The sequence below is a fragment of the Myotis nattereri genome (assembly GCF_964212035.1).
Source record: "Myotis nattereri genome assembly, chromosome: 13".
Taxonomy (NCBI): domain Eukaryota; kingdom Metazoa; phylum Chordata; class Mammalia; order Chiroptera; family Vespertilionidae; genus Myotis; species Myotis nattereri.
Window position 1 is genome coordinate 60286901 of NC_138088.1, and position 125000 is coordinate 60411900.

Below are 125000 nucleotides of genomic sequence, written 5' to 3' on the forward strand. Positions count from 1 at the left end.
CACATGCTCTCTCTCTGGACCCGGAGAAGGCTTGATTCTCAGACGGGGTTCCGCTGCCCCTCAGGATGACATGCAGCTTAGAGCTTGGATAGGCCCTCGCCCCACTTCATAGATGGGGAAACTGAGGCCAGAGAGGCCACACGGAGCCTCGGGGTCAGTCCAGGTACCCTGCATGTGCTCCCTGATGAGCTCTGAGTAAACCCCAGTCCGTCTGAAGGGCTCAGTCGGTAAGAAGGCTGGCTGGGTGTGCGTATGCTGAGGCTGCCTGGGTGTGCGTATGCTGAGGCTGCCTGGGTGCACGTATACTGAGGCTGCCTGGGTGCACGTATGCTGAGGCTGGCTGGGTGCGCGTATGCTGAGGCTGGCTGGGTGCACGTATGCTGAGGCTGCCTGGGTGCACGTATACTGAGGCTGGCTGGGTGCACGTATACTGAGGCTGCCTGGGTGCACGTATGCTGAGGCTGGCTGGGTGCACATATGCTGAGGCTGGCTGGGTGCGCGTATACTGAGGCTGGCTGGGTGCGCTTATACTGAGGCTGGTTGGGTGCGCGTATACTGAGGCTGGCTGGGTGCGCATATACTGAGGCTGGCTGGGTGCGCGTATGCTGAGGCTGGTTGGGTGGGCGTATGCTAAAGGCTGGCTGGGTGCACGTATACTGAGGCTGGCTGGGTGCGCGTATGCTGAGGCTGGTTGGGTGGGCGTATGCTAAAGGCTGGCTGGGTGCACGTATACTGAGGCTGGCTGGGTGCGCGTATGCTGAGGCTGGTTGGGTGGGCGTATGCTAAAGGCTGGTTGGGTGCGCGTATACTGAGGCTGCCTGGGTTGGTTTGATGGGATTATGCTCCGGTATATTTTAATTAAACCGTCTACAAACCGATTTCCTAAAGATGCAGACTCCCCACGCCGCCGGCCCGCAGCGTCCGAGCCCCATGCCCACGCGGGCCGAGCGATGCTGTAATGACCAGAGGGTGTCACGTGGGGGCTGCTCGCAGTCGGCCTCCAGGTGCATCCATCCTGAGATGCCGCCAGAAGGCGATGCAAGGGCATCGTCAGCAAGGACTTGATTGAATCTGCGGTTTCCACCAGCGAAGGGGAAGGGCAGCTCGCTTGCTACTGGTGTTTAAACCGCAGGGTCCTGGGGACACTCCTGGGGGGGCTCGGCGTCCTCCCGGCTGTGGGATGAGCCCATCACCGTCCCAGGTAAAGACTTTCCTGTTGGAAGGGCCGGGGGAGCGTGAGGGCCGTCAGGTTGTAAAATTCACAGGAGGGGCCGCCCTGAGCGCGGGGAGGCGACCAGCCGGGGTGAGCCTGTCATCGCAGGAACGTGACAAATCAAAGCACCCTGCCCTGAGCAGAGCTGGTGAGAGAATGCTGTGTGGACCGAGGGCTGCCGGGCGGGCTCCGGGGAAGCGCTTCGCCAGCCTCGCTCCTGTGCCGCCTGGAGGCCGTGGGTTCTGAAAGGCTCCTGGGAAGGCCCCTCCTTGGGCCTTTGCTCTTCTTGTTAAAATATATTTTTACTGATTTCAGAGAGGAAGGGAGATGGGGGAGAGAGAGAGACATCCGTGATGAGAGAATCACGGATCGGCCGCCTCCTGCGCGCCCCACTTGGGGATGGAGCCCACAACCCGGGCCTGTGCCCTGACCGGGCATCGAACCCTCACCTCCTCGTTCCTAGGTCGACACTCAACCCCTGAGCCAGGCCGGCGGGCTCTCTGTCTCCTTTTTAAACTGTAAAGTCAACGCTAGTGGCCGTTCCTAGGGAGAAGCATCTTTGGCATTTGTACCTAATCACTCATTTTTTTTGCTCGAGGTTTTACAGCAGCAAAAAGTGTGAAAACCTCAGAAAAGCTGAGTCAGCCGCGGGCGGTCCAGCCAGGTCGTAACTGTGTCTGCTCAGAATGTGAACATGACCCGATTGCTGGGTCACAGCTCAACTTGCTTCTTTCTGCTGGTTTCTGGGAGGCGGGGGTGGGGCTCAGGAGGGAGGCAGGGCAGTGACAGCAGGTCTGGGTGTGGGTGTGAGTCCGACCGTCGCCTCCAAGCTGAAGAGGTTCTAGAAGCTTCTGTCCATCCCCCTCCCCTGCTGGAAAGAGCTGGTCGACACCCCTTCCAGCCCTGGCACCCTGTAATGCCGTGGGGAATTGTTTAATCCAAAAGTCTCGTTTTCCCCGCTCATAAAACCAGTAAAAACCCCGAATGGATTAAGTAGAGGAACTCATTTAATTACGTAGGTAATTGGTATCGTCTCTTCTGAAGTGCAGAGGAGGGGAAGGAAGCTGAGGGGACCAAACATTAAAAATGAAAAAAGAGGAAGAAGGAGAGAGGCGCTTTGGATCGCAGTTGCCTCTGAATACTCGATGTCTTCGAAGCGTTCCCAGGCTTCCTTTACAGGAAAGAAAGGAACATGATCGGAGGGAAGAGGGACTTTTTCCTTCCTCATCCTAAAGTCAGTCCTGAAATGCTGGGGGGACGGAGCGCCTTCAGAAATGTGCCTGAAGGGCCTCTAAGAACAAAAAAACTGGTAAAAACAAATCAAAATGGAAAAAACAAAACTGGCCACAGATAAGAATCGTTTAATTAACCAAGACACAGCGTGTTGGTGTTTGCTTAAGTGGGAAAGCTCAGTTAGGAGGGCAGGCGGGAGGTGCACCCCCGCCCCACGCACCCTGGGGTCTTGGGGGGCAGGGGCTCTTGGGGTGTCCGGAGCCCGGGCCAGCCCAGCAGAGCCCCCCTGGACCCGGGCCAGCACAATGGCCGCAGGCTTGGTCGGTACCAGGAAATGGGTTCGGAGTGACATAGGAAGGAACTAACCCCAGAGAGGAGAATTTTAAAACTCGCAGAATTTCAGTTCTATTTTAAATGCAGAAACCACACTCCCTGGGGATTCTGTTGGCGACGGCGCTATATTTGTATGCGTGTTGCTGGTCTCCTGGCTTCCTTTCTGATTTCCTTCCTTCGGGAAACATTTGCAACCTTCGCGGAGGTGGCAGCCCAGTGGTCGCGGCGGATGCCGGTCCAGCTGCCCAGGTCGAGGTGGGAGGAGGAGGGTGGGGCAGAGGGGGCCCTGACCTGGGCTTTGGGGGGCTGGGCTGCCATCTGAGGGTGAGCTGGAGTTCCAGTCCAGCCGGCCGGTGGTGCTGGGGGAGGCAGCTGGACACACAGACAGACAGACAGGCAGACCCCGAGGCACTGGGATGAGACTGGAGGGCGGAGGCGGCACCGGGCGCGGTTTCATGTTCCCCTTCACCCTCCTGTGGTCCTTTCTAAAAAACATACGTTTTTGTTGATGTCAGAGAGGAAGGGGAGGGAGAGAGAGAGAAGCATGGACCGGCTGCCTCCTGCACGCCCCACACTCGGGATCGAGCTCGCAACCCGGGCCTGTGCCCTGACCGGGAATCGAACCCTGACCTGGTTCATGGGTCGACGCTCAACCACTGAGCCACACTGGCCGGGCCCGCCTGCGATACTTGATGGGGTTGGCGAGTGTCGCATTTACAGCCCAGCCCAGCGGCCGACCGGGGCTCAGAGCGTGGGTGGCCTGCCCACGTCACAGGGTCCGTGACCATGTGTGTCCCCGGGGCTGCCGGTGCCGCCGGTCAGGCTGTCCCTGTCTGCTGGGCGCAGCCCGTGGACGGGGTGGGCCTGTGGGATAAAACAGTGCTGACAAGTGTTCAGACCGGCGGCTTCTGTGGGCGGCACCGCCGCCCTGTCTGTCAAGGGGTCACTCATGTATGCGTCGGGGGGACCGGACACCTGTGCACCGTTGTTCGCACGCGGTTTGAACATGTGTGCATCGTGTGTACGCACGTCCCCTCCCTTCGCCGCCCGAAGGACACGGGGCTGGGCCTCTCTGCGCTCGCCACCTTCGCACTCTTCCTGACGCAGCCCACGCGGGCGGGAGGGGCCACGTGGGGACGGGCCACCCTGCTCCTCCGGGCCCCGCAGTCTCCGTGTTCTGTGCGCGGATCACATCCTCCCACCCGCTTTCCTGCGCGCGGGGAGGAGAAGTCGGGGGAGGCAGCCGGAATCTCCTCTCTGCAGCCCAGGTGGCCCCGCGTCTGGCGCTCAGGGTCCGTTGGTGCAGCCGTCGGAGCCTTCGTGAGCCTGCGCAGAGTAAGGACAGAAGTGACCGCATCCGGGGTTCCGGCAACCCGTGGGCCGTGCGTGATGGCCTGCTGCGAGAGGAAGAGGCGAGGGTCCAGGAGGGGAGGGTTGGCCTGCGGTCATGCCGCTGGCTAAGGGGCCTGTAGATGCCCCGGCCAGCTCCCCTGCGCTAAGTCCTGGGGGAGGCGGGCAGGGCCTAGAGTCCCCGCCTCAGTTTCCCCGTCTGTAAAATGGGGATGCTGACTGTGTGTTCCACTTAGATGGCCGAGGTGCATCAACAGTACAGTCCACGGAGCGCTCAGCCTGGCGCCTGTCACTTGGATCGTCACTCGGTGGCCCGAGCCCTGCCCTGGGGACCTGCTGGCCGTTCGCTTCTCCCTCGTTAACTTAGAAACTACTTCATGGGCAGCCCCCCGTGCCAGGCACGCAGCACACGGGCCGGAGCGGGAGGCCTGGTGCCGACGGTCTGAGTGAAGGTGGCGCGTCAGGGACCCTGCCCGAGTAGACAGTTTGAGACTCGGCAGCCCAGGTCGAGGAGGCGAGGGGAGGGGGTGCCTGCGTCTCCTCCCACGCTGCCTCCGAGGGCTTCCTGGGCTCCCGTCCGTGTCTGTGGGGGAGACAGCAGCTCTGTCCCTAAAGGGACTCCCGAGGGGTGGGGTGCGGGCTGGACAGCTGGGCTGTCCGCTCCAGGCCACGACGGGTCGAGGTTAGGATGGGCTCCCCCGTGGTGGGGGGTGCGGGGCGGGGACTGGGGTCAGACCTGGGTCTTTATGATGAGCTAGTCTTCATAATGAGCCGCCCTGGCCTCAATTTCCCTGACTGAGAAATGCAGGCTGGTCCGCAGGCGCTGGCCTGGCGTGGACCTGGGCCATCACGCCCGGGGGAGGGGCTTCCTCTCTGCTCTCCCCTCCCAGAGGCGGCTAGCCCAGCCAGACCCTTAGACCTTGGGGCCGGACACTTTCTGGAAAACGGACCCTCCCAGTGGCAGCGAAAGGTGCTGGGCCGACCCCGGTTCCGAGGGCTGAGCCTCTCGGGCTCCCTGCCCGGTCGCTCCCACCCCGGTGATCGGGCGCCTCTGCCTTTGCTGTCTGCCTTGCGACTCTTCTCCCCGCGTGTGGGGGCCCAGAGCCGCCACCTGCCTCCCTCCCCACGACTTGGGATCAACCACAGGCAGGAGGACTGCTCCCCCCGGGGCCCGGGGTTATGTCCCCTGAGCGCGGGGGGCCCGGAGCGAGGCTGAGCCCCTCCTGTAGTCACGGGAACAGCGCCCGCCGTGGCTGAGGCTGCTCCGTGCCGGGCGCTCGTCCCCCCTGCTCTTCCTGTCGCGCTGGGGACCGAGGTCGTGCATCCCCGCTGTGCACACGAGGAAGGGGAGGCACAGCTGGCTCAGCCGGCTCCCCGGGCGGGACGCAGAGGAGGCTGCCTGTGGGGAGACTGGCCTCGGTGAGGGTGGAGTAAAACAATCGATGGGGGGTGGGGGACGCCCGGCCTGCGGGCCGGGTAAGGCCCGGGGGAGCACTTGGTGGGCCCTGCCGAGGAGCGGGGGTGAGTTCGTGACGCGTTCGACCAGACACCGCGGGCTGCGTTTACAGTCGATATTTCGCACGGCCCGGCCCGCGAGTGATGTGGTAAAGCTCCAAATGGCCCTTGGAGAGCAAGGCGCGCCCCCCCCCCCCCCCCCCGCGCCTGGGGTTAGAGTGCACGCCCAAGGCTGTAACGCGTGCGGGCGCCGTGCCCTCTCACCACCGACGTGATGTCCAGAACATAAAGTACCAGCCTGAGTTCCGTGGGACTCGCACTCTGGGCCAACCAGGAAGAGCCGGCCGGCTCCAGACAAAGCCCGGATGAGGCGGCTCGTCGTCAGGAAGGTGAGATCCGGCTGGGCCCGAAGGAAGGATCGGGCTTCAGGAAGGGCTTGCTCCAGGGGAGGAAGGAGTTACAGAAGCTCTGGAGAGGAAGGAGCCAGGCCTCTTCCCTGGCGGGGCCGCGGGGTCAGCCGTCGGAGAACAAAGCGGAGCAGCTGTGCTGGTCGTAACATGTTTTGCCGGAGAAGCGCCGGGGTGAGGCGTGCGGCGGGCCTGTCTCGCGCCGGGGACAGCGGCCACCTGGCGGGAGCGGTGTGGGGCGCTCTGGTTCCGGATCTGCGACGGTCCGAGCCGTGGTTCAGATGACGCCTGGGTCTGCGGGTGAAGGGCCCGTGACTCCCTTTGCTCGTGTGAACACGCTTTCCAGGACTCCTGCGTGTGGAGCCGCGCTGGTCTGACTTGGTCACGTCCACTGTCCGTGGAGGAGCACGTCGGTCGGCTTTCGTCACGTCACAGAACTCCCGGAACTAGGGAGCAACCTGCCATTTCTCGCGTGTCCGCAGGGATCAGCTGCACCAGGCTGTGTCTCTCGCCCCCTTCCGGCCGCGCCACCACGTCCTTCGACGGCAAAGGTGCTGGGCAGACGACAGGTCCTCACGCCCGGGCGTGGACTGGCGCGTGGTCACTCCTGCCGCGTTCTATGGGCCAAAGCGAGTCTCCGAGCTCGGTAGGGGGTGGGGGTGGGGGAGGGAAGCGTATTCCACGCCTTCAGTTGGAGGAACGGCACCGTCGCTCATGTGGTGAGGGGTGTGGAGACACGGAGGGGTCAGCCATGGAAGCCATCTGCGATCTGAACTAAATAGACTAGACCTGCCCTGGCCAGTTTGGCTCAGTGGATGGAGTGTCGGCCTACGGACTAAAGGGTCCCGTGTTCGATTCTGGTCAAGGGCACATGCCCGGGTTGCGGGCTTGATCCCTAGTGTGGGACGTGTAAGAGGCAGCTGATCAATGATTCTCATCATTGGTGTTTCTCTCTCTCCCCCTTTCCCTTCCTCTCAGAAATCAGTAAAAATATATTTTAAAAATAGTGCTAGGCTGCTGCTGAGCAGACACTTAGCTGTGGGCCAGGGCTGTGTGTGCAGAAGAGTGAACTCAATCCGTGGACCGGACGCTCTTCCGAACGCTTCGCACGAGCTGGCTCACTTCCGCTCACAGCCGTGCGACCAGGAGTCTTGGGCTCATTCCCACCTCACGTCCAAGGAAGCGGGAGGAGGGAGGTTGCGTGACCTGCTCAAGGGCACCGCCAGGCACCTGGCCCAGCGCCCAGCTCCGGTGCAGGGTGTGACCTGTCAGGGTCAAGGACTTCTGCCAATACAGAGGCCCCATCACGGACGGGACTGGTCTGCGGTCTCCAAGTGGACACGCCGTTAGCGTCCTCGCCCGCATAACGGCCCCTGTGTCCTTCCCACCGCGCAGGCCAGTGAGTGTCCACCCGGTAGCTTTGTTCTGTCGATTGAATAGACTTTGTGATCGAAAGCATTCATCTCCAGCTAGAAACTGAACCTGAGGCCCCAGATGGTGTGGCTCAGTGGATAGAGCATTGGCCTGTGGACCGAAGGGTCCTGGGTTCGATCCCGGTCAAGGGCACATGCCCGGGTTGCGGGCTCGGTCCCCAGTGGGGGTGTGCAGGAGGCAGCTGATTCTCTCTCACCATTGATGTTTCTCTCTCTCTCTCCCTCTCCCTTCCTCTCTGAAATCAATAAAAATACATTTTTTTAAAAAAGAAAAGGAACGGAACCGGATGAGCTATTATTGTTTGGGCTGAACCCTCCACTCCGGACAGCTCTCTCAGCCTCAGTGACGTTCTTAGGATGTCTTGGAGCTGAATGGGAACCCTGGTCCCTCCTCCGCTCGTGGATTGATGTTCCATGGGAACATGCATTTCCATGTCCACGGACTGATGTTCCGTGGGAACGTGCATGTCCGTGTCCACGGACTGATGTTCCGTGGGAATGTGCATTTCCGTGTCCACGGACTGATGTTCCGTGGGAACGTGCATGTCCGTGTCCACGGACTGATGTTCCGCGGGAATGTGCATGTCCGTGTCCACGGACTGATGTTCCGTGGGAACGTGCATGTCCGTGTCCACGGACTGATGTTCCGTGGGAACGTGCATGTCCGTGTCCACGGACTGATGTTCCGTGGGAATGTGCATTTCCGTGTCCACGGACTGATGCTCCGTGGGAACGCGCATCTCCACATCCACAGCCCAGAGAGAGAGGTCCGCGGTGAGACAGCCTGATCGGAGCGGCTGTGTGTGTTAGTAAAGGTTAATGAGGAACCATCCATTTTCCCCACTGAAACATTAAAGTGAAGTGATGTGATTAGCCATCGTGTCCTCTCTGCTCCCAGAGGGCAGGCGGGCGGGAATGTTCCACCTACAAGAAGCGATTTGTGTAACTCCATCCAGATCGCTTCTGAAGTCACACATGTCTCTCTTCTGCTGTGTCAGCTCATGGCTGCCATGCTTTCCTACGTGTTTCCTGGGGTGACACTGGACGCCATTATGGATCTGACATGAGGGGGCATTCAGTTACGGAGCCTGTGGTGGGATTCCTGGCTCTCGATTACGATTTTGTTATAAATGGCTCGCTAATGACGCTGGGGTGCAGAGGTTAATGGGGGGCCTCCCGGCCAGGGAATTGAACGCCGGCTATTTTGGGAGCAGCGATGCGATCTCTCACGGTGGTGGCGGGTTCCCACGGTGGCAGCCTGCGGCCACAGGCCCCACATTGAGCCCGGTGGGAGCAATCTCCTGAAATCTCGCTGAAACGTACACCCGGTGCTGAGGCTGAACACCTGAGCGGGCGCGCCGGTCCCGTCTGACCCGAGTCCGCTGGCACCGAACGTGGTGAGGGCGGGGCCTGCGTAGCTCCATTTGAAAGGCAGGACAGCCGAGTGTCGGGTGTCGGAGGGCCTGTTTCGGGGTCACCTGTGGCGCGTGGGAAAGGCCAGGCCAGGGAGGAGTAGCCATCCATCCTCCTCGGTGCAGGCCGTCCATCCGATGCGTCGGAGGTCCGTCGGTTAAGAGCTGCACACATTGTAGGATCCTTGGGAAGATCCTGAGCCACGCCAGCCAGGCCCAAATACTCATGTTTTTTATGACATCACCCCCCCCCCCATCTTGTACGGGCTCCAGGCCCTGACCTGGGTGCCCCCCTCGCGGAGCCCACACGCCCGCCGCGCTGTGGCCACCGTCAGCGGCTCCCTCTCCCTGGGCGTGTTTACTTACTTTGCTGGGATTGAGAAACCTTTGTTCTGGTTTGGGAATGTTCTGCCCCTTCTGCTGGGTCGAGAATTGTACATTCTTGTCTTGGAGCATCAGAGACCGTGTTTTCTTTAAAAATAAATTGATGAGGCCCTCCACGCCCGGGACGGGGTGGGAACACGCCCCCCACGGGGACCCTTGCGGGAGCCTTATCTCCGACGCTAAAGCAATGTGTTCTTGGCTGAGGGACGGGCTGCCAGGCCGGGGCCTGCCCTTTTGTGTCTTTGGTTTGGAAGGATTGTTTGTCCCGAGAGAGGGGTCAGGGTGGTGGACAAGTTGGAGGCGGAGGTTGGAGGCTCGCGGTGCGGACGCTCCTCATACTCCTCGGGGTGCGGGCGGCGGGGCCTGGGATGTCCCCGTTCCGGGGCAGCTTGCTCCCACGGCCCCCTCCCCGCCCCCTCCGCTCTTCTCAGAACTGCCTGACCCCTGACTCAGCCCTCGCGGGCCAGGGTTTCTCAAGCTGGCTCCTTGAACCTCGGGGAGAAGTTCATGGCCGGGTGTGTTTTGGAAATTCTGTGTATCTTCCTCTCCTGTGGGCTCACAGGGCTCATGAGCAGATGGAAGGCCCTGAAAAGTCCTGCTGTAAAGCTGTCTGTCTGTCTGTCTGCCCGGCTGGTGTGGCTCAGTAGCTAGAGCATCGGCCTGTGGACTGAAGGGTCCCGGGTTCGATTCCGGTCAAGGGCACAGGCCCGGGTTGCGGGCTCGATCCCCAGTAGGGGGCGTGCAGGAGGCAGCCGATCAGTGATTCTCTCTGATTGTTGATGTTTCTCTCTCTCTCCTTCTCCCTTCCTCTCTGAAATTAGTAAAAATATATTTAAAATACTTTTAAAAAGTCTGTACTCTGTCCGTTCCACCTCTTCCCAGTGGTTTAAGCACACGGCAGGGAATGCTGGGAAGCCCTTTCAGGAGACGCTGCGTGACTATTGTCCGGTCCACGTGCGTCGTTAAAGCACCGGCTTCGCCGCGGACCCAGGGCGGGCCGCCCCCGCCCGTGACTTCCGACCGCCGAGCCCGCCAGCCAGCAGGACGAGGCCCTGACGCAGACTGGTCCCACCTTCCCTGGAGACGGCAGGATCGAGAGGGTGTGCGACAGTGGGGGGGCGTCCACCACGCTTGGCCAAGGGCACGGAGGGAAGTCGGTGCGGTGGGATCTCCCACTTCCAACGCTATTTCAGATCTCCCTGGCCTTCACCGCCAATTAAAAACCGCCCGTCGCCATAGTCACTGCTGATGTGAGTGTCACGAACGGCACCTCCCTTTCAGGGGATGGGAAAGGCGTGTAGACATTATGCAAGCTCCTTTCATGCACCAGCTAACTTAGTGCTTTGGCCGACGGGTTGGGAGGGTCTCCGGTCCTCATGTGACTGGCGAGGACACCAGAGCTCAGAGAGGTGACCTGGCTTCCTCAGCGTCACACAGCTCGTGCGTGGCGGTCTACCGCCCCCGGAACTGAGTAGGTTTGGCTTTTTTAAAAAAAATATTTAAGCCGAAACCGGTTTGGCTCGGTGGATAGAGCGTCGGCCTGCGGACTGGGGGGTCCCAGGTTCGATTCCGGTCAAGGGCATGTACCTGGGTTGTGGGCATTTCCCCAGTGGGGGATGTGCAGGAGGCAGCTGATCAATGTTTCTCTCTCATCGATGTTTCTGACTATCTCTCTCCCTTCTCTCTGTGAAAAATCAATACAATATATTTTAAAAAAAATATTTAAGTTGATTGATTTTAGAGAGAGAGCAAGGGAGAGGGATGGAGAGAGAGAGAGAAACATGGATGAGGGAGGAACATCGATCGGCTGCCTCCTGCACGCCCCCTACTTACTGGGGATCAAGCCCACACCCGGGCATTGGACTGGTCACCGCTCGGTCCATGGGTCGACACTCAACCACTGAGCCACAGGGGCTGGGCCGCCGCTTTTTTTTTTTTTCCTACATCTACCAAGATGGATCATCCGGGCAACAGTACATTTTATCACCACAAGATTCTCTGCATAGACTTTAAAGACTCGTGTTGTTCCCAGGACGATGCCCGGGACAGCGAGTGCAGGGTCTGAAGGGCGATGCCTCACGGGGGATGCTGCGCGCTGGGTCTCGTTGCTGAGGGACCGCGAGACGAGTGGTGTTTGTGTGATCCCCGCTGTGAGGAGCGTCCTCGTCGGCCTGAATGCTCGTGGGCTCCTGCTTCCTGCGCGGGCAGTAAAGCCGGGGTCCCGGGAGGAGGCGTCGGGCCTCGGGGGAGGAAAGCATTTGGCCTCCGCCTGCTCCTGGCCGCGCCGCCCGCCTTCCTGGGCGTTCCGTCGGCTTAAAGCGCTGATATTTCAGTTCGTCTCTCACGTTCCCCGGCACCGGCTGAGCCTGAATCTGGGAAAGATTCCAAACCCCGGGGCTGAGGGCTCCCGTGACTTAGCCGGGTCGGGGGGTCAGGGGGGCCGGAGGGGTTTGAGAGGTGGGCAGAATACGAGGTGTCTGACGTGCGGCTGGTGCTGCTGGCATTGGGGCCACATTTGCTGGCTGAGACTGAACCCCAAAGCCAGGCCCCAAGGCCCCAGGACCTCCCTGTACCCTGTTTGCTTTCCTGTGACTTGTTTGTGACCCAGTGGGCTGGGGCCAGAGCCTAGCTGTCTCTCCTTGGAAGATGCCCCCCGGGTTACTGTGTCACCACACGAAGGAATGAAACCTCTTTTCTTGCCCGGCCTGCGTGGCTCAGCAGTTGAGGGTCGACCCAGGAAGGTCACGGCTCGATTCCCGGTCGGGGCACAGGCCTGGGTTGCGGGCGCGATCCCCAGTGCGGGGCGTGCGGGAGGCACCGATCCGTGATTCATCGATGTTTCTGTCTTTCCCTCCCGCTCCCATCTTCTCTGAAATCAATAAAAATACTTTTGTAAAGAACAAGCAAGAAGAGCTCTTTCCTTTGCCGTTTAGGTGAGCTGACGCTCTAAGGACTGGCCTGCCCCCAGGAGGAGACATTCCGCAGGAGCACGGGATGCAGAAGGGGACCCCGCGGATGGCGTGCCGGCCCGGCCCCCCGAGAAGACCATGACCCCTGCCGATCTCCTGGGCATTCCCGCGTTCCCCAGCGAGGCCTCCCCTGCTTCCTCCCGTGCCCAGGGGGGACCTGAGGGACGGCGGGGCTGCCCGCGAGCGCGAGGCCGCGGCTCGGGCGGAGCATGACCCTGGGAGGCCACGTCCTCTCGTCTTCCCGTGGCACCAGAGGGCGCCCTCTCCCGTGCCCCGGGGCTGCGGCGGCGCCTCCTTTTCACACCCGTGGCCCGTGCCTTCCGACCGCCTCCTGTGCCCTCAAGTCGCCCTTCCGGCCACCCGCACGCCGCACGCCCCTGGCTCCTCGCCCATGGCTGGGGCCGGCCGGCCGCGGGCGCTACCATGAGGCACGGCATTGACGGGGGCATCCAGGTGTCGCCGGACGACACGCACCAGCCGCTGCTTGGCGGCCGAGCAGGCCCCCCCCACGCCCCCCAGGAGGGCCCCGCGTGCCCAGGAGACACCGGGGCCGCGTCCCGCGTGGACGGGAAGCTGATGAACCTGCTGGCCGTGCTGGAGGGGCGGCCGGACGGGAACGAGAGTTGGGGCGGGTGCTGGCGCTTGGGGAAGGGGCGGCGATGCAGCCTGGCGTTCGGGCTGGTCATCATGACCTTGGTGATGGCCTCGTACATCCTCTCGGGGGCCCGCCAGGAGCTCCTGCTCGCCTCGCCCTTCCGCTACCGCGCCTTCCCCGGCAGCCCCAGCCCGTCCGACGGCGAGAGCCCGAGTGACGCCCAGGAGCTGCACCCCCAGCCGCCCGCGGGCAACCTGTCCTCCGCGAAGGACGCCCCGGGCCTGAGGTCAGTCATCGACAGCATCGCGGCCAGGATCGCGTTCACGGCCAGGCAGCTCCCGGGCACAGACGACCTCAGGAGGCAGGAGCCCCACGTGAGTAGCCTCTGTCAATGGGCGGGTTTTTAAAAATGGATGCTTCTCTGTCAGCATCGCTGGGAAGAATCTCTCCGGGTGACGGGGAGAATCGGACGCCTGTGGCCCAGGGTGCGCGGAGAGCTGTCTGTTACGTTACCCGAGAAGGGATTTTCCGATGTAAATGGTGCAGCTGGACAGCTGAAGGGGGATGGACAGGTGGTCACGGCGATTTCAGCTGCTTTTTATTTTATTTATATGCTAGAGGCCTGGTGCACGAAATCCATGCACTCGGGGGAGGGTCCCTCAGCCTGGCCTACGCCCTGGCAGTCCGGGAGCCCTCGGGGGCTGTCCAACTGTCCAGCTTAGTTGGACAGTCAGACATCCTTAGCGCTGCTGCGGCGGCAGGAGAGGTTCCCGCCACCGCTGCTATGCTCGCCAGCTGTGAGCCCGGCTTCTGCCTGAGCGGCGCTCCCCCTGTGGGAGCACACTGACCACCAGGGGGCAGCTCCCGCATTGAGCATCTGCCCCCTGGTGGTCAGTGTGCGTCACAGCGACTGGTCCTTCCGCAGTTCGGTAGATTTGCATATTAGCCTCTTATCACATAGGATAGGATGTATTTTTATAAAAAGATATTTTTTCTTGATTTCAGAGAGGAAGGGAAAGGGAGAGAGAGATAGAAACATCAACGATGAGAGAGAATCATGGATCGGCTGCCTCCTGCAGCCCCACCCTGGGGATCAAGCCCACAACCTAGGCATGTGCCCTGACCGGGAATCAAACCGTGACCTCCTGGTTAGTAGGTTGATGCTCTACCCCCCCCGGCTGGGCTACAGCTGCCTTTTAGGTCTCCCTCAGCCTGTTTCCATTCTGTCCTAATTAGTACTTTTGTCTCCATTCAATGTACAACCAGTGAGAAGCCCCCACTGTTTACCTGGCCTGTCGTGTGTGTGTGTGTGTGTGTGTGTGTGTGTGTGCGCGCGTGTGCATGTGTGTGAAAGATAAATCATGCTAGGGTGACTCTTGATCAAACTTTCATCTTCGTTTTCTCCAAAGGTTTTTTTACTTTTTACTTTTGGGCTAAGAAAAGGCAGCTTCTCCCCGGTTTTGCTCGATGCTGGTGTGGAGTCCCTGTCGGAGCGTGCCTCCCACCGAACGCGCGTCCGTCTGTCTGTCCCCCTCCCTCTCTCGCCGCAGATGTTCGCCGTCATCCCCAGGAAATTCCTCCCGGGCAGCAGGAGCCCGTGCTGGTACGAGGAGTTCACGGGGCGCAACACCTCGGACCCCTACCTGACCAACTCGTACGCGCTCTACTCCAAGCGCTTCCGCGCCACCTTCGACGCGCTGCGCCAGGCCTTCTGGGGGCACCTGGCCCACGCCGCCGGGCGCCACTACCGCCTGCGCTGCCTGCCGCACTTCTACATCGTCGGGCAGCCCAAGTGCGGCACCACCGACCTGTACGACCGCCTGCGGCTGCACCCCGAGGTCAAGTTCTCCGCCATCAAGGAGCCGCACTGGTGGACGCGCAAGCGGTTCGGTGCGTGAGCGCGGCGCCCCGGGCCCCTGCCTCCATCACTCACCACACCTTTTCTTCTCTTTTTATTTTTTAAAAATATATTTTATTGATTTCTTACAGAGAGGAAGGGAGAGGGATAGAGAGTCAGAAACATCGATGAGAGAGAAACATCAATCAGCCGCCTTCTGCACACCCTCCACTGGGGATGTGCCCACAACCAAAGCACATGTCCCTGACCAGAATCGAACCCGGGACCCTTGAGTCCGCAGGCTGATGCTCTATCCACTAAGCCAAACCAGTTAAGGCTCTTCTCTTTTTTAAAATATATGTATTTTTTTATTGATTTCAGAAAGAAAGGGAGAGGGAGAGAGATAGAGAAACATGAATGATGAAAGAGCATCATTGATCAGCTGCCTCCTACACACCCCAGACCAGGGACCGAGCCCACAGCCTGGGCATGTGCCCTGACTAGGAATCGAACCGTGACCTCCCGGTTCATAGGTCGATGCTCGACCACTGAGCCATGCGGCCAGGCTCACCACATGCTGGGATCCAACCCCAGCAGGTCCAGGGGTCCCCAAAGGTGTGGACGGAGTCGGCGAAGAAGGAATGCCATATATGCCAGGTCCCTTGAAACAGCAAGGATGGACCGGCTCCCGGCAACCACACCTTCTGCTCACTGAGGTCCCTGGGGTCGGCTGGGAGCGAGGCAGCCTGCTCTGGGCCGGGCACTGGGCTGGGCTCCCGGGCGCAGACGCAGAGTCATCCTTCCCTTGTCTGAGGTCCCAGGCAAACGTCCACAGGCAGGAGCCGGCCCCCAGCCGCCCAGGGAGCTACCGAGCGCCCGTGGTGTGCAGGGCCCGGGACCGTGCAGAACGGGCAGCTCGCCGTCCCGAGGAGCCTGAGGGCAGGCGCCGGTGGACATTTGTCGGGGGCTGTCCTGGCCCACTCTGACCTGTCCCCTCCCGCTCTGACCTGTCCCCTCCCACTCTGACCTGTCCCCTCCTGCTCTGACCTGTCCCCTCCCCCTCTGACCTGTCCCCTCCCACTCTGACCTGTCCCCTCCCCCTCTGACCTGTCCCCTCCCACTCTGACCTGTCCCCTCCCCCTCTGACCTGTCCCCTCCCGCTCTGACCTGTCCCCTCCTGCTCTGACCTGTCCCCTCCCCCTCTGACCTGTCCCCTCCCCCTCTGACCTGTCCCCTCCCACTCTGACCTGTCCCCTCCCCCTCTGACCTGTCCCCTCCCCCTCTGACCTGTCCCCTCCCGCTCTGACCTGTCCCCTCCCGCTCTGACCTGTCTCCTCCCCCTCTGACCTGTCCCCTCCCGCTCTGACCTGTCCCCTCCCCCTCTGCCCTGTCCCCTCCCCCTCTGACCTGTCCCCGGCAGCCCCTCCGCTGAGCAGAGACGAGAAAGGCTGCCCGTGGGCAGGTTCCTCCCTGGGCTCAGCCCGGGCCCTGGGCGCCCGCTCAGCTGCTCTGCGCCTTGTGTCTTCACCCCGTCATCGGCATCTGGCTCGGGCTGGAACGAAGCCACATGGAGACGATTCTCAGTGCCTCTGTCTGGAGGGGGATCCAGCGCCCCTGCCCCTCAGGTTGGCGTGGCCTCGCCGTCCCTCCTGCTGTGGCTCCTGCCCGGCCGGGGCCACCCTGCGCTGGTCACTCTTTCCTCTCCTTGACCTTCTCCCTCTGCCAGGAGACATGTGGTCACCGGAGCTCGGGAATGACAAATGCTGGAGTCTGGGCGGGCCGCGGGCCAGGGCTAGGGCCAGGGCCGAGGGCGTTTTCCGGATGCGGGGCCAGGCTGTGAGAAGGGATCTACATTTTCCCGAGTGGAACCAAGTTGGGGCCAGCGCTTAATGTGTTTCCTGATGAACGTTTGGCCGAATCCTTTGATGTCCCTCCCGGAGTGGACAGAGCACAGATGGGTCGGGGGTGCGGCGGTGGCTGCGGCAGGAGCCAGGGTGTCCCGTTGGTGCTCATTTGGGGGTGCTCCCCCCACAGCTCCCCCTTTCACTCGTGGAAGCTCCGTTCCCCTGGCGGGAACCAGTGGCACCGTCAGCCTCCTGCCTGTCCACGGGCGTGTCCACTCCCCTTGACCTCGGCTTGGACTGGGCCGGTGTGTGGTCACTGTGCCTGCGGGTGAAATGCAGGCTGGGCCCGTGGTGGCTGCATGTGGCTGATGCCAGAGTCACTGCCGAGCTCAACCCACGTGTCTGTCCGGCACCGTCAGCTTCCTTACTGTTTGGACAGACAGACAGGCTGCTGACAACAGCACAGGACAGAGCCAAGGTGCAGTGTGCGCGTCCCGCGGCCCAGCCGTCGGCCCTGGCGCTCACCTCACCCAGCCAGACGCTGGCCCTTCCAGCAGACACGGTGACGGTTCTTGAATGGCCTGGCCAGTGTGGCTCAGTGGCTGAGCATCGACCTATGAACCCGGAGGTCAGGGTTCGATTCCCGGTCAGGGCACAGGCCCAGGTTGCGGGCTCCATCCCCAGAGGTGGGCGTGCAGGAGGCAGCCGATCCGTGATTCTCTCTCATCATGGATGTTTCTCTCTCTCTCTCTCTCTCTCTCTCTCTCTCTCTCTCTCTCTCTCCCCCTCCCCCCCTTCCTCTCTGAAATCAAACTCGAATGCCCACCCCATCTGCCTGCCGCCCCCGCCAGCAGCCTCCTGGGCCGAGCCTGGCTGCGGACGCGGCCCGGGGCCTCCGTCCTTCCTGTCGCCCCGGGAGCCCTCAGCCCGCGAGCAGCGCTGTCCTGGGTAACTCCTGCCTCTGGTCCTCGCAGGCATCGTGCGCCTGAGAGACGGGCTGCGGGACCGCTACCCCGTGGAGGACTACCTGGACCTCTTCGACCTGGCGGCGCACCAGATCCACCGGGGCCTGCAGGCCGGCGCCGCGGGCGACCCGGGCAGGAGGAGCCGCATCGTCATCGGTAAGCAGCTCGGCCCCTCGGCCGCTCAGCCCGGGGCCGTCCCGCGCCTGCGCCCAGGGCATGACCCCGAGGAGCATGTGTCCCCCTCCCGCCGTCCCCTCGCCCTGGGAGACACGTTCCCGTCACGGTTTCTCTGAAGCAGACATGCTGGGCGCCTCCTGGTTCCATGGGGACTCAAGTGCAGCTGGAATGGCTGTTTTTAAGTTGCCGATTCTTTGTTCCTATTCTAACGAAGGGCACAGGCCTGGCTTCTCTAAATGCCGAGCCCGCCTGCGTTGGACGGGGTCACAGTGCCATGAAGTGATTAGCGTGGCTTTGTAATCCCGGCCGGGACCCGGGGAGACCGAGGCAGCCTCTGGCACAGCCCTGGCCGGGACCCGGGGAGACCGAGGCAGCCTCTGGCACAGCCCTGGCCGGGACCCGGGGAGACCGAGGCAGCCCCTGGCACAGCCCTGGCCGGGACCCGGGGAGACCGAGGCAGCCTCTGGCACAGCCCCGGCCGGGACCCGGGGAGACGGGCAGCCTCTGGCACAGCCCCGGCCGGGACCCGGGGGGACCAAGGCAGCCTTTGGCACAGCCCCGGCCGGGACCCGGGGAGACCGAGGCAGCCCCTGGCACAGCCCTGGCCGGGACCCGGGGAGACCGAGGCAGCCCCTGGCACAGCCCCGGCGGGGACCCGGGGAGACCGAGGCAGCCCCTGGCACAGCCCCGGCCGGGACCCGGGGAGACGGGCAGCCTCTGGCACAGCCCCGGCCGGGACCCGGGGAGACCGAGGCAGCCTCTGGCACAGCCCCGGCCGGGCGTCCTTGCCAGCGAATCGCTGTTAGAAAGTGGCCCTTCTCACCCGGTGCCTGAGAGGCCAGAGCGAGGAGGTGCGACGCGTGTCATGGCTTTCGCGCACGAGCACGTGGTGCGCTATCAGCACATCTGCTCGCTGTGCGTTGGGTGCAGCTCAGGGTATTTGTCCCCACGGATCTCCTGGAAGAGAGACATCGAATCACACGCTTTGCTTAAGTTGGCAGGAAACCAGTTTTTAAAAATGTCCTGAGTCTTAGATTTTTGAATCTCCAGATTCAGTGACTCTGTTAGCAGCGACCAGGAGGGATTGTAACCCGCCCTTTGATCGATGGGTCTTTACTTAGGATTCTCTTGTCCAACCTGCCTAAGTCCTGACTGTTTTGTTTTTAATTTTAGCTCAAATCCAAGTCCTGGGAGCCACAGGAGAGCATACCCCTCGCTCCCAGCCTGGATTGGCTACTCGCTATATTCTTACAGCCCTGGGGTCCAAACACCCCAAACCACAAGTGTCATTACTATTTGACTGTGATTCCCACCCCGTGTGCCTCTGGGAAGGTCTCATGTTCTTACGCAAAAGCCAAAAATACGCCTGCCAGGGCCAGGGAAGGGAGCCCGAGCTAGTGAATGAGACGGAAGCCTTCGCTGGGTTTCCTGATGCTATTTACGTCTTCGTTTGGAAGGGCAGAGTAAAGAGCAGATAGGCTGCTCGGCACTGACCCAGAGCAGAGCGGGGTGTTCTATGGGAGCGGAGAGGCGGGGGAGCTGGCGTCCAGCCCTGCTCATGCACCGTGTGCCGAGTCTGTCTTCGTGGTCCTGACCTCAGTCTGCACATCTGTAAAATGGGCTTGTTGGACCAGATCCGTTCTGGGCTCCTCCCAGCCCTGAACGGCGACTCAGCTCTGCCCTGGTTAGAGCCTGGCTAGAGCTATAAGCGCTTTCTTTCTATCGGCCCACAGTCAGGGAGGCCTTTCCTCTGTGGTCTGGGCTGAAGGCTGGAGTCACCAAGGACTTGCGTGGCCGGGGTCATTGGAGCTGGGGCGCTAGACACATTGAAAGGTGCTGCCTCTGCCCTCGGCCCCTGCTCTGCCCTGTCAGAGAGCACCCGGGGGCTCTGAGTGCTGACCTGTCGGTCTTGCTCCAAATCCCGTCTGAGAGAGGAGGGGTTATCCGTCCTCTCTCCCTGATCTGTCCCCAACGCCAAGTGCAGTGCTGGGCATCTATTACACACCAGCTGGATGCTTTCTGGATGGGTGGGTGGGGATGGATGGGTGGATGGATGGATGCGTGGGGATGGGTGAAGGATGGAAGGATAGGTGGGGATGGGTGAAGGATGGATGGGTGGGTGGGGATGGGTGGGTGGGGATGGATGGGTGGATGCGTGGGGATGGGTGAAGGATGGATGGATGGGTGGGGATGGGTGGGTGGGGATGGATGGATGGATGCGTGGGGATGGGTGAAGGATGGATGGATGGGTGGGGATGGGTGGGTGGGGATGGGTGGGTGGATGGATAGATGCGTGGGGATGGGTGAAGGATGGAAGAATGGGTGGGGATGGGTGGGTGGATGCGTGGGGATGGGTGGGTGGGGATGGGTGGGTGGATGGATAGATGCGTGGGGATGGGTGAAGGATGGAAGGATGGGTGGGGATGGGTGAAGGATGGAAGGATGCGTGGGGATGGGTGAAGGATGGATGGGTGGGGATGGGTGAAGGATGGAAGGATGGGTGGGGATGGGTGAAGGATGGATGGATGGGTGGGGATGGGTGAAGGATGGATGGGTGGGGATGGGTGAAGGATGGAAGGATGGGTGGGGATGGGTGGGTGGGTGGGGATGGGTGGGTGGATGACGGATGGTGGGATGGACGAGTGAGTAGACAGTGCTTCTTGCTTGTAGAGCTTGTTTGTGACATCTGGCAGAATCTATGCATTTTAGTTGAAGGTACTCGCCTTGTCCTAATAGTCCCTTATTCACTGTGAGTGGAACTTTCAAAGGACTCTGACTGTCTTTCTGTATTCTGTGGCTTTTCTCTTAAAAAAACAGAACAGCTCCCCGGGAAGGACTGAGGGGAGGCGGCTGGGTGGGGGGTAGGGGGTGGGCGTGCCGGACCCCAAGCCCGAGATGGGGGTCCCGGGAGCTGGACCGGAGCCTGAGACGGGGGTCCCGGGAGCCCCTCAGAGAGCTGGAACTGGCTGTGGGGCTTCCTGGCAGAGTTGATGCGACTGTGCACGTGTCCTAGTGAGGATCAGCTCCCAGCATCCTCCATCCCCGACGCGTCCCTCCATCCCTGAGGGAAACACCTCGTCTGTGCTCCGCGGGCCCTTCGTGCCCCAGAGCTGTGCAGGCGCAGCGTTAAACAGCGTGGAGCCGGGAGGCCGGCTGCCGGTGGAGGTTTGGGCACGTCCTGCAGAGACGAGCGTGGGAGGCACGCGCATGCCGCCTGGGTCACCGTGAGGTCCAGGTTGAGGTCCTTTTTTAAAAATATAGTTTTATTGATGTCAGAGAGGAAGGGAGCGGGAGAGAGAGAGAAACATCCATGATGAGAATCATTGATCAGCTGCCTCCTGCACGCCCCCCACTGGGGATGGAGCCAGCATCCTGGGCACATGCCCCGACCAGGAATTGAACCCTGACCTCCTGGTTCATAGGTCGACGCTCAACCACGGAGCCACGCTGAGGTCCTTGGTGTGTGTGTGTGTGTGTGTGTGTGTGTGTCACTGCGGCAGGGGGTGGGTCTCAACCTCCGCTCCCTGGAGACCAGCCTGCCAGCCTGGGGACCAGCTTGCCCCCCGCGGCTGTGTGCGGGGAAGGCATCAGCCAGGCGTGGCCCTGGCGCAGGCTGCTCTGGGGCCTCGGCGCAGCTCACCAGCCGCGTCTCCATTCCCAGGGGAGGCCAGCGCCTCCACCATGTGGGACAACAACGCCTGGACCTTCTTCTACGACAACAGCACGGACGGCGAGCCGCCCTTCCTGACCCAGGACTTCATCCACGCCTTCCAGCCGGACGCCAGGCTCATCGTCATGCTCAGGGACCCCGTGGAGAGGTGAGTGCTTTGCTGTTATGATTTTTAATTGTACGGATCTCAGAGAGGAAGGGAGAGGGAGGGAGAGAGAGAGGCATCCATGATGAGAGAGAACCACTGATCGGCTGCCTCCTGCACACCCCTCGCTGGGGATCAAGCCTGCAACCCAGGCCTGTGCCCTGACCGGGAATCGAACCCTGACCTGGCTCATAGGTCGACGCTTGACCAGTGAGCCACGCCAGCAGACGAGAGGTGAGCGGTTCAGATGTTCTGTCCGGGCGTGGGTGGGGAGGAGACGAGGCGGATTGAAAGAATAGTCTTTCTTCTCGTCACAAGCTAGATTGTGCCTCTTGGAAAAAAATAAACAAGCTGGCCTTGCAATGTTAGCGGTATTTCTTACGTAAATATTATTCGGGGCGATCTTCTGTGTCTAAACGGTTGTGATGGTTTCTTGGCTGCTCAGGCCCGGTCTGCCGCCCGCAGCCTGTGGCGGGTTTGGCTGGACCTTGGCTGCTCTGCCGGCACCGCCAGGAAGTGAGAAATGGCCCTGGAATCGGGGGGTTAACGCCTGGGGTCCCCGTCTCTGGGCCTGACCGAGGCCTGTCCGGTGGCTCTGGGTGTGCGGCTCTGGCTTTTCCGTGAGACCAGCGGGAAGGAGGGGGCCGGGCGGAGTGGCTGTGGCATAAAGAGCAGGCGCTGCCTGGCGTGGACGAGGCACAGCGGCACCTCCTGCGCCGACGGGGACGGGGTGAGGCCGGGCCAGAGCCACCCGGGCAGCTCCGGGGCCTTCCTCCCACTCGAGACCCAGTCTGCGTGGGAGGTCCTCACGCTGCACCCGCTTCTCCCCACGGAGCCCCACGGCCACCTTTTCCCCCATGGAGCCCCATGGCCACGCTCTTCCCCACGGAGCCCCACGGCCACCTTCTCTCCATGGAGCCCCACGGCCACCTTCTCCCCCACGGAGCCCCACAGCCACGCTCTTCCCCATGGAGCCCCACGGCCACGCTCTTCCCCATGGAGCCCCACGCCACCTTCTCCCCCACGGAGCCCCACAGCCACGCTCTTCCCCATGGAGCCCCACGGCCACGCTCTTCCCCACGGAGCCCCACGGCCACCTTCTCCCCCACGGAGCCCCACGGCCACCTTCTCCCGCACGGAGCCCCACGGCCACCTTCTCCCGCACGGAGCCATAAGGCCACCTTCTCCCCCACGGATCCCCACGGCCACGCTCTTCCCCACGGAGCCCCACGGCCACCTTCTCCCCACAGAGCCCCATGGCCACCTTCTCCCCCACGGAGCCCCAAGGCCACCTTCTCCCCCACGGAGCCCCACGGCCACCTTCTCCCCCACGGAGCCCCACGGCCACCTTCTTCCCCATGGAGCCCCACGGCCACCTCCCCACGGAGCCCCACGGCCACCTTCTCCCCCACGGAGCCCCACGGCCACGCTCTTCCCCACAGAGCCCCACGGCCTCCTTCTCCCCCACGGAGCCCCACGGCCTCCTTCTCCCCCACGGAGCCCCACGGCCTCCTTCTCCCCCACGGAGCCCCACGGCCTCCTTCTCCCCCACGGAGCCCCACGGCCTCCTTCTCCCCCACGGAGCCCCACGGCCTCCTTCTCCCCCACGGAGCCTCACGGCCTCCTTCTCCCCCACGGAGCCCCACGGCCTCCTTCTCCCCCACGGAGCCTCACGGCCTCCTTCTCCCCCACGGAACTCCATAGCCACGTCCAGCCGGGAACGGGTCAGCCGCCAGGCACTGAGGACGGCGCCCAGGCCTCTGTGTCGCACCGATTAGCGCATCACAGGGTGAACTGAGCGTCCAGGCCCGAGCCCGGATGTGGGCTGTGACCTTGCTGGACTGGGCTGTGACCTTGCTGGACTGGGTCTTTGTGGAGTCCTGCGTGATGAGGTCACACTGGATTCGTGGCCCTGACTGTCGTGGAGCCCGCAGGGCACCCACCCGCCCACCCCTGCTTCCCCCCCGGATCTCAGCCGGGAGAGGACCCGCTCCCGAGGGGTGAGGCACCGAGTGTGGTCTGTGCTGTGGCCTCGGGCACCAGCTTGGCCGGTCCCTCCGAGGACGGCACACGCCCCGCCCCACGGCCTCGCCCACAACAAGACAGGTCGTCCCGGAGGCTTTGGGAAGCACCTTGGGAACTGTGTGAAATCACCCATCGCCCCCCCCCCCCGCCGCCCCCCCTCTGCCCCGCGCTGCTGCCTACACTGTGGTGTCCCCAGCCTGCCCGCCCAGCGTGAATACCCGCCCAGCGTGAATGCCCGCCCAGCGGGTGAGGGCAGCGTGTGAACAAGCCTCACACGGCGTTTCGGACGCTTCACATCGATGCCCCCGGGGGACACGCCACACAGTCCTGCCCCGGGCGCTCCTCCGCGTCTGCCCTCGCGGGGTGCTCAGAGGGGCTCGCTGCTGGGCGGCTTGGTCAGGGGGAGTGGGCAATGCTCCCGTGTCCGCCCCACGGTTCCCCTGGTGGCCCGGTTCCCTCTGTGCCTGTCCGTCTGTGCGGCCTCCAGCCTCAGGACCCCCCACCGCGACCTCGGAACAACCCGTCCCGCCTGCCGCTCCCACACTCGGTGGGCTGGTCCCGTGGCCGAAAGCAGTTGACACAGACCAGGGGCCCTCGGGGGCAGGATAGCTGACGGTCAGCCCTGACGAAGGGCCTGGGGACTAATGACCCGCCCCCCCCCCCCCCCGCCCATGGGGGTGTTGTCACAGCTGCCCTGCCTCCTCCCAGCTGCCCCTCCCCCGCGGCAGGTCATGCGGTTGGCACACCTCCCAGGAGTGAGCTGCTCACTTCCTGCCGCAGCTCCTGGTTCCTCATTCGGAGGAAGGCAGGGGTCAGGGGTGAGACTGCGGCCTCTGTCACTGCCTGGGCACAGAGGTTCCCGGGTGCCAGCCCAGGTCCAGGCCCTGGGAAGCCGGAGCCCACTCTGGGGGGAGCGGGGGGGACACGCTGGCACGGCCATGGTCACTGGGGCCTGTGGATCAGCCAGAGCGGAGAGGGGTGAGGTGTGGCCGTAAGAGACGAGGAGCTCCCAGTGGGGTCCTCAAAGGCAGCTCCGGAGGAGCTGTGGCCAGAGGGCTTTGAAGGATGTGTAGGAGTTTGCCAGGTGAGCAGAGAAGGAAGGTGAGCTAGGGGACGAAACGTCCTGAGCAGGAGAGCGGACAGGACAGAGGTAGGGGCTGTTCTGTTTTGGGGAGCAGAGCCCACTTCCCCGAGCGCCCCCTCTTCCTGCGGTTCCGACTCTGCCTCGGAGGGCCCAGTGCCATGAAGGCGAGCCTTTGAGCGAGGAGGGCAGTGCTGCCCGGGGTCAGCCATCTGGGTCCCCAGCCCCAGCCTTGGCTTCCTTAGCAAGAGTCATGGTGCCCTGGCCGGTTGCTCAGTGGTTAGAGCTGCAGCCCCCACACCAAGGATCGTGAGTTCGATTCCCAGTCAAGGGCATGGACCTGGGTAGCAGGTCCGATCCCCTCCCCTAGTCAGGGTGCGTGGGAGAGGCACCCAGTTGGTGTGTCTCTGTCACATCGATGTTTCTCCCTCTTTCTCCCTCTCTCCCTCTCTCTCTCCCTCTCTCCCCTTCTACCCCCCCTCCCCTCCCACTCTCTCTCTCCCACTCTATTCCTCTCCCTCCCCCCTCTCTCTTCCTCTCTCCCTCTCCCCCCTCCCTCCCACTCTCTAAAAGTCAGTGGGAAAATACCCTCACTCCTGGGTGAGGATCAAGAGAAAAGGAGGGTCCCGCACAGGGCGGCTGTCCAGGCGGACGCCACGCTCTCACCTTCCTTCTTAAAGAGCAAGTGCTCTGTGTACGTGGGAACTGAGAGTGAAGGCTGCTGCCTCCTGGTCCTACACCCACTCGAAGTCCTTCACCAGTTAAAACGGCACCGAGCCCCGCCCCCACGTGGGCCGTGCGTGGTGCTGAGCGCACACTCGTGGGTGAACGATGGAGTGTCTGGCGCCTGCCCTCCTGTAGCCGGCACGTGATCAGAGAAGGAGGCCCGGACCCCGTGCCACGGGCGTGCTGTGCCCAGGAGCGGGGAGGGTGTGTGGCCGCCTCCGGCGACGGGGAGCTCACGGGTGTGGGGCTGCCCGCTGCATCAGTCGCCTACAGCTGCGTAACAAACCACAGTGTCTGAGGGTCAGACCTGGCCCAGCCGCCCGGGCATCCACGTCCGCCTCTCCTCACTGTTGGGGTGTCACCGGGGGGGTCTCATCTGCAGCTGGGCGGGGAGGACCCGCGTCCGCCCGTGGTGGCGGAGAATGCAGCTCTCCAGGGCCGGGGGCAGAGGCGGCCTCCGCGTCCTGTCCCAGGGCCTCGCCCCCACCTCTGCACGTCGCCTGCCGCCTGGTCGGAGACCTCCATCCCCGTGACCGCATCTCAGAGCGACAGCCATCGCCTTGGCCACGCTCTGTTGCTTAGAAGCAAGTCACGAGGCCCAGGCCACACTCCAGGGGCGGGGAAGGCAGGGCGTGGAGACCAGGAAGCGGGCTCCGGGGGCCCATCCTCAGAGCCTGTTACCTGCCGCACCTGCTCGGCCGGTCCTCGCAGAGCCGGGGCTTTGCAGCCAGGGGACACGGAGACCGGTGGGACCGGCAGGCCTCCCGCCCACGGGGAGCGCGTGCTCCGTGGGGGTTATGACGGCAGCAGCTGTTTCATTGCTTTTAAAACATTTACACGCGATGTCACAGTGGGAACGTCTTCTTAGAAGCCGCGCCTCCTGGCCTCTCTGCAGGCCTGGCCCCCTCCCACCCAGCCAGAGGGGATGATCAGGCCGGGGTGCAGGCCGCTCTGGGAGGACATCGCCTCCTTGGGCCGCGGCCGTGAGCCAGGCCGGTCCTTCCGTGACCTTGAGATGCCCGGCGCTGGCTGCCAGGGAGTGGGACCAAATCGTTCATTTCCTCTTACTAATTGGCTGGGTGATAAGAGGGGGGGGGGAGTTTATTTCTACATTTAGATTCACATGTGGCCCTTATTTCTATAATTGGTTGAAGGGAGAGGGTTTGAAAATGTTGGAACTCAGAGTGAAACCAAAAAGAAGTAAATTAGGTCCGCAGGACGGGGCGGCTCTTCGGCCAGAAGTTCTCGTCCGTCTCTGCGTGAGAAATCAGGCGTGAAGACGCAGGCGGTGCGTCCCTGGGCTGAACGGCTGTGAGTGAAAGAGCCGCCGCCGGCCAGCAGCTCATCCGATGCCTCCGCGGAAGGGCCTGTTCTTTCCGACGCCCCTCACCTCTGCCTCTGAGACGCTGACGGGTTTGCCCCTAATGCGGAGGCAGTTCCCGCCGGGAGCCGAGAGCCGAGACCCGTGACCCGCGGCTGGTGGTGCCGGCCTCTGACCTAGGTCACCGGTGGGCACGGGGAGGGGTGTCCTGCCCCAGCTGCGAGGAGGTTGCCGGCTCCGGGTTCTCGTTCTAATTCTGCGCGTAGACTTCGCCGCTCGCAGACACGCCCCCCCCCCCCCCCGGGGGTTCGCACGGCACGTTTCATGGCGACAGGTCGGCGGGGAGGGAGCGCGGGACTTGGTTTTGACCCCAACGCCTTGGGCCCCTGGACCTGGGCCGCGGCGTTCCTCATCGGCTTATGTAACCGCGCTGCGGCTGGGCCTGGTTAAACAATCATCGGTTTACAAGGACGACTCGGAATGAGAGGAATGAGGCTGACCGACGGGCCTTCGCTCCCTGCAGCCGGACAGCGAGGGTGGGCGGGAGTCCCGGGCCCAGGCTCTCGCTCCGTGCTGAGCGGGTGGCGGGTGGCGGGTGGGGGTGGCGAGCAGAGTGGACCAGGACCCCACAACAGCGACACGGCCTGTGGGGGACAGGAGGCTGCACCTGGCCCCAGCTCTGCCGCTCACTGGCTGTGGGGCCTCAGGCGAGTTGCTTCACCTCTCGGTGAAATGGGGGGAGATGTCCTACCGCGAGGGCGTGAGCACTCCATGACGGGAGCCACATAATGACGGGCGATGGCGATTGGTCCCTGTGGTCGCACATACCAACAGCCAGCGGCCTGAGATGCTGGGCGCAGCGCGACGGGGCAGGCAGTTCGCACACTGGACAGTGAGGTCCTCCCCCGCCCTCCTGGAGCCCGTCTGGTTGGGTGGGGACAACCCTCAGTGACGAGGCTGTGCTGACAGGGTACCTGCTCCGGCCTGGCTGCCAGCCGCGCCCTTTCCAGGCCTTGCCTCCCGTGAGCTCTCAGCCAGGGGAGAGGGGAGAGGTGATATGCTCGCAGGGGCGGTGAGCGGGCTCCGTGGGGTGAAGGCAATGACCCACAGTCACCTGTCAGTGAGGGGCCAGGCGGGGATTTGATCCCACGTCGGTCCGGCCGGGAAGCCAAGGTTTTCACGGCTGCCGCTGGCTGGGTCCCCGGAGGCAGACCCGAGGCCGCGTGTGTGCAGGAGGGCGATAGGGTGCATGTGGGACAACCCCCGAGGGCCTGGCCTGGAGGGGAGACCCGCGGCTCAGGCTGCCCCTGCTGTCACGTGGTCCATGCACCTGCCTCTGGGCAGGTAGTGAGAGCCACACCCTCAGGTCCTAAGGTGATGCAGCGTGGCCGTGGGTGTCTGTGCAGGTGAGGCAGTGTGACCGTGGGTGTCTGTCTAGCTCCTACCTGGAGGGCCTTCCAGCTCACTGTGGCTGTTGCTCTGTCCCCATGGGGAGAGACTTGGTCCTTCCAGAAGCAGCAGGTCAGGGAGCCCCCCCCCCCCGCCAGTGCACACATGCAACCCCACTGCCCCCCAGGAGTGCGGGGTCCCGGGACCCGCCGGGCTCGGGAATGGAGCTGAGGAGCGCTGCCCAGGAAAGGCCGTGGTCACACCCCTCAGCCGCCCCAGCCGCCTCTAAAATAACCACAGCACAGAAGGCCGGAATGTGTTGGGCTTATATTTGGAATCGCTGTTGGAAACAGGCCCGGCCAAATGTAACCCCATCTGTTTGGGATGGTTTAAGAGCAAGAGAATGAGGCGGCTCTGCAGGAGGGGGCTTGCACCCCACACTTGGGGCTGCCTGGGTGTCGGGTCCCGGGCCCTCGCTCTGCCTGGGACCTCGTCCCCTGCAGCCTTGGGCTCTTACTGTCCGGCCGCTGACGCCATGCGGGACTGCCCAGCCAAGACATCTGCCCTTGAATCAAGCCTGCCTTTCTTCCTGAACCTTCCATGGACTGGTCAGTCCTTTAGGAACCTGGGAGGATCTCTCAGCCCAGGGCAGCTTTCCTGCCTCGGAAGCAGGTGCCTTCCTGCCAGCTCCCTTCTCTGGCTGCAGCAGCTCAGCCAAGGGTCCCTAGGGGTCCTGGCCTGCCGGGGTGGAGCCGAGGGACACCCTCCCACATTCTCAGTGCCTTACCTCTATTAATGCATCCCCAGGTTGCATCGTGTGCCTGCAGCTCTGTGATGATTTGTTATGAGTTTATGTCGACTAAACATCTCCTGTGTTTTCCCTGCTTCATCCTGTAGAGTTGATTTTAAAGACGAAAATGACGTTCAGGGGTCTCCTTACATCGGGTCTTTTTATGGGTGTGCCTGCTCCAGTCCTTGAGGTCCATTTGGATACTTCTTTTTAATGTGTTATGTTTTTTTTTAAATTGATGTCAGAGAGGAAGGGCGAGGGAGAGAGAGAGAGAAACCTCCATGATGAGAGAGAATCATGGACCAGCTGCCTCCTGCACGCCCCACACTGGGGATCAAGCCCACAACCTGGGCCTGTGCCCTGACTGGGAATCGAACCCTGACCTCCTGGTTCATGGATTGACACTCAGCACTGGCTGGGCTGGGTACTTGTTCTCGATACGTTTGCTGTCCTCAATGTTTTCTGAGTCATTTTAACCCAGCAAGTGGCTTTCCCTCCTGCAAGGTGGTCACCTGACTGTTTCCCTGGAGGTAGTTGTGGGGAAGTCCTGGCACCGCTTACTGCAGACATTCCTATGCAGCATCCACCTACTTCTCTTGGGGGGGGGGGTGGGGGCGAGGGGGCGGGGAGGGGCGACGGGGCTGATGGGTGTGGGGACCCTGACGTGCTCCCTGAAAGCAGGAGCCCGTGCTTACCCTTTTCCCTCCTCGGGTGGAGGGAGGTGCAGCCCTGTGGGGTGGGGAGAGGGGACACACAAAGGGAAGTAGGGCTCAGACCGCATAGCTCAGTGGTTGAGCATCGACCTATGAACCAGGGGGTCAGGTTTCAATTCCTGGTCAGGGCTCAGGCCCGGGTTGCAGGCTTGATCCCCAGTGGGGGGTTGCAAGAGGCAGCCGATCCATGATTCTCTCTCATCATTGACATTTCTATCTCTCTCCCTCTCCCTTTCTCTCTGACATCAATAAAAACATATTTCTTTAAAAAGGGGAGTAGGAAAATGGCTCACCGGCAGGAACAAAGAGAAACGGTCGAGCTTTAAGGAATGAAACTCCACACGGTCATTGCACCCTGGTTTCACGGTCACCCAGAGGGCGACCCCCTGCTCTGGGGGGTGACACGCTGTCGACTTTGCTTCCAGGCTGTACTCGGACTACCTGTACTTCGCCAGCTCCAACAAGTCCGCGGAGGACTTCCACGAGAAGGTGACGGAGGCGCTGCAGCTGTTCGAGAGCTGCCTGCTGGACTACTCGCTGCGCGCCTGCGTCTACAACAACAGCCTCAACAATGCCATGCCGGTGCGTGCGACCCAGCCCGGCCCAGGGCCCTGCTGCTGCTGCTGCAGGCGGTGTCGGGGGGTTTCAGCATACACACGGGGGGCAGGGTTGGTGTGTGTGTTTTTAGTTGATTTCAGAGGGGAAGGGAAAGGGAGAGAGAGATACCGCTTTTCCAGGCTGCTGTAAGGGTTGGAGTGGTAGTTCATCCATTGGCTGGGGCCGTCACGTAGACTGATGAAAGGCCGATTTGTGCGAGAAAATGAAACAGAAGTTGGTGGACACGTTCGTTGCACACCCACATGGGAGCGCCCAGTGGCGAGTAACTCAAAGAGGTGGTTACAACTCTGGCTTATAAAGCGTCTTAACAAAAGAGCAGTGCATTGGCCACAGCACAAAGCAGGCTGGGTGTGCCTGTCGTCTGTCGTTATTTTATTTTGAATTTTTATTTACTGATTTGAGAGAGAGAGAGAGAGAGAGAGAGAGAGAGAGAGAAACATCGATTTGTTGTTCCACTTTTTAATGCATTCATTAGGTGCTTCTTGTATGCACCCTGACCGGGGATCGAACCTGCACCCTTGGTGTACGGGATGACCCTCTAACCACTGGGCTGCCTGCCAGGCCAGGGCTGGCCTCTCTTTAATGCCCCCTGGAGGCAGGCTACCCGCAGCCACTTCCTCCCATGGCGAGGCCAGGGCGTGCCCTCCCTCCAGCCTCCAGCTTCCCCGTTGGCCCTGCAGCTGTGAAGGAAAACATGCGGAGGCTGGGGGACAAGGTCCCGGGCGTGGTCGCCAGGCTCCGCGTTTGTGCAGCTGGTTTTTCAGATCAAACGTTTTGAAATCCCCCGTCTCTGGGAGGGGACGGGATCCGGGCTCGTTCATTACTGGACCGGCACCTTCCTGGTTCCTCCAGGGCACCCTCATGCTCAGTCCTCCAGGGGCCCTGAGACCCAGCCCGCCTTACGGGGAGGCACAGAGGCTCCCGAGGGTCCTGGGCACCCCGAGCCCAGGGCCCACGGCCTTAAACATCAGGGGCTCCCACCTTCCCTGGGGCTCCGGAGGGCAGAGACCCGAGTCAGCAGGAGGCAGGTGCTTATTTTAAATGTTTTTGTTGATTTTAGAGAGAGGGGAAAGGAGAGGGAGAGAGAGATACTGAGCAGTTGCCTCCCATGCGCACCCCAACCAGAGCTGGAACCCGCACCCTGCGTGTGCCCCGACCAGGGCATGGCCGTGCCGTGGAGCCGCCACAGGGTCCTCACGAGGATGAAGCGCCCCCCTAAGTGGGAGTCTTGCAAGAATGCGTGGTGTGCCCGGCGGGTGTGACTCCATGGTTGAGCGTCGACCTATGAGTCAGGTCATGGGTTCGATTCCTGGTCGGAGCACAGGCCTGGGTTGTGGGCTCGATCCCCAGTAGGGGGCGTGCAGGAGGCAGCTGATCTGAAATAACTATATATCTAAAAAAAGAATATACTATATACATCTAGAAAAATGAACGCGCGGCATTTAAACCCAGCGTCCGAGGTCGCTTGCGCGCCAGGCCCTCTTGGGGCTTGGCCCCCAATGTCGGGCCCCCCGGGCGGTGCCGGCCGGGAGCTGCCCTGGAACAGGCCTTCCTCCCGCCCAGGTGCGCCTGCAGGTGGGGCTGTACGCCGTGTACCTCCTGGACTGGCTCGCCGTCTTCCACAGAGAGCAGCTCCTCGTCCTGCGCCTGGAGGACCACGCGTCCGACGTCAAGTCCACCATGCGGAGGGTCTTCCAGTTCCTCAGCCTCGGTATGGAGGTCAAAGGTGGCTGGAGCCAGGCAGGGATGGGCAGGGATGGGCAGGGCTGGGCTGAGCTGGGCGGCCATTCGGCACCAGCTGTGGGTGGTGTGGGGAGAGGTCCCGGGGAGGGACGGGTGGTTCCCTGGAGGGAGAGAGCTGCGCCCTGTTCCTGGTGGAATGGCGGGAGGGTGGGCGTCTCAGCAGGTGCACGGGTGGGTGGCGGGGGTCCCGCTGCTGAAGGGCGCGGGGAAGGCCCCTGTCTCAGCAGGAAGCGGGGGACGGGGGGAGGCCTGCCCCGCCCGGCGCCCCTGCTGCCCCTCAGCCTCTGTTCCCTGCGCTCCAGGGCCGCTGAGCGAGAAGCAGGAGGCCCTGATGACCAGGAGCCCCGCCTCCAACGCCCGGCGCCCCGAGGACCGCAGCCTGGGGCCCATGTGGCCGCTCACCCAGCGGCTCCTGCGGGACTTTTACGGGCCCTTCAACGCGCGGCTGGCCCAGGTCCTCGCCGACGAGGCGTTCGCCTGGAGGAAGACGTGAGGCCGGGCGCCCGGGTGCAGGCTCAGCGTCACGGTGATTGCAGACATCTCCCTCCGCGGGCCGTGGGCTCAGCGTGAGAAACCCCGACGTCCGAGGCTCCTGCCCCCGGGCACGGGTCCACCGGGACCTTCCGGAGGCCTTTGCGAGGTCACAGCCCCGCCATCGGCCCCTCACGAGGCCCCAGCTCAGTTCACAGGAGACAAGACACCCCGTCCTGATTCAGACACTCGGGGCGTGAGCCCACGGGCCGAGCGTGGGGCGCTGGGATCCCCAGGAGAACCTGCCGGGCCACCGCAGCCTGATGTGCCCGTGGACGGGCTAAAGGCCTCGTTGTTTCTCAGAGGCGATGGGGAAGGATTGAGGGGAGCCCTGAGCCCACTGCGCACCTGCCCGGGGGACCCAGCGAGGCTTTGCACTCGAGTGCTGTCGGAGGCTCCCTGTGGCCCAGACCAGGGCTCTCTGAGGTCCCGACGCCAAGGCGAGCGCGTCAGCACCCTGGTACCCACCGGAAGTCAGCACCTCCACACCCCGTCACTCCGCGTGCGGACGAGCTCAGCCTCCAGCCTGGCGCCCCGTCTTCCTGCCGTGGGGGCGCAGCCCGTGGAAGGCGAGCGGGGGCTCAGAGCCCTGCGGCCTGGCTGTTCCTGACCGGAGGGTCTGTGTGTCCTGACACCGCTTGCAGGGACAGCCCCCGCCCCTCTTGTAGCCGGCGGGGCGCAGAGCAGCAGCCGCGGGAGGTCTGGCCCCAGGACGGCAGTGTGTGAGTGTGTATTTATTTGCAGCACACGTGTGTGTGCGTGTGTACACGGGTGCATGTTATGAGTGGGTTCCCTCCGGTTCTGTGGCTGACGTGGCTCCCGGCTCCAGGCTCCCCGCTCTGGACACAGCGCTCCTTGGACTCGGGTCTCTGCCCGCGAACTTTCCACGCTCACTGGGATTTGCTCCCAGCGCAGCCACCACCACGGCCTTCTCACGCCTCCTCTGCACGTGACCGCGTGCAGCCCACCTGCTTCTCACAGAAGCACCCGATGGTGTTGTTCCCAATGCCGCCGGTTTATTGTACAGATCATTTTCTACGCCAGCCGTCCGTCTGGGCCCGCGGTGCCCGCAGACGCGGTGTCTGCAGGGCCTCCCCAAGGGCACTGCCTGTGCTCTGCTGCGAGGCCGGTTGGTGCCGCTCTGCGTGGTGGCCCTGGAGCCCTCCCCCAAACCAAAGTAGAACGGGGCGTGCCCCCGCCTGTGCCCTGCAGAGCCGAATGCGGGCCCTATGCACCGTCCTCGCTGCGCCCCCTGAGCTGCCGAGGGAACCACGTGATGCTGTACTTTCTGCCGAATTAAACGTGGGCCCCGACGGGGATGGAGCGCAGGCGCTTCCTTGCTGTGCTGAGCCCTTGGGGTTCTCTGGGGTTCGCTGTGTGTGACTGAGTCGCCGGGGAGGTCAGAGGTCAGCCTCCCCTCCTGCTCCCTAGGGCGACCGCGGAGGGAGGCAGGATCCCAGCGAAGGGTCCGGTGTGTCCGGGGCTCTGTGGGCCTGCGGGGGTGAGCCGGGTGTGAGGCCCTGCCCCGACCCCAGACGGGCCCAGTGCTGGGCTCAGACGTCTGGGTTCAAAGGTTGAATGGCCACAGGCCCTGCCGCTCCCCACAGGCTGCTCCCCGTCCCCGCCGCCTGCCTGGCTCCGGGGCTGCGAGTCTGAGATGCCTGTGTCCCTGTGGACACTCAGGTCCTGGGGTTTGTCTCAAGTGTGGGGTTTGGAAGGCCAGGCCATCGGGGGGCGGCGGGGACTCTGGTTGGTCCCCCAGTTCTGGGGAGACCACATTGGGGGAGCCTCTCTCGCCAGCGCTGCCCCCACAGGGTGTGTTGGGGGGAGGGGGGCTGGTGAGTCCAGACCTGGAAGTGAGGGGACCCATCTCTTGACAACAGGGGCAGGAGTGGCTTTGCCCAGCAGCGGACGTGTCTAAGCAGAAAGGGGGTGGTGGGGGGGGATGGGGACAGACAGGCGGGCGGGTCTGAGGGCTAATTGGCGACTCCCCTCCCCTCTGTGTGTGGCCCCCACTCAGGAACCAGCTCTCGGAACACCCTGCTCTGGCTCATCTGTCTTCATGTCACTCTCCCCGGAATGGCCTCCCAGGTGACCCCGCGGGGACCCGAGGCAAAGGCCGCTCCTGGAGGCACCTCGGGCCTCATCGCGCAGGGACAGAGGCTCCGTGGGCTGCGTGGCCTGTGGGTGGGAGAGCCTGGTCTTCCCAGAACCTCGCCCGCAGGGCTCCCTGGGGGGCAGCAGGGACGGGGGGGGGGGGTCTTGGGAGGAGGGACAGCGGGTCCTGGGAGGAGGGACAGCAGTCGGCCTGAGGAGCTGCCTTAGTGTCCTGTGGCTGCTGTAACAAGTCACCCCAGACCGAGGGGCTTAAAACAAGGGTGTTATCTCCTAGTCCCGGGGGTCAGAGCCCGGCGTCAGCCTTGCGTGGGCACCATCTTCAAAGTGTAGCATCTTCACGTTGCCCTCCGCCCCTCGCCCCTGCCCCTTAGGGACCCTCACTGTCCCCAGGACGCAGCTCGAAGTGCCTTGGCCAAGTGAGGGACAGTCCAGGCTGGGGCCAGGCGTGGACACCTCCCGGGGCCGCTGTTCAGCCAATCGCAGGAGGGCGGTCAGTGAGCTGGCTGGACGGTCCAAGGAAGGAGTGGGTGGCCTGGCCTGTCCCTGTGGGTGTGCCCTGTGGGGTCCACCAGGGCTGAGTGGGCAGGCAGCCTCGGACACGCCCGCTCTGAGATGGAGCGCCTTCCTGGTCCCGCCCCTGGAGAGTGGGGGTGAGGGGAGCGGGAAAGGCCCACCGGCCTCTGGAATTCATTCTGCACATTTCTCCTGAGTGAGCTCAGTGCATCCTCCCCCACCCCCCCGCACCCCCTCCCGGGCTGTGCCTGCAGCTCCAGGCAGCAGCACGTTGCAGGGCCGGCCTTCGCTGCTGCTGTGGTGTGTGTGTGTGTGTGTGTGTGTGTGTGTCAGGGCGTCCTCAGCCGCCGGTCCCGCCTCAGCCACACGGCTGTGCCAGGGCTGGACAGGGCCGTGCCAGGTCTGAGGCCAGCGGACTGTGAGTCAGTCATGCTCCCAAGGAAGCAGCTTGCGAAAGCCACACAACCAGAATGTTCCCTGGCCCCCGAGAGCTCAGGGCGGTGGCTGGGGAAGGCTGACCCCCGACCTCACGTCCACGGGTCCTGCCTGACGGTCCCAGGCTGGGCTCAGCCGCGGGGCTCTGCTCTGTCCCTGTCGCAGCTTCCCCGCCCTCCCCCCTGCTCCCCCCTATGGCCCTCCTTGCACATCGCGTGGCCAGCTCGGCCGTCTCCCCAGTGGAGGTGCCTGCGCCGGGCTCGGCCTCACCCAGGTTGCCAGGGGACCCAGGCCAGCTGGGAAGTGCAGAGTCGGCATGTACGGTTTTAGCAGCACTTTCTGCACCTGCACTTTGCCCGAGGCCCTGGCTGGGCATGGGGTGGGGGTGGGGGTGGGTGCTGCTCCGTCACTGATCCGGGCTGGCTCCTGCACCAGGTGTCTGTGGGGAGGCTGTGGGGGATTTCGGGCCCACGCTCTCAGCAGCTGCGATTACAGAGCCAACGGGGCAAGTGGGGAGAGCGGGAGGCCCTGCCTCACCCCTCGTGCATCCTCGACTTTTTGTCTTCACTTAGCAGTGGTTCTCAACCCTCCTGACGCCGCGGCCCTTTAATACAGTGCCTCATGTGGTGGCGACCCCCACCCATAACATTTCGTTGCTACTTCCTCACTGTCATGTTGCTACTGTTATGAATCGTCACGTAAATACCTGATCTGCAGGATGCATTGCCATTGTTCGCGACCCACAGGCTGAGAACCGCTGAAGAGCACTTAAGGTCCAATTACGCATCTGTCTGTTGGAAGGGCTAGTCCTTTCTCTGAGCGTGATCTGCAGGGGGGATTCTGGGTAACCTCCAGGCCATCTGCGGGTCACCTCGGGGTCATCTCCGGGCCCAACCGCACTGGGATGGTCAGCGCTGGCTGCGGCTTTAGCTCCCTGAAGGGCAGGAGGCCGCAGAGCCCTCCGGGCAGAGCTGGGCATCCGGGGCCGAGCCCCCGGTGGTCTCCTTCCTGTGCTGGGGTCCAAGAATCTCCACCTGCTTCGCAGAGAGGCGCTCGCCAAGGCGGGTCGGGGGTGCTGGGGACCCCTGAGGTCTTCGAGATGAACCAAGACGCCCCCACCCTCTGCACCCGCCCCCCCGCCCCCCCGCGCAAGTGCGGGGACCAGTCCCAGCGTCCCCGCCGCTCCGACGGCCGTGGGCGGCGTGCTGTGCGAGCGTGTCTCCTGCCTGCAGTCTCCCACGCGGGACCTGCCAGATGTCGGCCTGAAGGGAGCTCTGTGCGCCTCCGCGCTGGCTCAGCGTGTGATGGGGTCACAGTGCAGGTCCCTGTCAGACACGCTGGTGGGAGGACGACGCGGGGACCATGACAACGGGTTCATTGTGCATGCAAAGCCGACCGAGGGCCTTCCGCGGGGCAGCCGCGAGCACGCCCTGGACATCGGCCCGGACATGGGACAGGAGGCCCCCTGCGGTGGCAGCGGTGCCGGTCGGTCGCTGAGCAGCTGCCGAGCCAGGCCCCGGGCAGCGGGCCCTCCTCCGGCGTCCACCCCATCTCAGGAAGGGGTTCTGTCTGTCCCGGTTTTACCATTATCCAGGTGGGCAAACAGGCTCGGGGGGCCAAATAAAGGGCCCCCGACCCCCAGCTGCGAAAGACCAGAGCTGGTCCTGATCCCTTCTCACCTCTGACCTCGGAGTCCTGAAGCCTGAGCTTCCAGGAGGCGGGGGAGCAGAGGGGGGGGGGTGTCCGGGGGGAGGGAGAGCCTCAGGCGGAGCTGGTGGGCGGGCAGGAGGCCGGCCGGACGCTGGGGGCGGAGGTCAGGGCCAGGCGGCATCTTCCAGGCCTTTCCTGGTTGAAGCAGCGAAGCTGACCTAGCGGCCCCTACATCCCCTGCGTCCTGTTGGGCGCCCAGCGTTGCGAGGGCTGCTGGGGCCCAGCCCCACTGGTGCCTCTGCCACCGCCTCACTGCCTCCACCCTGCATCCCTGGCGGGCAGGGAGCGCAGCCGATGGGGCCGCTGCCCTCGGCAGGAGCCCTGACCTTGGGAGGCTGAGCAGGTGGCTCTGGGCTCCGGGATCCATGGGCCCCCCTCACCACCGAGGCTTCCAGCGGCCGGTTCTGGGGTTCGTAAGGGGCCCCCGTGGCCAGCAGCTCTGTGGCACTGCGGGTCCGAGTCACGGCCGAGGAATGAGGAGTGGCTGCCTGCCTCCTCCGGGCTGGCCTCCAGATCTCAGGGGGGCAAAACCGAGCCCCACAGTTGCCATGGAGACCACTTGTTTACTCCCACCTCCACATGAGCTCATCTGGAGAACTGCCATTTTCTGCACTTTCACCGTAATGGAATTCAGGAACATTCCAGAGCCAAGGCGGCCCCCGTTTCCAAAGGCGGCCTGCGGGGAGCTCAGGGTGCGGGCGGGCGTCTGTGTCTGGCCTCGAATTTCCTGCGTCCCTAAGAGAGCACCTCTGCTCTGTAGTTCTGGCCTCCTTGCCTTCTCCCAGGCCACCACTCCACCTGGAGTCCCACCTTTCCCACCACCCAACGGGATCAGCTTCTTACTCCACCCAAGGCCAGGGTCAAGTGCTGCCTCCTCCAGGATGGCCTCCTGGACCCCACCCTCCAATCCCCTCCTGATCAACACAAGATCTCTCCCCCTTCTTAGTCCCTCTCCACCTAGTGTGGCATTGGTTCCTCTGCCTGACCCTGTACTCGTGTGTGTGTTTCCATCTCCCATCAAGACAGCAAATTCTGGAGATGCTACCCCCAGGCACCCAGGTCACCAGTGGTCGTTGGCACCAATTCCACGCCGACAGGAAGCCCCAGGGTGGGGTGCACCCTGTGGGGAGTGGTGACGAAGGAAACTATTCAGTGCAGACAGCTCAGCTGTGATAACAGTGTCACAGCTCAATGATGCAGCAGCTCGGCCGTTGCCCTGCCCTGCTGGCGGCTGTGCGGCTCTGCACTGCCCGCTCCATGCTCTGTTCTGAGGCACCGGTAACATTTCACCTTCAGCGGTTCAGCTCCAGCCAAGGAAACAGCCTCCAGCCCCGGGGAGGGGAGGACAGGGCACTAGCCCAGGGCCAGCGGGGAGCTCACTTATGTAGACAGAAGGCCCCAGCCCTGGCCCCTGATTGGTCTGTCCTCATGCAAATGAGGACTTCAAATCCTCACAGTTTGATTGGTCCAAAACTCAGGTGGGGGGGCAGATACAGCTGAGTAGCTCCCATTGGATGGGCGTCTCAGTCCTGGTGGACTTCGGGCTCCAGGAAGGCCGGTCAGGGCTGGCTCAGGGCGGGACGCAGGCGGGGGAATCAGGGCAGGTTCTCCCTGCAGCTCTGTGCATGCGAGGCCCATGGGTGAAATGGCTGCTGGGCTCGTTTTCCCGTTTTTGAGCCCAGCTGGTCCCAGGAGCCCCTCTTGGCCTTATCACCTTTCTCGGGGTTCACACCTGGCAGATGCTCCTGCGGGAAGGGCCGAGGGTGCCTGGGGAGACCTGGACTGGGAGCCCGGCTGCTGGAGGACATGGCACCGCCGTGAACTTTTCGGAGCCTCAGTTTCCCCAGCTGCTGGCCAGGGCGGGGCCTGGAGGGTTTCGAGGACCCTCTCGATGCCTTTTGGAAACCTGTCCCTTTCCCGAAGCTGCTACCTCCTGAGGCGTTTCACAGAGGAAGAGAGTGAAGGGGTGGGAACCGGACGGCACCCCCCCTCTCCATCCTGGGATTCCAGGAGCCGAGGCACCCAAACGCAGCCCTGTGCTCTGCTGCCCCCGTGTGGCCCCCGTGGGCACTGCAGGCCGGACGCCCTGGCCCAGGGGAGGGTCACCAGAGGACGCCCATGCCCCTCTGCCCGCTGGACTTCCTGTCTCCCCGGCCACCTCTCCCCGAGCCAGGGAGCTCCCGGGGACCAAGGGTGACCCCGGCCAGAGGGCGCCCAAGGGTGGAAGCCTGAGGTCTCCCTCAGCCAATCAGGAGCCTTGTTCTGAAGGCGCTGCGATGCGGGGTGAAGGGGTGGTGTGGCAGCCGCCCCCCCCCCCCCCACCCCGAAGTGCACCCCTCCTGCTTCTTGGTCTGCAGGCTCACCCCACCCCTGCCTCAGGGAGCCGGCCCGCAGGCCAGGCACCGTCATGGCCATGGTGCCCGCGGGGAAAGGCAGGCTCCCGGCCTGGACTTGCCGGACATTTACTAATAATTTAAATTAATGTACAAACGACTGAGCACCTTCCCCCGCAGAGGCGAGGCCGCTGCCTCCCACCTGCCCCTGCGGAGAGCGGGCCCAGGGGAGCGCGTGGCCGGCCTCCATGCCCAGGAGCGAGCGGCGGCGCGGCCTCCACCAGGGGGCGCTCCTCCCGGAGCGAGGAGCCCTGCACTGCGCCTGCCCCCGCCAGGGGTGTGCCGTGAAATTCAGAGCAAAAGGGAAATTTTCTGTCACCTCCAGTGTGCTTATTTACATTCACGTGTATTTATTTACGTTTAATGTATTTATTTGCATTCGTATGGATTCATTTGCATTCACATGGATGTGTTGCATCCACATGGGTTCACATGTATTGGTTTGCATCTCCCCGGTTCCCTGTGTGCTCTCAGCGGGTCCCAGCGTCTTCCTGACGCCCTGACCGGTCCTGGGCCTGGCACTGGCCGGGGAGTCAGGGCGGGACCCCTCTCCGCGAGCCGGGCTGCGTCTCCCGCTCGCGGCCCTTCCGCAGGTCCCAGCGCTGAGAGGGCAGCGTCAGCCCCTCGTCACAGATTCAGATTCGGACTTCCCTGCCGCAGCGCGTGGGGGACACACGGATGCCCACGCGTCCCGCCCCCCTGCGACCCCCAGGCCGACACAGGCCCGGGAGGAGAGAGGAGTTAACCCCGTGAGTGTGCACTTGTGTGCCTGTGTGTGTGTGAGTGCGTGTGTGAGTGTGTGTGCCCCGATGTGTGTGTCGCTGACCTCTGACCTCTCACCCGGGCAGGGGGCTGAGCCGCTGGGGCAGGGGCTGCTCCCGCTCACGAGGCCCCGGAGCCGCCCCGCGTGAGCCCCGCCCCGGGCGCGGCCACGTCACTTCCGGGCGCCCTGGCCGTTCCCACGCTGCTGCCCTCGGGCGCCGGCGGGCCCAGTGCGGGCCGTGGCCGAGCCGGACGGCGGGCGTCGGTCCTCAGGAGGGGCCGCGGGCCTCGGGACAGGACAGCAGGTGAGGAGTGAGCCGCCGCCCTGGGCCTCCCGCGGTGCCGCCGCTGCGTCCGTCCGTCCGTCTGTCCCACCGCCGCCCACCGGGGCCCCTGAGCCGGGGTCGGCGTGACCGAGCCGCTGGGCTTTGCACTTCGGTTCATTTTAATGGTTGAAATGTCAACGGCAACGTGGGGCCGAGGCTCCGTGGGAGCCCCGCTCGTGAGACTCAGCGGGTGGCCCTGCAGGGGTGGAGGAGGCGCCCCTGGGTGCGCGGGGAGGGACCAGGGGGAGGGGGGCGCCCGGGGGAGGGGGGCAGGCAGTGACGCCCAGGGTTCGGGCCTGATTGGGGGGGGGGGGCGCGGACGCACAGGCCATTGCTGTTTCGCCTGCCGCCAGGAGGGGGCCTGGGCCAGAGAAACGGGGTCCCCTGCGGAGGATGAGCCGGAGCCGGAGCCGGAGCCGGAGGCTGGGCCGAGCGTCTGACACCCGCCGGGTGGCTGGTTTGGCCTCTGCGGTCAGACGAGTGGGGCTCGGCCCCAAGTTCCGTCCTCGGCTGGAGGGGCTGGAGCGCGGCCTGAAGGTCGTCCGTGTCGATGGCAGCCCACGGGCGGAGGCGGGTCCTGGCGGCGGGAGCAGAGCCAGACTTTCTGCCCCAAACACGCAGCGCCCGGCCGCCACCGGAGCCAGGGCGGCGGGGGCTGGGCCTCACTGACCAGGGCCGGGTCTTGAGATGCACTTGGCAGGGTCTCTGACCTCTGACCCTCTGGAACCGCCTGGGGGCAGGAGGGCAGGCACCTGAGGAAGCGCTTTGACCCCGAGTGACCCCAGCCATGACATTAGCGGGAAACGTCTCCTAGTTGCCAGGCAGCCACCATCTTCCCTGCTCCTGCCCTGGGGTCCGAGTCAGTGTGTGAGGCGCCGATGCCCGAGGGCCCGTCCCCCGGAGCCCGTCCCGCCTGCAGCCGCGGCCCCTCGGACGGACCTGCCTTTCAGGTGGAGCAACACTCCGTGACCCACAGACACTCGGGGGACCCCCGACATGCCGTGGAGGGAAGGGGGGCGGCGGGGAGCTCAGCCTTCATCCTCTGCACCACCACCTACCTCTTCCCCGCCCGCCCCTCCATCCCCCCTCCCCGCACAGACATCCCCACACAGTGCACATCCCAGCAGGGGCGCATGGGCCAGCGGCCCTGGGGTGACGCTCCCCGTCCAATAGGGGTCGGGCCCCCTGTGCGTGTGCAGCAGCCCTGCCTGCGCTGTGGACGCCCCTCGGGTCTGGGAGCACAGACCGCAGAGGGGCCCGAGGTGCTGTGAGGGCCCCAGCGCCCAGCAGAGGGCAGCCTGGCCCTGGGAATGAGCCGCAGCCGCTCCCAGTGAGGGAGGGAGGGAGGGCGGCTTCCCAGGAAGAGTGCGAGGCTGGAAGCCGGGGTCTGCCCCCCCCAGGCCTGCTCCCCGCTCCCCGCTGGCCCCCTGCTCCCCGCTCCCCGCTCCCCACTGGCCCCCTGCTAGGACCCAGTTTGCTCCCCCAGAGAGAAAACCCTGGGAGGTCTCAGCCAGGCCACCCCCTCCTGGCAGTGCCCCCTGGTCTACCGCACATCCTGGCTGATCGGCTGAGGTCCTGTGAGAGGGCTGCCCCTCCCCTGCTGTCCTCAGGGCCCGCTGGGCCGGTCACGGTCACCGCTGGGCCTGTGGCTCTCAGCCAGCTCCCCCTCAGTTCCAGCGCTGGCCCTGCCCGGGCAGCGGCACAGAGGGCGAGAGCCTGGCTCCAGACCAGCCTGTCAGCTCCTGTGCTGCCACTTTGCAGCAGAGGGACCTGGGCTCCCACACCTTGGCTTTCTCATCTGTAAAATGGGACCAATCCTATATAATAAAAGCCTAATAAGCAAATAGACCGAACGGCGGAACAACCGGTCACTATGACATGCACTGACCACCGGCGGGCAGACACTCAATGCAGGAGCTGCCCCCAGCCTACGGGCCCCAGGCCAGCCAAGGCAGGTTCCAGCAGGGCTCCCTCCCCACCTCCTCCCCCCCTCCCCCCATCGCTCCGCCGGTCCCACAGAGGGAGATGACCAGTGGCAGTGGCAGGGGGCGGGGCCAGCGAGCAGGCAGCGCCAGGCCAGCCAGGGCGGGTGCCAGCGGGGAACCCCCTGATTGTCCTGCCAGTCACCCCACAGATGGGCCCTGACCGCCCGCCAGGCCTAGGGACCCTACCCGTGCACACATTTTGTGCACCTGGCCTCTAGTGAATGAATAGTGAGACGTGCTTAGCAGAATACCTGGCATGGAATCTGAAACATGCATACATGCACACGTATGTGATAGATTGGTAGGTATGTAACATGTTCTTAAGCTCTGGGACACTCTGGTTTTCCCTTTGAAATGCTCAGTGACCTCAATCTGCTGAGGCGGGTGGGCGCGGCCGGAGCCTTGTCCCCGCAGGCAGGCGAGTGGGCACCTGGCCCCCAGGCCCCGGGCGGCCGAGCCCACACTGGGCTGTTCTCTTTGCAGGAGATCGAAACCACGTGGTGCCGTGCCAGTGCGCGAGCAGGGAAGGGGATTGAGTTTCCTCTTATTTGTGTTCAATGCTTAGAGGTTGGGTTTCAGTGCCAGACGGGAAAAGTAAGGAAAGCCTGAAATTCTATCTGTGTCTGGATCCTTCTAGAAGCCCCAGGGAGAGCACGCTGCCAGAGCCACCAGGAGCCGTGAGGCCGCCTCCTGCCTCCCGCCAGCCTGGCACAGGCCGGGCGCTCAGCCAGGGCTCGCACTGGGCGGAGACGGCCGGGCACGGGTGGGCCGAGGGCACAGTGAGCTGGGGGCTTCCACACGTCCTCCATCTGGGCCCCGTGCAGGGACCTGGGCCATGGCAGCCCCTTACCTGGCTTAATCCCCAGGCCGGTCTGCTCCGAGGTGCAGCGCCCCCCCCGCCCCCCACTCCTACCCCCCAGCATTCTTTCCCGAACAGCCACCGGGAGCAGCACCTGCTTCCCTCTCTGCTGGAGAGGCAGAGGCGCCTGGGCTGCGTCTGACCATGTGGCTCTTCATTGCGGGGCGACCCCGGGTGTGCGCCCGGGAGGGGTGCCCCGGGGAGCGGGAGCTGTGTGAGCTCCATCGCAAGCCCTGTTCCGTTTGGTCCCTCTGACTCATGTAATCAGCTGAGACGTTAATTACAAAAGGATGGCGAGGTGCTTAACGCGGGTTCCGCCCGAAACGAGCCGGTGGGGGTGACCTGCCAGGTCTGGGGCCCCTGGCAGAGCCGCGCCTGCACCCGGGCTGCTGAGCCCATCCCTGGTGGGGCCTTGGTTCCTGCGGGCCGGCCTGCCTTTACAGCGGATTTCCCTGGAAGTGCAAGCCGAGGCTGGCCATGGAGGCCAGGGCGGCCGGATCGTGTGGAGGCCCCGCAGGTGCACAGGCTGCGTGGACAAGGACCTGGGGGCCCAATGGGAGGCAGGCAATTCTCAGGACAGTAAGGAGAGCAGGTGTTTGCCCTGCCACACACACACACACACACACACACACACACACACACACACACACGTCTCGCCTGCGAAAAGTTACCCCTGGGAACAGCTCTCTCTCAGGGCCAGGCCCTCTCTCTAAATTCTTCCAGGCAGTGGAGGGAGAGAGGAAAGGTTTTCTTGAGTCAGCTGGGTCTTGATTGCCTTCAGCTCAAATAATCCAGCCTGGGCAGCCGGCGTGGCTCAGGGGCTGAGTGTTGACCTATGAACCAGGAGGTCACGGTTTGATTCCCGGGCAGGGCACATGCCTGGGTTGCAGGCTTGAGCCCCAGTAGGGGACGTGCAGGAGGCAGCCGATCAGTGACTCTCTCATCATGAATGTTTCTCTCACTCTCTCTCTCTCTCCCCTCCCTTTCACTCTCTCTAAAAGTCAATGGAAAATATCCTCCGGTGAGGATTAACAACAAAAAATCTCTCTATATAAAAGCCTAGCGACTCTTAGGACTGTTCTACGGCTCGGCCAATCACTGTGATGCAGGAGCTGCCCCTGGTGGTCAGTGCACTCCCACAGCCAACCTCCCGAAGTCCCTCCCCTGGGCTGGCTGGCCCTGATCGGCCCCGATCGCCCTGATCACCAGCCCGGCCAAGGAACCCCAGCCGTGCACGAATTCGTGCACCGAGCCTCTAGTACAGGGGTGGGCAAACTTTTTGACTGGAGGGCCACAATGGGTTCTTAAACTGGACAGGAGGGCCGGAACAAAAGCATGGATGGAGTGTTTGTGTGAACTAATATAAATTCAAAGTAAACATCATTACATAAAAGGGTACGGTCTTTTTTTTTTCAATAGTTTTATTCATTTCAAAGGGACCGGATCCGGCCCGCGGGCCGTAGTTTGCCCACGGCTGCTCTAGTATGTAAAGTTAAAACGTGCCTAAGAGGTTGTGGCGACAGCCCTGGAGACTCTCTGCACGGAGCCCCACCCGACACCCAGGAGGTTATGGCTCACCCCACTGGCCTTCCTGCCCCCACGCTCCCGGGGGGGGGGGTGCGCTTTGTGGTGGACACAGGAGGAGGGAGCTGCCCCTCCAAGAGGATGCAGTTGGCACCTGAGCTTCTGTGCAGAAGGTGCCGAAGGGCTCACCTGCTGCAGCAGGAGGAGGGCTCCGGGGTCTCGGGCTGTGTTCCAATCTTCGTGATTCTGTGGCTCTGTTCCCTCTCGTGGGACAACAGGACCCTCCCTCGGGGTGCCCCTTGCCCGCGCCGTGGCCCAGCGCCTGCGGTTGTCGGAGGGGATACTGGCTCCCCGGCTGAGACGGGTCCTGCATCTCCCGTCAGCGGATTGACCTGCGCAGGAGCCTGGTTCATGTGGCCCCGTCAGTGGCCTTGCTGGGTCAGGGCCCAGGCCTGCAGCGCCTCCCACTGGCCACTGGCGCTGCTTGCACTGATCTCCTGTGCTGCCCCTGCCACCCCAGTCCCTGGGCACTTTCCCAGGCTGTGTGAGCAGGCATCCTGCGGCCCTGGGCATGGGTGCTGGTGGGCGTGCAGGTGCCGGTGAGGGAGCAGGTGCGGGTGGGGGAGCAGGTGCGGGTGGGGGAGCAGGTGCCGGTGGGGGAGCAGGTGCCTGTGGGGGAGCAGTTTTGGGTGGGGGAGCAGGTGCTGGTGGGCGCAGCCCAGGGGCGGCTGGGATGGCGATGGGTGGGGGCAATGGGGAGGATGGTGAGTAGTTTCAGCAATACCCTGCGTTTCCCTCCAGCTCCCAGTGCTGACATTGGATATTTCTGTTCCGCCTGCGCCAGGCCTCATGCCCCAGGCCCTCTCTGTGAGTTCTTCCAGGCGGTGGAGGGAGAGAGGAACGGTTTCCTTGGGTTGGCAGGGTCTCGATTTCCTTCAGCTCAAACAATCCCCATGCCCAAGCGGCACCTATTGGGGAGGCTCACTCTGAACCCCTTCACCTCCAACTGGTGGCAAAACCCTAAAAGGGAGGAAACGGTCCGTCCACAGAGAGGGGGGCAGGGAGCAGCGGCAGGAGGGCGGGCACCTGGGGATGGAGCGTCGCTGGCGTGATCCCCTGGCTGGCACATTCCTGCCAGGTTGCAGGACGGCCCGGTGGCGGCAGCAGCAGCAGGTGACCGAGACCAGGCCCCTTTCATTCGGTTTCTACGAGGGACCCGCCCTCTCCTCTCTAGAGACGGAACCGCCTTCCTGAGCCCTCCTGGCACCGCTGTCCTGGGCCGCCTGCCCGTCTGGGAAGGAACGGGAGGGTGAACCCGCTCCAGCCCGAGGCGGACTGTGCCGTCTGTGGGGTGGATGTGTGGCGCTGGCCAGCCCGGCCCCGACTCCACCCGCCGGCTGTCAGCAGCGTCTCGTCTGGAGACCTGGCCGCAGCCTCGGCACACGTGGCCGGCCATCCCGCCAGCGCTGACGCTTTTATGGTCCTGCTGTGGGTTCTCAGACCAACCTCATCTCTGCACTCGGCGGCGCTGAGCCTGGGCCCGGCGGAGTCCTTCCTGCAGCCTCAGCTGCCGCACTGAGGGCCCACAGCTCGCTGGTCATTGGCAACCACACATTCCCAGCTTTCCCGGAACTTGTACCTTCAAGTGCCTTCTCCGTTTGCCCCTGTTAAAAAGGTCAAAACCACCTGGGCAGCGGGGCTCAGTGGTTGACCATCGATCTATGAACCAGGAGGTCACGGTTCGATTCCCGGTCATGGCACATGCCCAGGTTGCATCTCAATCCCCAGTGCGGGGCATGCGGGAGGCGGCCGATCTGTGGTTCTCTTCATTGATATTTCTCTCTCTCTCTCTCTCCCTCTTCCTTCCTCTCTGACATCAATAAAAATATATTTTAAAAAAATAAATGCTGGAAGTTGAGAGAGAAAACCTACTGATACACAAATGCTTATCAGGTGGGCGCTGAGGTTTAATGAGGGAACCAGCCGGTCCTTGGCCTCTGGTGTTAAAGCCCCCACCGTGTTTAGGTGGGAGGTGAGATCACGTCAGGCTGGGGGACTCCTTCCTGGGAGCCCAGGTCTGAGTGTGGGGGGCGGGGGGGGCGTGGCTTACCATCTCCTCCTGAGGGCCTCCAGGTGACCCTGAAGGTCCAAACCAGGAGCAGACTTTCCGAACCTCCGAGGGGCCCTGCTTTGCTGCTTTGGCTGAGTTACCTGGGTCCTGTTTCCAGCCTCTCCAGAGGCAGGCCCAGGTAGAGCATCGCCATGGCAACCCTTTTCCCCAGGAGCAGCCTTGCTCTGGACAAAAAGGTACTTGGGCTCCCAGCACTTAGCGCTCTGTGGGGGGCGGGGCGGGTCTGGGCAGGGCTCACAGCTGGCCCCTCGGGGTCCGATGTGGTCTCCAGGCCACCAGGGAACAGGGGGGTTTGCTCCTGCAGGAGGGACACGGCATCCAGGTGTGCACTGGCCTTGGCTGTCAGATGAGGGGCAGGCAGGGGTGCTGCTGGCCTTGGCTGCAGGTGTCAGGTGAGGGGTGGGCGGGGCTGGAGCGCTGGCTGAGCGACGGGGGCACCTGGGCCAGGACCCACCTGAGTCCCCAGATGAGGGCCACCTGGACTGTGTCTTCCACTACAGTCCCCCATTAGGGTCCCCGGGGCATGTCCCCCAGTTTGGTTACCTGGGCTGTGTCCCGCCCGTGTCCCAGGGCAGGGTGGCCGCCCACTGCCGCCCCCTGTCCTGTGTGAAGCTGGCGTGACCCCGGTCTCTCTCCACTGGCCCCGAGCATTGGAACAATGGCGATGGCAGAGAGGCCCGCCGGCAGCTGCCCCCTTTTCTTGTCTTCTGGAAGCGTCTGCACGGTCACCCCACTTCCTGTTACCAGACACTCGCTCCCCCGGCTCCCTGGTAGCCCAGGCGGCCTCGAGACAGAGTGCTGGCCACTGAGATGTTAGGGGAGAGGAATGTTGGGGTCACCCAGACTCCCCCTTATTTTTATTTCCATCAAGACCAGGGAAACCGCAGCCACTGACCAAGGAAGCTGGCATGGTGGGGCTGCCACCCACCCCGTGTCCGTCCACGTCCAGCCGCCTCCTTGTGCTGTGATGAATGCCTGGTATCATACCAGCCCCTGGGACTCGGTGTGACCCCACTAGCAGCTCCAGGGTCACCCAGAAGCTTGTCAGGAACGCAGACCCAAGGCCCTCCTGGGCCCCCCCCCCCAACCCCCCGCTGGGCCAGAGTCGTCCTGGGAAGAACTGCGGGTGAGTCACGGGCACGTCAGGGGCCAGGGAGAGCGGCGAGCCCTGCAAGACCTGAGATCTTTCCGCAGACTCATTTTCTGGGGATTTGTATGTTTATGGCTCTTTGAGCTACAAACAGTGAAATCTTAACTCTGTGTGAAAGGAAGGCCAAGCTTCCTGCCCCGCCCCACTCCTCCCCATGCAGCTGCAGAAACAGTGTGTGTGTGGGGGGGAACAGGTGGCTGGAGGGCCCCCAGCTGGTCACCCAGGAGGAAGCGGCTGGAGGGCCCCAGCTGGTCCCCACAGCACGGGGCTCACGTCTTCACTTGCTGGTTGCTCTGGGGTCGGATCTCCCTCCTCTTCTCTGAGTCTGGGCTCAGGTTTAGGAAGATCAAAGCTGCACATTCAGAACAACGCCCAGAAGACAGACGTGTTGCCTGCGGCCTTTTCTTTCAAAAAGCCTGTGCCTCCTCCGACAAGCTGGGGGTGCTGGGGGGGGTGCTGGGCGGGTGCTGGGAGGAGACAGCTTGCGGTGGATTGAGCTCCCAGGGACCCCAGAGCCCGGGAGCCTTCCCTCTCACGGAGGCTGGGAGGTTTCGGAGGCCACAGCCGGGACCTGAATGGCCTGTTCTTCCCTCTAACAGGGGGAGGAGCACATGAGCCAACAGAAATGGGGTGCAGGGAACTCAGAGTTGAAAGGTTTCTGGGTGTCAGGTCAGGAAGGCACCCCAGCATCCAGGTCAAGGCCCCCCGCCACCCCCCCCCCCCCCCCGCCTCCCGCCAGCGCAGGAGGGAAGCCCGGGCTCTGAGGCACCGGCTGCCGAGAGGCCCCGCTGGCCAGTGGGGGAGTCGGGACCCACTCAGGTGCCTTTCTCCGCAGGCGAGCGCCCCCCACAGGCTGCGTTCTCAGGAGAGGGACGTCGGGGTCACCTGGATCCCCCTCACGCTGCCAGGGAGGCTGCGGTCCAGGGGTGTCGCTGGTGCTCAGAATTGGGCACAGGTCCTCGCTTCGCCTCCTCCTCGCAGAGGTGCCTTTGAGCCCCAGTTTCCCTTTGCCGACGGAGCTGGAGATGGCGCTCGATGCTGGTGGCCCCGGTGAGTGGGGCGAAGGCCCAGGAGCAGGAGGTGGAGGCAGGGCGGGGAGTGGACCCCCAACCAGAGGCGGAGGGAAGAGCAGGCGCCGGAGCCAGGGCCCTGAGAACAGGCGGGGGGTGGGGGTGAGGGGGTGAGAGGCGGGTAAATGCCTGAGCAGAGAACGGGTGAAGAAATGTCAGGTTTCTCTGGTGGGAGTCCCTCTTCAGTCAAACCTTCATCCCTGTCCCAGGCTTTCGGCAGAGCCTCCATTCTGTTTGGTGGCATCGCGCTTGGTGCTGGGCTGGGGCTCAGGTGCCTTCATTTACCTGGAAAACCTGGGACCTGCAGGCCCACCTCTTCCGGTGGCCGTCGGTTCTCCTGCTGCTGGTACCGCACCGGGAATCGAGAGCACATGCCACGCAGGCCTGTGTTGAATTTTCAAACCCAGCTCCCCAAGGGGAGGCCGAGTGCCCGTCACCCCGTCTGTGGGCTCGTGACCTTGCGCGGGCGGCACTGGGGGGGCAGGGGGTGCGTTGTGAAGGCCGTGGGAGGCCAGGCCCACTCAGAGGAGCCTGCGGCTGGGCGGGCTCCCGGGTCCTGTACTGCGTGGTCCTGTGGGGCAGGAAGTGCCTCCTGCAGCCGCCGGGCTGGCCCCTGGCACGGGGACTGCGTGCCTTTGCGATGTTTCAGGCCCAAGATAAACTGCGCGGAGCCCCCGGGCTGCCGGAGGCGGGGCCCAGTTTGTTTGTCTTCTGGCAGCTCCTCTGCTGGAGCTCAGATGGAGCTGGAGAGAAGCCTGCCTGCTGGGGGGGGGGGGGGAGGGGGGCTTGGGGAATCTGGGGTGCCTGTGGGTCCCCTCGTGGCCCTGGCACTGGGTTTTCCCTGGGAAGCTGAGGGTGGTGAGCTGCAGGCTGGCCTTTGGGGCAGGCACGGTTTTTTGTTTTGTTGTTTTGTTTTATCATTGATTTCAGAGAAGAAGGGAGAGGGAGAGAGAGGTGGGAACATCGATGATGAGAGAGAATCATGGATCGCTGCCTCCTGCACACCCCACACCGGGGATCAAACCCGCACACAACCCAGCCTGTGCCCTGACCGGGAATTGAACCCTGACCTCCTGGTTCATAGGTCAAGGCTCAGCATACGGACCAGGCTGGGCAGGTGTGTTTTATTCATCTCGGTGAGAAGGGCATGGGGGCAGCTGTGCTGGCGAGAGGGGCTGAGCTCCCCACAGAGACAGCCACCAACGTGGGGGGCAGTGCGTCTGCCACGCAGGGGTCACGCCAGGGGCAAGGTGGGTGTTTGTCAGGTCGGCTTTGGCAGGGGCTCCAGGCAATCCAAGGAAGCCCTGGCCGCAGCGGCAGGACCGGGGCCGGGAATGTGTGTCCCTTTCTGGCGATTGCAGATGGGGTCTGTGTGCGTGCGTGAGCACTGGTGGGGGCAGGCTGTGCCTGTGTGTGTGCCTGTGTGTGTGTGTATGAGCACTGGGGGGGCAGGCTGTGCCTGTGTGTGTGCGTGTGTGTGTGTGTGTGTGTGTGTGCGCGCGCGCGCATGCTGCACGCTGGGCCAGAGAGGGCTGCTTGCCCCTCTGGGCTGTCGCCAAAACAGGAGTCTTGGGCAGCAGGCCGCCTGGAGGCAGGAGGTCTGAGATGGGGCTTGTGGGAGGCAGAGGGTGTTTCTGAGCAGGCACAGAGGTTGTGGGGGAGGGGGAGCGATGCCCAGGACTGGCCAGAGCACCCCCTGCAAACTGGGACCCTCAGGAACCGCTGGTCCTGGGGCAACACAGCCGCTCCAGGTCCCAGCGTTCTCCCTCCGGACCCGCGCTCTGCTGGTCCCTGCTCAGATGCAGTGCTGCGCTGCGATGTGCCTTGTCAGGAGCTGGGGATGCTGACCCTGACGCCGCCCGGGGGGGCTGGCCAGGCAGCTGGAACGGGATGTGATGTCTGGAGGTGCAGCAGCCACATCGCAGCCACGAGGACTGAAGCCTCTTTGAAACCAGGAGGCGCAGCAGAAAGACAGGAAGAGGCTGGAGCCCCCGGTGACTTCCGAGCGGCTGCGTCAGTCCATCCGCCTGGCTCAGATTCACTGCCGTGTGAGGGAATCCCTTCCCTTCCCCAATTCGTTGCTGTCCAGCTTTGGAGTCTCAGCCAAAGGCATCCGAAGTGACCGAGCCTGCGGGGAGGGACAGCACTACTCAGTCTCATGTTCTCAGACCCTGCTCGGCCTAGCGCATGCCGGGAACGCAGTAAGCCCCACCTGGGGATGGGCACGCGGTCACCAGCTCTGCCAGCCTCTCACTATCCTTACTCCGGCTCCCGATGTCTGGGCAGGACGTCTTGGGGAGCTTCTTGGAGCGGGGGCGGGCCTGGGGTACACCTTCTGGCCCCAACTCCCTGCTGTACCGCTAAAGCATTGCACGTGCACACAAGTTCCTGGGGTTTCACCGGGATCAGTGAACACAGGGCATTTCTGTGCAGGTCTTGGGGCTTAATGTTGACTCCGTTGCCATTGCGATTTGTTCCGGTTTCATCTCTAAGCGCCACAAGTTTGTTCACCGCAGTTGCTCTCGCTTCCAGATGAGCTGTTGACACATACAAGGGTGGGCAAAAGTAGGTTTGCAGTTATTCACATAAATACTGTAATACAAATAAACAATACAATAATGAATCCATAAATAACAAGCACAGACTCGGTGCTCTGCACACTCACACCTGGAAGCCTGCTTGTGCCCACCCTGTATTTGATGAGCGAGTGAACGAGAGACTCACCGCCCAGAGGAGGAGCTGATGGGGAACCTGAAGGTGGAAGCGCCGTGCGGCAAGGCTGGTGGCTGGGGAGGCTCAGGGTTGTGGGAGCTGCAAGTTCTACTTGGAAACACGCGTGGGAAATTGGGGGCGCCGATCTCGTTGGATGTGTACAGCTTACAGATATTCTGGCGCACGCGTACATCTCCAAGAGGTTGTGTGCGAATCAGTGCTGTGTGAACGGACGCATTTCATTGCGTTTATGCCACGATGTGGGATCATTGCTGAAGCCCCCGCCCCCCGCCTCTCTCTCTCTACACTAGAAGCAATCGAAACGCCGATATGGTTTGCAGATTTAGCAAAGGCCGGCAAAGCTAGTCTTTGATTCATTGGAAAACAAAAGTAATCAGCGTGCGAGTCTTTCTAATAATTTCCACAGCTTAATGAGCTCCGGGAACTTGCCGAGGCCGGGCCAGCAGCCAAGTCTGGCATTGCCGAAGCTTCTGCTAGTAAGTGATGCAGTTCTTGCCCTGAATGGAGGAAAACAGCCAGTGGGGGGTACCCCGCGCCCCCCCCTACTGAACCCGAACCTGTGGGGCGGTGGGAAAGCCAGATCTGGGGATGCCCTTGGCTGTGGGCCGCGCCCCCCACCCCCTGTGGGTGGTGGCCTCTTAAGGTCACTGCTGAGCTGCAGGCAGCAGGCATTCGGTCTCCTGTGTGAATGGGAATGTTAGCCAATTGCTGTGAGAACTGCAACCACTACCCCTTTAAAAAATGTGTTAAGCCCGGCTGGTGTGGCTCAGTGGTTGAGCATCAACCTATGAACCAGGAGGTCACGGTTTGATTCCCGGTCAGGGCACAGGCCCAGGTTGTGGGCTCAAAATCCCCAGTGTGGCAGCCGATCCATGATTCTCTCTCATCATTGATGTTTCTCTCTTCTTCTCTGAAATCAACAAAAATATATTTTTAAAAATGTGTCAAACTTAGAGAAAAGTTGAAAACTTATGTCCTTCACCGAGATTCAGTTGAACATTTTGCCATGTTGGAATTCTCATGTGTGACTGTATGCATATCTATGTACTGTATACACACATGTATGCATCATTTGGAAAAATAGTTCCAGCTAATATGCCATTTCTGGAAGCAATGCAACATTTTTATGATATTTTAAAAGTAAAAATTATTTTTTTAACTATATAGTACCCCGCCACTGTTCACATTTCCTCTCTACAGTAGACGCTCAGTAAATATTTGAGAATAAGCAAATTTGTTTGAACCACCAACAGACACGCCTGGGAGTCCCTCAGCTGAACGCCGAATCCCCAGGGGAGGGGCGTGTGGTCCGCCCAGGTCTGTGAGGTGTGGCCGGGCCTGGGGCCTGGGACCTGGTGCAGGTCGCACAGGCCCTGAGCCGGCTCCCAGCTTCCAGAGTGTGGAGGGCGCCCCCTCCCGGGCTGGACCTCAAGGTGGAAGGATGCCCACTGCAGCCTGTTACAGGACCGGCTTGCAGGAGCTGCTGGTCACCATGGAAACAAAGCTTTGCTCGCTTCTCTTTCCTGTCCTCACACCCACCCACCCTCGCCCCTCTGCTTTCCCGCCTCTATTTTTATTCTTCGTTTTCCATATCGCCGGCCCGATTTCCTCCTCTGTTTGATTCTTAATCTGCGATGTGTGGCTTTGTTCTGCCCTTCTAATTCTCACTGTGCGAAGGAGGTGGCGAGCACCTCTATTTATTCAGACAGGCACAGGCCGCCCCCGCCGGTAAACACGTTCTGAACGCAACAGCCCAGGGCTGTTTCCTCGCCGGAGCTGCCCACAGCTGTTCGGAGGCGGGGAAAGAGCGGACACGCGGACATGCGCGCTGGGCTCGGCCTCATCAGCCTGCTAGGAGTCCAGGATCTTCCTTAGATCATCCCGGGACCCACAGTTATTTTTTTTTAAAAATATATTTTTATTGATGTCAGAGAGGGAGAGGAAGAGAGAGAGAGAAACATCCACGATGAGAGAGAATCATGGATCAGCTGCCTCCTGCACGCGCCCCACTGGGGTCACACCCGCAACCCGGGCCTGTGCCCCCTGCCGCCCCCCCGGGAATGAACTGTGACCTCCGGGTTCCCAGGTCACCGCTCAGCCGCTGGGCCAGGCTGCCCCCCACACCGGCCCTCCGCCCAGGCCCAGGCCCTAAGAGTAAAAGAGGCAGCACTTGTTTGGCAGAGCCGCGCGTAACGCAGGCAGCCGGGGTCTGGCGGCTCCTGTCTCAACTCGGAGCTGTCGCCACGCGTGGCTCAACCCCCCACAGCGCGCCGTGCATCTCACGGTGCCCGGTTCCTCCAGGGCCGCCTCTGCCCAACTCCTCGCTCCTTCATCAGATCCAGGCCGGAGCCTGCAGCCCCGGGTAGGAACTGCCGATGCAGAGCGGTCACCGGGGAGCTGGGGACCCCCCTCCCTCACTGGGCTGCCTCCTGGAGCCAGTGTGTGGCTGTGGGGTGACTATGGGGGTGTGGCCTAGGGGCGTGGTTGTGGAGGGCGGGGCTTAGGGGCATGGCTGCGGCTGTGATTGGGGGCGGGGCTGAAGAGGGCGGGGCTTAGGGGCATGGTTGGGCGTGGCTGTGGGTGTGATGGGGCGTGGCTGCGGAGGGCGTGGCTGCGGAGGAGAGACCCTGACCCCTTTGGCAGGCCCTGTGGACCCTGGAAGCTTCTGTTTGACTCCAGAGAGACACAATAATAGGTGAGGGCTTTTAAATTCACCCGGCGGCCTGGGCGGGCAGCAGGGCCTCTCCTGGAGGCGCCTTTATGTCCAGGTGGAGAGTGCGAGGCCCCCACAGCTGAGAAGGACCCAGGAACCTGGAGGTCACGGTGTGATGCCCGGTGGGGGCGCAGGCTCGGGTGGTGGGCTGGACCCCAGTGGGTGGCGTGCAGGAGGCAGCCGGTCCCTGATGCTCTCTCATCACTGATGTTTCTCTCTCTCTCTCTCTCTCTCCCTCTCCCTCTCCCTCTCCCTCCCTTCCTCTCTGAAGTCAATAAAAATATATATATTTTAAAAAAGCTTGAAGCCATCACCACCGAGGCTGAGTCTCGGTGGGGGAGACGGTGGCGGGGAGCCTCACGCCTCCTGGGTGGCAGGTCCCTGCACGGGGAGGCCCCGTGCCCCTCCCCTTCACAGAGCCGGCGGGGACAGCGGGTGCCACTCTCACCCCAACAGGCCGACTTGCTGAAAGCCCCCGGGGAGCTTTGACTTCAGACATGGAGGACCCGGGAGGGGCCCCAGAGACGCGGCCGAGCGCCCCGAAAGCAAACCGCTCTGGAGGCTTCCGCCAGCCCCGCCATTCCTCCTCGGGGGACACAGCAGCCCTGGACAGAGGCTGAGAAGCGGGGGTGTCCTCTCACTGGGTGCTCCCTCAGCCCCACCTCCACCCCGCCCGGCCCCTCCCTCCTTCTTCCTCCCCACCTTCTCTCGTTCCCCTCCCTTCTTTCTTCCTCTGCACAGGAGCCTCTCAGCTTGGCATTCCTCATGCTGGGCTTTCGGGGAAGACACTCACGCATCCTGTAGGGACCTGCAGGCGGCCAGGCAGCCACGGGCAGCGGTGGCTGCAAACCGGTGGCCCGACCCATGGCAGGAGCCAGGGCTGTGACAGCAGGGGAGGCGGCGGGAGAGCGGGCAGCCGCCTTCCCGGTGTCTCCTGCTCCCTGGGGGCTGCCCTGGCCTTCAGTCGTCCAGCCCCTGCCTCTCTCTCCGTCTAGAACAGGCCTGGGAATGGCTTGCGTCCCAGATGAGAGGTTTCCTGCCGAGATTCCTTATCTCTGGAAGGTCCCCAGGCCTGCGGAGCCAATTTGGGGAGCATTCAGGGCCCACGGGGCAGAACGCAGCAGATGCCCACTGTGATTGTGTGGGCTTGGCATTCCATGGCAGGGGCTGGCAGCAGGATTTGTATGAAGCATTGTGGCTTCTGGGTTTAATTTAAACTGTATTCCGACATTGTGCACATGTGCCCAGAGGCTCTGAGGCTGTGAGGGAGGCTGGCATGGTTTAAGCAGGGCTGTGTGAGAGCAGGGACCTGACCTGGCAGACCCCCGGGGGCCTGGAGCTGCTGTAGGCGGGAGAAGGAGTCCTGAGCCCTGACATCTGGGGGGGGTTGGGGGGGAGGGAGAGGAGGAGAGGGGGGGAGGTGTCCAGGTGTAAACCATCTCTTCCTTCTGAGCTAGGGAGGCATTGCTGTCCCATTTTATGGATGAGGAAACAGGCTCAACAGGGTCCCATGACGAGGTTAACACACGTTCTGCCCACGTGCCCCTTTCACGTTCCTGGTATGAAATAGGGAGAAGGCATTGGCGTTGAAGCAGATGGAGGTGACCAGCAGGGGGCGCTCCCTGGAGTTGGTGAGGGTGTTCCTGTCCGTGGATTGTGGGTGAGCAGGAGTGAGGGGCCATGTGCAGGGGAGACTGTATTTCCATTCCTGGACACGACGGTGGAGTGAGGAGGAGGAGCGGAGAGCGTGGAGAGGTGAGGCTGGGCATGCGCAGACCCAGACCCCGAGGTTGGATATGGTCCTCCAGGGGTGACGAGGACAGGGAAGCCAGTTTCCGGGCAGGTGGGTGGAGTGGGGTGCGGGGGGGTGGGAGGAGGGAGGCGCTGAAATGAGGGGAGTTGCTTGCAGGAGGGGCTGTGCCAGTGCCATTGGCACAGACACGGGAGGTCGCCGAAGGCGGAGATGCAGTGAGCCGTTCTATCCCGTTTCAAATAGTGTGGTTCTCGGTTTAGGATCGAGAGGACATTAGCCGCTAAGAGCTCTTCCTCTCTCTAGGTCCCGGCAAAAAGCTTGTGTCCGACGGCACTTTTGCTGTTTTTGTGTTCGGTAAGTTCCTGTAAACCATCAGGAACTTCTCCACGGAGGCCTGCTGCCTCCCACGGCCACTCGCTCGTGCCACGGCCTGTCCCGGCCTCTGGGGTCCGCGGGGGCCCCTGAGGGGTGCGGTCCTACCTGGGGCCTGTCCTGCGTGGGGCCTGGGGGTCTGATTTCTCAACAGTTTTCACAGCAGCATCTTCTCATTCACAAACGGAGTATCTGGAGCCCAGGCCACTTTCTCAGGTCAACCTGAAGGTGACGTCACAGCAGGGAGGTGACAGTGAGGAGAGAGCTGAGTGGCTGGGGGAGGGGGGGCCTCGGGCCAGGGGGCCAGGAGCTAGGAACGAGGCTTGTCTGCGGAGCACAGGGGCAGAGCCCACCTGCTAAGATCACCCGCGAGGGGCTGGTTGTGCAGTCCCGCGATGGAGGGCATTACAGACCTTAAACCACCACCTCGCCGAGGGTGACGCGCGGAAAAACCCTCCAGCTTCGTAGTTGCCATAACAGCTTCGTATCTCTTTCCATGAGCATCCGTCTCCAGGCTGTATTTTTAGCAACGACTGTGTCAGAGCGTGTACTTTTTTTAAATATAGCAGCTAATTTTTCAAATGACCAATCTTAAAAAATAGAACAATCCCACCTTCATTCTCTCTGGGTGTAACAGTCTCAGGGGTAATGAGGGAGATGAGCAGGTGGGGACGTTCGCTATGAAAAACACTGTGAAAGGATTGGTCCTAACATCTGTTCCGACAGAATGTCCTCTGGATCCGTGTCAGGCAATGTCACATGGCTCTTCCCTGGGGGGCTCACAAGTACTGGGAAGTCATTGGCGCGGGAAGGTGGGTGAGGTTATCTGACAAGCCCAGGTGTGGGCTGTGAAATAGAAATTAGCTTCGGGCACCCGGTGTCAGGAAGGAATGCGGTGGCTCACCTTCCCTACACAAACGCACGGCCCAGGAGGGCAAGCGTGGAGTGACGTTCCGGATGCCATGGGAAGGCCCAGGAGCCAGGAGGGGTGCTGAGTGGCCGCCAACGTTTCCAGATTTGCCTCCGCGGCGACACCGGGCCGTTCGCTTGCTTGCTTGCTTGATTAAAATTTATTTTATTTTATTGATTTTACAGGGAGAGAATGGGAGAGGGAGAAACATCAACATGGATCGGCTGCCTCCTGCACGCCCCACGCTGGAAATTGAGCCCGCAACCCGGGCCTGTGCCCTGAGCGGGAATCGAACCCTGACCTCCTGGTTCCTAGGTTGACACTCGACCACTGAGTCACGCCGGCCGGGCAAGAAATGAGTTTTTAATGCCCGGTTTCCCGCCTGAAGGGCCCACACATCGCGGTCCGGGGGTAGAGGCACCTTCTCAAAGGCGTGAGAGCCCCCCCTGCCCCGCCCGGGTGGGGGTGTGGCCTGTGACCACCAGGCGGCCACCCCACGTTCTCACCTTCAGCCCCTCAGAGTCACCTCAGGGGGGAGAGGGCCCCAGGGACACTGTGCTCCTCTGACCCTTGGTGACCTGGGGCCTCAGGAATTCCATCCCAGCTCCTGACCCAGGGTCAGGGTCCGGGGGGCGGAGGTCTGTCTGCCCAGCACGGCGCCCAGCTCCACTTTGCTGAGGGGCCTGGTGAGGCCGCTGTGAAGGCGGGTCTCCAACCTGTAACACGAAGCCTCCGCTCCTCCAGTCCTGAGCCGGGGTGAGGCCGCCCCAGCAGGGCGGGTCCGGGTGCCTGGAAGGGGGCGGGGGGGCGGGGGGGTTGGAGACAGTTACTGGGAGGGCGATCCTCCCTTACCTGCCTCCCAGGACCAGCCCAGGGAGGTTGGAGGGGGAAGGGAGGGAGGAGGGAAGGGCGGGGCCGGCCCCCTGCGCTTGCCCGCCCCGCCTGGCGGGTCCTTGCCCGCCCCTTGCCCGGCCCGGCCCAGCCCAGCCCAGCCCAGCCCGGCCCAGCGGGCCGGTCACACGCGCCACTGGCCGGCAGCTTCCCAGCCCCGGTGCGCCCGCTGCAGTGCCCGCGCCCCTGCCCCGCGCGCCTCCCACGCACGCCCTGCGCTCCCGGCCACCGAGCGCCCCCAGGCCGCGGGGCGCAGTGGGCATGGCCCGCTGGGGGCCCTCCGCGCTGGCGCTGGCCCTCGCGCTCCTGGAGGTGGCCCTGCCGAGGGCTGGGACCCAGGGCGCGGCCCTCGAGGACCCCGGCTACGACGTGCAGGACACCTGGAGCCAGCAGCCCTACTATGCGCGTGGGGAGCCCGAGTCCGAACCCTTCTCCCCGCGGCTGCCCATGGGGACCCTGGAGGAGGGGCAGGAGCCGCACCCACCCGCGCCCAGGCCGCCCAAGAAGGCGACCAAGGCCAGGAAGGCGCCCAAGAGGGAGAAGCTGGCTCCTGAGACGCCTCCGCCGGGTAAGGAACGGGCTGCGCTGCACGGGGCGGCCAAGGGGGCGCCCATGGCCCTGCCTCCCGGCGGAGGGGGCCGCGGCGTCTGCGGGACCGGATGGCTGGCTTCCCGGGTCTGCGTCTGGGATGAGAGGGCCCTGGAGCGCCTCCTAGCTGCCCCCCCAGCCTCTGTGGAGCCTGCACTGCGCACCCCGAGGCCCCTCGCAGTTCCCAGGAGCTTAGACCTCACGGGCACCTGACTGGGCGAGGCAGGGCAGTTGGGCAGCTGCCCAGGGAGTGGGGTGCCCCTTGCGCCAAATGTGAAGTGTCCTGCCGGACACTCTCCTCCGCCTCCTCTCAGCCTCCCCCCAGGGCGCTTTCTTGAGGGTGAGTGTCCGATTTGGGGGTGTGAACGGCTGCTGGGTTTGGGCTCCATGGCCTCTGGGGCAGCCCATGGCCCCTCTCAGCTGCCTCCCCACCTCCTGTTCTGGGGGTCCCGGAGCTGAGGATGGCAGAAACCCTGCTGGGAGCGGGGGCAGCCGGTCGTGGTGCCTTCCCTGCACCCCTCCTTCCACCCTCTGGTACCCCCACTCTCCAGCCCCGTCTGGGCAATGACTTCCATCCCTGTCTCTCTCTCCTCACGTGGGGGCTCTCTCAGTGGCTCCCAGGGTCTCGGGGCCGGTGGCACCGGCTCTGTCCTGTGTTTCCAGGCTGGGAGCGAGCGCCCAGGCCACATTCGCAGCTGGCAATGGGCCTCCCCAGTCCGGCGATGGGCAGGTGGCCCTCACAGCCCTGCTCGGAGGGGAGGAATCCCGGGTTCGGTTAGATGGTTCAGGAAGGTCTGCGGTGAGTCTGCGGAGGGGGAGGGGCCGGGGGGATGGAGACTCAGCTCCTGCCCCGTGGACCCGTGTCCACAGCCCCTGTGCACGTGCTCGGGGCAGGGCTGCCCCTGAACTTCAGTTCCAGGCAACTCTGTGAGTCAGCGGGCAGCTCTGGGGTTGTGTCGCCCTGGACAGAGCCTCCCAGAATTCGCAGTACTCTCTGCAGAGTGATAGGCACTGAGCTGTGGACAGGTGGGTGGGATGGGAGTGGGAAGAGACTCTCATATCGGCAGGACACCTCCTGGGGCCCCTCGGAGCCACAGGCGTAGGCGTCTCGGCGAGCCCTCCCGTGGCCCCGCGTGGGCGGCCATGGACTCCACAGGCGGGGACGCCGGGGCTCCGACAGGTCACCCGCTCGCGGCCAGTTGCTTGGAGATTTGTGTTTCCCAGCACAAGGCCCCTTTCTGTTCTCTCATCTGCATCCAGTTTGCATGTGTTTATTTTACTTCGGGGAAGACACGCATGCTGCCTGGTGCTTACTGGGGGTGGGGGTTGGGGGTGTGGAAGGCACCCCAGACGGAGAGTCCGAGGACAGCACGGGACACCCCGGTCTGGGCTGGGCCTGATGGGCCCCCACCTCACTGTACACTGCTGATTGTTCTAGAAGCGTCTCCACACACCTCCCAGCGTGCGCTCGCCTTCCTGTGCTCTGTGCTCAGCACGGGGTGCAAGTGTGCTCAGGGGATGATCCCCAAACTGGAAGCAGGTCCTTGAAAACCCAGACTCGGCTCCCACTCTCAGCTCGGGCCTTCCTGGGGCGCTGCCTCCGGCTGCCATGTTTCTGATGGGCCGTGAGGGGCTGTGTAGAGCACCCCCAACTATGACAAGTGAAGTGTGACATTTATCACCGACTTTCAACTCCTATCCTGTTGGGGGGTGCCTTTGGCCAGTACGGTCCTTCACCCTGGACCCCAAGTGGGGGAGACTGGGTTAAGAATGACCTTGAGCCTGGCCCGTCTGGCTCAGTGGTTGAGCATCGACCCATGAACCAGAAGGTCATGGTTTGATTTCCAGCCAGGGCACATGCCCGGGTTGCGGGCTCCATCCCATCCATGGTTCTCTGTCCTCGTGGATGTTTCTGTCTCTCCTTCTCCCTTCCTCTCTGTTGAATCAGTAAAAGCTGTGAAGAAAAGAATGGCCTTGACCAGGGGAGTCAGTGACAGTTCTGTGCTGTTCGTTGACGGAAATCACTGTTTCCCACGTGAGGTGGTGGCCGGAGGTCTGTGCTGCTCCTGATGGAACAGAAGCGCTCATGTCTGCATCGTGTCATTAGCAGGCACTTACTTACGGAGGGAGAAGCGACACGGGGCCCGGCTGGGTTGTCAGGTGAACTTCAGGACGCGGCTTCACTGAGGCGGCGCAAGAGGCCAGACGCCCTGAGTCAGAGGGCGAGGGCCGCTGTGACTGACGGAGACGCCGACCGAGTGCTCTGTCTTGCAGATGATCGAAGGCCCTCGTCTTGCGTGAGAGTGGGCTCGAGGGAAGGAGGCAGGCACCTGTTCTGAGCGCAGGGAGTTCTGTCTTCACATCACAGAAAGGCTGGCTCGGGAGCCGGGCCCGGGGGTGTGACTGTGTGTGAGTCTCGGCTCCGACCGGGGCTGCTCTCTCCCCCCCACAGACAGGTGCAGTGGGTCACGTGCCGTCGTCCTGGCCGGCGTGGACAGCCGAACCCTTAGGTGAACTGGGAGCGTTGCAGTTTTGCATGAGTGGCTGATCGCCAGAGAGGCAGAGCTCTGCTGGACTGAGTAGCCCCGAATCTTTAAAAATTGTTAAGTTTTTATCTATGACAATAAAAGTGTAATATGCTAATTAGATTAGGTGTCCTTCCGGACATCCTTCTGGATGACCTTCCAGATAAGGCCGGGGCTGCGAGGGAAGCCTGGGTCCCAGGTGCCAGAGGGAAGCCGGTGCCGGCAGCTGGGGGAAGGAAGGAAGGCCTACTCTTGCACGAATTTTGTGCACCGGGCCTCTAGTTTTGAAATAATTACAGACTCACTGGAAATTGCAAAAACCAGTGCAGTGAGGTCCTGTGTCCCCGTCACCCAGCCTCCCCCAATGACAACGCCTTTGAGGACTACAGTGTGGGATTCCTCACCTTGGCAGGATCTCCATTTTGGGCCACGCACATGTGTGTGTGTGTGTGTGTGTGTGTGTGTGTGTATGTGTGAATGTGAGTGTGAGTGTGTGTGAGTGTGTGCGTATGTATGTGTGAATGTGAGTGTGAGTGTGTGTATGTGTGAGTGTGGGTGTGAGTGGGTATGAATGTGTGAGTGTGTGTGAGTTAGTGAGTGTGTTTGAGTGTGAGTGTATGAGTGTGTGAGTGTGTGTGCATGCATGTGTGAGTGTGAATGTGTGTGCATGTGTGCGAGTGTGTGGTGTGTGTGTGTGAATGTGTGTGTGAGCGTGTGTGAGCATGCGTGTGTTTGTGTTTGTGTGTGGTGTGTGTGTTTGGGGGGCTGTCCTGTGCATGTAGGATGTCGAGCAGCATGCCTGTCCTTGACCTGCTAGATGCCAGTGGCACTTTCCTCCCCACGTCGTAACAGTGTCTCCAGACATCAACAAATGTCCCCGTGGGCTGAGAGTCACTGCTATATGCACCATCGCAACCAGGGAATTGACATGGGTTCAATGCTATTGACTGGATTACACACCTCGTATTTCACTAGTTTGTAGGTATGCTCGTGTGTGTGTGTGTGCATGTGCGTGCGTGTGCGTGCGTGCACACACACGCATGTGTGAGTGAGTGTAGTTCTCTGCAATTGTCCTGCGCATGCAGGTGTGTGGAACCACCACCTTCAGGACCCAGGCCTGTGGGCCCTTTTCTGAGGTGCAGGGACTCAGTGTCATGGAGTCCCTGAGTCCTCCTGGCGAACGTCGGTGTAGCCCGGACCTGCAGGGCTTGTAGGAGACCCAGGGGTGGTGGTGTGTGCGGCGAGTCTGGTTCTGTGGTTGACCCGGGTTCTGTTCACAGCCTCTCCTTCCAAGCGCTGCCCACCTCCCGATGGACAGCCCTGACTGCCAGGACCTGGTCCTCATCGGGACCCGCCTCCTCGCCTCCCTCCAGTCCGTGTAGCAGCTGCTTTGAGCAGAACCCAGCAGCTCCAGGTGCCTGCGGCTAGTGGGGGTCCAGGCTCCCCATTAGCCCAGGCACAGGGCAGGGCAGGGCCACGTGGGGGCCCCCCGCGGGGTGGAGCGCGTACGTTGCATGTCACGTCCAAGTTGGTGACCTTGGTTTGCAGCCCGACTATTTATTTATTTATTATTTTTTGTTCATCCTCACCCGAAGATATTTCTCCATTGATTTTTAGGGCGAGTGGGAGGGAGAGGGAGAGACAGAGAGAAGCAGTGATGTGAGAGAGACACATCGATTGGTTGCCTCCTGCACGACCAGGGCCGGGGAACCTGCAACCAAGGTATGAGCCCTTGACCGGGATTGAACCCGGGACCCTTCAGTCCGCAGGCTGACACTCTCTACACTGAGCCACACCAGCCAGGGCAGGAGATCTTATATCATGGCATTATGTGTTCACTTGAAGAGTTAAACCAAAGTGGTTTGACCTGATAAACTCCCCACAAAATTCTGAGGGAAAGGATATTTTATTTTTTTTTAAAAAAAAGTTATTTCATACACATCAGCAAATAGCTTTCAAGACAGCACCTCTCTTTCCAGAATGTTCTCCAAAGTCAACGATGCCTGCTGGCAGCCCCCTGCCTGGCCGTGGCTCGGAGACCAGGGCTGGTGCCGGGGAATGAAGGGGGGCCTCCGTTTGGGGAGCTGGATGGAGGCTGTGGTTCTGAGAAATAGTCGCTGTGCTCCCCATGTGCCTGGCGCCTGCACACAGCCAGGACTCACGGTGGGCGCTGCCTCCGGTGCCCGGTGCCCGCGCGGTGGCAGCCTGGGCTGGGAGCCGGGGCTTCTGAGGCGAGGTCTCCGCCGGGTGTTCCCAGGGGCCGCGGAGCCTCCCCCGCAGGCTTGCAGTTTCCAGCAATGGCTCTGCCCTCTGAGACCTTCTCAGACCCTCTGGGGTCTGTGGTTGGCCACCCCAAGGGCTGATGGCCCCCATGGCTGGCATCCAGCCCACTACTCACGTGGGCACAGGGGCTGGTGGAGAGCTACGCTACCTTCCATGTTAACTTAAGACACTCATGTCACAGATCTTTAGGGAACAGTCAGTCCTTGCAGGGCATGTGCAGGCATTGGGCAGATTTTGTTTAGGATCCAGAGAGAGCTGGGGTCAAAATTTTGCTCCACCACCTCGGGCACGTGTGGCTTCTCCAAGCCTCGGCTGCTCCCGGTGGCACGGGAATGGCGGTGAGCACACTTGCCGAGGTGGGGGGGTCAGGCGGGCACCAGCAGCCTCCCCGTCTTTGGAGGGGCCGTTCAGAGGCACATTCCATTCAGTTCCCCAGAGTCCCCAGCCAGGCGGCGTCCCAGAGGCCGTGCTCAGCACACAGCCCGTGTTATTGGCGTTTCCTCCTCCACGTCTCTGCTCCTGCACGTCATGCAATCACCTCCCAGAGACACGCCAGCTCCGAGGCCTTGTCTCAGGCTGTTTCCAGGCCGAACCCAAACAGACAGGCAAGTGCCAACGGTGCCCGCACAGTGCTGGGCACACCCCCACCCGCTGCTGTTGGGTGGCGGCTCTTTCCTTTAAGAGCTCCTTACTTGGTTGCCAGTTAGAAAGGTGGCGACGGCTGCACAGAGGCCAGGGTGCCCTGGGTCCCTGATGGAGACCATGCCTTCTTCACAAAACCTCGCTCGGAGGAGGGCAGAGGCTGATGGGGAAGACACGGGAGGAGGGTCGGGAGGGCTTTTGGTTGATTGATTGGTTGTTTGTTTGGTTGATTGGTTGGTTGATTCGTTGATTGTTTGGTTGGTTGATTGGTTGGTTGGTTGGTTGGTTGATTGGTTGATTAGTTGATTGGTTAATTGATTGGTTGGTTGATTGGTTGGTTGGTTGATTGGCTGGTTGGTTGATTGGTTGATTGGTTGTTTGGTTGGTTGGCTGATTGGTTAACTGGTTGGTTGGTTGGTTGGTTGATTAGCTGGTTGGTTGATTGGTTGGTTGGTTGGTTGGCTGATTGGTTAACTGGTTGGTTGGTTGGTTGATTAGCTGGTTGATTGGTTGATTAGTTGGTTGATTGGCTGGTTGGTTGATTTTGTTGTAGCCCTCGTGAAAGGCTTAGAAAATTGCAGTGGTATCTCCATCTCCACCCCAGACTATCCAGGTAACTGAGTAACAGAAGCAAGTACCTCCTTCAACCACTCAGCCTTCTTTCAGGATTCACCTGATCCCCAGGGAGACCTGTTTCCCAGGGAGCTTAGTCTCAGAACTGGGTGAGGACACTGGCTGTTCCCTCCCCCTCCTGGCCCTTTTGCTAACACCCCCTGGAGTTTGCAGCCACCATTGTTTAGGATTTTCACGGTCACCCTCCTGGCTCTCGCGCGTGAGGTTCTCTGCAGACGTGCATGGTGGGCAGGGCTCTAGGAAGCTGTCATCATTGTCTGTCTGCTCCTGAGAACCCCTTTGCCTGTGGAAGGCCTCCCTCCTGTGTGGGTTCCAGGAGCTGAGGACCTGGGCTGAGCCCTTCGCCAGAGGGAGTGCAGACCCTGCTGGGCTGGAATTTCCTGGGGAAATGCAAAAATGCAGCGAAGGATTTTTCAGTTCCTGGGTTTGCTACTGTAGCTCCTTGAAGAGCAAGGGAAAAAGCCTTTCTTATGAGCCCAGAGTGTTCTATTCATCACCACAGACCAGAATAGACACGGCCGGGCTGGCAGCTCCATTTGCTACTTTTAAGGAATTCAGCTTTGTCACGCAGCCCAGATGGGGATGTTGATTTAATCTGGCTCCTTCTCTTTCCACTTCGCTCTCCTCTTTCATCGGGACGGGCCATGTGTTGCCTTTCTTGCTGGGAAGGACCTGGAGTGGAGTCAGACCCCGGCTCTGCCCGGCTCTGGGGGTGCCCGGGGGTCTCCCCTCTGAGCCTGTGTCCCCACCTGTGACGTTACTTTCATGGTCAGCCCCGCCCTCAGGGGCACCTGCCAAGACGGGATGCTGTCATCCGTGCGGAAACGCCTCATGATTGTGAGTCACACGCCACATGCCGGGCTGTCGGTTTCTCAGCCACTGGGATGGTGCTCTGTGATGGGAGGGCTCCGTCAGCATATTAATGACGAGCAGACGGAAGCTGTCTTTTAAAAAAAAATAAATATATTTTATTGATTTTTTTATAGAGAGGAAGGAGAGGGATAGAGAGTTAGAAACATCGACGAGAGAGAAACATTGATCAGCTGCCTCCTGCACACTCCCCACTGGGGATGTGCCCGCAACCAAGGTACATGCCCCTGACCGGAGTCGAACCTGGGACCCTTCAGTCCACAGTCTGACGCTTTATTCACTGAGCCAAACAGGTTAGGGCCGGAAGCTGTCTTTTAAAATATATTTTTATTGATGTCAGAGAGGAAGGGAGAAGGGGGGAGAGAGAGAGAGGATCATGGATCGGCTGCCTCCTGCCCCACATTGGGGATAGAGCCCACAACCCAGGCATGTGTCCTGACCGGGAATCCAACCGTGACCTCCTGGTTCATAGGTCGACGCTCCACCCCTGAGCCCCCGGAAGGTGTCTTGCTCAGTGGTGACCCAGGCAGGCTCTGCCTGGAGCCCTGGGTGCGGGTTACGCATTGCTGTTTCCTCCCTGTAATTGCCATCCAGTGACGGTGTGTGTGTGCGCGCCCTGTTTCCTGCCGAGGGGCGGGCCATGGAGAGGTGAAGGGGTCACTGAGGACTCAATTGCTCAGCGAGGTGGCAGCACCTGGAGCTTCAAGAGGGTGGCTGGGTCCTGCCTGTTGCCCCACAGGTGGGTCCTGGGCTCAGGCGCTCAGGGAGGTAGCACACGTGCCCACATCGGCACCTTCCTTGGATCCCCCGAGCCAAGCAGCACGTTTCGGTCCAGGATGGGGACCCAGCGTGTGGGAGGCGAGGCTGAGGCTGTGGCCGGGACTGAGCTCTGGACCCCTCCCCCCCACAGCCCTGGAGGCCGCAGAGAGGAGGAGGGAACCCCACATTCTCCCCAGAACTCGCTGTCCCCTCCCTCTGCCCAGCCCAGGCCTTGGAGGGCGAGGGAGGGAGCCGCCCTATTGTGGGGAATTCGAGCTCTGGGCCCAGAAGGCTCATTCCAGCTCCATGTGATCAGATGGACACGGTGTCAGCCTCTGGGGCCCGGGAGGGTCAAGGTGGGGAGGGGGTGGGGCAGAGGTGGGGAGAGGGAGGGTCAAGGTGGGGACGGGGAGGGGGCAGAGGTGGGGAGAGGGAGGGGGCAGAGGTGGGGAGAGGGAGGGGGCAGAGGTAGGGATGGGGAGGGGACAGAGGTGGGGAGGGGGTGGGGGCAGAGGTGGGTAGAGGGAGGGGACAGAGGTGGGGAGGGGGTGGGGGCAGAGGTGGGGAGAGGGAGGGGGCAGAGGTGGGGAGGGGGTGGGGGCAGAGGTGGGTAGAGGGAGGGGACAGAGGTGGGGAGAGGGAGGGGACAGAGGTGGGGATGGGGAGGGGACAGAGGTGGGGAGGGGGTGGGGGCAGAGGTGGGGAAGGGAAGGGGGCAGAGGTGGGGAGGGGGCAGAGTGGGAAGGGGGAGGGGGCAGAGGTGGGGACGGGGAGGGGGCAGAGTGGGAAGGGGGAGGGGGCAGAGTGGGAAGGGGGAGGAGGCAGAGGTGGGGACAGCTGCTCTGAAAAGAGGAGCCCTCGCCCCCCGGAAACCCTCACACACGTGGAAGCAGACATTTCTCTCTCTTTCTTTTTAGGTAAAAATAGCAACAGAAGAGGCGTGAGAACCCAGAGCCCCGAGAAGGCTGCCAGCGACGAGCAGGGCGTCCCCGTGGCCCCCGGGGATGTCAGGGCGGGTAAGTGAGGCCAGTGCCACCCCGACGCTGCTGCCCCAGGCTCCGTGAGGACCCCTGGTGTGGGGCTGCCTCCCAAGCCCCACGTGGGGAGGGGGCCTGCCCAGCCTCACACGCCTCCATGCTCCTCAGAGGGGGCGGGCAGGGCCCCACAGCCAGCGTCCCGTCACTGCTGAGTGTCCGGGCTCCTGGCTCCCGGCCGGTGGCGGCGTCTCAGGGTCTCTGTGATGGGGGTGAGAGGGCGCTGAGATAAGGCTGCGATCCCTGCTTTCCCAAGACCCCCAGGGAGCGCCCTCTGGGAGCCCGTGGCCTCTGAGCCGGGCAGGCAGCCACTACAAACACTGCCCCCCCAGGAAGCTGCCCCCACACTGGTCCGTCCAAGGGAACCCGGTCAGCACGCCCGTCAGGGCTGCTGGCTTTAGGCTCAGGCTGAGGTGTGTGAGCTGGTGCCGGTGGCCCTGGAGGCGGAAGCCTCCCTGGTGGTGCCAGGTGGGGACCAGCGCACACACCCAACGCGAGCCCCACGGGAACAGCCTCAGACCGAGGCGTGGGCAGCCACGGAGAGGGGTGTCCGAGCAGGTCGCCCAGCGTGGAGACGGGCGTGATGTTGGCTGTTGATCGCCAGGATTTACCCAGAGACGCTGGGCGTGCAGTGCCGGAGGGGGGTGCGGCGATGAGGGGAGTTGGGGGGGGGGCTCAGAAACCCAGAAACTGGCCTCTGTCCAGTCTGTCCTGGTTGGTCACGAGCCTTGTCCTTCCAGGGTGCCCGCCCCTCGGCCTGGAAACCTTAAAAATCACCGACTTCCAGCTCCACGCGTCCACCGTGAAGCGCTACGGCCTGGGCGCGCACCGCGGGCGGCTCAACATCCAGGTACCGCCGGGGAGGGTCCCGATCGCCCGCCGCTCCCTCCGGCCCTGGCCCTCCGGCTGGCTGAGCGAGGTCAGGCACCGGCACGACCTTTCACCTGTCCATGGCCAGCCTGGCTGGTTTGGCTCAGCAGTTAGAGCGTCAGCCTGCGGACCCGAGGTCACAGGTTCGGTTCCCGGCCAAGGGCACCCACCTCAGTTGCAGGTCCGTCCTGACCACTTGTCGGGGCACATGCAGGAGGCAACCAGTCGATGTGCCTCCCTCCCCTCGAGGCCTCTCTCTCTCTCTCCCCTCGTTCTCCCCCTCCCCTCTCTCTAAAATACCCGCGGGAGACATCCTCGGGGGACGGGGCTGTAAAAGTAAGGTCACTGACCCCAGCTCTCACAGGGGAGGCGTTGCTGACCGCAGCTGAGAGACAGCCCTGAGACTGATGGCGTCTTCTCCGGGGGCTGCTGAGTGCAGACAGGCCGCTCATCCCGGGGTCCTCGCTGCCCTGCCCTCGCCGGGCACACGGGAGGCGGAGGCCGGAGGAGGGACGGATGGTCCGCAGGCAGCTCCTGGCTGTGCTTGCTTCCGGCCACCTCTGCCGCCTCTTTGTCCTTCAGCCCAGGGAGGCCGCTGGGTGGAGAGCACGCTCCCGGGCCGCCAGGTCTGCGGACACGCGTCCCCCCCCCCCCGCCCCCCCCCTCCCCCCGCAGCGAGGATGGAGTCGGGTGGAGGGAAAGCTCTGGGTGCTGGTTGCCCTCACGGGGCCTCTTTTCCCCTCAGTGGCACGTCGCCTGCCCTGAGGCCTCGGACAGACCCTGGCCCTGCTCGCAGGTGTGCGGAGGCATCTGGGTAGCCGGGCGGGCGGGCTGGCTGTCCCCGCCCTGGGCTCCCGCCCCGTGGGTACGCAGTGTTAGCCCCGAGTGGTGCCAGCTGTGGGAGGGGCCGCAGTGCCCAGCCCCGGGGAAGTGATGCGGGCGGCTGGGCTCCCGCCTCCAGAATCAGACTCAGGAAGCCTGGGCTCCAGCGTCTTCCCACACGCCCGCCTGGAACGCGTTTAAAAATAGCAGCTCGCCTCCCCTGTGTAGGCGGCAGGCGGCAGGCGTGCAGGTGTGCAGGCATGTAGTCGTGCAGGTGTGCAGGTGGCAGGCGTGCAGGCATGTAGTCGTGCAGGTGTGCAGGCGTGCACGTGGCAGGCGTGCAGGCATGTAGGCATGCAGGCGTGCAGGCGGCAGGCGTGCAGGCATGTAGTCGTGCAGGTGTGCAGGCGTGCAGGTGGCAGGTGTGCAGGCATGTAGGCGTGCAGGTGTGCAGGCGTGTAGGTGTGCAGGCATGTAGGCGTGCAGGCATGTAGTCGTGCAGGCGTGCAGGTGGCAGGCATGTAGGCATGCAGGCGTGCAGGTGTGCAGGCGTGTAGGTGTGCAGGCATGTAGGCGTGCGGGCGTGCGGGCGGGCGTGCCCATGGATGGGGCTTTGTGTGCGAGAAGCACTAAGGCATCAGGATTGGAAACCGCATTGAAAGGCAGTCGGGCAGGGTGTGAGCGAGGTCCGCCCGCTGCCGTATCTGCCCGGTGTCGCCTGCAGTGCGGTCAGAGCTCGGAGACGCTGGCTGCCCGTGGCTGCAGACGTGCCCGCAGGACGGGGAGTCGGTTACAGACGCTGACCCGAGGTTTACGCTGGTGTCAAAGTTCAGGTGCGTGGGGACATTCTGCCTGTCCCTCTGCCCCAGGCACCTGCCCGCTCGCCCAGACGCGGGGCCCACGTGGGTCCTGGCAGGCAGCGCATGGGCGGCGGCACTTTCTCAGGCATCACCCACCCCCACCCCACCCCCACCTGCTCCTCCCAGGGTCCTTCGCACCCAGCGCCTTCTGCCCCGAGGCCTGCCTGCCCATCAGACCGTCTGGCTGTGGGGAGGGGGTGGCACCCACCCTAGGTCTCTGGCCGCACAGAGCCCGCGGGGCTCCCCGAGTGCGCGGCCTGCGCAGGAGGCAGATGGAGCACGGTGGGTGGTTCGTTTCCAAACCACGGGACGTCCTGCTCGCCCTGATAGAGAGGTTTTGCCTGCGTCTGGCCGGCGGCGTGCGCGCGCCAAAAGGCTGGAATGTTGGATATTTGGGTTTTTATGGGAATCACAGGACCAAATATTTTAAGTCCTGGAAACTTGAAAATGAGCATTCCCGTAATGATTGTGCTGCTCTTACCCTCGAGACGCCCGGCCCTGCAGATTTGGCACAGGATCAGATAACATTTTTTAAATGTAATTTCCTCCCCTAAAACTCCCCAGTGTCTCCGTGCTGGTCTCATGTTCTCGGCTGTCATTGCTGGAGTCTCCACGTGAGAGCTCGCTCGGAGGACGTCCTGTCCCGTGTCACGCAGCGGCTTCTCCCCCAGGCATGGCGGCTCCGTCCCCGAGGCGCCTCCCGGGCTCCTCACCCCTCGGTTCCTTTGCTGTGGGCCTGGCCGCCTGTGCTCTCAGCTGGGTGGGGGAGGGCCAGGCAGCTCACTGTTCAGCGGGCTGATACCCCCCGAGCCCTGTTACCTGTCACGTCACACCTGCCCGGCTCTGCGCACTGGGGCCTCTGTGGTTTGTGGTGTTTTCTTTTGTTTGTTTTGTTTTGTTTTCAGAGAAAAATTTAGGGCTTCTGTGGAGTGGGGGTGGTGACATGGGAATCTTTTTCTTTTTTTAAAAATACGTACATTTTGAATCCATTCCCTCTGTCCATTCCGGACTCACAGTCCCCGTCCAGGCACCTCACATCTAGTTTCAGAGCTTTTTTTTTTTAAAAATCTCTATATATAAAAGGCTAATATGCTAAGTGTCCCTCCGACCATCCGACCGGTAGCTATGATGCGCACTGACCACTAGGGGGCAGACACTCAATGCAGGAGCTGCCATGATGCGCACTGGCCATTTATAAAGAAACGGCACCGTGGACCTTCTCCAACAAAGCAACACTCGGCTTCCCCCGAGTGGGACACGGGTCCTGCCTCCACCTCAAAGCGACAGCCAGCAAACGGCTGCTGAGACCCAGGGTACAAAATACAGCCCACAACCCAGCCCAGCCCAGCCTGGAAACGATGGCTGTGGGTGCTGGGTAATGGCGTCACATAGCAACGCCTGGCTTCCTCTCCCTAGCAACGAGCCTCCTTGCAGTTTCTTCAGCCCAGGAACCCGACTTGCTTTATAGCCAGGTGCAGACATTTCACACTGTAACCAAATGTCTGTGAAGCGTTTTCCCTGCCTCATCTCATTTGATCCTCACAGAAGTCCTGGAGTAGGTAGATAGGAGACTCAGTGGAATCCTATTTTCTTTTCATTGGCCGGAAAATGGAGATTTAGAAAGCTTAGAAACTTGTCCCGACTGAAAAGGAGTAAGAAATGGTGGACCTTGAAAGTGACTTCAGCCTTTCTCACTGCGCAGGATATAGTCAAACACGGCTGCAGTTAAATAGTTTACCCTTTGTTCTCCCTGCGTGATCTACAATAATAATCTGCATCGTGTTGATATTTACTGCTGTGTTGCTGACAATTACCTGAAAGAGAAGTTGGGGTGCTTCACTGGGCTGGAAAAGTTTAGCTACATCAGAAAGCAGGTCTAATTGAGCAAGTTTGTTCTATGTCTATAAAAGGCTAAGCTGACTCGCGCATGCGTGATACATATAAAGCCCTCGCTGGCGCCAGTCGCACGTGTGTGTTTCCATCTGTCATTGTCGATGTGGATTTGGTTGACGCTCCTATTATAGAGAAAGGGCGAAGAGCATTATTAAAATATTTCTTCTAATTAAGTCCCTTTCTGTGCATGAATTCATGCACCGGGCCACTAGTTTTAAATATATTTTAATTGATTTCAGAGAGGAGGGAGAGGGAGAGAGTGATAGAAGCATCCATGATGAGAGAGAATCACCTATGGGCTGCCTCCTGCTTGCCCCCCACTGGGGAGGGAGCCCACAACCCGGGCCTGTGCCCTGACCGGGAATCGAACCGTGACCTCCTGGTTCCTAGATCGACGCTCAGCCCCTGAGCCGCACCGGCCGGGTTCCAGTTTTCATTTCCGCAGAGACACCCGGCCGGGCCAGGAGCCGCCACCTGGGGCCTTTGTGACGAGCACATCTGCTTCTCTCAGGCAGGCGTCAGCGAGAACGACTTCTACGACGGGGCCTGGTGCGCGGGCAGGAACGACCTCCACCAGTGGATCGAGGTGGACGCCCGGCGGCTGACCCGGTTCACGGCCGTCATCACGCAGGGGCGGAACTCGCTGTGGCTGTGAGTGCGGCACTGTGCTGTGGGCCCCGCGCCTGCGCCTGAGGGTCCGGTGTGGACAGGGCAGGGACAGGGAGGCGGCTGGCGGTGGGTGGGCTGGTGACTGGCGGTGGGCAGGGAGGGGTCAGGCAGGGGGCATTAGAAGAGAAGGACCTTGGAGGGTGGGCAGGAGGCTGGGCGCTGTGGACTCTGGTCCATCTGTTAGAACGACTCCTCACCCCCACCCCCCTACAGGAACGGGGAGTAGGAGACTTGGGGTGGTATCCCAGTCCGGTCCCCGCACACGTGGGGTGGTATCCCAGTCTGGTCCGCCCAGACGTGGGGTGGTATCCCAGTCCGGTCCGCGCACACGTGGGGTGGTATCCCAGTCTGGTCCGCGCACACGTTGGGTGGTATCCCAGTCTGGTCCGCGCACACGTGGGGTGGTATCCCAGTCTGGTCCGCGCACACGTGGGGTGGTATCCCAGTCCGATCCACGCAGACGTGGGGTGGTATCCCAGTCCGGTCCGCGCACACGTGGGGTGGTATCCCAGTCCGATCTGCGCACACGTGGGTTGGTATCCAGCTGTAAAGGAAGGGAATTCTGACACCAGCTACAACGCAGAGGAACTGTGAGGACATGGTGCTAAGTGCAATAGCCGTCACACAGGACAGACGCTGTCCGAGTCCACTCACAGGGGCTCTGAGAGAGTCAGATCCTAAAACAGGAAGCAGATGGGCGGCTGCCAGGGGCCGGGGAGGGGATGGGGAGTTACTGTTTGAAGGGTATAGACTTTCACTTTGGGGTGATGGAATGTTCCGGAGTTGGAGGGAGGGGATACTTGCACAACACTGTGAATATACTTATTACCACTGAGTTGTAACCTTAAAAATGGTTAAAATCAGCCCAGCCAGTGTGGCTCAGTGGTAGAGCATTGACCTATGACCAGGAGGTGAGGGTTCAATTCCCGGTCAGGGCACATGCCCGGGTTGCAGGCTTGATCCCCAGGAGGGGGCGTGCAGGAGCAGCCGATCAATGATTCTCTCTCATCATGGATGTTTCCACCCTTCTCTCCCTCTCCTTCCTCTCTCAAATCAACACAAACATGTTTTTAAAAATGGTTACAATCATAGGTTTTATAGTATGTATACTTTATTATAATAAGTGGAAAATGTAAGTGCAAATACCTCCCTCCTCCCCCAAATAACCTCTCCACACCAACCCAGGGCTAGAGACGGATTCTGTATTTCCCGTCATATTTTGAGTGCGATTATGATTATGCTATTTTCAATTAAAAAAAAAAAACACATTTCATTGATTTTTTTACAGAGAGGAAGGGAGAGGGATAGAGAGTTAGAAACATCGATGAGAGAGAAACATCGATCAGCTGCCTCCTGCATACCCCCCGCTGGGGATGTGCCCACAACCAAGGTACATGCCCTTGACCGGAATCGAACCTGGGACCCTTCAGTCCGCAGGCCGACGCTCTATCCACTGAGCCAACCCGGCCAGGGTGATTATGCTATTTGTAACTGAGCACACACCCGGGACATTTCCTGCTGCTCCTCCGGCTTCATAATGGTCATTTTTAACAGCCTCTCATTCCACAGCCAGGCCTCCATCCCACTCCACGTCCTACAGTCACAGGTCATTTTGCAAGAAGACTTTCTCCTCCTTTTTTGTTCCTTTGAGTTGTTTCCTTCACAGGCGTTTCCAGGGCTGGGGTCACCCGCGCATTTTGGCAGCACTGGCTCACGTATGTGCTGTCCGTGTGGCACATTTTTATCGAGTTGTTTTGCGGTAGCTCTTACACGTGTGCTTACACCTGCCAGTCTTCCCCCTGCTGTGCGCCTTTCTCTAATTGGTGGCTCGTTGCCATGACAATTGTTCTCACTGTTCAGATTCCAAAAGGCAAGAGTTTTGAAAAAAGAAAGAAAAAAGTTGAATTGCTCCAGGAAAAGGGACAGTTGGATGGAGAGGCCGGCTGAGATGGTCCGCGGACGGTGGGGGGCTGTGCGTTAATGCTGGGTATTGACCTGCCGGCCGGGGCGGGAGTGGCCCGTGGTCGGGCTGTGATTGGATTAGGGAGCGGCCAGCGGCGGGCTGTTACTGGATTAGACAGAAGGCAGCTCACTTTCCCTTCCAGCTGAAACTCGAGAGGGTTTGGCTGGACGAGAATTCGAGAATTCGCAGTGGAACACTGTGTTTCTGGGCTCAGCTGAGGACAGGAGCCTCGGAGGAGGCGAGGGGAGGGTTGCTCTTATGAGGCGGTTTGTTTTTTTAAACGTCTAAATGCATTTCAAGTCCAATTATTCTTCAAGGACAATGCGCAGGGGCGGGAGCGGTGCAGTCTGAGCTCCTGGAATTGGGCCGTCTGCGCTCAGGACGGAATTACCAACGGACGAGGGTACGTTCTGCTGCCTGAGCCTTTTCCCGGAGGCGGGAGTCATGCTGGAGGCCTAGGCAGCCAGTCCAGTGCGGCCCTAACCGGTCAGCAGGAGCGGCCACCGCATCCCGGCAGCGAAGAGGACAGCGTCGTCCCTCTGTCCCTCCCCCACGCTGTGCTCATGCTGTGCCCAGTCTGGGCATCTACGGTACTTTTTAAAAACTCGATTTCAGAAAGGAAGGGGGAGGGAGAGCGAGAGAAACATCGATGATGAGAGAGAATCACTGATCGGCTGCCTCCTGCACGCCCCTCACAGGATGGAGCCCACAACCCGGGCCTGTGCCCTGACCGGGAATTGTTCACAGGTTGACCAATGAGCCACACTGGCCCGGCTTCTTTGGCCTTATTTAGAGAAGTGCTTTTCAAGCTTTATCTTTAGCCCCAGAGCCGTCCTTTCGATAAAGTCTTCTTGGACACAATCAGAGCATACGGACGAGTGAGGCTGCTCTGTGTGAGTCCCGGATGTCCACAGGCCTGGATGTCCACACGCTGACGCGGGATTGAGGGGGAGGGGCGCAGGAGAGCTGTCCCCAGGCCCGGATGTCCACACGCTGACGCGGGATAGAGGGGGAGGGGGCCAGGAGAGCTGTCCACAGGCCCGGATGTCCACACGCTGACGCGGGATAGAGGGGGAGGGGGCGCAGGAAAGCTGTCCCCAGGCCCGGATACCGGCGGGAAGCAGGTCTGAGGCTTAGCCACGGCCACGACCAGTTCCTAACCAAGAGGATGAAACACTCCAGGGTTCATGATTTTCAAGTAACTCACGCTCTCTGACAGGAACAAAATGTAGCTGTTTTCATGATGTTGAATATTTATGTTTTTCACTGATAAATGTCCCTCCCCACTGATTGCAGTTTAGCAAACGTGAGTGTACTAATCAGAGCCGTCTTCCATCCCCTGCTTTTGAAGCGTTTGTCAGGTGGATGAGTGTGGGAAGGATCCGTTACAATGTGATGAAGGAGAAGTTAGTCACTTCGCCTGAGCTGAACAGATGCTCCCGATGACGTGGACAAAGTACCGGCAGTTTAAAATGCCCGAGTATTTCCAGCTTTCGTTGTTCTGTAAACAAACGATCGTCATCATCTCCTGAGAGTCTGCACACGTGGCCTCAGTGCGAGGGGGCAGGCTGACTGGGGCGTTTGCCCGCTGAGGGCTGGGGAGGTCGACCAGTTGGCTGGATGTTTAGCAAGCATTTGGGCCCGGGCGGTGTGGCTCGGTGGGTTGGGCATCGGCTCACGCACCCAGAGGTCACCAGTTCGATTCCCGGTCAGGGCACAGGCTCCAGGTTGAGGCTGGATCCCCAGTCGTGGGGGTGCGGGAGGCAGCCAATCCATGTTTTGCTCTCATATTAACGTTTCTCTCTCCCTCTCCCTCTCTCTCTAAAATCGATTATAAAAAGCAAACCCCGCAGCCCAGGTTCTAGAACAGGGGTGGGCAAACTTTTTGACTCGAGGGCCACAGTGGGTTCTTAAACTGGACCGGAGGGCTGGAACAAAAGCATGGATGGAGTGTTTGTGTGAACTAATATAAATTCAAAGTAAACATCATTACATAAAAGGGTACGGTCTTTTTTTTTTTTTAGTTTTATTCATTTCAAATGGGCCGGATCTGGCCCGCGGGCCGTAGTTTGCCCACGGCTATTCTAGAACCTTATACATATCGTCTTCTGACTTTGCCTTTAGAAGGGAAAGGCAGTTGGCTAATTTGCAAGTGATGAGTGAGGCTGTGCCAGAAGCTGGGAGCTTGGAGGGAGCAGGGAGGGAGCCGGGATGAAGCCGGGAGCCGGGAGGGAGCCGGGAGCCGGGAGGGAGCCGGCAGCCAGCCCGGCCATGGAGGAGCGTGGTCCCATTTGATCTTAGTGGGATCTTAGCAGAGGCTCCGAGTGCGGCTTCCCCTCGGGAGCTCTGAGGGCGGCGGAAGGGAGCCAACGAGGCACAGAGCCCGGAGGAAGACAAGGCCAGAGCCAGGCCTGTTTCCTGGTCCTTTCGGAAGGCGGCTGTGCTCCCAGGAGGGGCCGTGCCCAGGAGGCAGGTCCCTGGGGGCACGGGTGGCGGGAGTGGGGCTGACACGGGAGGGGCTCGCGTGGCAGGAGGAGGCGTCCTGATCCCCGGAGATGCTAAAGGCGGGGACTAATTCTGGGGATTCCGAGCCCTCACACCAGGGGCTGTGTTCCTGGCGGAGAAGGCGGCGGGTCCTGAGCCCGGCAGGTTGTGGGGGGGGGGGGCGGTTGGACACAAAGTGGCTCAGCCCTGATGCAGGGAGGGCTCCCGGACTCTGAGCCAAGGGCTGGAGTGGCCCCACCGGCACTGTTGGCGCTCGTCCACCAGGGGGCGGTAGAGAGGCTGGCAGTGCCCTGGAGGCGTCCGGGGGGACCAGGGCTGGTGGGACCAGGGCTGGTGGGGAGGAGTCAGAGCCAGAGGCTGGTCCCCTGGGACTGAAGGGCCGGGTCAGGGATCCTACCTGGAGATGAGGCTGCGGAAGTGATGGAGGTGGGTGGGGAGGACGTGGCCATCGAGGACTCCGTGGGCAGCAGAGGGGCTGCCTGGGGTCGGGAGGCCATGGGCAGGGTCAGAGGGCAGCAGACGCCTGGGAATGTGGAGGCTGCAGGGCTGGCCGCTCAGCGCTGTGCCTGCCGGGAGAATCCCAGGACACGCTGGTCCCTGGCTCCGGCGGGAGCGTGGAGGGGGGGCGGGGGCGCAGCCGGGAGACGGTGGGTCTGCGTGAGGAGGGAGTGGCGGAGAGAAGGGGCAGCGCCAAGTCCAGCAGCAGCAGGGAATGCGGGTCCAGAGGCCGAGGGTGGAGATGGCGCCTTCCCTTCCGGCTGGAGTCCCGCCCGGTGGCCGGGCGTCTGGGTCCCCAGGGAGAAGGGCCCCAGGGCTCCTCTCTCTCTTCAGCTCCACCTGGTTTCCCTCCCAGGGGACGGATCCGGGCCTTTCTCATCCCTCGGTGGGGTCTGGGCCCCGCACAGCAGGGCCAGCCGGGACCATTAGCCGGGAGGAGGCCAGGCCGCCTGTGGAAGCGGGGCTCATGGGAGGCAGCTGCGGGGAGGCGTGTTTTCATGCTGCGGCTCCTGTTTTTGACGAAATGAATGTCGGCGCCTCTCGGGGCTGGAGAGCCCGAGTTTCCAAACTCCTTTCGAGCCCCGTTGAAAGCTGTCAGTTTGGAGCTGCAGGTTTGGCACCAAACGGAGCGGTTGTAATGAAAACATCTCCAAGTTCAAGTCGAAGGCCAGCGAGCAATCACTGCTCCGTGTCCTGTTGCCTCTCAACGATGCAGGGAAAGTGATTTAAAGGTACAGACGCTCTCGGCTCCAGCCTCACGGCTCGCCTTGGTGTCGGGGTGCCCGTGACTAAGGAGAGGGCTCTCGGGGGGAATTCTCTAAGGCAGCGGTTCTCCACCTTCTGGCCCTTTACATACAGCTCCTCACGTTGTGACCCAACCATAAAATTATTTTCGTTGCTACTGCATCACTGTGATGTTGCTACTGTGATGAATCGTCATGTAAATATCTGATCTGCAGGATGGTCTTAGGCGACCCCTGTGAAAGGGTCATTCGACCGCCAAAGGGGTCGCAACCCACAGGTTGAGAACCGCTGCTCTAAGGGAAGAAGCTGGAGAATTCCCTCCTGGGTGGCGCTTCCTGCTGTGTCCAGGGCCCTGGACTCCTGGTCTGACTCCCCAGGAAACATACTGGACACACGTCCTTTCTTTCACCTGGTGGAGGGGCTCCCTCGGAGTGGGCCCCTACCCTGGCTTGGCTCCCCTGTGCTCCCACTCCTTGACTCACAGGTCCTGTGTGGACTGGCTCCCTCTGCTCTCTGACCTCATGCCCTTTGCCCTCCTGGCCCAGGAGCCTCCTCTTTATTCTGCGGATAAGCAAGCCCCCCCTGCCCCAGGCCCTTTGCACCTGCCATTCTGTCAGCCTCAGGCTCCAGGAAGGCAGAGGCTTCCTTCCAAACCCACTCCCAGCGGCTCCCTGTCCTCCCAGGCTTCAGTGGAGGCCCTGTGTGTCTGTGTGTCTTTCTGTACTTGCCCTGATGGATGTCACCCTCCGGGAGCAGCAGGGCCTGGCTCGTGTTTGCCGCTGGGTCGCCAGCGCCGGAGGAGTGCCCTGCGCAGGGAAGGCCTCCAGCTCCGTCGCTGCTGACTCTGCCCTCTCCCGGGGCCGGACCTCAGCCCCGCCAGCCAGGGCCTCCCAAGCGAGACTGGATTCCAACCTTCCTGGCCGCACGCCTCCATTTCTTCACCTGTAAAATGGGGCTGATAGTGCCTGTCGCTGGGATCACTGTGGGGTTCAATGAGTTACTGCCATGTCAGGCCGTTAAGAGAGCCCTTGGCACACGGTGAGCCCCTGAAAGAGCCGGCCGTGGCCACTGTTTTGTTAGGATTCCTTCCCTTTTGTGGGGGCTGCTCACAGGCCAGCCCCCCCCCTTTCCTCTCCAGCCAGTGCTCTTGGCGTGTCCACACTGCGCTCCCTGCTCTCCGAGGCCCTGTTCCCGCCGCTGGTAGGGCTTTAGCCGGGAGGCTGCGGAGGGGCTGGTCCCGGGGGTCCTCCCGCCTCCCAGGCCTCAGCATCCTGGGCCCAGAGATGCACAGGAAGCCCGGGCGCCGGACACCGCACGTGCTGGGTGAGCCAGCGTCCCGCCACACCCCGCCCCTCCCCCAGCCCCAGCCCCAGCCACCTGCAGGGGACCACCAGCCCCCAGGGGGCCCCGGAGAGCATGAGGACGGAATCAGTCACGTTGCGGCTGGGAAGTGGATCCTGACGTTTTGCCAAAACCCTCTGGGGCCACATCTGAGTGTCGCTGACGTGAGCTTGGCTCTCGGGAACTTTCCACATGAACCACGCTGGCCCCCCGCTGGGTGCCGGGCGGTTGCCGTGGCTCCGGGATGCTCCCAGGGTTCCGAGGGCGCCTCCCCGTGTGGATGGGGAAACAGGCGTGGAGAGCGCCCCAATGCTTCCTCTGATGTCCTCCTTTGCCTCGAACCCTGAACCCCGGGAGTGGGCTCGCGTGCCCTGCGTGGAGCACATGCTGGGCGGGGGCCAAGGTCACGGCAGGGCCGCCCCGGGCCGCCCTCCCCATGGGACACAGCGGGCGCGGTAGCCGGGCCGAGGGAGTGCAGAGCCCGTCGCGCCCTCCCAACCTGGAGAGACGGCTGTTGGGGCCGAAGGAGAGTCGTCCTCACACCAGCCGTCAGGAGACAGGGCTTCCCCCGTTTCCGTGGAAGGAGGGCCGTGTGGCCGGCAGAACAGGGGCCCCAGTGTCAGCGTCCTGGCTCCAGGACCTGTGAGCAGGTGACGCATGGCAAAGGGGACTCCTCCCACTGCACGGCCCGGGTTAATAGTTAATCCGCATTATTAACTGGTTAATAGTTAATCCGCATTATTAACTGTAATAAATGCGGATTTTGTAATAAAAGAAGACACGATAATTTCAAGAGAAACATCAGAAGTGCTTTGTTCAAAGTAATGTCCGTTGCTAGCTACACATTTCCCATCTTTCAGGTGATTTGTGGAGACCATCCCAATAGAACTTTTCTTGTTTTGAGGCAAACCATCCGGACACCCAATTTCCCACGTCTTCGTATGTTCTGAAGTGCTGCTCAGAAAGTGCGTGTGTCATCGATCGGAACAGGTGGCCATCTGAAGGGGCAGTACAACGAAACAGCACACACATCACATCGCATATATATCAACGTGTGTAACTCCATTGATTGAAAAGACGCGCATTATTCACCGGTGCCCTGGTGTATGCATTTCCCCCTAAGGCAATGCTACCTTCTCTGCTTGCTGGCTGCTCTCTTGTTGCCGGCCCACAGCTCTTGTTCTTTCCATGGGAGGTGTCCTGTGTTTGCGGCAGGCCTACCGATGGTTTAAACAGTGTGTGTGTGTGTGTCTGTGTGTGTATGTGTCTGTGTGTGTGTGTGTGTGTGTGTGTGTGTGTGTGTGTGTTCAGTGCAGCTGGGACCTAGTTATACCGCAAGCGTTTAGTCCATCGCTGTGTTGATGGAGGACGTTTCTGGGTTTTATTCAAACCACGTTTACATCGGTCTAAACTATCGCAATGTGTTCCAGATGTTTCCTTTGCAGCCCACCTCCTCTCGTCCTCATCTGGAGGCCGGCTGGCCGGGGGGAAGTGGGGTGTCTCCTCCACGGGCGGGGCTGTGTTTGGTTGGGTTGGGTTTCGCGTGGAGCAGGGAGCCGGCTGGAGCCCCGAGCCCCTCCGTCCTCTGCATCAGCAAGTCGCTGACACAGAAGCGCTGGGGCCGCCTTGCTGCAGCTGGAAGCTCCAGTCCCAGGGAATTAAACGTCAGGGTGGCTTTGTGATGTGGAAACTTCTCTCCGAGGGAAGTGGGAAAGGCCACAAAGGGCTGGAAATGTCAAACCTTCCCGAGGACGAGGAGACGGGGAAGGCGGACGTGAGAGCTGGGGTCTGTGAAGCCGGCTTCTGACAGGATGTCAGGGACGCATCCCGGGGGGTGGGGGGCGATGTGTGTGTGGCTTTTCTGTGAGATGGAGCTGCGCTCACCCACCCGCCCGGCCCGCACCTCCCGGCCACACGCGGGTCTTTGTCCTCACGGAACGTCCAGGTCACACCCGTTTCTCACTAACCTGGGACCTGCGTGAGGAGCTCGTGTGCGAGGCTGCTTTGCGTTCCCAGGGGCTGGCGGACGCGGGTGGGGCGGCGGCCTCAGGCTTAGGAGCAGCGCGGAGCACATGCCACGGGGCTGCTGGGGTTTTTGTGGCGAGAACTTCAGGCCAATCCCATCCTCCCCCGGGGGGACCGATGGCAGGTATCCCCCCATCACCCCAGTGACCCACCGCCTTCATTGGAACTGAGATTTAATTAACTGACACTTCCTTTTTTTAAAGAGTGATGTTTCATTTATTTTTTAAAAAATATTTGATTGATCCCAGAGAGGAAGGGAGAGGGAGGGAGGGAGGGAGGGAGGGAGCGAGCCACCAATGATGAGAGAGACTCATGGATCGGCTGCCCGTGCACGCCCTCTACTGGGGACTGAGCTCAAACCCAGGCATTTGGCCCAACCGGGAATGAACCTTGACTTCCTGGTTCGTAGGTCGACGTTCAGCCACTGAGCCACGCTGGCTGGGCCAGGGCTTTATTTCCTGTGGCTGCACCAGGTCATCGCCATCGCGAAGGCGCAGAGCGTTAAGCTTGAACGTCAGCACAGGCCTATCTGATGAGGTGCGAGGTCTGAGTGATGTAGAGGCTGTCGGGGACGGGAGAGGAGGAGGAGCCCAGGGGGACACACGGAGTGGGACGTGCCAAGGCCCCGAGGCACCGAGAGTGTGATCAGGATCAGGACCCGAGAGGAGGATCACACAAAACGGCACCAGGGGCCTGGAGGCCATGGTGAGGGGCGTGCAGGAGGCAGCCCATCCATGACGCTCCCTCATCATGGATGTGACCGTGGTAGTGAGTGGGGGTGGTGAAGCATCTCATTAGAAGAGTTGTCCATGAAAAACTGCTGTATGTTTCCATTCAAGAAAGCTCAGTGCTTCTGTGATCCCCATGTTCTATGAGTAACTGTGGCCTCGATGGTCAGTGCCCTGGCCCAGGTCCCGGGGAGGGCACGCCTGCTCTGCTCCCCGCTGCCCTTCTGCGTGGAAGAGGAGAGCATTTGACAGTGTGTGGCTCCGTGGCTGAGCGTCGACCTGTGAACCAAGAGGTCAATTCCCAGTCAGGGCACAGGCCCGGGCTGTGGGCTGCATCCCCAGCGGGGGGTGTGCAGGAGGCAGCTGATCCATGATTCTCTGTCATCATTGATGTTTCTATCTCTCTCCCTCTCCTTCCTCTCTGAGATCAATAAAAAAATATTTTTAAAATAAATAAGTAAAGTGTTGGGTCCCAATGACATTTTATTTCCTCCCAGGAGTGACTGGGTGACCTCCTACAAGGTCATGGTGAGCAACGACAGCCACGCATGGGTCACGGTGAAGAACGGGTCCGGGGACATGGTGAGTCTCCTCCTGGGGCCCTCGGTGCCACTGGGGGCCCTGCAAGGCGGGCGGGTGTGCCCCATGTGTGCCCTGTGTGTGCCCCGTGTGTGCCTTGGATGTGTCCTGTGTGTGCCCCGTGTGTGCCGTGTGTGCGCCCCGTGTGTGCCCTGGGTGTGCCCCGTGTGTGCCCTGGGTGTGCCCCGTGTGTGCCCTGTGTGTGCCTCGTGTGCCCCGGGTGTGCCTCATGTGTGCCCCGGGTGTGCCCTGGGTGTGTCCTGTGTGCCCCATTTGTGCCCTGGGTGTGCCCCATGTGTACCCCGTGTTTGCCCTGTGTGTACCCTGTGTGTGCCCCGGGTGTACCCTGGGTGTGCCCTGTGTGTACCCTGTGTGTGCCCCGTGTGTGCCCCATGTGTGCCTCGTCTGTGCCCTGGGTGTGCTCTGGGTATGCCCTGTGTGTACCCTGGGTGTGCCCTGGGTGTGCCCTGGGTGTACCCTGGGTGTACCCTGGGTGTGCCCTGGATGTGCCCTGGGTGTGCCCCGGAAGTTTGCTGATTTTCTGCCAACTCGGTACCCACAGCTCTGATGGGTGACGCCCCCTTCCGTGCCCGGAGGCGCAGCACCAGTGGCCCTCGTCCAGGGCTCATGTAGGGCTCAGTCTTCCAGTCACAGTCAGCCCTGGAAGTGGGGGCCCTTGGCCATGCCCCCCAGCTGTTCATTCAGTTGTGACCGATCCCTGACTTGCTTGAATGGCCACAATCTTTCGGCCCAGGGTCGGCTCCAGGGCGACCAGTCTGACCACGTCCCCCTCTTCCTCGGGTCTGCTAGCTCCTGACTGGCGCCCAGTGTCCCGCACGACCTGAGCGTGCCTCCCTTTCCCTTCTTACCCCCCACGCACTCGCGTGTTCCCGAGAGCCAGCGGCCCTCCCTCTGCGCCCGTCTCGGCCCCGCGCCATCACTGCTGCTTCTCCAGAGCCCGCCCTTCCCTGCAGCCCTGACCACTCTGCCTTCGGGCCATTCGGGGCCATTCGCACGCACCGCACCCTGAGCCGCGCGGGTCCTGTCCTCTGGGAGCCCAGCTCTGAGGCTGTCCCGCTGCCGTGGCCCAGGTGGTTTCGGCGGGGACATCTCAGTCCCCCACCCCCGCCCACGAAGGGGCTTCCTGCGGGCAGGGCCCAGCTGATCGGCTCCCCCCCAGACACCAGCACGCGTGTGGAGCTCCTCAGGGAGGCCTGGGTGAGCCAGTGCGTCTGTTACCCCGGACCCGCCAGCGCTGAGAGGCTCTCCCTCCCCCGTGTGTGAGCAGGTGTTTGAGGGGAACAGTGAGAAGGAGGTCCCCATCCTCAACGAGCTGCCGGAGCCCATGGTGGCCCGCTACCTCCGCGTCAACCCGCAGTCCTGGTTCCAGGACGGCAGCATCTGCCTGCGGCTGGAGGTCCTCGGCTGCCCGCTGCCCGGTGAGCGTGTCCCCCGCACCCCTGAGGTGCCCCCAAAGGGGAGTCAAATAGACCAGGCCCGGCCGGTGTGGCTCAGGGGTTGAGCATCGACCTATGAACCGGTTCAATTCCCGGTCAGAACACAGGCCCGGGATGCGGGCTGCATCCCCAGTGGGGGCCGTGCAGGAGGCAGCCGATCCATGGTTCTCTCTCATCAGTGATGTTTCTATCTCCCTCTCCCTTCCTCTCTCTTCCTCTCTGACATCAATAAACATATATTTCAAAAGAAACATATCTACTGCAAAATATTTAGAAAACACAAGTAAGTCAAAAGCAAATAGACAAAAAACTCCCATAATCCCCTCAGCAGCACCAGGACCACCCTGGCCGCGCAGTGCCAGTGACCGTGGCCCGCCTGCAGGGGTTTTAGGTCGAGGCTTAGTTCAGGGTTGAAAACGCATCCACTCGCCACCCCCAAGCGAGCGGTAACGCCGTGCAGCGTCCTGAGTGCTCCCGCCACGGCAGGGGAGCCGGAGGGAGCTCACTGTAAACCTGACCGTGTACCCAGCGCCTTTCTGCTGACGCAGCTCCCCTTGGATGCTCGTGTCTTTGGGTAAATGTCTATCCCTTTAGGTTGTATCCCTTTGCCCTGTTTTCACAAGCCGGGGTGTCTGGCTGGGACCTCGGGGTGGCAGGAAGCAGGGGCTTAGTTCCCACAAACCATCTGGATCCGGGCTGGTGTTCGCTGTGGACGGCTGATCTGGCCCGGCCCCTGTCTGGCTTTCAGAGCTTACGCATTTGTGCCCACATGGAGCCTGTAGGCGGCCTGTTCATCCTGACCAGGCGTCTCCAGGAAACTGGACCCCTCCCCCCCTTCCTCCCCCGCCCCCCCCAAGCATCCTTTCAGCCCCTCAATAGTCCTGTAGGAATCTGCACCTTCCCGCCCACCCAGAGCCAGGCCTCAGGGAACAAGCTGCACCGGCTCGGGCTCTCTCTGCTACACACCTGCCCAGGGAGGCTCTCCCGTTCCCGTGCCCTGTGGGGTCAGGCCTTGCTGCCTCTGGGTTGTGAGCTCGATCCCCAGAAGGGGGCGTGCAAGAGGCAGCGGATCCGTGATTCTCTCTCACATCACTGTTCCCTCTCTCTCCCCTCTCCCCGCCTCTCTCCACTCCTCCTCACTCCTCCGCCCTCTCCTTTCTGCTAAGTGCTGTGTGGTTTTGTAGTTACAGAAGCAATACAGGCTTCTACAGTCACAGGCAGGAAAGAACCAGAAAGTCCGTTTATATGGAGGGGGTCGATTCAAGAGCAGACAGGTCCTCTGCAGACCCCGGAATCCCAGGCCCCAGAGGCGACCACTGTCAACACCTCCTGACTCTGCTATTGGGGCGCTTCCAGCCAGCACCAGCTCCCCAGCTCCCACTCGAGTAGCGGGTGAGGGGGCCCTTCATCGTGTGACCGGAAGTCCAGGGAAACTGGGCTCCATCGTTGGTTCACGCGTTCGCTCCTGGTTTTTGGGGTTCTCTCTGGCCTGTGCCCGGGAGAGATTCTCACTCACTCCTCCGCTGTGACGTGGTAGTCCTTCCCTCCAATCTGCAGCAGTAAGAGTGGCCCGGGATGCGATGCTCTTATTGGCTCAGACCTGTCACGTGGGCCCCAAGAGCTGGGAGTGTGAGGCCTGTTTCTGAGAATGGAGGGGGGGGGGCCCCAAATGGCACAAGGTTTCTGTTAGGAGGGATGGCAGTGGACTGAAAGCTGGGTAAGCAACTGAGAGTGTCCACCACACTTGCAAAGATTCCCATTTCTGCATGCAGCGTGGCATTCATTCATCGACTCATTCATTCATTCATTCATTCATTCATCCCTCGACTCATTCACCCATTCATCCATCCACCCATCCACCCATCCACCCATCATCCATCCATCCCTCCATCTATCCATCCATCTATCCACTCATCCATCCATCCACCCATCATCCATCCCTCCATTTATCCATCCCTCCCTCCATCCATCCACCCATCCATCCATCCCTCCATCTATCCATCCCTCCATCCATCCATCCATCCATCCATCCATCCACCCATCCATCCATCCCTCCATCCATCCATCCCTCCATCCATCCATCCATCCACCCATCCATCCATCTATCCATCCACCCATCCATCCACCCATCCATCCACCCATCCATCCATCCATCCATCCATCCACCCATCCATCCATCCATCTACCCATCCATCCACCCATCCATCCATCCATCCATCCACTCATCCATCTACCCATCCATCCATCCACCCATCCATCCATCCACCTATCATCCCTCCCTCCCTCCATCTATCATCCATCTATCCACTCATCCATCCATCCACCCATCATCCATCCCTCCATCCATCCACCCATCCATCCACCCACCCATCCATCTATCCATCCATCCATCCATCCATCCACCCATCCATCCACCCATCCACCCATCCATCTATCCATCCATCCATCCATCCATCCATCCATCCATCCATCCAGTGCTGACAGGGTGCGAGGCACACAGGTCACGCCAACTCAGACCACAGAAAACCGCGGGGGGAGGGGCCAGTATATTTCTGTTTTCGGGTGAAGAAACCAAAGCAGAGACCCCCGTGCGGTGTCCAGGTCACACAGCCCATAAGTGGAAGAGCAGAGATCTGAGCCCAGATGTCCTGGCTCCAGGCCCATGCTCTCCATCACCGGGTGATTCTGACTCATAAGAAGAGAGAGAACTCTAGAAAGGTTCTCTCCCCTCTGTGGGATGGTGGAGATGGGCTGTGCCCGTCCCTTGAAATAGGCGTCCAGCAGAGCCCCCACAGGTACCAGGAGACACCTCAGAACTCAGAGCCGTGTTCCTCTTTTTAGACCCAAACAACTATTACCACCGGCGCAACGAGATGACCACCACGGACGACCTGGACTTCAGGCACCACAGCTACAAGGAGATGCGCCAGGTGAGAGCCGGCGGGTCAGCGCGAGAGGGAAGCGCCGGGGAAGAAGCGCACGGGTTCTCCCCTTCGGAGACGCGGGTGACGAGCTAGGGACAGAGCCGGAATGAGCACCCGGGTTGGCGGGGCCACGGATGCTGTGGTTTCAGGTGGAGAAGGTGAGGAGGCATCAGGGGCTCCTCGCCAGCAGGTGGCGGGAATGGACTCCCACCCGGACGCTCCTGACTTGCTTCTCTAGTTTCTTACGCGTCTGTGTGCGAGGGATTTGCGGATGAGAGGGTGTCGGTGGTGTGCAGAGTCCCAGAGAAACAGGATCTAGGCAGTGATGGCGAACCTTTCGAGCTCGGCCTGTCAGCATTTTGAAAAACCCTAACTTAACTCTGGTGCCCTGTCACATAGAGAATTTTTTTGATATTTGCAACCATAGTAAAACAAAGACTTATATTTTTGATATTTACTTTATATATTTAAATGCCATTTAACAAGGAAAAATCAACCAAAAAAATGAGTTCGCGTGTCACCTCTGGCACGCGTGTCATAGGTTCGCCATCACTGCTCTAGTCACTGAGAATAGTGGTGGCAGGAAGCCCTCACCTCGGACCCGCGTTACTGATGGGGAAACTGAGTCACCAAACGTGCAGAACCCCACCCATTGCTATTCAGAGACTGGGCCTCCGTCTTGGCTGCGTGGTAGAATCGCCTGGGGCGTTTGGAAAACTCTCTATACTTGACCCGCCTCGGACCAACGACAGCAGCAGGGCCCGGATGGAAACCTTCCATCTCTCCTTCGGATCGTAACGGACAGCCCGACCTCAGCACGCCTGACCGAGCCCCTCGAGCTCTGGGTGCTTTTGTGCTGTTCAGAGGAAAAGGAAGCCCTGGCTGGTGTGGCTCAGTGGATAGAGGGTCGGCCTGCAGACTGAAGGGTCCCAGGTTCGATTCCCCGGTCAGGGCACAGGCCCGGGTGGTGGGCTCAATCCCCAGTAGGGGCCGTGCAGGAGGCAGCTGATCAGTGATTCTCTCTCATCATTGATGTTTCTCTCTCTCTCCCTCTTCTTTCCTCTCTGAAATCAATAAAATATTATTTTTTTAAAAAAAAAAAGAGGAAAGGGAATCCCAGAGAGGCCCCCTGCCCCCAACATAGTTACAGAGACCAAGGGGTTTTGGGGTGTCGACCGCCTTGGCATCCTGGGCAGAGAGGGGAGGAGGGGCCGATCGTTGGGGGACAGGCTGCAGGGCGGCCCCTGCTGTCGGGGTTCGTCCCCCCACGGTGCTGGGCAGTGCGGGCAGGTGCCGCTAGTGAGAAACCCTTAGATAGCAAAGGTGCTAAGGATTCCTAATGGTACAGACTGGATAAGTGTGTACATGGGAGGTCGGTGTGAGACAGAGGCATCGGGGAAGGGCCTCACGAGCGCACTTACAGGACAAGGAGCCACGAGGCCAAGCTTCCGTGGCGCAGAGCGGGGCCCCGGGGCGGGCAGGAGGGACCGCGCCCAGCCAGGCTCAGGGGCCGTCCCGAGGAGGAGCGGTGAGGCTGAGCCCGAGGGCTGGGGGCTCCCCCGAGGCATCAGCAGGCCGGTGTCTGTGTGGCCTCTCGCGGGGACACTCACAGCTCCCGCTCCTGTCGGTGCAGACTCGGGGCGGACGTGCCGGAGAGACCGTCGCCGCCGCCCGTCTCAGAAACCACTGTAATGAGTTTGGACTCGAGGCCGTGAGTCACCCGCTCTGCACTGCGGGGTCGCAGGCCCTGCCGCCGCCGGTTCCCGGAGCCTCGTGTGCCAGCTCCGACTCCCTGCGCCCAGGGCCTCTCTGAGCCCCGGAGTCAGACACCAACTCGGTGCAATTACTGTCAAAAGCAACGCATGGAACGTGTTTCAGATGAGCTCCCTGCGCCGCGGCGGCAGCTGGGGTCTTTACATGGGCGCCCCACTTGCAGAAGTGGCCTCCTCTCCCACGAGAAGAGATGGGGACGCCTGGCCGCGGGGCGCAAGGGCTGAGCGCCGGCCTAGGAACCAGGAGGTCAGGGTTCGATTCCCAGTCAGGGCACAGGCCCGGGTTGCGGGCTCGATCCCCAGTGTGGGGCATGCAGGAGGCAGCCGGTCCATGATTCCCTCTCATCATTCATATTTCTCTCTCCCTCTCCCTTCCTCTCTGAGATCAATAAAAATATATGAAAACAAAACAAACAAACAAAAAGGAGGAGCCACAGGAGGGAGAGGAGAGAGAGCAGAAGGCCTGCCGCCGGGAGGGACAGTGCTGAGGGTGCCAGTCCCAGGGGCAGGAGAGGGACTTACCGGGAGGCGCTGTCCCGCCCGGCCCGGTGGGTGGATGGGGGGGGGGCCGGAGGATGGTGCACAGACACTGGTCTCCGAGGGAGTTCGTGGCTCCCGAGAGCCGAAGGCCTCCACCGCACGGGTCCCGCTTTAGAATCGCTCAGCCCCGTGTTACATGTGTGTGACGTCTCCTGCCTGTGGGACCATGAGGGCCGAGACTCTCATTCTGTCACAACTTCCTCATGGTGCGGACTAGATAACTGTGCATGTGAGGCCATCCCAGGGGAGATACCTGGGGGGGGGGGGGATGGAGGGGGGCCGCCTGGTCGGCCTGCTGGGGTGGGCGTCAGTGGAGATGGGGCGCCGTCCTCCGGCCAGTCGGGCCTGGGCAGCAGAGGCGGGTGAGGTTGCTCTGGGCAGGGAGGCGGCTCGAGCAGAGGCGTGGAGGTCGGGCCAAGGGCATGGTTCTGGAACGGTTGGCCCGAGTGCCCGGGAGGCGGCTGTGTAGAGTCTGAGCGTCAGGGGAGGTTCTGCACGAGGAGCTGGGAGGTCAGGGTGGGGTGGCGTGGAGAGCAGCTGGTGGTGCTGGGGGCCAGCAGAGGGGCTGAGGAGGACACTCAGGCGCGAGGACTGCACAGGGTGTGGCGAGGGCGCTGTGGGGGCCGTGGGGGCCGTGGGGGCCGTGGGCGCCGTGCAGGCTGTGGGAGGGGGCAGGGGGCTGGCTGCTGGGAGGCCCCGCCCCTCCGCGCACAGCCGTCAGGCTCAGGCCCTGGCCCGTCCTGTTTTCCAGTTGATGAAGGTGGTGAGTGAGATGTGTCCCAACATCACCAGGATCTACAACATCGGCAAGAGCCAGCAGGGCCTGAAGCTGTACGCCGTGGAGATCTCCGACCGGCCCGGGGAGCACGAAGTCGGTGAGGCCCCCCTGGGGCGCACGTGGCCGGTGGGGCCAGCCCCTTCCCACTCAGTCCGCACCTGGGTCTCTGAGCCGCCCCTCCTCTGACACGGCTGCCGGCTGATTTAGGCTGGAAATACCCTTTCCTGACAGGGGGGTGCGGGGGCGCCGTGTGAGCCCTGCCCCCAGCTCTGAGCCGGCCCACTGGCCGGGGAGGAAACGCCCGGGCGCTTCGGACAAAGTCCTTTTCCACCAGAAACCCTGCACCCCTGCTCAGTAACGGCTCCATTAGAGGAGGCCCCTAGTTTTTTGTGTTTTTTGTTTTTGTTTTTTTCAGAGAGAGAAGAAGGGAGAGGGGGAGAGAGAAACATCATCGATCGGCTGCCTCCTGCACACCCCCTACTGGGGATCGAGCCTGCAACCCGGACCTGTAACCCGGGCCTGTAGCGGGGGCCAGTAGCGGGGGGCATGGGGGCTGTGGGGGACCACAGGGGGCTAGTGGGGGGTTTTGGGGGACTGTGGGGGCCACAGGGGGCTGCGGGGGAGGGCTGTGGGGCCACAGGGGGGTGCGGGGGGGCTGTGGGGCTACAGGGGGTGCAGGGGGGCTGTGGGGCCACAGGGGGCTGCGGGGGGGAGGTTGTGGGGGACTGCGGGGGCCACAGGGAATCGAACCCTGACCTCTTGGTTCCTGGGTTGATTAATGATCGTGCAGGAGGCAGCCGATCCATGATTCTCTCATCATTGATGTTTCTGTCCCTCCCTCTCCCCTTCTGTATGAAATCAATAAAAATATATTTAGAAGGAAAAAAAAAAGGCCAGCAGGCTGAGGTGGCCAGTGGCTGCCAGACAGAGGGTTCCGAGCGGCTTGGCCGCAGCAGCTGACGTGCCTGTGTCCCCCCTGGTCCAGGGGAGCCCGAGTTCCACTACATGGCGGGCGCCCACGGCAACGAGGTGCTGGGCCGCGAGCTGCTGCTGCTGCTGGTGCAGTTCCTGTGCCAGGAGTACCTGGCGGGCAACGCGCGCATCGTCCGCCTGGTGGAGGAGACCCGCATCCACATCGTCCCCTCCCTCAACCCCGACGGCTACGAGAAGGCCTCCGAGGGGGTAAGGGCCGCGCCGCTCCCGCCCGACCACTGGCCCTGGCTGCACAGCGCCCTTGGCCCCGAGTTCAAGTCCACCCATGGGCCCCGGCCGGGCAGCCCAGTCATCCGGACCTGCCGAGGCCACAGGCCCCCTCCCCGGTCAGGGCGCACACAAGAATCAAGCGATGAGCGCATACATGAGTGGAACAGCAAATCGCTGCTTCTCTCTCTCTCCCTCCCTCCCTCCTGCCTCCCGCCTCCCTCTCCCTTCCTCCCTCCCTAAGAAAAACCCCAACAGAATCAACAAATAGAAACCCCCACCCGTAGCTTCCTGTTGAGTCTCTGCTGAGGCGGGGACACCACAAGGTCATGAGAGACTGGAACAGAGAATTTCGGGGACCCCGGGCGGGGCCCGTGCCAGCAGACAGGAGGAAGCGCCCCTGCACATAGACACAGTGATGGGAGAGCAGCGGCTGGCGCCTCACACAAGCCCTAGCCCAGGCCCCGGCCGGGAGCATGGCTCGCGGTCCTCTCATCTTCCCTCGAGGAGTCGTGTATGATCCTGAGAGATGGGCTGTGTGTCATGTGCTCCGTGTGATGTAGAGCGGCACAGGGCACGGCTAGGTGTAGAGCATGCGTGTATTGGATTGTGCATCCAATAGAGTTGGTGTTTCCTGGGAATAAAGTGGAAAGTATTCCTGAAACCACGGGACCTGCCAAATGCAGCGCCACCACGTGGAAGTTCGTTGTGTTTATCGACACAGACAGGGATTTGCTGCGACAGTCGGTTGGGGATTTGTGGGCCGGACAGCGAGGCTGTTGCGTTTGCAATGACGGACTTCTATTTTCATTCATTCATTCATTCCATTCATTCAATTTTACATTTTTAAATTTTAGAGAGAGAGAGAGGAACATTGATGTGAGAGAAAAATACCAATCGGTTGCCTCCCATACGCCCCAACCAGAGATCAAATTCACAGCCCAGGCGTGTGCCCTGACTAGGAATCGAACCCACAACCGTTTGGTGTGCGGGACAATGAGTGCTTCAAGCAGCTGAGCCCCCGGCCAGGGCAGGACGGGCTTTTGGGTTCATTAGCGCTCAGTCTCTTCCGCCCAGCACAGCAGCCCTCAGAGAGGCATGAGGAGAAGGGCCGGACTGTGCAGGAGTCGCCCCGTGGCGTGGCTGTGCTGTGCACCCACAGATACCAGCAGGGGTTCCGATGGTGGCCTGTGGGCATGGTCTTTGGTCAGACGTGTGGAGAGGCTTAGAGACACTGGGCGGGGGGGGGGGGAGGCGGGGGGGAGGGGGGAGGCGTCCCGCGTCCGTGCCGCCCACAGTCTGCGGGCTCCTCTCCTTCTGAACTGCCTCCCAGGGCTCGGAGCTGGGGGGCTGGTCCCTGGGGCGCTGGACCCACGACGGGATTGACATCAACAACAACTTCCCCGACTTAAACTCGCCGCTCTGGGAGGCCGAGGCCCGGCAGAGCAGCCCAAGGCCTGTGCCCAACCACCACATCCCTGTCCCCGAGTGGTTCCTGTCGGAGAACGCCACGGTGAGCAGAATGCGGGTCTGACGGGCGCAGGGGGGCCAGTAGGGGGGGCATGGGGGCTGTGGGGGACCACAGGGGGCTAGTGGGGGGTTGTGGGGGACTGCGGGGGCCACAGGGGGCTGCAGGGGGGGGCTGCGGGGGCGACAGGGGGTGCGGGGGGGGGACTGCGGGGGCCACAGGGGGCTGCGGGGGGGGGACTGCGGGGGCCACAGGGGGCTGCGGGGGGGGGGCTGTGGGGCCACAGGGGGGTGCGGGGGGGACTACGGGGGCGACAGGGGGCTGCGGGGGGGACTGCGGGGGCGACAGGGAGGTGCGGGGGGGGGACTGCGGGGGCCACAGGGGGCTGCGGGGGGGGGACTGCGGGGGCCACAGGGGGGTGCGGGGGGGGACTGCGGGGGCCACAGGGGGCTAGTGGGGGCCGTGGGGGGTTGTGGGGGACTGCGGGGGCCACAGGGGGCTGCGGGGGGGGACTGCGGGGGCGACGGGGCTGCGGGGGGGGGACTGCGGGGGCCACAGGGGGGTGCGGGGGGGACTGTGGGGGCCACAGGGGGGTGCAGAGGGGCTGTGGGGGACCACAGGGGGCTAGTGGGGGCCGTGGGGGGTTGTGGGGGACTGCGGGGGCCACAGGGGGGTGCGGGGGGGGCTGTGGGGGGCCGCGGGAACACCCAGCGCATGGGCAGAGGATGTGACATTTCAGAAGGAGACAGAGCCACGTCTTCTCTTACACATTTTCTCCCAGAGCAGGAAGAGCTAGATAATAAAACACCTTCAAATGGGTATTTGAGGAGATTCTTTATAAAAATCATTTAATTATATTTCTTTACGAGAACACAGAAAAAACACAACAGGAAAAAACACGCCACCGTTGTTGTTTTCTGCGGCTGCCACTGAGCCGGCCCTCAGCTGTGCAGACCCCTGGGGGCGGGGCGTGCGCATTAAAGCCGGCAGGACCACGGCCCGAAGGCACCGCAGCGTCTCCTGTGAACAGTTGTATCTGCAAGACGGGCTCCCGTTTCAGACAGGAAACCATTGCCATTGTCGCCTACAAATAAAGGGCCCCTTAATGTTATAATGTCCAGCCATCTTCACATTTCACTACTCTCTCTCTCATCTTGTTTAAATCAGGACCCAAATAAAGTGCTTTCATTTAGGTTGGTTTACGACCTTTTAAGTCTCTATTTATTTTTTAAACATTTTTATTGATGTCAGAGCGGAAGGGAGAAGGAGAGAGACAGAAGCATCAATGATGAGAGAGAATGATGGATCGGCTGCCTCCTGCAGGCCCCACACTGGGGATCCAGCCCCCAGCCTGGGCCTGTGCCCTGACCAGGAATCGAACCCTGACCTCCTGGTTCATAGGTTGACACTCAACCACTGAGCCACATGGCCAGGCAGGTTTCTCTTTTTTAAATCCATTTTTTCTATGAAGTCCAGTGCTTTCGGGACAGATTTAGAAATTCTAAGCTGTGCTCAGAGTCTCCATACAACGGCTGCTTTCCCGCCAAGTCCCTGTTGGGGCGTCGGGGAGCGGGCCTCCTCCTCACGTGGTCCCCGGCGTGGGTGCTCGCAGGTGGCGGCGGAGACCAGGGCGGTCATCGCCTGGATGGAGAAGGTCCCCTTCGTGCTGGGCGGCAACCTGCAGGGCGGCGAGCTGGTGGTGGCCTACCCCTACGACATGGCCCGGTCCCCCTGGAAGACGCAGGAGCGCACGCCCACGCCCGACGACCACGTGTTCCGCTGGCTGGCCTACGCCTACGCCTCCACCCACCGCCTCATGACCGACGCCCGCCGGCGCGTGTGCCACACCGAGGACTTCCAGAAGGAGGATGGCACCGTCAACGGGGCCTCCTGGCACACCGTGGCTGGAAGTGAGTCCTCCCGTCCTGTCCGCAGTGTCGCTGCCCTGACACCGCCGCTCCCGGAGGTCCCGGTCCCAGCTCTGCAGCGGCCCAGTCTCGGAGGGGCGGGCTCGCTCCCATTTCACAGGTTCTCCACCTCAAATCCACCCTTTTGCAAAGCACGAACGTGACGTGCCAAAGGGCGACGTGGAGAAGCTGATGAGAGAGCTGGGGCTCGGACTCGGGAAGGGGCGGAGCTGGGCTGTTGGACTCCGTGGTCTGCTCTCAGCCACTGAGTGTCTCCATTGTGTGGGGTCAGACATGGTGCGGGGAGACTTGGGGAAATATTGGCCCCAAGAGCAAACCCAGCCCGGCCGGCGTGGCTCAGTGACTCATGAACCGAGGTCACGGATCAATTCCCGGCCAGGGCACAGGCCGGGGCTACAGGCTTGATCCCCAGTGGGGGGCGTGCGGGAGGCAGCGATCCATGGCTCTCTCTCATCATTGATGTCTCTCTCTCCCTCCCTCTCCCTTCCTCTCAGCAACCATTAATGTAAGAAACATGCCCCTGATTTATCTTCACAGGAAAGAACCAGCATGTGGCCAGGCCATTACTGAATCCCTGCAGCACACAGGGTGGGGGTGGAGAGGGTGTGAGCTGTCCAGGTGGCCGGCAGCACATGTCCTAGGACAGCGGTTCTCAACCTTCCTCTCGCCGTGGCCCTTTAATGCAGTTCCCCATGTTGTGGTGACCCCCAGCCATAGAATTATTTTCGTTGCTAATTCATCACTGTCATGTTGCTACTGTGATGAATCGTCGTGTAAATATCTGATATGCAGGATGGTCTTAGGCGACCCCTGTGAAAGGGTCATTCGACCCCCAAAGGGGTTGCGACCCACAGGTTGAGAACTGCTCTCCTAGGAGGATTCCCCTAGACCAGGGGTCGGCAAGCTCATTAGTCAACAAAGCTGAATATCAACAGTACAATTGAAATTTCTTTTGAGAGCCAAATTTTTTAAACTTAAACTATATAGGTAGGTACATTGTTATTAACTTAATGAGGGTGCTCCTAAGGCTTAGGAAGAGCCACACCCAAGGGGCCAAAGAGCCGCCTGTGGCTCGCGAGCCGCCGTTTGCCGACCACGGCCCTAGACAAAAGGAGGTGCCGCATTCCTTCGGTGAGGTCAGCAGTAGCGCTGGAGCAGCCGCCTGCCACACGCCCTCACCGGCTGCGGCGGCTGATTTTTTCCATCAGTTACGTTTCCCGTTATTTCAGGGACTTGGTGGCAGAGCCTTGCGGGGGCTCTGTCATCACCCCCACCTGGCAGCGTGACTGACAGGCCTGCGGAGTCATTTCTCGGTGGGCTAATGAGATGCGATTTCTAATTTCCCTGCCTCCCCCTTCGCCTCCTCGCCTCTTCCTGCTCAGGGCCCTGGCTCGTTAGCAGTGCTGAGCAGAGAGCGGCCTGTGCATCTCCAAATGCACCGCCTGTGCGTCCCCCACGGCGGTGTCGGCCCGCTCTGCTCCGCGCCCTCCCACCGTGAAGGCAGCTCCGGGTCCATGTGGAAACCCGTGACAGTAGTGGGGTTCCAGGCCCAGAGCCGCGTGTCGCCGTCCCCGCCAGGGCTGATGGCGCGGGAAGGGCTGTCGGGGTCACACCACAGTATCCTGCGCGCTCAGGGGCCGGTCTCCCCACAAGCCCTTCCGTGGCGTCCTCCCCTCCCTCCGCCCAGCCGCTCCCCGCACTTGCTCTAACGAATGTTCTGTCTCCAGTAGCTGCCCGACACCCAGTCCACGTGCCGGCCCTCAGGCACGTCCTCCTGTGCCCGGCGCCCCGCGACGCCTGGCTCAGCTTCCTGTCGTGCGGTTGGCTTGGCAGGTCTCAACGACTTCAGCTACCTCCACACGAACTGCTTCGAGCTGTCCATCTACGTGGGCTGCGACAAGTTCCCGCACGAGAGCGAGCTGCCCGAGGAGTGGGAGAACAACCGGGAGTCCCTGATCGTGTTCATGGAGCAGGTACGGCGTGGGCCCGCGCTGCCGCGGGGGTGGCGAAGGAACGAGGCTGACAGTGAGACCGAATTAGTGCTTTGGACCATGGCCGTGGTCCCAAGTCGCTGTGGTCTCAGGTCTCTGTGGTCCCGGGTCGCCATGGTCCCGGGTCGCCATGGTCCCAGGTCGCCGTGGTCCCGGGTCGCTGTGGTCCTGGATGGCTGTGGTCCCTGGTTATCATGGTCCCGGGTCTCCATGGTCCCAGGTCGCTGTGGTCCTGGGTCTCCATGGTCCCGGTTGGCCACTGCAGTGCAGAAGGAGCCGTCTGCTCTTCCTGCCTCTCTATATACTAAGTCTACAGAGCTCAGGAAAATTAAACTATGTGCATACAAAATTCCATCTTTAGTGGATTTTTAAAAGATAAATGTTTTTTTATTGATTATAGAGAGAGAGGAAGGGAGAGGGAGAGAGATGGAAACATCAATTGGCTGTGTCCTGCACATCCCCTGCTGGGGATCGAGCCTGAAACCTGGCATGTGCCCTGACCAGGAATCGAACCGGCAACCTTTGGTCCATGTGCCCACGCTCAGCCACTGAGCCACACCGCCCGGGCTAGTGGGTTTCTTTTTATGACCCCCTCAGACCCTAACACGTTTAAATGTCTGAAAGATTTCACTCCAATGGGAGACTCTGAGAGCCTGCAGAGAGCTCGCTGCCTCGCAAGCTCCACATCACAAGCCCGTAATCAAAGATGCTTACACTCCAGGCCCACACGGCGCCAGGGAGCTCTCGAGCTGGGCGTGGCTGCGTGAGGGCTCCTGGTGGCCCGGGCGGCCTGAAGGTCATCGTGCTCACCGTGCCACGGTGGGGGGGGGCGTGTCGGTGAGCTCACCGCGTCTTGTCGTGTTTGCCGAGCAGGTGCACCGCGGCATCAAAGGCCTGGTGACAGATTCCCACGGAAAAGGCATCCCGGACGCTGTCATCTCCGTCGAAGGCATCAACCATGATGTCCGAACAGGTAAGCGCCTGCCTGTGTGCAGTCCCCCTCACGGCGGGAAACGTGCATTTCCTGGGAGGTTTGAGGGGTGAATGGACATTACATGGTGTCCCCAGGAGTGCACAGTGGACGGCGAGCCGGGGAGAGCCCCTTCCCGGCCCATGCTGCTCCCTCTGGAGAGAAGGAGGGGGGCTTCCCCCCCCCAAATTGTCCTCATGCATAACCTGACCCTGTGCTCCCGACAGACCATCCCATTGATTGGGAGGAAACTGAGGCTGGGACGTGAGGCGGGTGAGGCTGGCATCAGGCCTGGCCACGTGCCCTTCAGTGCCAGGCTGCCTGCCCACGCATGTGCCGGCACCGAGGCCAGTGGCTGTGGAAATGGGCGCGGTGCGTCTGCAAGGCCACAGAGCGGTTGTCTGCTGTGGAACCCCCTGGTCATGTGCTTCCTGTGTGGCTGCCTATTTCTTTATCCAACAGCGTTCCCATGCCAGGTAGCACGGCACTAGGTACACAGCAACCCCCTTAGGCATCCAGCACTCATCCATCATTTATCTATCCATCATCCATCATCCATCAGCCATCAGCCATCAGCCATCATCCATCATCCATCTATCCATCCATCCATTAATTTATTCATTTACTCATCCATCCCATCATCCATCCATCCATTCATTTATTCATCTATACATCCATTATCCATCCATCCATTCATTTATTCATCTATTCATTCATTCATTCATCCATCCATCCATCCATCCACTCAACAAATGGGCATGGGAACTCACAAGGAGATGGCAGTCTTTATGAATGAAAGAGGCTGTTTGATTGGCTCCACACAGGACTGTATTTTAAGCATTGCCAATGAGCCCCTTTAAAAGAGTGATTCATAAAAAAGCCTGGAACATTCTGGGACTATTAGTGCCGTGTGCGCACTGCGAGGAGACGTGAGGGTTTTAAATGGAGCGGGAGGTAACAGGGCCCCGGGGCCCCGAGCCTGCAGAGAGCTCGCCGCCTCACGAGCTCCGAGCTGCAAGCCCTGTAATCAGGGAGACAGCTTTGATGAGCCGAGGGGCTCCCCTCCCTCCGCCTTTGTTTCCCCCGTAAGTGATTTCCCAGCGCGTCCTCACGTGGCGAAGCCCATACTTCACACGCGACGCTTCCCCGCGTTGGTTTCAGCGCCTCTGGGTACCCCGCGTCAACTCCGAATTTGCTTGATTTCTGTCTGAAGCTTATGGGGTCTGACAGGTTTTATTTCAGGAGGGATTTTGTGTAAAATAAACAGCGGGATTAGATGACAGCAGCATGAGATGGATTCTACCGGGAAGGCAGCCAGAAAGAGCGCCTCCTTCTCGTTACATGTACCTACTAGCCCGGGGGCCAGGGACCAGGCTGCGATGCCACGGGACTGCCCTCTGCCCGGTGGGCCCTGACCTGCTCACAGTGGACACTCACTGGGGCCTGGTGGGCCCTCTGTCCACGTGTCCACCTCTGTCCACCCATGTCCAGGCGCAGGGTCCGGTAGGAGGACACAGCCTGGGAAGGGCTGGCTCCTTCTGCTCTGGGAGCTCCATGGGGGCACCGTGCTGGGAGGTGCAGGCTGACTGGTCGCAGGACCAAGGCTTTTCGAGATGGCATTGCGTGCCCTGGCCGGTGTGGCTCAGTAGGTGGAGCATCGGCCTGCGGACTGAAGGGTCCTGGGTTCGAGTGTGGTCAAGGGCACATGCCTGGGTTGCAGGCTTGATCCCCAGTAGGGGGTGCGCAGGAGGCAGCCGACCAATGATTCTCTCTCATCATTGATGTTTCTATCTCTCTTTCCCTCTCTCTTCCTCCGTGAAATCAATAAAAATACATTTAAAAAATAAAAATAAAAACATATTTTTAAAAAAAATACTTTATTGATTTTTTACAGAGAGGAAGGGAGAGGGATAGAGAGTCAGAAACATCGATGAGAGAGAAACATCAATCAGCTGTCTCCTGTGCACCCCCTACTGGGGATGTGCCCGCAACCAAGGTACATGCCCTTGACAGGAATCAAACCTGGGACCCTTCAGTCCGCAGGCCGACGCTCTATCCACTGAGCCAAACATATATTTTTTTAAAAAGATGGCATTTTGTGGTGAGAGGCGAGGGGCAGGGGCAGACCATTCGGAAGCTCACGTGCAGAATGAATGGCGCATCGACCCCAGGGAAGCGGTTAGAGGTGATTTCTCCATCTCCGCCCACGTGTACGGACGCTGTGGGGAGCCCATCCCAGACCCTGCCTGTCAGAAGGGGGCTTCCAAAGAGGACGCGCGCATCTGCAGGAACTGGGGCTCCCCACGACCACCCTGAGTCTCTCTGGACTCACGGGGCTGGGGGTCCGCGTTAGACAAGAGCTGCCCGAACCCCCGCTTTCTCTCCCCAGCCAGCGATGGCGATTACTGGCGCCTCCTGAACCCCGGCGAGTACGTGGTCACGGCCAAGGCGGACGGCTTCAGCGCGTCCACCAAGAGCTGCATGGTCGGCTACGACATGGGCGCCACGCGGTGCGACTTCAGGCTCGGCAGGACCAACCTGGCCCGGATCCGGGAGATCATGGAGACGTTCCGGCGGCGGCCTGGCAGCCTGCGCGCCCGGCAGCCCCGGCTCCGGGGGCGCAAGAGGAGGCAGCGCGGGTGACCTCCCGGCACTGAGCCGAGGCCCGGACCCCGCCGAGGACACCCCGGGGCCGTGGGGCCGTAGAGGACCCGTTGCCTGTAGGCTCTGTCGTTCCCGGAGGCTGGGAGAACCCACGCGTGCCCGGCAAGCCTGGTCCCAGGGCAGGCCCGCGGCTCGGGGCCTCCTTTCCTTCGTTCCCACGTATCCAGATAGCTTGGACAGCCCACGGAGAAAGGCTGGCGGGTGCGGGCTCGCGTGTGCCATGTGCCCGGCTGAAACCGCTGCCCCGGGCCTGCTGTCCCCGGCGTCACCCTTCCCGCTGCTCAGGGCATGCTAGCAGAGGCCGCCCTCTCGGCCGGGCATTCCCGCTGCTGCCCAGCAAGCCCGCGTCTGTCGACAACAGCGACATCACCAAGCGAGCGGCAGGCGGCAGCGGTGGGCGGCGAGCAGCGGGCGGCGGGCGGCCTCTGCGTCAGTTTCCCTTCTCTCTCATCAGCGGGAGAAAAGCTGGAATAATTCCAGGGGGAAGCCTGGGCAGCAGGCGTGCCCGGGGGCTGGTTGCATGCAGACGGGGCTTACAGAGAACCCCCAAATTCCCCCCTGGTGCGGCAGCCCGAGGGGCTCCCTGCTGGTGACAGGAGGAGGTGCTTCCCACGAAACCACATCTCGTCAGGCTCCTCTGTGAGCCGCTGGGACTTGGAAAGAGATGCCGGCTGACCTGCGACCTCCCTCTGCCCCAGGCCCCCTCTCCGTGGAGGCGCGCCCCTAACCTGCCCACACACAGGGGTCGCGGTGGACACTCCCTCGGGATTGTCCGCGGAGCCTCATTCAGGACGTATTGGAATGACCACGCGAGAAAACGCGTCTCGTTCTTATTACTGTTGCTGCCTCGCTGACCCGGGAGAGTGAGGAAATAAAGAAAGCAAATGGGGAGAGGCCTCCGTGTCGTTTCCTGGGGAGCCTCGCGGCCACGCCCAGCGGCACTGGCTGGAGCGCCAGGTTCCCCGCAGCCTGACTGCACTGAGCTGGGCCACCGGGCTCTGCGAGCTCTTCCTCCTGCGGCCTGTCCCCTGCCACACACACAGCCCCACGGCCACGGCCACACACACACACACAGCCCCACGGCCACGGCCACACACACACACAGCCCCACGGCCACACACAGCCCCACGGCCATGGCACCAGGAGTCCAGGGGAATTAGGAAAAAGAAATTGGGGGTGGAGGGCGAGTATTCGGTGCCGTTGTGGGTGGACAGACGAGCAAGGCAGGCCTTTAGCTCAGTGAGTCCAGGCTGGCCACCGGGCTCTCTCTCGCAGGCCGACTCGGGCTCGTTGTGGGTAGTTGCTTGGAGCTCTGTGTTAAGAAGGGTTCTGAGGCAGGGTCCTGGCTGTTGGGAGGGCGGGGGGGGGGGGGGAGAATGCTGTGTGTGCTGCGGGGATGGGCGGGAAGGGCTGACAGCTGGTTGCCTCGAGTTTTCTATCCTTGAATTAGTTTGGTCCCCGGGATGTGGAGATGAGGGCCCACGGAGGGGCACAGTGTCCAAAGTCAGGGTTGTGCCACTGGTAGGGCGGTCATTCCTCCCTGGTGCCCGTGGGCGGGGGGAGGACGGGAGGACAGGGGACTGCCAGCTGCATTGGGAAGGCGAACCAGAGTTCGCAGCAGGCCAGAGAGGGGGGCCATGGCACGGAGACACAGGCGTGTCTGAGGAGCTGTGGGAGGACCCCCCCACCTCCCACTCCCGCTTAGACAGGGAGAAAGGCAGGCAGGAAAGGCGGGGAGGACGGAGAGGGCAGCATGGTGCCGGGCAGTGCTGGCCTGGGGTTCGAGCCGTTCGCTGTGGGCCTGCAGGCCCGGGAACACGCAATGTTGCAGGGATACACGGAGTGAGCCCGCTCTCGCTGGGAAGGGACGGGGCCAGGTCAGCGAGTCTAAAAACACGGACGCTAAGAGCCTCCCTGCTCACAGCAGCGTGGGAGGTGTTTATGCTGTGAAAGGAGGACACACGGGCTTTTTAAAAAGCCGGAAGCTGTAGGCAGGCTCCAGGGTTTTGGTGCAAACCCATCTGGCAGGTCTGGTGCCTTCGCACGCACTTTCCTGGCATTCGCTCGCCCAGCGCGGGCCCCCAGGGCCTCAGCGGAGCTGGGGGTGGGGGGTGGGGGGGGCGCAGTGATCCCACCCTCCTGGTGGGAAGGGAGCTGGGCCGGCGCCGACTTGCCTGCGTGCTTTTCCGATTATGGAGACGCAGGGATCTGGGGGATCGTGTTTAGTGAAAGGATTTAGGCCGAGAGACGTGTGGGGTGAGCGTGTGGAGCAGGAGGATGGCCACGTGGGATGCGTTGTCGACCTGAGGCCTTGGTGTGGGGTCCCTGAACTCAAGTCTGAGACAGGACCTCGGTGCAGGGGCTTATGGGGGGGGGGGGCGGGGTGATCCCAGGAAGAAGAGGAAGGCAGCGGCCTGGATGCTGTGGTGAAGTCGCTGCGGTCAGGTCGCTGAGTTGGGCCGTGGCAGGTCAGGCCCGGGGAACTCTGGGAAGAGTGGATGCTCGTGCTGTGGTCCTCGTGGGGGACAGGAGGCGGAGCTGGGGTGAGGCCTGGGGGGCTCTGGGGGTCAGGGCAGGGCTGAGTGTGGGGAGCAGGCAGCAGGGAGCCGGGAGGGGCACTGCCAGCAGGAAGGGGGGGTAGGGGACAAGGGGGGCGGCTAGGGCGCTGGCACTGGTCCCCGAAATGCACCTGCGACCCCAGGAGAGCCTGGCTGAGAGGTGGGTCCCAGAAGGGGCGGGGCCCCTACTCCCCTGAACAAAAGCCTTTCTGCTGGGCTGTCTCTTCAGAGGTCTCTGGGGTGTGAACTCCCGCCATATGTGCAGCCACAGTGACAGGCACAGGGGCCCGGAGCCGCCCGGCTTGTGAGAATGGGCGCCACACGCATCAGCGGGGAGCCCTCCCGACTCCCCGTCCAGCTCCGCTCCATCCGGCGAGGGCAGCGCCAGGCCTGGCAGGGATTGTGCAATGGGAAGGGTGGGCTGGGCTGGCCCCCGGGGCACTGGCGGGGGCAGGGAGGGCTCCACCTTCTGCAGGAACTGAAACTGGCCAGCAGAGGGCGACAGCCTCTGCCGCCCCCCAAGGCAGACAGCTGGGCTGGGGGACCACACCTGGTTCCTGTCTGCAGGGGGAGGGGGAGGGGAGGCTGAGGGAGGGCTCTGGGGCCGGGTGGGCATCCCGCTGCCCCGGGAGGCCTGCGCCGCCTGCCACTCTGCAGACGGTCCCTCCGGTGCCCGCACCGCGCAGGCTGAGCCCTCCAGGAGCTGGACGCAGCACAGACTCGGTGCTCATGGCGTTTCCGGGGGAGGGTGGGGGAGTGCAGACAGAGTGCCCACCTGGTGTCTGTACCCCACTGCCTAAGGGGTCAACCCACCGGCCCCTCCCAGACTGGTTTGAGGTCCCTGAGGCTGCAGGAAGGACCTGGGGGACCAGTGACAGTCTGGGTCCCGGGCTCAGCAGGTCCCTGGAGCTGCAGGGGGGGGAGCGCGGAGGGTGCTGGGCACCGAGTGGGGGGGGCTCCAGGGGGTGAGAGATGCTGCCACGAGGGGGGGCGGCATCAGGGACTTGGACCAGGCGGCACCGGACAGAGCCACGCGAATAAGGGGGCAGGGCCACGTGATCACCTGGAAGTGGGCACGTGACAAGGGGGTGGGCACACGTGATCACCGGAAGTGAGGTGGCATCAGGGCCTTGGACCAGGCGGCACCGGGCGGAGCCATGTCTCAGGGAGCGAGTGCAGGAAGCCCGCCGTTTGCAGACCCCGAGTCAGTTTCTTTTCGAGGTAAAACACAGTCTGCCTGGGGACGCAGGCGGCGGAAGCCAGACACGGAGAATAATGGCGCTTACACGCTGAGCCACAGACGCAGGGGAGGCGGCGTTCTCCACACAAGGCCCTCGCCCCAGGCAGCCGGACTCTGCCAAGGTCATCAGCTGGGAGGGACCACGGGACAGAGCGAGCAGCCGCCCAGAGCCACTGGTGCAAGGACAGGACCCCTGTCCCCTGGGGGTGGAGGGGCGAGAGTGGGGGGAGGGTGAAACCCATCAGAGCCAATGGCCAGAGGGGGAGGGGCCGCTTACCCAGAGGTCACAGGTGAGGGAGACACAGGCTGCGGGCAGCCCCGGGTTCCCTTTTCAGCTCTGCCCTTTGACTGCTGTGTGCCCTGGAGGAAGTCGCTCGCCCTCTCTGTGCTGCAGTAGCCCCAGCTGTGAACTGCCTGGCACGTGGGGTGGGAATGAGAGCCTCTCCGCTCCAGGCCTATTTCCCAGCTTCTTGCTGTGTTTTCACCCCGTCTGGCCGCCCCCGGCGTCGGGGCCCTCGGCCTCCAGCCGTGCACCTGGCGGGAGTCAGGGAGCAGGTCCCGGCCCGTGAGCAGGTGCTGATCTGCACGTTTCCAGGGGCTTTGCCTGAGGAAACGGGACGTTGAGGGGGTCTCACCCCGAGGGAGACAGCTCACCGGGCCCACGGCACCGGGCTCGTTCTAGACCCGCGGCCGCCAGCCTTTCCACCTCACCGACCACCAGGCGGTGACCGCGGGTCTACACGCTGTGGGCTGAGCACACGCCTCCCGCTGGGCCATGCTAGCCCGCTGCTGGTGCTGGCCATCGCTAGCACGGCTTTCTCCTCCCTCCTCCTGGGGTGTGTGTGTGTGTGTGTGTGTGTGTGTGTTTATAGAGGAAGGAAGGGAGAGGGAGAGAGAAACATCAATGATGAGAGAGAATCATCAATCAGCTGCCTCCTGCACGCCCCCTACTGAGGATCAGCCTACAACCCGGGCCTGTGCCCTGACTGGGAATTGAACCGTGACCTCCTGGTTCCTGGGTCGACGCTCACCACTGAGCCACACCGGCCGGGCTCCTTGGTCTGAGTGCCTGTGTCTAAATAGGGACGAAAACGCCCAGTCAATGAACTGAGCTGGGCCTGGTCTGTCTTGTGCCCACGCAGCTGGTTTTTATTGGGTTTGGGGCAGTTTCGTGAAAATTACAAAATGCATCTTTCCAGACCTGTAGCGCCCGGTGAGGCCCTGTTTCCTGGCTGCCCCAGGCCGCCGTCCGCGGAGGAGGAGCCGGCAGGGGGGGCGGCACCTGCGGGTCTGACTTTGATCAGAAACACATTTTCCTGCTTGAACGTGACTGTCTTCTGACCTCACCCTCCGGGTCACGCGTCGCTGTCGGCCCGATCCTGGGAGTGCCCCGTATCGTCCGGCTCCGCGCTGCTCTCAGCCTCTAGGGCACGCCTGGTGCCGCGACCTTGGACAGGGAGCAGCTGCCGGTCGCTAGGAAACCGCCACAGAAACCCACGGCGGCGGCGACTCAAACTCGGGGCGGCCACGTGCGCACAGACGGAGCCGAACGCTCTGCTTCGGTGGCGCTCGGAGCCCTGCCCGGGCGGTGGCGTGTGGCATGTAGCATGTGGCATGTAGCGTGTAGCGTGTGGCGTCCGGTCAGCGCCAGCTCTCCGTGGAGAACAGACCTCACCTGCAGCAGCTGCAGATTTCCCTGGAATAAACATTCCCCTCGAGGCTGATTCCCAGCGAACAAGGTCATGTCCCCGAACACGGCCGGGAGGGACCGGCCTGCCCCCTCCTCCGGGCAGGGGTGCGCACACCTCCACCTGCGCCTGGGAGGGGCTGGAAGCCGCACCGGCCGCTACTCCAGTCTCCATGGAAACCCTGGATGGAGTGAGAGGAGACGAGGCGGCTCTGTTCCTCGTGTGGTGAGTGCAAAGCTAAGTTTAATGAGGCATCTTTTCAAATAGACACACAGCACTCCCCTTCCGCTCGTGCTGGGGCCCAGGCCGGCCACCGGCGGCTCCTCCCTGCTGGGTCCCTGCTGGACGGCGGCCTCCCCGCCGTGAGGCTGCGCCTCTCCCGGCCTCCCCCCTGCAGGGCTCACGCAGAGGACGGCCGGGTGGCGGCTCCCAGTGGCAGGCCCTCATCTGAAACGGTGAACACGACGCAGGGCAGAGAGCACGGTCCGCTCACCCTGGCTTTTACGGCATCCACGGGGCTGCGAGGGGCTGGCATGGGTACCATCGCTAGGATTTTAATAGACTTCACCCTCCCGCCCACAGCCCGGGGCACGCGCTTGCCCCCCCGAGAGCCTCCACCTTCTGCTGACGGACTCGGGAAGTGAGCGCAGTGGAAGCCCACGCCTTCACATCAGGCTAGCTAGGTAGAACCTGGCGTGGTCAGTTCTTGCCCGTCGATCTCAGAGGACGTGCCGGACGCGAGGTGCCAGACGCGGTAAAACGCGCCTGCAAGTTCAGGCCGCAGGTGGGTGGGGACCCGCCAGCCCCCTTCCTGCCGCCTCTCCTTGGCGCCGACACCCCGGCACGTAAGTCACAAGCAGGTACCTTCAGGGTCAGACCCCAAAGAACAGTGTCCGTGTCTTTCCTGCCCCGTTTAAACCACCTTCGAACCTGGGTTGTCTGCACACGCACCTGTTTGCTGTGGGTGGGGGCGGGGCAGATGGAGAGACAAACATTGAATCCAGCGTGTGTGTTTCTATGGTTGGTCCATAGCCATCGACCGGGGAGCCAGGAGGTGTTCAAACCGCCCCCCCCGCCCCCTGGGGCACAGGACCAGGGCGTCCCAGCCCGGCACAAGGGAGTTAGACACGCCGAGTAATATTTGGGTTAAAGCAGCCACCACTGTCGCGTTGAGACGAGCAGCCACGGCCATGGCCGTCTGCACTCCCAGCAGGACCCGTGTCCCGTGGCGGCCACCACTCCCGGCAGCAAGGAGCCCCGTGCCCAGGGCTCAGGGGGCAGGTGGACCCCATGCTGCCCCACCTGCCCCCCGCGCCGTGTCCTTGGTCACGACTGTGAGCTCTGGGAGCCTCTGGCCCGTCAAGGAGCTCGGAGCAGCTCCTCCCAGGGTCTCCTTCAGTGACTAACAGGGCCCGCTCAGCGGCCCCCCCGGCGGAGCCGGAAGCCGCCTCCAGGAGCCGGACCGGGATCGCTGGGCTGCCAGGCGGCGGCGGGAGGCCCTGGGTCTGCCCGGAGCCCCGCCTCCCTGCTGCCCACCGCCGTCTCCCGTGTCCAGCGGCAGGCGCCCCTCACTCGGCGACGGGCAGGGTGTTCTGGCTGTGGGAGCCGCCGGCCAGGCCCGAGGGGCGCAGGGAGCGCCGGTGGAAGAGCCGGGTCAGGATCTCCTTGCAGCTCTGGCGGTACTGGTGGCGCAGCAGCGAGTACACGAAGGGGTCGGACGCGGCCTTGCTGTAGGCCAAGCACTTGGACAGCACCCCCCAGTGCGAGGCGATGGGCACCGTGGCGGACAGCTCCACCAGCCTGCAGAGAGAGGGCGCGGGAAGGTCACAGGTCACAGCCGGCACGGCCCCCTGTCCAGGCCCCCGGAGCCCCACCCAGCTTCCCCGGATGAGCCTCAGGTTCCCCGGGCGCCTCCCGGGAGCAATGACAGCGCCAGGACCTTCCGCGGTGACATCCTGGCTGGCGACGGTCTCACTCCAGGTGCTGTCCCAACTGCGCCCCCCATGCACGACTTCACAGAGCCCCGGGCGACCGACAGTCTCCATGTCACACGTGAGGAGGTAGGTGCCCAAGGAGGTTAAGTCCTTGGCCCCAGGTCACCGACCGGCCAGTTGTCGCGTTGAGACTGGACCCCGGGTTGTGTGACCCTGGAGCCCAAGATCATCTAAGAAATGGCTGAGAGCGAATCGTGTCCCGGCCATTGGCTCCTAGTCTGCCGCCGGCCTGCGTGTGACCCCGGCTAGCTGCCGGCCTGCGTGTGACCCCGGCTAGCGTCCGGCCTGCGTGTGACCCCGGCTAGCGTCCGGCCTGCGTGTGACCCCGGCTAGCGTCCGGCCTGCGTGTGACCCCGGCTAGCGGCCGGCCTGCGTGTGGCCCCGGCTAGCGGCCGGCCTGCGTGTGGTCCCGGCTAGTGTCCGGCCTGCGTGTGGTCCCGGCTAGTGCCGGCCTGCGTGTGGTCCCGGCTAGTGTCCGGCCTGCGTGTGGTCCCGGCTAGTGCCGGCCTGCGTGTGGCCCCGGCTAGTGCCGGCCTGCGTGTGGTCCCGGCTAGCGTCCGGCCTGCGTGTGGTCCCGGCTAGTGCCGGCCTGCGTGTGGTCCCGGCTAGCGTCCGGCCTGCGTGTGGCCCCGGCTAGCGTCCGGCCTGCGTGTGGCCCCGGCTAGCGTCCGGCCTGCGTGTGGCCCCGGCTAGCGTCCGGCCTGCGTGTGGCCCCGGCTAGCGTCCGGCCTGCGTGTGGCCCCGGCTAGCGTCCGGCCTGCGTGTGGCCCCGGCTAGCGTCCGGCCTGCGTGTGGCCCCGGCTAGCGTCCGGCCTGCGTGTGGCCCCGGCTAGCGTCCGGCCTGCGTGTGGCCCCGGCTAGCGGCCGGCCTGCGTGTGGCCCCGGCTAGCGGCCGGCCTGCGTGTGGTCCCGGCTAGTGTCCCTCCCTCAGGCCTGGAGGTTTCCTCTGAGAAGGACAAGACCCCCCCCTGCGAGCAGAAAGACCGACTTTGCTTGCAGCCCAGCCCGCCTCCCGGGAGGCTGCGGGGACGATGGCTGAGGGTGACGGCGAACTGTCTGCAGCTCGAAGGACGTCTCGCATCAGGGGAGGCTGCTGGCCAGGAGGGCCTCTGCCCAGGCGGGTTCGGTCCCCTGGAGAGGCCCTGGTCCCTGAGGGCCGAGGGCAGAGGCAGCTTATGTCATGGGCACCGTATGAGGGTCCTCCGGGGACCCGGCCAGCAAACCCCAGGGGAGCGGACGCCAGGCGGTGAGGCAGCGCACCCCTGCGTGTGCATGAGACGTCCCCACGCGATGCCGCACACTCCTCTCGCGCCCGGCGCCCTTGGCCCACGTGGCCGGCTGACCTGCTTTCCGCTGGTCCTGCCCTGGACGCCCGCCCACCGTCACAGCCCAGCGCTGCCCTGCTCCGGCCCAGCTCCGGCGCCCCAGGTCCCCATTGGTCCCGGGGGCTGGGAGGGCAGGGGTGTCCATGCGGCTGCGATCCCATCTAACTCCAGAGCTGGGCGCCTGGGTGTGGTCACATGACCCGTCAGCTGACCTGGTGGGGCGGGCGCTCAGCCCGGGTCCCTCTGGGAAAGGGGCGCGGTCAGCACCAGCCAGGCCGCCAGGTGGGGGCCAGAGGGGACGCCAGGCGAGCCCCCCTCTTCCGGAGGAAGGATGACACGCCGCCTCCTTCCCCGGGGCCGGCTGTCTGTCCGCAGAGGCTGGGCGCAGGGAGCGGGTCAGCCTGCAGGGGCGTCTCCGCCGGTCCCCGCCGGGCCCCACGCGCTGGAGATGCCGCCCCACTGCGCGGCTCAAATGCTGTCGACGGCGGACGCCCACCTCACCCGGGTCCTCCAGCCGCTGCTCCCACGCCCTCGGGGAGACCCCCTCGCCTCTGACCCTCGGTAAGTGCGGCTGCTGGCCCTCTCCCTCCAGGAGGCGGGACTAAGCGTGTGCAGGCACCCATGGGACCTCCCGGGAGCCCTGCAGGTGGCCAGTGGGCGACAGGTGCAGCGATAACGGGCTCATGTTCTGCCCCCGGCGTGGTGCAGGGGCTGGGCAGCCACCTCGGAACCAGGAGGTCAGGGTTCGATTCCCGTCAGGGCACAGGCCCGGGTTGTGGGCTCGATTCTCAGTGGGGGGCGTGCAGGAGGCAGCCGATCAGTGATTCTCTCTCATCATGGATGTTTCTCTCTCTCTCCCTCTCCCTTCCTCTCTGAAATCAATACAAATATTTTTTAAAGAAAAAGATTCTTAAGGAAAGAGAGAGCCTGTTCTCCTGTAACAGGGGCAACGGGAGGAGGCTCAGGAGCTGTGCGAGGGCTTGAGGGGTTCCTGACCGGCCCGGGGTGACGCCCCCACCGAGGAGGCTGCCGGGCAGAGGGGGGTCCACGGTGGACAAAGAGGGGAGCCTTCCCAGCTGGTCTGCTCGTCCCATCAGCTCCAAGGGGTGGCAGGTGTCACAGCTGAGCCCGCCCTCCTGAAGCCCATTCCACCAGCTCCGAGCCCCCCGCCCCCAGCGGTCCCAACCTCCACCCCCATGAGGCGCGGGCGGGCCGCCTGGAGAGAGTCCGTGCGCTGGGGGCGGCCAGCCTTTACCCAGGTGACCCCCCAGCACTGCTCTCAGCCTTCGCAGAGGAGGCGGCTGTCTGCTCGGTGGGCGTGGGCACAGCGCCGCCTCTGGGGGGAGAGCGGACCTCACGCTCTCACTCTCGGAGGGGCTGGTGCAGGCTGTGCGAGGCCACCCCGGCGGGAAGCGGCTGAGTCCGTGTGCTCCCTGCCCCCCTGCAGGTGGCCCGTGGCCCGTGGCCCCTGCTCCTGACGGGGCTGGGCGCCGGCGCTGGGCTCCCTGTGCTCAGGGGTCTCCCCCTCTCTCCCCCTTTCCTCCCGGTGAGCCTCCTGCGGTTGGTGGGCACCCGGCCCCTTCTCCTCTCTTCCCCCTTCCCTCTCCGGGGGCTCCTGAGGGCAGCCCGGTATACAGGGTTAGAGGGAAGAGGGGGGATCGAGCAGGAGAGACGTCACAGCCCTTTCAGCCCTGAGTTTAGGGGGAGAATTCAAGGCCGCAGAGAACAGGCGTGCACCCTCCTTCTCGTCGGGCCTCTCAGGTTCACGCTCACCCCGACGCTGTCTGGAGATGACAGGGCCCCGCTGTGCTCTCCGAAGCCCCGCGCCCCTCCCGCCGCCCCTGCACGCGCCCCGGCTCACCTGGTGAGGACATAGGGCGCGAAGCACAGGAGGAAGGTCCCGATGAAGGTGCTGATCTTCCTGGTGGCCCGCTGGCGCCGCCTCCGCTGCTCCTCCAGGCAGCGCTCGCGCACGCTGCACGGGAGAGGGGACAGGGCGGCTCAGGGCGCCTGCCCGGGTCTCGGGGTCACCATCCCCAGCACAGGCAGCGGCCGCGAGGGCAGGCGCCTGGCTGTGCAGCCAGGAGACCCGAGGCCGAGGCCTGGCTGGGCTGTGACATCCCCGAGCCTCAGGGCTGCCAGCCGTGAGAGGGGACAGTCACCTAACGAGACGCACAGAGGCTGCCGTGAGAACAGAACGCACAGAGCACACAGATGCACGGCATGTGTTTGGTGCAGCGCTGGCTGGTGTGGCTCAGTGGACAGAGCGTCGGCCTGCGGACGGAAGCATCCCGGGTTCGATTCCTGGTCAGGGGACACGATCCCCTGTGTGGGGCGTGCAGGAGGCAGCCGATCCGTGATTCTCTCTCATCACTGATGTTTCTACCTCTCCCTCTTCGTTCCTCTCTGACATCAATAAAAAGTATTTTTTAAACATGGGTTCGATGCCTGAAGCAGTTAGCACCGCGCCGGATGCCGGGCAGGTGCAAACGACAACTCGTTATTACCGCTCGCCCCTCGCCGGACCGAGGGCACATCCCTGATGCACGCTCTCTGCTCCCTAGGCGCCCGGCACCGTCCTGCCCAGTGCGTGGCCCGGGGGAGCTGCCTGCCAGCGCGTCACCCGCCTGTGTCACGTGAGGACCCTGAGCTCCGCGAGGCCGGTGAGGCCGCTCAGCTGGGAAGTGGAGGCAGGACTCGAACCTGCGTCCGTGTGACTCACGGCTGGCCCTGCACCCGGCAACCCGGACGCTGTGCGGTGAGCGGGGCCTCCTGTCCTCCGCGCCCTCCGCCCGCGCCCTCTGCCCGCGCCCTCCGCCCGAAGCCGCAGCCCTGCCCGGAGCTCCAGGCAGGACGGGCAGCCCTGCTCTGTGGCTGCAGAAGAGACGCCCTGCGGGCTGCGAGCCACACGTGTCCTCGTCTCAGCGTGCGTGCAGGGGCCTGTGCACATGCAGTTCACACGTGAGCACCTGGGATTGATGGGACATGGTGTACGTGGGTTCCTGTGCCCTGCCTCACGTGCTGCTGGTCACGCACACGCACGTCTGTATGTGGTTCTGTGGGGAGAGGATGATGAGCCTTCGTGTAATTGGTCACATCTAAGGTGGGGGCGGTTCCCCGGGGACGTGAGCACGCGTCACGCCTGCGACAGGGAGGCTCGCACGTTCCTGACGGCTCCGGGGCGGGACCGTCTCGGCACTGAGGGGGCCTCTGCTCGGACACCTGGGGTCTGGCTCCCTCAACGAGGAGCTTGCTTTGGGGGGGTCACCCTTGGGGAGCTCCCCTGACCTAGCCTCCCCCATCGGTGCTCCCCGCCTGCCTCGCTCTCATGCCTTCCAGAAGCCACAGCCCCCATTGAGGGTCCTGGCCACAGAGCCCCTCCCCAGGACAATGGGATACACGCTAGCAGAGTCCACGGACACCTGCCAGCACTTCCTCTCCCCTCCCTCCCTTCCCTCCCCTCCCCTCCCTCCTCTCCCTCCTCCCCCTCCTCCTCCCTCCTCTCCCTCCTCCCCCTCCTCCCCCTCCCCCTCCCTCCTCTTCCCTCCTCCTGGCCCCTCTTCCTCTCCCCTTCCTCCTCTGTAAGCAAAGCCTAGGTGAGCTCAGGCTGCCTTAGTCAAGTGTCCCCCCTTCTCTCTAGGAGAGTCTCAGGGAAGAGCAGGAGTTCCCAGGGGGACCTGCACCTGCACCCCGAGCTGCCTTCCTGAAAGACCTCTGCGGGTGAGGGTGCGGTGAGGGTGCGGTGAGGGTGCGGGTGGGGGGAACCCAGGGCTGACACTCGCCCTGCAGGGCCATCAGCTCCGAGTCCAGAGGCACAGGCAGCACTGGCAGGAGGGGCCGGACGAGGTTCCTCCCCGAATCCGGCACCTTTCAGGTGCTCCCTTAAGGACAGGCAGGGGTGCGGCCGGACTCTCTCTCTCTCCCTCCCTCCCCGCCCCCCCCCCCCCACTGGACGCCAAGCGCAGGCCCCAGAGAAAGGACGGCCTGGAAGAGCAGCTGGTTCTGGTGTGAGGACCCTTCAGGAGCCCCCCCCCACCCCCCACCCCCGAACGTCCAGGCGACCCAGTCGGGGCCCCAGAGCCTCTAAGGGCCGCATGTGCTGTGCAAAGTGCAAACCGCACACAAACCAGCTAAGTGCCCACTGGTTCCCCTGATGCTGCGACGGCCTGCGTCCTGCCCACTCCCGGGGCCAATGTGCGCACCTGCGCCCGGGCACCTGCCCTGGGACCTGCAGCATCGCCCCCCCCCCTTCCCAAGAGGAAAGGGGTCGCCAAGACCGCACCTGAGTGTGGCGGAGGCGTGGGTCCCCCTCCCCCCTCCCCTCCCCTCCCCCTCCCCTCCCCGCACCGGCGCCCTCACCCCTCGCCGCGCTCACCTGGGGTGGATGTCCACCAGCAGGACCAGCGTCTGCATGGTGATCACGTCGATGCGCCGGCAGTGGGCGCGCGCCACGCGCAGCACCTTGAGGTACGTGGCGCAGAGCACGAGCAGGGCGAGCAGGAAGCTGAGCGCGTGGAAGGCGCCGGAGAAGAGCGCGAAGCGCAGGCGCTCGTCGGGGCGGCGGCTGCACAGCGCGCAGGACGCGGAGGGCGCGTGGAAGCCGAGCCAGGAGCGCGCGAGCGCCGCGGCGGGGAAGGCCAGCGCGTGCAGCCACGTGTAGGCCACCAGCAGCGCGGCGCCGCGGGGGCGCACCCGGGCGCGGTACCGCAGCGGGAAGACCACGGCCGCCCAGCGGTCCAGGCCCAGCGCGGCCATGCTCAGCATGGCGTTGCTGGCCAGGAAGGTGTCCAGGAAGGCGACCAGGCGGCACAGGCGGTCGCCCGCGGGCTGGCGCTGCGCCACGACGGCCGCCAGCGTGAGCGGCATGTTGACCACGGTGCCCAGCAGGTTCCCGCACGTGAGGTTGAGCGTGAAGAGCGCGGGCGCGGGGCGGCGCAGGGCGGCGCTGCGCAGCAGGCAGAGCAGCACCAGCGCGTTGGCGAGCAGCGACACGCCCATGGTGGCCGCCAGCAGCCCCGCCAGCCCCGCGTCCCACGAGTTCATGGCGCGCGCTCAGGGCCCGCCCGCCGCCCGCCCGGCGACCCCCGGCCCCGCCGCCAGGGTCCCCGCCCCGCGCCGCCTCCCGCCTCCCGGGCGGGGACCTGGGCGCACAGCTCCCCTGCAGCCCCAGCCGCCTCCCGGCCAGCGCCGCCCGGAGCTGCCAGCGCTCGGATCCGGGATCGCAGGCGCCGGCGCCCCCGCGCTGTCTGCTCCTCTGCCCTCACCCCATCCCTGTCTCCGCGGCGCACCCTCAGCTCAGCTCCCGGCCTTTCTCTTCCTCCCCTCTCTCCGCTGGGCTGGCTCGCTCTCCCGGTCTGCTCTCCCTCCACCTCTCTCTCTCTCTCTCTCTCTCTCTCTCTCTCTCTCTCTCTCTCTCTCTCCCACTGCTGCGTCTCCATCTGTCTCTCCCACCCCCAATTTTCTCCTTGCTTCTTGTTCTTCCCTCTCCTCTCCTCTCCTCCCCGGGGAATCTAGCAGCTTCTATCACAGAAATACACTCACACACACACACACACACTCACACACACTCACACACACTCACACACAGACACGGAACCAGCCCTGACCCAAGGCTTCCCGCAGGGCGATTGGCTCCTTGTACCCCCGCCCCCCACTCCCCACTGCATGTCAGAGCCAGGCTGGGTCAGGACCTCTCCTGGGGAAAGGGAGGTCCCCTCGCACCTTCACCTCAGGCCCCGTCTCCCGGCCTGAGCTCCTGCACGGCCAGGCCTGGAGTGGGGTGGGGGTGCCCTCTGCCCATCACCTTCCAGCCCAAGCATCAGCAGCATCCTCAACCCTCGGGGAGGGGGTTTTGGGGACTCACTGGGCCAAGCATCAGCAGCATCCTCAACCCTCAGGGAGGGGGTTTCGGGGACTCACTGGGCCCCCCGGGCACTCCCTCGGCCAGAAAGGCCCTGATCCGACCCTGACCCTGAGCACAACACAGGCCCACAGTCCACGCGCAGCAGAGCTGGCATGGCGGGCGTCCCAGCTGCGGCGTCTGCCGCGGGCACACCCTCTGCCCTGGCCCTGGCGAGGCAGGCCCTCCAGGGCGGGGGGAATGGGGGGACACGCGTGCATTTCGGACCCGAGTAGAGGCTGAAGAGCTCCGTGAGCGCGTGCAGCCAGGACCCCCGCTCCAGGGCCGGCCTCTGCACACTCCAGCGGCCTCGGGCCCCTGGGCGCCGGGCTGGCCTCGCCGAGCCTGCCTGTGTGTTGTATTTTTAGTTTTGTTTTTCTTCATCCGAGGATATTTCTCCGCTGGTTTTTAGAGCGAGTGGAAGGGAGGGAGAGACAGAGAGAGAAGCACCGATGGAGAGACACGTGCTTCCCACACACACCCCGACCAGGGCCGGGGATCGAGCCTGCAACCAAGGTGTGTGCCTTTGACTGGAATCGAACCCGGGACCCTTCCGTCCACAGGCCGGCGCTCTATCCATTGAGCTACACCAGCGGGGGATCTGTGTCTTTCTAGCCTTTTTCTTCGCCTCTTCTTGTTGTTCTCCTCCATCGGGGCCGTGCTGTTATTTGCCCGGTTAACGTAGCCTGATCACACTTGCCCCAGCACAGCCCGGCTCCCGGACGCCCCCCTCCACTCGGGGCTTGTCGCTGGCGCCTGGGGGGCTGGAACAGTTCCGGGTACGAGGAGGCTGTGACCAGCTCCACGCTTCATGTGTTGGTTATTCCTTCACAGAAGCAGGAAGCCCCGCGCCCCCCCCCCCCGCCCCCCCCCTCAGCACCACTCCCTTCCCCCCCCTCGCTAACAAGCACTCACACCCGAAGAACGAAGAACGTTGTGAGTTTATTTGAGCCAAACTGTGGGCAATGGCCTGGAGGCAGGATCTCAAGGGATTGGGAGTAGGATAGGGTCAGGGTTAGGGCTAGGGGTAGGGTTCGGGTTAGCGTTAGGGTAAGGGTTAGAGTTAGGCTTCGATTAGGGTTAGGAGTAGGTTGAGGTTAGGGTTAGATTATGATTAGGGTAAGGTTAGGATTAGGTTATGGTTATGGTTAGGGTTAGGCTTAGATTAAGGTTCGGAGTAGGGTTAGGGTTAGGGTTATGGATAGAGATAGGGATAGTGTTAGGGTTAGGGTTAGGGTTATGGATAGAGATAGGGATAGGGTTAGGGTTAGGGTTTGGATAGAGATAGGGATAGGGTTAGGGTTAGGGTTGGATTACGGTTAGGGTTAGGGTTAGAATTAGGTTAGGGATAAGGTTAGGTTAGGTTTAGGGTCTTTCTAGTTCCTGGGCGACAGGAAATGCTCACTTTGGGACCATGATTTGTCACACTTCCCTGGGTTTTCTTGTGCCTCTGTCCCTAATGGCCTAGCACCTCCCCCTCCCTCATCACAAACATCCCTTTCATTATTACCTCAAATTCCTTCTCTCCGTGAACGAGGATACGACCTTCACACCCCGGCTGCCAGTGTGTGCAGTCATGTCAGCTGTGGCCCTTCGGGCACCCCGTCCCTCCTACTCTGCCTCTTCCCTTTCTCTTTTCTTCTTTCCTGGATGGATATGGATTCTTAGCAACAGCAGCAGCAGCAGAAATAAAATCAACCATAAAGGCCTAAGTCTGTGATTGCAGAATAACCCTAGGATACACTGCATTCAAACTACAACAAATGGCTCAGCTGGCTTGTCTCAGGGGTTGAGCTTCGACCTATGGGCCTGGAAGTCAGAGTTTGATTCCTGGTCAAGGGTACAGGCCTGAGTTGTGGACTTAATACCAGTGTGAGGTGTGCAGGAGGCAGCGGGTCAGTGATTCTCTCTCACGCTTTCCCTCTGTCTCTACCATCCCTCCCTCCCTCTCCTCTCTTCTATGAAATCAGGACAAATATATGTTTTAAAAAACAAACAAACAGAACCATGGTAAATGGCTGACACAGGGGAGCAGGTGAAATGGCAGCGAGGGGACAATGGACCTTCCACAGGCAGCTGCTGTAGGAGACGATTCACAATATCATGTGGAGACGGCTTCTCATGGAAACAAACACGAAGACAGAATTCATATAACAATACACCTGACAGAGTGTGTAATACTAACCCTAACCCTAACCCTAACCCTAACCCTAACCCTAACACTATCCTTATCCCTAACTCTAACCCTAACCCTAACCCAAACCCTATACCTGACAGAGTGTGTAATACTAACCCTAACCCTAACCCTAACCCTAACCCTAAACCTAACCCTAACCCTAACCCTAACCCTAACACTATCCTTATCCCTAACCCTAACCCTAACCCTAACCCTATCCTTATCCCTAACCCTAACCCTAACACTATCCTTATCCCTAACCTTAACCCTAACACTATCCTTATCCCTAACCCTAACCCTAACACTATCCTTATCCCTAACCCTAACCCTAACCCTAACACTAACCCTAACCCTAACCTATTCCCTAACCCTAACCCTAACCCTAACCCTAACCCTGACACTATCCTTATCCCTAACCCTAACCCTAACACTCTCCGTATCCCTAACCCTAACCCTAACTCTAACCCTAACTCTATCCTTATCCCTAACCCTAACCCTAACACTATCCTTATCCCTAACCCTAACCCTAACACTATCCTTATCCCTAACCCTAACCCTAACCCTAACACTATCCTTATCCCTAACCCTAACCCTAACCCTAACCCTAACCCTATCCTATTCCCTAACCCTAACTCTAACACTATCCTTAACCCTAACCCTAACCCTATCCTATTCCCTAACCCTAACCCTAACCCTAACCCTAACACTATCCTTATCCCTAACCCTAACCCTAACACTATCCTTATCCCTAACCCTAACCCTAACCCTAACACTATCCTTATCCCTAACAATAACACTAACCCTAACCCTAACACTATCCTTATCCCTAACCCTAACCCTAACCCTAACCCTAACCCTAACACTATCCTAATCCCTAACCCTAACCCTAACCCTATCCTTATCCCTAACCCTAACACTATCCTTATCCCTAACCCTAACCCTAACCCTAACACTATCCTAATCCCTAACCCTAACCCTAACCCTATCCTTATCCCTAACCCTAACCCAAACCCTAACCCTAACCCTAACCCTATCCTTATCCCTAACCCTAACCCAAACCCTAACCCTAACCCTAACCCTATCCTTATCCCTAACCCTAACCCTAACCCTAACACTATCCTGATCCCTAACCCTAACCCTAACCCTATCCTTATCCCTAACCCTAACCCTAACCCTAACACTATCCTTATCCCTAACCCTAACCCTAACCCTAACCCTAACCCTATCCTTATCCCTAACCCTAACCCTAACACTATCCTGATCCCTAACACTAACCCTAACCCTAATCTAACCCTAACCCTATCCTTATCCCTAACCCTAACCCTAACCCTAACACTATCCTGATCCCTAACCCTAACCCTAACCCTAATCTAACCCTAACCCTATCCTTATCCCTAACCCTAACCCTAACCCTAACACTATCCTTATCCCTAACCCTAACCCTAAGCCTAACCCTAATCTAACCCTAACCCTAACCCTAACCCTAACACTAACACTATCCTGATCCTAACCCTAACCCTAACCCTAATCTAACCCTAGCCCTAACCCTCCCACCCTCACTGAGACAGCCTGGCTGGGGCGTCATCCGGTTGGAGCTGCTGAGGGGTCCCGCTCAAGCCCAACAGCACACACTCCCGGGACCTTGGCTTCTTTCACAGTAAGATGTGTCGATGTTTCTTCTGTGAAGAAACGGAAGCAACAGCACGTGAACCTGCCGCTGGGCGGTGTGCAGGGGGCAGGAGGATGCTGGGCTCGCACGGAGGTGGGGCTGCATGGCTGATGGACAGACCGACAGGGGAGCATGGAGTTGTGCGGGTGAGTCCGTGCCACTCCGTCCTTGCTTGGGAAGGCGTTGGCTGTCCTCGGCGTCCGGAGAGCCACCCGGGCGGGCGGCGTCAGACCCAGCGGCTCTCTGAGGGAGGCGGGCCGCAGACTGGAGACGGGCCCAGAGAGCACCCCTGACATTTGAGGGTGCCCATAACCGAGGGTGCACCCTGGATGGACGCATGGCCCACCCGGGACGCGAGGGGACGTTGAGGAAAGCGCTGGACCTTCCCTCTTAGGGGGAAACTCAGCAAATGGACCCGGAGGCGGGGGGGGGGGGGGGGCGGGGTTCCTCTCTGTGCCTGACCCGGTGCTTGGCTTCTCCCTGAGGAGCAGCGAGGGAGCATCGCCTGGATTCTGCACGTCACCCCGCTCCCTGCTGACAGCAACGCCCTGCGGGCCCATCTCGGTAACTAAGCCCAGTGCCAGGACATCGCCCCCGCCAGGACTGGTGACAGCTCCTAACCCGCATCTCCTTGAACAGCAAGAGGCTGTCAGAGCTGGATGGTCCCACCTGGGGAAGTCCACTCCCGGGAGCTGCCTGCCCAGGCCTGTCCCCGTCCCATCTCAGGGCCCCTGGCCTGTCCCATTGCCAGCCCCTGACCTGCCCCCCATCACAGGGCCTGTGACCTGCCCCATTGCCAGCCCCTGGCCTGCCCCATCGCCAACCCCTGGCCTGTCCCATCACCAGCCCCTGGCCTGTCCCATCGCCAGCCCCTGGTCTGCCCCCCATCACAAGGCCCCTGACCTGCCCCATCGCCAGCCTCTGACCTGACCCATCGCCAGCCCCTGACCTGCAGCCCCCGGCAGGTGCTGGCGTGGGTGCTTCTCCTGCCTCCAGGGAGCCACCAGGCTTCGGGCTGAGAAGTCAGACCTAAATCAGGGCAGACGTTTGGTTTCAGGCAGAGCCATAAGGCGGCGGCTGCAAGCACCTGTGTCCACATCCTTCCACACAGACGCGTGCTCTGCTCTGATCTTCAGTTTTCGTGAAAATATATTTTTATTGATTTCAGAGAGGAAGGGAGAGGGAGAGAGAGAAACATCAGTGAGAGAGAACCATGGATCGGCTGCCTCCTGCACGCCCCACACTGGGGATTGAGCCCACAACCCGGGCCTGTGCCCTGACCGGGAATCGAACTATAACAGTGATGGCGAACCTTTTGAGCTCGGCGTGTCGGCATTTTGAAAACCCTAACTTAACTCTGGTGCCGTGTCACATATAGAAAATTTTGATATTTGCAATCATAGTAAAACAAAGACTTATATTTTTGATATTTATTTTATACTAGAGGCCTGTTGCACAAAAAGATTCGTACAATAGGCCTTCCCTTCCCCTGGCTGCTCTGGCCAGAGCTGCCTTCAGTCTTTGCTCCGCCGCTTGGCGCCTACGTATGCAAATTAACAACCATCTTTGTTGGCGGTTAATTTGCATATCTCGCTGATTAGCCAATGGGAGGCGTAGCGAAGGTATGGTCAATTACCATGTTTGTCTATTATTAGATAGGCTATTTAAATGCCATTTAACAAAGAAAAATCAACCAAAAAAAATGAGTTTGCGTGTCACCTCTGACACGCGTGTCATAGGTTCGCCATCACTGATCTATAACCTCCTGGTTCAGAGGTGACGCTCCACCCTGAGCCATGGCGGCCGGGCTGCTTCATTCGAATCCCGCCCAGGTTGAGGGTGGGAGCGGGAGATTAGGGGTGGGGCGGGGGGGCGCATGCTGCTTTCACCCGTTTCTGGTTGTCAGACACCCTCCACCTGTAAGGCAGGGAAACAGCAGCTCTGTGCACGGGCGGCTCCTCAAACAGCCGTCTGATCTGTGCCCAGTGTCGCCACGGCTCCAGCACAACAGCCTGTGGTCAGACCGGAACGCGTGTGGGCGCCTCCTCGGTGTGCAGGCGACGGACAGGCGGTGCCCGTTTCCACGGGGCTGTTGGCTTCTGTGCGAGAGGCAGCCGGCCCGGCCCACGTGGCCGCCGTCAGGGCAGAGCGGGTCCAGGCGACGTGTCCGCGGAGAGCGCTCGGCCGTCTGCTCCCGCGAGTGCGCAGCATCGCGAAATGGACTTTTCGGAACCTGAAAGGAAAATGGATGTTTCATGAACCGAAAGGACACTTAGGTTAGTCGCGTTTTAAACGACGCTGGAGCCCGTGCCCGCGGATGCCCAATGCCGGCACCGGCAGCCCATGCAGCGTGTGGGAGCTGCGCGCGGTGCTGCAGGTCCCCGCAGAGTCCCCGCGCCAGAGGGACTTCGAGGGGTTTCAGGTGTCATGACGGGCATTGCTTTCATCCCTTAAATAATACATATATTTTTATTGATTTCAGAGAGAAAGGGAGAGAGAGAGGAACATCAATGGTGAGAAAGAATTATGGACCAGCTGCCTCCTGCACGCCCCACACTGGGGATCGAGCCTTCAACCCGGGCCTGGGCCCCAACCGGGAATCGAACCACAACCTCCTGGTTCCTGGGTTGACTCTCCACCACTGAGCCCTGCGGGCCAGGCCTTCCTTGTTTTAGGAAAGGATGACTCGCAGGGGATGCTGACAACGGCTGGGATGTGTCAGAAGTGGCGCAGAGAGACCTGCGGGGAGGGGTGGTTGGGGGGCTCAGGGAGAAGCTGCATGAGTCACCGGCAGCGTTGCTCTCACTCGGCAGCCTTCCCGGTGCGGGCCTATGGCACGTGCACAATCCGGTTAGAACGACCCTCAGGAGGCCGAGAGCCTTTAGAACGGGGGCCCAACCTGTGGGCACTGGGACCTTGGGCATCAGACCTCAGGGTTTTCGGTTCCCCCAGCGAGGCGCAGGGGAAGACACTCCGTGTCCCTCAGACGCTTCCAGCGACGCGTGACCTTCCAACGCCTCCCGCGGGGCCGGGCCCTGGAGCAGCACAGCCGCGCCTGCGGGCTCTCCCGCTCCCGCTCTGTCCCCAGAGGCCGCCGCCTGAAGGGCAAACAACCGCCCTGCAGGCCTCCCCCACAGCCGGCGGCGGCTCCCACCCTCCCGCGGAGACCGCAGCTCCCCGCCTGGGGGGGAGGGCTCTTCCCCAGCGGCGGCGGCAGGGTGTCCGGGCCTGGGCCCTGGGCTGGCTTTTCAGCCGTTTGCCTGACGCCCAGCGCCACCCCAGTCAGCGCCTCCGCCCCGCGCAGGGCCTGTGGCTGAGGTGCCCTGAGCTGTGGCATCAGAGAAAGTGTGAGCGACGGACTCAACTCTCCCGATAAATGGACTGTGTCCACCCGCGGACAGAGGCCGGGGGGCAGGGCAGACACAGCTTGAGGAGCAGCAGCTCTTGGCCTCATCTGAGGATGTTTTGGTTTGTTTTTCTGAATTATGTTTTCAATTTTTTAAAAAGGTGATCATCACACACCTCAAGCAAGCCCTGGCCTGTGTCGCTCAGTGGTTAGAGCACCGGCCTGTGCACCCAAGGGCCTCAGGTTCAATTCCTGGTCAAGGGCGTGAGCCTGGGCAGCAGGTTCCATCTCCTGCCCACTGGGGTGCATCCGGGAGGCAATCACATCACATCAATGTTGCTCTCGCTCCCCCCCCCCGCCCCCCCGCCCCCCGCCTTCCCTTTCACTCTCTCTAAAACTCAATGGAAAAAATATCCTCGGGTGAAGATTAACAAACAAAAACAAACAAATTCAAATAGCACAGCCGGTACCTGGCGGGAGGAATTCCTCGCCCCTTTGCACGGAGTCCATTGGAAAGAGGCACGGACTCCTCGGGGACCCGGCCCCACGGACACTGGGGCTCTCCCAGCCTCTCCGTGGGCGCAGTGGCTGCAGCCTTTCTGGTTGAGGGGCTGGTGCTCTCTGGCCTCCTCGCCTCTCGTCCCAGGTGCCAACGTGATTAGGTGCAGGGTCTGAGCCAGAGGCTGTGACTCCCAGCCGGTGGCTCCTCTCCTGTCGGCCCCAAGGGTCTGACACCTGTGGGACCCGGGGCCCGGCCATGGAGGCAGCCCAGGCTGGAGTGTGTCTGCCACTTGCTCTGCTGGCCTCCGCGCTGATCTACACCCGGTGCAGCCTTAGCCACCACGGTGCAGCCTTAGCCAACACGGTGCAGCCTTAGCCAACACGCGTGACCTTCCCCAACAGAAGGGCCCGGGCAGAGCGGGTGGGGTGGCTGGGGGTGGGGAGTCCCGATCGGGCCCCTCCCAACCTCACCTTCCGGCCAAACTACTGTGCATGTGCCCGGCAGCTCCACGGACATCGGACGCGGCTCCGCGCAGGCGTGGGCTCGGGGTCTGACATGTGCGTTTGCTCCGCTGCTTCCTCCCGCGCGGACCGGCTGCCTGGAACGCGGGCTCCGGGTCCTGCTTCAATATTTAATCATTGGGCTCCGTTTAGTGGATGCCATTAAACTAAAATAGAAAACTCGTTTGCAAAGAGCACTTTGAGGGCTGCTGCCTCGCTGAGGCCGTCCATCTCCAGGCACGAAATGGGCATTTGCCCTCCCTCCTTCTCGCTCTCTCTTTCCTTTTTAACCTTTTTAAGCCTCTGCAGCCCACAGGTTAGCGGGAAGCTGTGGGTCTGGGATGTGATTTCTCCCCATCGCCCAGCGGTCCCGTTCGGTGAAACTGTCTTGGAGACACGGTCTGGGCATCCTCGGGTCTGCGTCCGGCTGGGGGCCAGGACGGGCCAGGTCTGCGGGCTGCTGGCACTGCAGCGATGCCAGTGCCCACGGCTCGGCCAGCAGCGGGCAGTGTCATGCCTGCTATGTGTCAGGCTCCGGACAAGCGCTTTGCATGCATCCGCTCATCCAATGTGTGCAGAGTGCCGATCGATACGGAGCCGGAGGCCTGGGTCAGTGACAGGCCAGGCAGGAGCGGGTGGGGGCGTCCCGGGCTGTCTGCGTGGCAGGGGCGTTCACCAGGGGTCACAGCGAGTCCGCGAGTCCTGGCCCTTGTGGGGGCCCTGCTCAGGCACAACTTGCATCTGGATTGTCTTCCATGTCCATCCCCTGCAGGACTGACTCGCTCAAGCTCCAGGAGCCGTGGGTGGCAGGGGGTCCACACGCCAGCACTGCACGTGTTTGGCTCTGTCCGGACACGCGGGGCCTCAGGGACC

General features: G+C 62.1%; 3 protein-coding genes across 5 annotated transcripts in view; 2 read left to right on the top strand and 1 right to left on the bottom strand.

The window, feature by feature from the left end:
* CHST15 (carbohydrate sulfotransferase 15) overlaps positions 1–33683 on the top strand; it is a 39619-nt gene extending 5936 nt beyond the window's left edge. The window contains exons 2-8 of one of the 2 annotated variants that reach the window (XM_081104996.1): positions 12154–13158; positions 14335–14674; positions 17440–17586; positions 21269–21425; positions 29893–30049; positions 31649–31796; positions 32131–33683. In XM_081104996.1, coding sequence (XP_080961122.1) covers positions 12613–13158; positions 14335–14674; positions 17440–17586; positions 21269–21425; positions 29893–30049; positions 31649–31796; positions 32131–32321 — 1686 coding nt within the window. In that variant the 5' untranslated portion in view covers positions 12154–12612 and the 3' untranslated portion in view covers positions 32322–33683. Of the gene's footprint in view, positions 1–12153; positions 13159–14334; positions 14675–17439; positions 17587–21268; positions 21426–29892; positions 30050–31648; positions 31797–32130 lie in introns of those variants that run through there. The other variant, XM_081104997.1, reaches the window with a different exon arrangement.
* Positions 33684–58836: 25153 nt separating this feature from the next.
* CPXM2 (carboxypeptidase X, M14 family member 2) lies at positions 58837–102121 on the top strand. The gene is made up of 14 exons (XM_081104497.1): positions 58837–59275; positions 67925–68023; positions 68782–68891; positions 72998–73137; positions 83457–83541; positions 84827–84977; positions 87837–87925; positions 90983–91106; positions 91995–92191; positions 93543–93722; positions 95290–95587; positions 97439–97578; positions 98470–98569; positions 100956–102121. The coding sequence occupies exons 1-14, from the start codon at positions 58969–58971 to the stop codon at positions 101207–101209; spliced, it is 2274 nt and encodes a 757-aa protein (XP_080960623.1). The 5' UTR covers positions 58837–58968; the 3' UTR covers positions 101210–102121.
* GPR26 (G protein-coupled receptor 26) lies at positions 80997–115222 on the bottom strand. 2 transcript variants are annotated; one of them, XM_081104499.1, is made up of 3 exons: positions 114411–115222; positions 111897–112010; positions 80997–81204 (listed from the first exon to the last, which is right to left on the bottom strand). In XM_081104499.1, exons 1-3 carry the CDS (start codon positions 115076–115078, stop codon positions 81165–81167), a joined length of 822 nt encoding a protein of 273 aa, XP_080960625.1. In that variant the 5' UTR covers positions 115079–115222; the 3' UTR covers positions 80997–81164. The 2 variants fall into 2 exon arrangements, with proteins under 2 accessions (XP_080960625.1, XP_080960624.1); XM_081104498.1 differs by lacking the exon at positions 80997–81204 and adding an exon at positions 106151–108516.
* Positions 115223–125000: the final 9778 nt, after the last annotated feature.

Excerpts from the sequence above, each read along its gene's own strand:
- CPXM2 (XM_081104497.1), top strand. The coding sequence starts at position 58,969 with ATGGCCCGCTGGGGGCCCTCCGCGCTGGCGCTGGCCCTCGCGCTCCTG. Across the intron at positions 91,107-91,994 it reads GCCCGGGGAGCACGAAGTCG|GGGAGCCCGAGTTCCACTAC; the intron begins GTGAGGCCCCCC and ends CCCCTGGTCCAG. Across the intron at positions 93,723-95,289 it reads TCCTGTCGGAGAACGCCACG|GTGGCGGCGGAGACCAGGGC; the intron begins GTGAGCAGAATG and ends GGGTGCTCGCAG.
- GPR26 (XM_081104498.1), bottom strand. The coding sequence starts at position 115,078 with ATGAACTCGTGGGACGCGGGGCTGGCGGGGCTGCTGGCGGCCACCATG. Across the intron at positions 112,011-114,410 it reads CTGGTGGACATCCACCCCAG|CGTGCGCGAGCGCTGCCTGG; the intron begins GTGAGCGCGGCG and ends TCTCCCGTGCAG. Across the intron at positions 108,517-111,896 it reads GCGCCCTATGTCCTCACCAG|GCTGGTGGAGCTGTCCGCCA; the intron begins GTGAGCCGGGGC and ends CTCTCTCTGCAG.